This window comes from Balaenoptera borealis (assembly GCF_965194805.1).
Source record: "Balaenoptera borealis genome assembly, chromosome: 1".
NCBI lineage: Eukaryota > Metazoa > Chordata > Mammalia > Artiodactyla > Balaenopteridae > Balaenoptera > Balaenoptera borealis.
In genome coordinates this window covers 23957692-24084870 of record NC_138860.1, presented here as the reverse complement: position 1 = coordinate 24084870, position 127179 = coordinate 23957692, and the positions used below count along the sequence as shown (strand labels likewise).

General features: G+C 38.3%; 2 protein-coding genes, 1 long non-coding RNA gene and 1 pseudogene across 9 annotated transcripts; 3 read left to right on the top strand and 1 right to left on the bottom strand.

Moving 5' to 3' along the window:
- Positions 1-6254: 6254 nt before the first annotated feature.
- Positions 6255-114147, top strand: LIN9 (lin-9 DREAM MuvB core complex component). Of its 5 annotated transcripts, none has more exons than XM_082393293.1 (16): positions 6256-6854; positions 8118-8262; positions 13991-14023; positions 15448-15542; positions 17061-17165; positions 27502-27635; positions 28898-29023; positions 34554-34711; positions 68492-68625; positions 69988-70107; positions 70966-71067; positions 74879-74959; positions 102052-102177; positions 107125-107304; positions 107476-107573; positions 108068-114147. In XM_082393293.1, exons 4-16 carry the CDS (start codon positions 15540-15542, stop codon positions 108171-108173), a joined length of 1473 nt encoding a protein of 490 aa, XP_082249419.1. In that variant the 5' UTR covers positions 6256-6854; positions 8118-8262; positions 13991-14023; positions 15448-15539; the 3' UTR covers positions 108174-114147. The 5 variants fall into 5 exon arrangements, with proteins under 5 accessions (XP_082249417.1, XP_082249419.1, XP_082249418.1 ...); XM_082393292.1 differs by lacking the exon at positions 6256-6854 and adding an exon at positions 7333-7420; XM_082393295.1 differs by lacking the exon at positions 6256-6854 and adding an exon at positions 7398-7420 and having other exon boundaries at positions 8240-8262.
- Positions 42579-43387, top strand: LOC309629344 (small ribosomal subunit protein bS21m pseudogene; annotated as a pseudogene). The gene has a single exon. The product of its transcript is annotated as a small ribosomal subunit protein bS21m pseudogene (transcript).
- On the top strand, positions 91611-101834 carry LOC309629358. The gene is made up of 2 exons (XR_014245010.1): positions 91611-92718; positions 92750-101834. It is a non-coding gene; the product is annotated as an uncharacterized lncRNA (long non-coding RNA).
- A 100-nt stretch (positions 114148-114247) lies between the features above and the next one.
- MIXL1 (Mix paired-like homeobox) lies at positions 114248-116084 on the bottom strand (the record flags this gene model as incomplete). Of its 2 annotated transcripts, none has more annotated exons than XM_082393338.1 (2): positions 114248-114734; positions 115677-116084. In XM_082393338.1, 2 exons carry the CDS (start codon positions 116082-116084, stop codon positions 114408-114410), a joined length of 735 nt encoding a protein of 244 aa, XP_082249464.1. In that variant the 3' UTR covers positions 114248-114407. The 2 variants fall into 2 exon arrangements, with proteins under 2 accessions (XP_082249464.1, XP_082249465.1); XM_082393339.1 differs by having other exon boundaries at positions 114248-114713.
- Between the last annotated feature and the right edge of the window lie 11095 nt (positions 116085-127179).

The following is a 127179-nucleotide window of genomic DNA, read 5'->3' as shown; positions in this document are numbered from 1 at the left end:
ACATTTGTTACAGCTGATGAACCCACATGGATACATCGTTATCACCCGAAGTCCACAGTTTACATTAGGCTTCACTCTTAGCACAGAACAGTGTTTCTGTTTGTTTGTTTGTTTTACAGGCAAAGGATACAGTACAGTAACAGCAGGAGAAGTTATGTAAGAAAGGGGGCTGGAGATCTCAGGCACAGGCTTCTTTGTCCTCCCACTGCTGGATCGCACAGGATATGCTTTGTCTCCAGGTCTCAAACCACCATTGGCTTGTGTACCAAGGAGTCCAAAATTGACTGCTTGTGGGAATCTATTGGAGTGAGCTGATAGTGTGGGCATATTCTAGCTCCACTACCAGACCTAATCATTGATATCCCTGAGGCTCCACCAAAGAAACAACTATTAATTAATGCTGACAAGCTGGTATATCCTGCACCCCAAACACGGACCAATGGCCACAGAACATCCTTTATTGTGTTCAACAGTGTTGCCGAGGGTCACGTGCGGCAGGCAGCTCTGTTCGTAAGCATGCAGCCAATGCAGACCATGCCATGCAGGAGCCCCAGAGCCAAGATTGTGCATTATGGGAGGCCCATGTTGAAGACAAATGGCCTGGCTCTGGCAGCTCTGCCATGCTCAGTTATTGGCTAGGAGCAGCAGCCTGGGGAGAGCATGGCATCAGCACAGATGCTGAGCACATCTTAGGGGGCAGCGGCTGGGGCCGTCAACCAACGGCCTGGACATCTGTGAGGCATCTACCTCCATAGCTAGCAAAACCCACTTCAGGAAAAGTTTCTCAAAGCTCCCCCTGACTCTTGCGTGACCCCCGTTTATTTCCCAGGTTTTTCCTCTTGCCATATCTTACTCTCCAGCCATCCTGAACTACTTAAAGTTCCTGGAATAAAAGTCATTTACGTTCTCACCTCTGGGCCTTTGTACATGACCCTCTGAGAATAATACTACTACTTTCTTCTTCCACTTCCTTTCCCTAACTTCTACTCATTCTTCAGGTCTCAGTTCAGAGACCATTTCCCTGAGAAAACTTTCCTGCTCCCCGCCCCTCCCTACTCTATGCTCTTACAGCATCCTGTCCTCAACCTCAAGGTAGCACTCATCATGCTACTGTAATCTCCTAAAGAATCTGTCTTCCATTAGACCATACAATCTGTAAGGGTAGGCACTATGTCACATTGAATGTTGCCTAATGCATGCCACACAGTAGGTGCTTAATAAATATTTGCTGATCAACTGCTGGATAATTTCACCCTATTGAATTGCTTAGAATCTGGGGGTTAAGAGGAGAAAGCAAAATCAGTGATTATCCAGTTCAATGTTTTCTTACATCCCATGGGCACATACATGTCCTGAAGGGGCAGTCTTTCCGGGTTGGAATCCATAAATCCACTGCATGAAGCCATCTTTCTGGTTGGGGAGCTCTGATGACAAGGCACTCCTTCTTGAGTAGTCTGATCTCATGTGCTCCTTAGCTGATGTCCCCCAATTCATTTAGAAAATTCTGGACAATGACTGAGTGTGTTCATTTGTGTGGGGAATATGTCTTTCTACTTTCCCTCCCGTGGGATGATCTATTACAACTTTTTCATAGTTTGTTACTAAAGATACCTGGTGAAAGAGGTTGCTCTTATTCCTTCAAGGAAGTGATGGTTTTCCTTAGGCTTGGCTCCATTTTGCTGACTGAAAAACAGAGACCTCCCTAAATAACCTGGGATACACCACTAAACTTTGCTGAGCATAATGTCTTTAGAAGTAGTTTCTCAGAAATACAACTAACAACACTTAGTTCCTTCTTGGTACAATTTAGGGAAACAAGATGTAGGAAAGAGTGGCAGGGAGCTGGTGTTTATGTGCTGGGATGTGGGCCAGGTGTTTTACATAAGTGATCTCATTTAATTCGCACTACAGCCCTGGAAACAGGCTTAATAATCCCTTCCTCTGTTGTTGTTGGTGTTGTTTTTTAACCAAATGATACTTTCACCTGGGTCTGAGGAGAAACTGGTGTTTGATGACCCTCCTAAGTTTCATTCTAAAAAACAGGATCTGTCATGAATTCAATCTGCACCTTCCTGTAGCCACTTGGGTCCAACAGGAAAAGCAGTTTCTTTCCAGCATAGTTTGCAGAATAGTAAGTAGAATGTTTGGCAGAAAAGACAAAGTGGAAAGGAAAGCAGTTTGATATCGGTCTTTTGTTTGCAGCTATCATTTAAAATTGCCCAGCACAAGACGGGAATAAAGACGCAGACCTACTAGAGAATGGACTTGAGGACACGGGCAGGGGGAAGGGTAAGCTGGGACAAAGTGAGAGAGTGGCATGGACATATATACACTACCAAATGTAAAATAGATAGCTAGTAGGAAGCAGCTGCATAGCACGGGGACATCAGCTCGGTGCTTTGTGACCACCTAGAGGGGTGGGATAGGGAGGGTCGGAGGGAGACGCAAGAGGGAAGAGATATGGGGATATATGTATATGTATAGCTGATTCACTTTGTTATAAAGCAGAAACTAACACACCATTGTAAAGCAATTATACTCCAATAAAGATGTTTTAAAAAAAAAGATAAATTCATTTTTAAAAAAATTAAATAAATAAATAAATAAATAAATAAAAATAAAATTGCCCAGCAGAGTGCAGTTGATTTTGCATCTTCATTAAGTGACTAAGAAAAGGATTCTACAAAAAGTGACTACCAAAGATTTTAGATTGAGACAAAACCCAAAAAGTCTAAAAGTAAGATTTTTCACATAACAGCTTTATTGAGATATAATTCACATACCATAAAATTCATCCGTTTAAAACGTAAAATTCAGTGGGTTGTAGTACATGCACAGAGGTGTGCAGCTATCACTGCAATCAATCAATTTTAGAACACTTTCCTCCCTCCAAAAAGAAACACTGTATCTTTAGCAGTTACTCCCAATTCTCCCCCCACCTCCCACTCCAGCCCTAGGCCGCCATTAACCTATTGTACTTTCTGTCTCTATGGATCTGCCTGTTCTGGACAGTTTACATAAATGGAATCATATAATATGTTGTCTTTTGTGTCTGGCTTCTTTCACTTAGCATAATGTTTAGAAGGTTCATCTAGTCGTAGCATGTATTAGTACTTCATTTCTTTTTATGGCTGAATAATATTCCATTATTATTATTATTATTATATTATATACCAATTTTTTCAACAACCACTTTTATTATGAAAGTAACAAAAATCTTACCGTAGAAAAATAATAACTATAGATATAAAGAAAAAAAAATCACCCATAATCCTACCACCCAGAGACAGCCACCACTGTATATCTTTTGTTCTGGATTTTAGTCTATGCATATATATTTGTAAATGAGAACACATTGTGAGTCCTGTTTGTGCAACATGTACTTTTTTTTTTTGGCTGCACTGTGGGCGAGGCTTGCGTGACCTTAGTTCCCCCACCAGGGATCGAACCCGGGCCCTCGGCAGTGAAAGCGCAGAGTCCTAACCACTGGACTGCCAGGACTGTATTTTTTTTATTGTGGTAAAGTATACATAATGTAAAATTAGCCATTTTAACTCTTTTTAAGTGTACAGTTCAGTAGCATTATGTACATTCACACTGCTATGCAAACATTACCACCATCCATCTCAGAACTTTATCTTTCCAAAAGAAACTCCATACCCACTAAACAGTAACTCCCCATTTCCCCTTCTCCCAATCCCTGGCAACCACCGTTCTCCTTTCTGTCTCTATGAATTTGACTATCCTAGGTACTTCATGTAAGTGGAATCATACAATATTTGTCTTTTTGTGACTGGCTTATTTTACTTAGCATGATGTCTTCAAAGTTAATCCATATTGTGCATATGTTAAAATTTCCTTCTTTTTTAAGGCTGAGGAATAATATCCCATTGTATGTATATACCACATTTTGTTTATCCATTCACCATTGATGGACACCTGGGTTGCTTCCACCTCTTGACTATTGTGAATAATGCGTCTATGAATATGATTGTACAAGTATTTCTTCAGGACCCTGCTTTCAATTCTTTTGGCTATATACTCACTCAGAAGTGGAATTGCTAGATCATATGGTTATGCTGTTTAATTTTTTTGAAGAACTGCCATACTATTTCCATAGTGGCTGCACCATTTTACATTCCTACCAGCTATACACAAAGATTCCAATTTCTCCACAACCTTGTCAACACTTGTTGTTATCTGTCTTGTTGATTATAGCCACCCCAGTGGGTGTGAAATGGTATCTCATTGTGGTTTTGATTTGTATTTCCCTAATGACTAAAGATGTTGAGCATCTTTTCATGTGCTTATTGGCTTTTATATCTTCTTTGGATCCTTTGCCCATTTTTGAATTGGGTTGTCTTTTTACTATCAAGTTGTAAGATTTCTTTATATATTGTGGCTACAAGTCCCTTATTAGGTATACAATGTGCAAATATTTTCTCCCATTCTGAAGGTTGTCTTTTTGCTTTCTTGATAGTGTCCTTTGAAGCACACAAGTTAACACAGAAATAACTCAATATTTGATAAATGGGCCATGGGACTGGAAATGACCAAACAAATCCCTAAAATGTGGCTATGTTTATTTCTCTTATGATTTATTTTCACGACTTTAGTGACCTTGTCGAAATTTTAGTTTTTTTCTTTAAGCAAACAATGACACTTATACAATCTTGTCATTTTAAATTGGAATACACAATTCGAGGAAATTTAACAACCTTGTGATGGATGTGTTATCCTAACATCACAGAGGGAAAAACTGAGGCTCTGAGAGTGGGCCGGATTCCTGATTCTATCACCCGGTCAATGTTGTCCTTGAACAAGTTACCAGATTGTTGGGAGGATCAAGTAAGCCAAAGATTATAAAAATCTCTCTCATAAATATCCAATAAAGACCCTCACTGAAAATAATAAAGTGCCTTGTTTGCAGTCACACAGCTAATAAGTGGTAGATCTGAGGCTGGGATACAGCTTCAGGCTTCAGAGTGTGAGAAGACTCATTTAGGGTCCTTCTTTAAAATGCAGATTATCAGAGAAATAGCCTAAAAATATTTGTTTAAACAGCAGACCTGCTGTTGTGTGTGTGTGAAAACTGCCTTAAGATAAAACTTGGTTTGCCATCATTTTTTTTTGTTTTTTTGTTTTTTTGGCTGAGTTGGGTCTTCGTTGCTTCGCGCGGGCCTTCTCTAGTTGCAGCGAGCAGGGGCTACTCTTCGCTGCGGTGCGTGGACTTCTCATTGTGGTGGCCTCTCCTGCTGTAGAGCACCAGCTCTAGGCATGCGGGCTCAGTAGTTGTGGCACGTGGGCTCAGTAGTTGTGGCTCACGGGCTCTAGAGCGCAGGCTCAGTAGTTGTGGCGCACGGGCCTAGCTGCTCCGTGGCATGTGGGATCCTCCCGGACCAGGGCCCGAACCCGTGTCCCCTGCATTGGCAGGTGGACTCCCAACCACTGCGCCACCAGGGAAGCCCTGCCATCAGTTTTTTTCATCTTCACATAAGATAGATCAGAATGTGATTAGAAGGCACAGGAGGGGTTAAGTTACCTATGAAGGATTACTTTGTAAAATTTAATTTTTCATCCCCCTCCCCTTCACACCCTGCTTCACCTCCTACCTCAGCAAGTGGCGGTACCCAATTACCCAAGGCACGAAGTTAGCATCCAGTGATACTTCCCATTCCAAAGTGGTGGTGGCAATAGCTAACATTTGAGCCAAAATGTGTTCTAGGAACTATTACAAGGTCCTTATGTTTACCAAGGCATTTATGCTCAAAACAACCCTGTTATTATCTGCATTTTCCACATGAGAAACTGAGGCACAGAGAATTAATAAACAAACTTGCCTGAGATTATACAACTAGCAGCCAGAATCCCAGCCAAGCCTTGGGGATCCAGAGTCCATCCTCTGAAACTCTAGGGTGGCTGGTACAGATATCTCCTCTCCTTTGCCTGCCTGCCCCAACAAGCTTCCTCCTGACTGGTTTCCAGAACTCTCATTTTGTCACACGCCAATTCGTTTCCCACATTTGTGGGAAACAACACAAATGGAAACATGCCAGCCCTATACTTTAAAACCCCACCATCCATTGCTCCAGTGCTCTTAGCAAGTTCAGCTCCTTAGCCTGGGCCGGCCTGTGTGTTCTGCTGTCCTCATCTGTCTACCACCTTTTAACTTTCTAGTTCCTGGAATTCACCCGTGTTGTACTCTCATTGCTTAACTATCCCCCCGCCCGCCCCCCACCCCCCACCCTTACATCCCTGGAGAAAAAGGACTGGAGCTCAATAACGTTTGTTAGAAGAATTGTTGAAAAGCAAGAGTGGTTTATTACTGGACGCTGTTATAGACAGGAATTGTGAAATCTTTCCCTGGGCTTCTTTCAAAACTGGATGAATTCTCATTGTGCTCTCATAACATTTCTATCAGGGTACTTCATCATCTTTAAGTGTCACTGTCGGTTTTTGTTTCTGTAATTCTCTCCCAGCTCACTACATGGTCTAGTGTGAATGGGTGAAAGAGCTGAGCAAAACAGTTCTTCAGCTGCCGACCTAAATGACTAACTTCATGACCTCTCAAGGTCTCTCCTCCGAGCTCCACGCAACTCCGGTTCCGGCATTCGGGAGGGGTGGCCCAGGCTCCCGAGGGGTTGCGGACACCGCGAGTCCTGGGCGGGCAAGCTGTGTGGTTGCCGCGGCCTGAGCCCTCCTCCCCGGCCCTCCCCTAGCTCTCCGGAGAAAGGAGGGGATGGAGACGCCGGAGAAACGTGGGCTTGGAGAGCCGCGAAAATTTTACTTCGGGTAGAACCCCCTAGGGGAACGCGGCCGAGAACCTGGGGCTTCTCCCCGCGCCGGGCCTACAGGTGCCGCCTCCCTGCCCCCCTGCCCCCCTCCTCAGCCGGCCGGGGCCTCCTTCCCACCTTCCCTCCTTTTCCCCACTCGGAATAAACAGCCTGCAGTTCCCGCAGCTGCAGCGCGAGACTCGAAACGCGCGCCGGGAGCGAGCCCCGGAGGGGGCGGGCGGCGCGGACCGGGAGCCGGGCCGGGCGGGACACGGCAGCTCGCGCCGCTCCCCCCGCTCTCCCCGCGCTCCGGCGCCGGGCCCGGGTAGGGGCGGCGCGAGACGGGCCTGGCGGCCCGGCCTCCCTCCCCCTCCCTCCGGCCCGGCCGGGGGCGGGAGCGGAGGGGCGAGGCGCGGCCCCACTCGGCGGCACCCCCTCCCCGGGCAGGCGCGGGCGGAGCCGGGCCCGCCTCAGCCGGCAGCGGCGGGAGTAGCGCCGCGCTGCGCCGCACCGCGGGCAGCGAGCTCCGCATTCGAACCTCCCTCGCAAAGACAGTCTCCGCCCCACAATGCACCGCGGCGGGCAGCCTTTGAAAAAGCGGCGCGGCTCGTTCAAGATGGCGGAGCTCGACCAGTTGCCTGACGAGAGTGAGTAGCACCTCAAAGCACCCCCACTCTTCCCGCCGTCCGCCTGCCCCCGGGTTGCATCCGGCCGGGACGGGCGGCCGTGCCCTCTGCCGGGCAAGTGGGCTGACTGCCAGCCCCGCTGTGGTCCCCTAGTCCTTCCACCCCGGTGTTGCCGCCGCGTCGCCGCCTTTGTTATGGTGTCTGTGTATTGGTTTGTGGGGTTGTGTGAGAGCCAGGGCCGGAAACCGAAAGCCCGGGGGCCCAGCCCGGGCGGGGCGGAGGCGGTGGCTGCTCCCCTGGCCCGGCTCGGGCCCCCGGCCGCGGTGGGGGAAGAGCGGCCGCTGGCCGCGGGGGCTGTCCTCCCCGCCTGCACCGCTCGCCCGGCGCGGAGAGACGCCTGGCGGGGTTATGTAACTCGCTTTCGGGGGCCGGGAAGGGCTCGGGCTGGGGAGGGGGTGGTCACAGCTCTCCTTCTTGTCCCGGCCTCTGATCCTGTCCTGTCACAGTTCCTGCCGCTGCAGGCACTTGTGATCATCACTGCCCTCCCCTCCCTCCTCCGGTGTGTCCACCCCTGGAAGCATTTCCGTGTCAAAGGGCTGACCCCTTCCCCTGGGACCACAGGTGGCTGTGGACCTTTCCAGAGATGATCCAGACTGGGTACACAAGTGTTCAGGCAGCCCCCATCCCGCAGACTTTCTTCTCTGCGTATGTGTCTTAGGAATCACGGGGGTACCTTTACTCATGGATGTGACCATCACCACAGGCATATTCAGTACTCTTCCTGACACCCACCCTGTGCGTTGCCTCCTTTAACCACGTTTACTCATCCTGCCATCTCAGACGTGGATGCTCACTTGTGTTTAGTAAGTAAAAGCACTAATTCTGTAGTTTAAGCACAATAGAACTTAATTTTGTAATTTACAATATTGTATCGATATAAAGTATACAAGATAAAGGCACATCTTTCAGTTAATTACAGATGGGTCCTGATGCACACTCACTATTCAGTTTATGTATATGTATCATTTGTGAGAGCTTTTAGTGTAATAGAAACAACTGTTAAATTTATCTGTGCAAGACACTTTTAAAGTGAGAACTGAATACAGCCAATTCTGTTTTCCTTGTGGGGTCGTATATTCTTAATGTGCTATAAAGTTGAAAGTTCAAGTTGCCGAACTGGTGAAAAGTTGTATTAAGAGAGTTTGTGTTTTAAATTTGCTCTAGACCAGCGCGGAATTCCAGTAGAACATTCTCAGTGATGGAAATGTTCTGTTTTGCGATGTCCAGTAGGGTAGCCACTTAGCCATATGTGGCTATGGAACTCTTCAGATGTGGCTAGAGTGACTTTTAAATTTCATTTGATTTTTGTTAATTTAAGTTTAAATAGTCATGTGTGTCTAGCGGCTACTGTATTGGATAAGGCACAGCCGTAGACCACCAATGAATTTTATTGTTTCTTATTTGGAGAATACAGTCGATTGTGATTTAGGATGCTCCTAAATAAAGGTGGGCCTACTAAACACAATGTGCTCGTCATCTGGAAGTCCTTGCTCTCTGTGTCGTAAAGATGTTTTATCACCTCTTGGAAGTCCCACCCACTAGATAACTGTCATTTAGAATATTTGCTCATTATCATTAAACATTTATTGAGGATTTACTCCAGTTCTTTGCAGAGACTTGGGACTCATACTAGGGTTCAAATTACAGCTACACTCTCAAGCTATATAAGATAATCATTTATATTGCTTTGTGACATCTCTGGTACACTAGGGTGTGTGTGGGCATGCACCTTAGCTTGTGCGATACATGTCTTGTTTAGCTTGACCACAGCTGGTTGAAAGCAGGGATTGCTTTACCTGGTTTGTCACACAGTGCCATAAATCAGGTATATATGAATGCTTAATTTATATGGAACTGAATGTAGGGTAAGAGGCATGGTTAATGAAACTGCAGCAGAAGTGATTTCAGTTTGATACTAGAAGTAGCGATGTGTTTCTTTGCCAGTTTTAGTCAAGGGGGCTAGTTTGTAAGTTATCCAATAGTCAGTATAACATTATCAATAATAAGAGCTACTATTTATTTAGTACTAACTATGAACCAGGTGCTGTGCAAAGCATATTGTATACATTTGCTCATTCAATCCTCATTCCAGTTGAGGTAAGTACTCTTACTGATGAGGTAGCTGAGGCTCTCTTCAGCCCAGATCTTTCCTCTGGGCTTCTGTGCTTAATATCTCTTGCCCATTTCACATCTTCTCTCAGATGCCTCAGAGGCCCCTCAGACTTAATGGGTTCAAGATCTACCTCATAATCCTACTGCGGTACAGAGATACTTCCAGTGGTTCCGGTCGTAATGAATGGCTCCGCTGTGCAGTCAGCTAAAACCTAGATAGAGGTTGTCTTCCACACTTCCCATAATTAAGCCTTTACTAAATCTTGTAACTTTTACCTTCTAAATGTCTCTCGGTTTTACCTACTTCTCACCTTCATCCTGGTCCAAGCTGTCACCATCTCTTCTGCATTAATCGCTTCAGCCTCCCATCAATCCACCACCCCAGCCCTCCCCCGCAACCTACACACAGCCAGAGTGATCCTTTCAGAATGTATGTATGTCATCCTATTGCTGAAAACACTTTACTAACTACAGGACCCTTTGTGGTCTGGCCATTCCCCACCTCTCCAGCTACATTTTGTACCACTCTTCCTCTCATTCTATCCCTTTGAACTAAATTGGACCTTTTTCATTCCCTATACTCACTAGGCTTTCTTTTTTGCACATGCTGTTCTCTCTACCTGGAATGCTCTTCCTTCCTCTCACTTCCGGTTAAGTTCTACTTATCCTTTAGATCCCATTTTAAACTTCTGTCCTCCCTGACAAATAATTCATCTTCTTATTAAATCTTTTCATACCACTGTGTAATTTCTTAGTGGCAGCTGTCACAGTTGCAGCTTTACGTTTGTTACTGTGATTGTTTGGTTAGCTTTGGTTAGAAGCCCCACCAGAGAAGGTGCCATTTCTGTTTTTCTTCATGCTTGCGTTCCAGTTCCATGCGTGACAGCTGGCTTACTTCTCTGTTCTTTTTTCATAACCACCCTTCTCTTGCCAGTGACTTCCCAAACATAATGCCCCCACCCTTCCTTGAATATTCTAAATGTTCTACGTCGGGGCTTTTTTACCTGCTGTTTCTACCAGCCTGACTCGTTGCTTTGCCCCCCTGTCCTCTCATGGCTAGTCCTTTTCACATGTTACCTCCTCAGAGAAGCCTTCCCTACCCGCCCTGTGTAAAGTTAGTTACTCCGCACGCTGCGATCCCTTGGTTATTTCCTTTACAGCAGCTACCACCAGTGTAGCTGTCATTTTATATACTTGTTTATTGTATGTCTCCTCCCACTACAGTGTAAACTTCCCTGAGAACAGAGGCGTTGTCTAGCTTTTCCTTCAGTTAACCCCAGTCCCTAGAATAGTGCTGTGGCAGGTATTCAGTGAATATATGTTGAAAGAATGAACATACGCAGTTAAAGCAGGAGTCTAACTTAATTGAATTCACCTGCCTGTAAAATACATGTTCTTAACCTAATCTTTTTTTTTTTGATTGATCAAAGTAATACTAACAATAAGCATGGTCTGAAAATTAGTCATGTACTATGTGCATTTTTCTCTAAGCACTTTTACATATAGTAACTCATTTAATCCCCGTTTTACAAAAGAAGACTAAGTAGCACAGAGAGGTTGAGTAACTTGCTTAAGATAACACAGTAAGACAGTGGCAGAGCCAAGATTCAAACACAGCTAGTCTCCATCTGTGTTCTTAACCACTATGCTATACTATCTCTCAAGAAGGGAAGAAGGTTAAAGGTGGTAGGTCAGAGTCTGCAAGATACAGTCCCTGCCTTCTTGGAGCAGGAATGAATATCCTTACAACTCACACCTCTTCCTTCAGATCTCTGCTCAAATATCACGTTTCAGAGAAGCTAATCATGAGCACCTTATAGAGAAATAGTCTTCCCTCCACCAACTCCCACCCCACATTCCCTATCCTTATTATCCTGCTTTATTTTTTTTCCAGTAGTGCCTACCATCCCGTGATATGTGTGTGTGTGTGTGTGTGTGTTTCCCCCTTGCTAGAATGTAAATTCCAGGAGAGCATCAGGAGCATCGGCTTTGTCTGTTTTGCATGCTGTCAGTATCCCCAGTGACTAGAGCAGGGGCCAGGATGCAGTCAGCACTCTACACATATTCACTGAATGAATGAATGGTTACCACTTTTTCTGAAATGCACCATGTTTTTCTTGGTAGCTACACTGACACGTCGTGCCCTGTCTACTACTGCTGCTTTCCCAGTTGTGTTGTATTTTTTGAGCCTTCTTAGCAAGGCTTTATGGCCTCTCTCCCCGACTTTTCCCCCTACAACTTTACTGCCTTTGGTCATTAAACTTCACTTTGCCATACAGAAGCTGTTAACGTGTCCTGTTAACCATTCTCCACATCTAGGCAGGAGAGTAGGGGGAAAGTAAGAGTGGCTTTGATGTTGGTGGGTTGTCCGACAAGCCTCTCATACTGCCTTGCAGAGAAGTCAGTTGAGGTTTAGAGATCTGAGATACATAAAAATGTTTCATAGCCAGAACCATGGTACTTTATCTGTTACTTCTCATTTAAAGTCTGTTGTCCATTTATGTGAGTTGTAAATCATTGCTGCTTTTGTTAAAAACCAAGGAGAATTAATTTGTCTTCTCTGATTTTTGTACTTAGTTCATGTTCTTCTATCTTACTTTATCCCTGAGGTCATCTTTTATTTATTTATTTTTGTGTTTTGTGTAATGTCATAATGGACTGGCTCCTTATAGATGTTGACAGGCATTTTTAACAAGCCACTTACAAATCTGTCTTTTCTCAATGTAAGTAAAAGGCTAACCTTTCAAATAACATCACTACTGCCTGGTCTTAGATTATATTTTTTTAAACATAAACGGATGTCAGAGTAACTGAGATGAGAAATAGCTGGTTTTAAAATAAAACAAATTTAAAAATGAGGAATGACAAGAAATAATAATTTGACTATAGTAAAAGAAAAAAAGGTGCTCTAAACAGTGTTTTAAATTTAAAGAGGGAGATTTTGCTCATTAATAATTATGTGAATAGTTTCTATTTTGGAGCATAGAAAGGTTTTTTTCCCCTGTTAATTTATTTTCTTTTATTGAGATATAATTAACATAAAACATTGTATTAGTTTTAGGTGTACAGCATAATGATTTGACATTTGTATATATTGCAAAACAATTGCCACAGTAAGTTTAGTTACTTACTAACTACTAATCACCACACAGTTACATTTTACTAATCACCACAGAGTTACAATTTTTTTTTCTTGTGATGAAAACTTTTAAGATCTATTCTTTTAGCAACTTTCAAATATATAATACAGTATTGTTAACTATAGTTATCATGCTTTACATTACATCCCCAGAACTTATTTATCTTATAACTGGAAGTTTGTACCTTTTGACCCCCTTCACCTATTTTGCCTATCCACCCGCCCCTGCCTCTGACAGCCACCAATTTTTTCTCTGTATCTGTGAGTTTGGTGGGGGGTTTTTGTTTTATTAATTTAAAAAAATTTATTATTATTATTATTTTTTGGCCACGCCACGCAGCTTGTGGGATCTTGGTTCCCGACCAGGGTTTGAACCCAGGCCCTCGGCAGTGAAAGTGTGGAGTTCTAACCATTGGACTGCCAGGGAATTCCCTTTCATTGCTTTTTTTTAAGATGTCACATGTAAGTGAGAGAGATCATACTTTATTATTTTTCAAATGACTTGAACTTCTTTGCAGTATAGTTATCCAACTCTGAGATTTTCAATTTACTGCTCCCCCTCTCTCATGAAAACTTCTTTCCCTATCAATTCTCCTACTTCCCCTCACCTATAGATCCTATCCTTTATTTACACCAGAACCTGTAGCCCAGTGTTTCTCGAAATGGGCCTGAGGGGTACCTGCAACAGAATCCCCTGAGGGCCTTTATTAATCATACAGTTTCTGCATGTATGAGGAGCTTCCTGGTTATTCTAATATGCACTAATGTTTTAGTCAGTGAACCCCTCCAGCTCCCTAATCCAGCTTGGATCTTTAAGTGTTGCACATACCTGCATTCTAGACTTCCAAGGGACTTATTGTCTGCTATGACAGTCCCTGGATCATTTCCATTTTCTGTTTTCTCCACTCTATTACCACTTCTGATCTTTGCCTCAATAAATGTCAATTCCCTTTCTCTTTTCCTTCTGCAGCACACTTCTGGATGAGGATCCAAAATCACTTCTGTCCCTTCTCTTCCTCTTACCTCTCTTTCTACATTTTTCTCTCTTGGGAAGGTCTCCAGTTCTCACAACTTCAAACAAGACTCCCAAATACCTCCAGTTCTTCCTTACATTGTCTGAGTTTTGGTCAATAGCTTGAATTGTCTACTAGTTATTTCTAATTGCACATTCCACCGTCACTTCAACATTGCTAAAACTAAATGTATCACTTTTAACCCTAAACCAAGTTCTTTTTCTCTCACTTTGATTCTGAAGTAATACTGATTTGTTTTCATTGCAGGCTCTTCAGCGAAAGCCCTTGTCAGTTTAAAAGGTAAGAATCATAGCATGATTCTTTTAGGTATGACACAAACTAGGAATTTATTTCATTAAATTTATTTGGATATAGTATTTCTCTTTTCTAAGTTATGATTTATTATAGCTTTTAAATATTGGTTTTCACTGGTGATAATAAGTTCATATGGGGAATTGGCCCTTGGTTTTCTCCCCCTAGAATTATTGATTAAAGAAGTTTCTAACTAAACGTTCCAGACATTTCTTACTAGAGTTAAATCATTTATTAAACAACTGGGCTAAGCTGTATTTTTACATAATTGTTTGTTTTTTGAGAATCTTGTCTTCTAAGTAGTAATGCAAGTCTCTTGAAATAAAAGAATGATAGTATTTTTTTCTGAGAAAAAGTTAGACATGTTCCTTGGTCTTGCTGTTTCTTTGTGTAAGTACGTTAGACCTATCCTCTTAATATAATTTATTTTGAAATTTTACCTCTTGAGCAAGATTCTACTGGGTGAGTAAATTTGGAACCAATGTAGATCTTCTCAAAGATTCATTGGTACTTTCAGTTTTTAAAGCTACTGTATTATACTTTGGATTGGTGATCTGCCAAATTAAGTCCTTCTGGCTTGAGAACACTTATCTTCCAGGATTACCCTAATTTATTTGCCTAGCAGGATCAACCCCATCCCATCTCTTTTCTTTTGTACTTATTAAAATATATGTCTGAAAAAGTATTCCACTAATTTTTTTCTCCCAATATTAAAGCCATTTCTCTTTTTAAGAAAATACATAGAAGTGATATAAATTTTTTATAGAAAAATTAGAAAATGCTTTCAGGTAATTAGAAGGAAATAAAAATAACTATCTTGTGTATATTCATCACAGTTTTCTATATCTCTCTCTAAATAAACATATCCTTTTTGTAAACATTAAACTCACCTTCTTTATTTTCATAACACACTTAATTGGTTGCTTGATCGGATTTTTTCTGGTTGCATACACTCTGAAGACGTTTCTTTGAATTAAGGAAAAATAACCCACATATTTCATTTTTTTATATCAAGGGTTTTGCACATTGAAACAGAAATATGCTCTAAATTCAAGGTTAAAGGAGCTTTTCCCATTTTCCCTTGCCTGCTTTCAGTCAGATTGTACTGAGGTAGTTCTTGGCAAATAAGAATAGAGGAATTATTGAAAATCAAAATGAAATAAGCCACACATGTTTTAATATGAAAATGTAATACTTTCAAGTAGCATTGCCTTGTCAAATTATTTAGAGAGTTTGACAAAAAAATACAGAAAATTTTTTTTCATTTGTAATAAACTAAAATTATTGTGGTCAGTATATTTTTTCCATATTCGTAAATATTTCAGATATATTGCTGTTATTAAAAAGGCCATGTTTATAGTATGAAATCCTTTGAAGTAAACTTAAATATCATTAATAATTATTTATTACAGAGGGAAGCTTATCTAACACATGGACTGAAAAGTACAGCTCTTTACAAAAAACACCTGTTTGGAAAGGCAGGAATACAGGCTCTGCTGTGGAAATGGTAAGGAATTAGTTTTTCTTACTCTTTAGAATATGATAGCTAAATTGTCTGTATTATTGTCATGTGCACATTCTTAAAGCACTATAAAAATTTTCCAAGGGTTTTCCCCAACTCCAAGTATTTGTGTCATTAAGTGTCATTGAACAGTATTTGATCATATCTAGATAAATAATCTATAGCCTGTGATAATCTATTCATCATTAAGCATTTGTTAAGTAATTGTAGTTTCTTTAAATAGACAAACCCAAAAACTCCAACAACCCGAAATCTTACTTTTAATAGATTTTTAATAATTTAATAGATTTTTTTCAATAAAAAGATTGTACCTGGCTCTGGTCCCTACAAAAAGATATATAAATAAGTGGTAGGATACTGAAATCTTGTGTAAGTCAAGCATAAATGCATTTAGGGGTGGGAAGTAGAGATGAGCATATAATTGGCGTGACTAACAATTTTCGGGGCCTCTCTTCCTCCCCTGCCCAGCCAGGTAGCCAGGAAATTTTAGGGGTCAATCATGAAACAAGCCTGGAGCTAGGTTAGACAGTAGCTGTCAGTAGCCTGGGCAGGTGGCCACAGTGAGTGTACAGGACTCTCCACGCTGTTATCATTTCTGTCACCATCACTCTCTTCCTCCTCTCTGCCCATGGTCAGAGGAAGGGAGCAGGGTAGAAGGAACTTCCTGTCAGGGCTCTGCAGTGTTGAGACTCTCAGTGGGTTTAATTTCACTGGTCCATACCTCTATCCTTGACCCAGTTGGATGCTTCCCATATGTTGCTAGCCCGCTGCACCTGCTTCAGTTCTAAGTAGGCATGGAACTGTCTTGAATGGTGGGAGAAGGATTTGAAAAATGATGTGGGTGCTATTGGGATATTATTTCTGTTGTTCTTCCCTATTAAGCCTCTGAACCTAGGATGGACTGTAAAATTTTTCATATTATAAATCCTTAAGTGTGTGATATACTTTGGATACTTAAAATTTTTTAGTTCTACATGCACTTATCAAGTATCTGTTATAGGTATCTTGTATTTTTATTTGCAAATGGAAATTTGTCAACAGTTTTTGACAGCAGATCTAGTATAATATTATATACATTTAGATTTACTCTCTAAAGTGATCTAATAACTTTGTCCCAACCCAGCCCTATCCAATAGACCTATCAGGTGAAACACCCAACTGGTTGGTATTAATCCAAGCGCCAACATAATGAGAACTAGAATTTCCAGAGCTTAATTTTCCTATCTTCAACATTCAAGACTGCCAGTGTACTATACGAAGAAGACTTGGGTTCTAGTTTTAATTAACAGCTAGGTGTTTCATTTCTAAACAAATTACGTACATATGTATCTTTCTACTTTCTAAAATCTGAAGTTATTTGTGTGCTTTTTATTACCCATTCTTCATCCTTCAATACTGCTGATAATTCAGAGTTAGCTGTATTTTCCAAGTATAGAATTGTGTTTTGGAACAAAAATGGCAGGTGTTTGGCCTTTTCATTAAATAAAAAAATTTCTATCATAGCCTTTCAGAAATTCAAAACGAAGTCGGCTCTTTTCTGATGAAGATGACAGACAAATAAATACACGGTCACCTAAAAGAAATCAGAGGGTGGCAATGGTTCCACAGGTATGTGTGTGCTAAAATTTTGTTTCATTGAACGGAAGTGAGCAATCGCTCAGTATAATAAAGTTTATATTTATTGTTCTATGACATTTTGAGTAACAGGTTCTTTAAATCAGTATTTCAGCTCAGCTCCTGTTTTAGTTACCTAAAAAAGGACATTATTTTATTGATGGGCTTTAAGCCAGTGTAGAAAGCCAGTCCTCAGTCTTACAAATGCACACTCTTTTTTTTTTTTTTGGCCGCACCACAAGGCATGTGGGATTTTAGTTCCCCAGGGATTGAACCAGGATTTTGTGCCCCCTGCAGTGGAAGCACGGAGTCCTAACCACTGGACCACCAGGGAAGTCCCATGCACACCCTTTTTTTTAAGCATGGAGATAGTGGACATTCAGCAAATGGATTTGGCAAATTGGAATCAGCTTGGCGTTTGCATGGAAATCAGAGGGGAAAACTCATTTTACTTTGTCATTGAGTGAAGTATGTTGAAGACTTCCTTTATCCAAAAGAGGAAAATATAGAGCATGAAATCATATCTCCTTTTTCATTTTTGGCACATCTTTTAAAGAAAAATTATAATGGACATGTAAGAATCAAAGGAATGAATGAAAATTAGATAAGGAAATATTAACTTTAAGAATACAATAATTTTCTCCTATGAAATGTATAACTTTTGATATAGTTATTCCCTACTTCCCATTCTTTTTTTTTCAAAAGTGTTATAACATTTTCCAGTAGGATGTATCACAGTAGAGGTAATTTTCTCAACCAAGGATTTGGCATCAAATTAATTAAAGGTATTACCAGCAATGTGCCCTACCAAAAAAACCCACAAAAAACCAAAGAACTTTTACATACCTTTATAATCATTTCAAATAGTAAAATATGTTCGTTCTCTGTAAAATGAGCAAAAATATATGAACTTTTTAACATCAGGGACAAGTATGCATAAGCATCTAAAATTCAATTTAAAAATTTGACCCAGTTGAAACTAATACACAGTGTGCATTGCTTGGCTCAGTAGATGTCAGATACAAGATTGAATGAATACAAGAATAGTCAACAACTATTTCTTGTATTGATTTTAGAAGAGCTGTGTTATTAGGATAATTTGGATCCTTTAACTCTGTTTAGATTTTTTAAATTTCCAGAGGTGTGGATTTTTTTTTCAGTTCTTTTTTTTCCCTCCAACTATTTACTAGGAAAATTTTCAAACATACAGAAAACTCTGGTCTTTGTGACTATGAAACTATCCTGCCCTAAGTCTATCCAAAGCCCTCCTTCCCAGGCGCATATCATTCCTTCTGGGACTATTTCACAAAGGCCTTTCTACTTGTGAGCAATACAGAACAAATATAACATAGGACAGACATGATATGAGACTTCTTTAACTATGTGAAAAAATTTTATATCCTCTGAGTTTTCTCTTTTCTAGTCTTAACATGCCTAGTTCTTTCAGTCTTCATTTACATGATATGTGTTGTTCCCTTACTTTCCTAGTCACAGCCTCAAATCTGGTGTATTCTATCTGTGTGTTTGTTTAAAGAGCACTATTCAGAGCTGGAAAATTATTAAAAACCAACGTTTATTCAGTACTTAGTATGTGCCAGATCCTGTTCTAAGCACTTCATATGTATTACTTTGATTTAATCTTCAAACCCCCCATGAGTTAGGTTACTATTATCTTATTTCCCATTTTCAGGTGAGAAAACAGACACAGAGAAGTATCTTTTTTTTTTTTTTTTAATTTATTTATTTTTGGCTGCACTGGGTCTTCGTTGCTGTGTGCGGGCTTTCTCTAGTTGCGGCGAGCGGGGGCTACTCTTCGTTGCAGTGCGCAGGCTTCTCACTGTGGTGGCTTCTGTTGTGGCAGAGCGTGGGCTCTAGGCCCGCGGGCTTCAGTAGTTGTAGCACGTGGGCTCAGTAGTTGTGGCTCTCGGGCTCTAGAGCACAGGCTCAGTAGTCGTGGTGCACGGACTTAGTTGCTCCGCGGCATGTGGGATCTTCCCGGGCCAGGCCTCGAACCCATGTCACCTGCATTGGCAGGTGGATTCTTAACCACTGCGCCACCAGGGAAGTCCACAGAGAAGTATCTTGTTCAAGATCACAAAGCTAATAAGTGAAAGCCGATGCTAAATGGCAGGCAGCCTGTCTTCACAGCTCTACTTTTTTTATTGTAGCTTTATTGAGATACAGTTAATATAGCATACAATTTACCTATTTAAAGCATACAATTCAGTCATTTTAATATATGCACAGAGGTGTGCAACTATCACCACAACCAATTTTAGGACATTTTCATCGTCTCAAAAAAAATCAGTAGCAGTCACTCTCCATTTTCCATTTGTTGAATAAACCCTTAGAAGTGTAATTGCTACAAGGGTATTTACACTTAAACTTTGGAAGATACTACCTAATAATCTATTTATAAAAGTTGTAATAATTTATATTTCCACTAACAGATTGAATATATTTCCTCATACTCAACAGAGAAATCTTTAATACAGTTTTGTATGCAATGAGCCACCAATACCCTATTTTAGAATTTGGGTCAATAACTCAGTAGAAATAAAAATAGCACTCTTTCTGATAATAATACTTTATAATAATTTGATTATTATTTATGCTAAATAACTCATGACATATAATTTTTTTTTACATTAAAAAGTTAATTTTCTAAGTACAATGTGGTATCCTGAATTGGATTCTGGGACAGAAAAAGGACATTAATGGAAAAACTGGAGAAATCCAAATGAAGTCTGTGGTTTAGTTAATAGTATTATACGAATGTTAATTTCTTAGTTTTGACAGACCATGGTTTTATAAGATGTTAACATTAGGGAAAGCTGGATGAAGGGCATATGGAACCTCTGTATTATCCTTGCAACTTTTCTATAAATCTACAATTTTTCCTGAGTAAAGTTTTATACTAAAAAATAAAAAGTTAATTTTGACCTTCACCTACCCTCCAGATCTGCTTCCCTCTTCCACTGGTAACCAACCACTGTAGTTTGATTATCCTTTTAGATCTTTTTAATACTTCTAAACCTTTATATATGTATTCATAGAAAATATATGGTATTGTTTTGTGTATGTAGTTTTAAAATTACATTTATAGTATTATTTTCATGATACTGTATCAGGCATCATTCTGTAATTTATTTTTTCACTCAAAAGTGGTTTTTTTTGTTTTGTTTTGGTTTGGTTTGTTTGTTCTTTTGGGTTTTTTTGCCTCATGGCTTGCAGGGGTCTTAGTTTCCTGACCAGGGATCAAACCCGGGCCCCCTGCAGTGGAATCAAAAGTCTGTTTTTGAAATCTGGCCATGCTGACTGATTTAGTTAGACAGGCTTCAATATTTCATTTCTTTTTACTGTTTTGTAGTAGTCAATCTTATACCATAATTTATTTATAAATTCTCCGATTTTATGGGCATTCAAGTGGTTTCTAAGTTTTCATTATTACAAACAATGCTGTAGTGAACATCCCAAACATACTTGTATAAATTTGCAAGTGTTTATCTAGGGCAGATGGCTAAAATGTGGAATTGCTGGATCACAGGATATGCACATTTAAAGTTTTTAAAGTAGTGCCAAATTGTTCTCCAAAGAAATTGCACTGGCTTATACTTTCAACCAGTAATATATCACAGTGCCTATTTTACCTAATGCTTGTTAACTCAGTGTATAACCAAACATCTAGATTTTTGCTAATCTCATAACAGCATCTCACTTGTTTTAGTTGGCATGTCATTTATGAGTGACGGTGAGATACTTTTCATATATGTTTACAAACTTTCTTTCCTTAGCTCTAAACTGTTTGTCTTTCTCCTGTTTTTTATTAGATTGTTGGTCATTTTCTTATTAGTTTGTAAGAATTTTATATATATTAAGAATATTAGGGGCTTCCCTGGTGGCGCAGTGGTTGAGAGTCTGCCTGCCAATGCAGGGCACACGGGTTCGAGCCCTGGTCTGGGAAGATCCCACATGCCACGGAGTAGCTAGGCCCGTGAGCCACAATTACTGAGCCTGCGCGTCTGGAGCCTGTGCTCCGCAACAAGAGAGGCCGCGACAGTGAGAGGCCCGCGCACTGCGATGAAGAGTGGCCCCCGCTTGCCACAACTAGAGAAAACCCTCGCACAGAGACGAAGACCCAACACAGCCAAAAATAAATAAATAAATAAAAACAAAGTAAACAATGCGTTAAAAAAAAAAAAAAAAGAATATTAGCCCTTTGGCTGTTCATACTGGTTATAATTTTTTTCACAGTTTGTAGTTTGTCTTTTGCTTTGTTTCTATATTTTTCACCATAGAGGACTGAAAAAATTCTAAGGGTCAGATATAGCTCTGTTTCCTTTTAATGACTTTTTGATTTTATGATTAGAAAGACCTTCCCTAGTCTAACATTTATAGTTTTAGAATTCTCTCTATATTTCTTATTTCATTTTTTAAAAAAATGTTTAAATCTTCAATCCATCTGGAATTTATTTTGCAGTAAGGAATGAGGTAAGACTGCAACCGAATTTTTTTCCTAGAGGACTACTTAGTTGTCCTGGGTAACATTTACTGAACAATCCATCTTTTATACATTGGTTTATAATGCTGCTGCATGACAAGCTATGTTCATGTATATATTTGGGATTATTTCTAGACTTTTTTTTTTTTTAAAGAATTCAAATGTGGAAGACCAAGTTACTTTCTTTTTATTCTTTAATTTGTTGTTTGTTTTCTTATAGCTGCGTTGGGTCTTCGTTGCTGCATGCAGGCTTTTTCTAGTTGTGGCGAGTGGGGGCTACTCTTCGTTTTGGTGTGTGGGCTTCTCATTGCGGTGGCTTGTTGCAGAGCACGGGCTTCAGTAGTTGTGGTACTTGGGCCCTAGAGTGCGAGGGCTTCAGTAGTTGCGGCGCGTGGGCTCAGTAGTTGTGGCATGGGCTTAGTTGCTCTGTGGCATGTGGGATCTTCCCGGACCAGGGATCGAACCCATGTTCCCTGCATTGGCAGGTGGATTCTTAACCACTGCGCCACCAGGGAAACCCCTATTTCTAGACTTTCTGTCTCTTTATATCTAACATGTCTCTACATGTGCTTATGTCAACTTTTTTTTTTTTAATTTATTTTTTGGCCGCGTTGGGTCTTCGTTGCTGCACATGGGCTTTCTCTAGTTGTGGTGAGCGGGGGCTACTCTTCGTGGCGGCACGTGGGCTTCTCATTGTGGTAGCTTCTCTTGTTGCGGAGCACGGGCTCTAGGGCACACGGGCTTCAGTAGTTGTGGCACACAGGCTCAGTAGTTGTGGCTCATGGGCTCTAGAGCACAGGTTCAATAGTTGTGGTGCACGGGCTTAGTTGCTCTGTGGCATGTGGGATCTTCCCGGACCAGGGATTGAACCCATGTCCCCTGCATTGGCAGGAGGATTCTTAACCACTGCGCCACCAGGGAAGTCCCTCAAATTGTTTTAATGTGACTTTATATTGTGTTTTAATCTCTGATATAACATTATTACTTATCCTTTTTTAAGATTTTCTTAAGTATACTTGCACATTTATTTTTCCATATGAACTTTAGAATCAACTTGACTAGGAAAAAAATTCTGTTGGGATTTTCATTGATGTTGAACTAATATTATAAATTAATTTTGGGGTTATGACGTGTAACATTGGTACTACCCATCCAAGAACTGGTTGTAGTTCTACTTATTCAAGCCTTAATACCCCTTAGTAGACTTTAAAATTTTTTTCCATGTCAATCTTGCACATTTCTTAGGTATATTCCTAGGTGTTTAATACTTTTTGTTCTTGTTGTTTTTGTTGTCATAAACAGGATATTTCTTCTGTTTGATTGTCTAATTTGTTCTCATTGATATATAGAAAAGATAATGATTTAGTTATTTATTTATCTATCTATTTATTTATTTATTTTTGGCTGCATTGGGTCTTCGTTGCTGCCGGGCTTTCTCTAGTGGCAGCGAGCAGGGGCTACTCTGTGTTGTGGTGTGCAGGCTTCTCATTGCAGTGGCTTCTCTTGTTGTGGAGCATGGGCTCTAGGTGCGCAGGTTTCAGTAGTTGTGACACTCGGGCTCAGTAGTTGTGGCTCACGGGCTCTAGAGCGCAGGCTCAGTAGTTGTGGTGCACTGGCATAGTTGCTCTGCGGCATGTGGAATCTTCCTGGAGCAGGGTTCGAACCCGTGTCGCCTACATTGGCAGGTGGATTCTTAACCACTGCACCACCAGGGACGTCCCGATAATGTTTTTTTTTTTTTTCAGTTTATTTTCCATTATATTGAAAACTTAAAGTACCGTTGTAGCATCTCTTGTCATCATCAGTGGAAACAAGCCCTTTGATGTACTCTTGCAGGGAGTATACATGACTAATATCCCTTTTGAGGCAGTTTATCTCCTCTTTTGCCTCTTCAGGATCTGGGCTTTAGGGGTTCTGTGGGGCTGATATTTGTGTAATGACCTTGATATTTCCTGTGTCCTTGGGCCTCTGGTCAGTCTCCTTCAGGCATTGATAATTTGATTTCGTGGCTGTAGGTAGGAGGCCTCAGTTCCTTGCCACATGGATCTCTCCTTAGGGCTGCTTGAGTGTCCTCATGACATGGCAGCTGGCTTACCCCAGGATGAATGATCTGGCACAAGGTGGCCATCCCTGGTTTCACATCAACATGATCTCAGGCACAAACCTCCTTGTTTTTCCGTTTTGTCTTTAAGTTACTTGTTGAAACAACTGGCCCGCGGTCCCAAGGACTGTGGCAGCTTCGGCTGGTGGGGCCCCTCCAGAGCCGGCAGCCTCAGTGAGTCTGCCCTCCCCTCGGGCTCTGGGGCAGTTCAGTTGATAATGATTTTTTTTAAATAGAGATTTTTGTATAACAACTTTGTTTTCTCCCACTTTATTAATTTCTCTTATTCCTTTTAATGGTTATAGTTGATTTTCTTGAGTTTTCTGGGGGAGTCATATCACCTGCAAATAATGGTAATTTTGTCTTCTCCTTTACAATTTTATTCCTTTTGTTTAATTGGCTAATTCCATCAAAGCAGTGTCAAAAATAGGGGTATAATCAACATCTTTGTCATATTCCTCACTTTAATGAGAATGTTTTTAGAATTTTAACATTGAATATGATACTGACCTTTCTTTTTTAAAAAATTAATTAATTAATTAATTTATTTTATTTTTGGCTGCGTTGGGTCTTCGTTGCTGCACGCAGGCTTTCTCTAGTTGTGGCAAGCAGTGGCTACTCTTCTTTGCAGTGTGCAGGCTTCTTATTGTGGTGGCTTCTCTTGTTGTGGAGCATGGGCTCTAGGCGCACGGGCTTCAGTAGTTGTGGCACGTGGGCTAAGTAGTTGTGGTTCGTGGGCTCTAGAGTGCAGGCTCAGTAGTTGTGGCGCATGGGCTTAGTTGCTCCGTGGCATGTGGGATCTTCCCGGGCCAGGGCTTGAACCCTTGAACCCTTGAACCTTTGAACCCTTGTCCCCTGCATTAGCAGGCGGATTCTTAACCACTGTGCCACCAGGGAAGTCTGATACTGACATTTCGATTGGAATGGGGAGAAATGTGTTTTGAAGGTTAAAGTGTTCATCTGTTTTTATTTTCTTGGTCAGTATTGCTAAAGGTTTGTCAATTTTGTTGATTTTTTTCAAAGAACTTTTGGTTTTATTGATTTTACTCTATTGGTTTTCTATTTTTTCTTTCTATTATTTATGCTCTAATTTTTATTATTTTCTTCCTCTGTTTGCTTTGAGTTTTCTTCTTTCTCTAGTTTCTTAAGGTGGAAGGATAAGTTATTTATTTGAAATTTTTCCTTTTTTAAATATAAGCATTTACCCAATGAATTAAATTTCCCTTCAAGTACTTCTTTAGCTGTATCATTTAACTTTTGGTATATCATGTTTTTTTAGTCATTTTGTCTACTTTTATTCCATTAAGAGTTTTTTTTTTAATAGATATTGAATTTTATCAAGTGTTTTTAGCATCAGTGGAGGTGATCATATGATTTTTATTGTTTGATTTATTAATAATGGCAGATTACATTAATAGTTTTCTAATACTGGCCCATCCTTGTATTCTTGACATGAATGAATTCCACTTGGTTGTGTTGTATTCTTTTGATGTTCTGATGGTGTTTTTTAAGCTTTTTAAAAAAGGAAATGTAATTGACATATAATATTATATTGAGGTATACATGATGATTTCAATATCTGTATATATTGTGAAATGATCATCACAGTAAGTCTACTATAGTTAACATCCATTACCATAGTTACAAAAATATTTTTCTTGTAATGAGAACTTTAAAAATTTATTCTCATAGCAACTTTCAGGTATACAGTATGGTATTGTCACCATTCTGTACATTACATCCTCATGACTTATTTATTTTATAACTGGAGGTTTGTATCTTTTGACCTTTTTTTATCCATTTCATTTGCCCCCCTACCCCTGTCTTCGGCAACCACCAGTCTGTTCTCTGTACCTACTGAGTTGGGTTTTTTGTGGGGAGGGAGGTAATGTTTTTTTAGGTCACACATATAAGTAAAATTATATGGTGTTTGTCTTTCTCTGTCTGACTTATTTCACTTAGCATAATGTCCTCAAGGCCTATCCATGTTGTCAAAAATGGCAAGATTTCCTTCTTTTTTATGGCTGAATAATATTCCATATATATATATATACACACACCACATTTTCTTCATTCATTTGTCAGTGGATGCATAGGTTGTTTCCATGTCTTGGCTATTGTAAATAATACTGCAACAAACATGGGGCTGCATGTATCTTTTGGAGATAGTTCATTTCCTTTCGATAAACACCCAGAGTTAGAATTGCTGGATTATGTGGTACTTCTGTTTTTAATTTTTTGAGGAACCTCCATACTGTTTTGCATACTGGCTGCACCGATTTACATTTCCAACAACAGTTCACAGGGTTCTCTTTTCTCCACATGCTCTCCAACACTTGTTATTTCTTGGCTTTTTGATAATAGCCATTCTAACAGGTGTGAGGTTATATCTCACTGTGCCATTTGTCTGATGATTAGTGATGTTGAGCACCTTTTCATGTACCTGTTAGCCATTTGTGTCTTCTTTGGGAAAATGTCTATTCAGTGTCTCTGTCCATTTTTTAATCAGGTTGTCTTTTTGTTGTTGAGTTCTATGAGTTTCTTACATACTTTGGGTATTAATTTCTTATCAGATATATGATTTGCAAACATTTTCTCTCATTCTGTAGGCTGCCTTTTCATTTTGTTGATTGTTTCTTTTGCGGTGCAGAAGCTTTTTAGTTTGATATAGTCCCACTTGTTGATTGTTGCTTCTGTTGCCTTTGCTTTTGGTGTCATCTCCAAAAAATCATTGCCAAGACCAGTGTCAAGGAGATTTTTCCCTATGTTTTCTTCTAGGAATTTTATGGTTTCAAGTCTTACATGTATGACTTTAATCCATTTTGAGTAAATTTTTATGAGTGGTGTAAGACAGGAAGCCCATTTTATTCTTTTGCATGTGAAAACCATTTCCCAACACCATTTATCAAAGAGACTGTCTTTTCCTCATTGAGTATTCTTGGTTACCTTGTCAAATATCAGTTGACCATATATGCATGTATTTATTTCTGGGCTCAATTCTGTTCCATTGCTCTAATGTGTCTGTTTTTATGCTAGTCCCATCGTGTTTTGATTACTGTAGCTTTGTAATATAGTTTATAATCAGGGAGCACGATGCCTCCAGCTTTGTTCTTTTTTCTCAAGATTACTTTGGCTATTCAGGTTTTCTTGTAGTTTCATAACAGTTTTAGTATTGCTTGTTCTATTTCTGTGAAAAATGCCATTGAAATTTTAATAGGGATTGCATTGAATCTGTAGATTGCTTTGGGTATTATGGACATTTTAACAATACTCTTCCAATCCATGAGTACAAAACATCTTTCCAAACATTTCTAAAGTTCATACAAATGAGTGATATTTTCTGCAGGTTCTTTCTCTCGCTCTCACTCTGTCTCTCACAATAGTGTCAGAGTCCTTACTGGTCTTTTCTGGCCCAAGAGCTCTAGAAATATTTTTCACAAGTATCTTCTTCTGCATACCTAAATTGAAATTACACTGTAGTGCAAACATGGCGGGGGCAAATATTTCACCCTCCTTGTCAAAATATGTTATGAAATTGGAGGCTTTAACTTTGTAAGAAATAATCAGAATGTATATTTGTTAAATAATAACAAAAAATTTCATTTTGTATATTGTTGAATCTTTTTGAGTACCTACCATAATCTGCCTTTTTACGAATGTATTCACTGTTATATATGTTCATTTTTACTTAATGGAACTGTAATTAATCTCTTTTTTTTATTGTACAGAAATTTACAGCAACAATGTCAACACCAGATAAGAAGGCCTCACAGAAGATTGGTTTTCGATTACGTAACTTACTCAAGCTTCCCAAAGCACATAAGTGGTGCATATATGAGTGGTTCTACTCAAATATAGATAAGTATGTATCGTGGCTCATATCACAAGTATCATTTGAACCAAAAGTTTAAGATTTTCAAATGTTAAAAGCCTCAACCTTTTCTAGAGGTCTATTTTGATTCTATTTTTTTCCTGAATTTCTTTTTCTATTCCTCATTCTAGTTTGATCCATTTCCGTTTTTCATAGTTTTCTTCCCTCCTCCCCCTTTTGGGGAAGAAGTTGTTGTATGTTTTTCTGAAAAATCAAATGAAAGTATAATCTCCATATTATAATTTACAAAGACTATGGAGTGGAGATACCCTAAAAACAAAGCACCATTATTTGCAGTGAATGGGACTTGTTTTATAAATCTTGAGATTTTAAATGCTAGTATAATAGAGAAACAGTTATTAATGGTAAAAGTGATTCAGGAAGATTTTTAGGAGTCTTTCTATTTGGGGGATGATATTCATGCATTTTAGTTATACGTAAATGTTTAAGTAGAACATAGTAAGAGATTTGGGTGAAATCCAATTATTCAACAACAGAATTTATTGAGGAAAAATTCTGATTTCTCATCCACCACAATCTAATCTTATCTAATCCATACCAGTCAGTGGTGCTTGCTTTGCTGACTGCTTATCTTTATTACCTTTCTCTGCTTTCACCAGTTGCCTACTCTGAACCTTGTGAATCTCATGAACATTCATATTTAAGCCCAAGACATTCATATGTCATTGCTGAGACTGGTTCCTGGTTTCCCAAACTCATGAATAAAATTGTTTTATTTTTGTCCACAAATTTTTTCGTAGGCTTAAGAGAGCTCTCAGGGTGTCCTAGTATGATCCGAGTTCTCAATTTCCCTAGAACTAATCTAACCCTCTGGAGTCCCCCAGTTTTCTAAAACTGATTTACCCTCAAAGAGAACTCCCTGGTGATGGTATTACTTTTGGGACAAAGATACTTTGTAGCTACATTGTTTATCCTCACCAGATATAATGGTAATGCCAAGATAGCCTCTGGAAGGATAGACTCCTATAGGAAATTTTTAATAAAAATCAGTGTCTTTTGGAATCTCAAGCACAGACAGTGTTTCTTGAGTAACTTTTACACATTATTTGTTTCGTAAATGCAAAGGATTTAGTTTAATTTTAACACTTGGAATTTGTGTCTGTTTTGGGTAGAAGTGAAGGTTTGGCATCTTGTGATTAATATGTTGAAAATTGGAATGCATATTTTGAATTTTATGGCTCTTAAGTAACACCTTGTATATTAACCATTAAAATACCATTTCTGTTTTACAGACCACTTTTTGAAGGCGACAATGACTTCTGTGTGTGTCTAAAGGAATCTTTTCCTAATTTGAAAACAAGAAAGTTAACAAGAGTAGAATGGGGAAAAATCAGGCGGCTTATGGGGAAACCACGGAGGTAAAAATAACGTTTTTATTTAAAATAAAATTAATAAATTAGTTGGTAGTATCATTACCATATTGACTTTTTCATCTTCAAAAGGACTAGTACCAAAACACAACTTTCCAGAATAGTTATATGTTAAATATATCCTACTGACCAACATTAATGTAGGTGCTTTTTATACTTAGGCATCTTATAATTAAATGCACAATTTCATTTTTGTTCAGGTCACAGGCTTTGAACATAATTTTGTTATATTATCTATGCTCCACTATGTTCCAAAAAATATTTAAGAATGCACTAAAAGTCATTTAATGAAGCTATAAGGTTATGCGTACATTGTTATTACCTTTTGTAAAACTCTTTTTATCACCTCAAGAGCCTTTCCACAAATGCCTGTTTTACTTTATATAAAAACAAATCAAGTGAATATATCCAATATGTTACTTCCTGAGAATTACTTTTTGTGTTAAACTGCTTTTCCTTTTCTAGTGTTATCTTGCTTTCTTAACACATCAGAAAACCTTATATTACTTTTGAGTGAAATTTTGCAATATACTAGATCATTAGTCTCATGTCTGTCAGCCTAGTAAAAGCATGTGTAAGACTTTTTCAGTTTAAATGGTGGGGAAATTCAGAGAAGACTTGGAATTATAAAGTGACTTGGACAAGTAGGTATGGAATTTAGTTTTCATGATTTCTGTAGATGGTAATGAAATTCAAAGAGAACTTTTCATTGAGCTGGTAATATTTTATTTTATCCCTTGTATTGAAAGATGACATTGCTGCTGATGTTTTAAATATTTCCCTCATTTATAAGAACAAATCAAAATGTGATATGTTAGTGTGTTTCATATAGGTAATTTATGGTCTTTGGTAATTACTTTAGGCCATTTGGGTGCTTTTTGCTGTGACTTTACATGTTTGAGTAAATTAAGCCACACTGTTTCTAATTATTGTCAGAATGAGAGTCCCTCCTTATTTTATTGTTTAGTTATAATTCTGCAGTTTGTTTGTCATCATAATATTTCTCTTATTAATTTATCCTCTCTTATGTTACCATAACATTGTTGAATTTTATAGTCCTTTACTTCATCAAGGTAAATTAATAGTTGAAATGAAGTCTTTATTTTCAACAAAAGTTTATAGTTTTTCTTTTCTCTGAGGAGGTTGAGGTACACTACAAATTATTGATACAATATACTTTTCCAAATATCCTAAAAAAAAGTAAAATAAAATACCAAGAAGGAGCTTAACAGGAAATGTGCAGGATACAAATGAGGAAATGGGAAGACATAGATGATCTTGGATTAGGATACTCAGCATTCTAAAATCAGTCCCAATAAAAATATCAGGATGCCCCCTTTTTTTTTATTTTAAACTAGATCAACTAATTCTAAAATTCGCATATAAGAGGAGAAATCAAACAGGAAGATCCAGGAAAATTCTGAAGAAGCAAAGTAATAAAGGGAGACTATGTAGTATCATACATACATATGTAGTACGTATTATCACCTATTAAAATAGATATAATGTGATCATAATCAAAGTGGTGTTGTAGTGGTACATGCATAGAAAGATGAATTGAAAAGGAGAGAAAGCCCATGAAACTAACACAACATTGTAAATCAACTATACTCCAATAAAATTAAAACTAAAAAAAAAAGAGAGAAAGTCCGGATAGAATCAAAGATGTCTACAGGAATTTAATACATGATAACGGTGGTTGCATCTCAAGCACATAGGGGAGAGAGGGGTTAAGTTACTTATTTAATGGATACTGAGACCACTCTGAAGCAATCTAAGAAAACACAAGTTGGTTTCATACCTCATACCTTAGACCAGGAAAGATTTGAAAAGGATCAGAGATTCACATTTTTAAAATGAAACAGTAAAACCACTAGGGGAACCTGTAGGAGAGTTTTGCTTAATCTTGAATTGAAGAAGATCTTTCTAACAGGCCCCAAAGCTAGGAACCATAAAAGAAAATATCAATAAATTTGACTGCATAAAAATAAAAACATTTTGCATTGCCCCTTACAAAAAATCCATAAACAAAGTCAAAAGACAATAACAGAAATATTTATAATTCTTATCACAGACAAAGGACTAATTTCCAAATATATGAAGAACTATGTATGAATCAATAAAAAAAAGTCAAATAACCTATAATAAAAGTGTCTGTTTATATGACAGTACATGAGAAAGGAAAAAGAAATGGCTCTTCTGAACAGATGAAAACAGTTCAGTCTTACTCATAGTGAGAAATATAAAATAAAATATACAATCAGAATACTGTTTTTTAACTATCAGATCAATGGAGTTCATAAAGTTTTAATATGTTGGGTTGGCAATGGTGTGGTGAAAAAGTCACTATTGGTGGTGAGAGATTAAATTTATATAACCTCTGTGGAGGGCAATTTGGTAATATCTGTCAAATTTACAAATTTCCATACCCTGTAACCTAGTACTTCTGCGAATTTACATCACAGAAATACTTGTACATGGGTAAAATGACATGTACAGTATTATTTGTAGAAGCAAAAGATTGGCAAAAACCTAAGTGTCCATAAATAGAGGAATGATTAATTAAAGTATGGTACCTCAAAATAGTAGAAAACTCTGAAATCATTTAACTTAAAATCAGAGGAAGTTGGACTTCCCTGGAGGTCCAGGGGTTAAGACCCTGTGCTTCCACTGCAGCGGTCGCGCGTTCAATCCCTAGTCGGGGAACCAGCATCCCTCATGCTGTGTGGTGTGGCCAAAAAAAAAAACACCAAAAAACAGGAAATTTCTAATGTACTGATACAGAAGTTATTGCTGAGATACTTTAAGAAAGCAAAATACACAACAGAGCATATTGTAGCTATTTGGGGAAAATAAGAAGGGAACATAAGCATTTTTTGCCTGTGTATTCCTAAAGTATCAATGAAGGACATGTAGAAAACTCACAGTCATGATCCGATGGAAGACAGGAAACCGAGGGACAGAGGTATTAGAGTTTCCAGTGCCTTTTGAACCTTTTAAATTAGAAGCCTATGAATGTATTAACTATGCAAAAATACTATTTAAATAAAATTTGATTGCTGAAAGTGTATATTATATCCAGAATGTATGAAGAACTCTGAAAATACGGTATTAAGAATCAAACGGGAATTCCCTGGTGGTCCAGTGATTAGGGCTCCATGCTTCCACTGCAGGGGGCACGGGTTTGATCCCTGGTTGGGGAACTAGAATCCTCATGCTGCACTGCACAGCTGAAAAAAAGAAAAAGAAACAGCCCATTTAACAAATTGGCAAAAGATTCGAACAGAGGATTCACCAATGATGTAAGAATATCAAATAAACCAATGAGAGGATATTCAACATAATTAGTCATTAGAAAAACGCAAATTAAAACCACAGATTTTCTAGTTGAAAATTTATTAGACTAAGCATACCACATGTTGGTGAGGCTGTGGGGAAACTTGAACTCTTATACACCGCTGATGGGAATATAAAATTGTATAACCACTTTGAAAAAACTGTTTGGCAGTTCCTTTCTTTCTTTTTTAGAAGACTTAATTTTTTAAAAGTCGTTTTAGGTTTACAACAAAATTGAGAGGAAGATACAGAGATTTCCGGCTTACTGCCCCCCCACATACATAACCTCGTCCGCTATCAGTGTCCTCTAGCAGAGTGGTACATCTGTGACAGCTGATGAGCCTGCACCAACACGTCATAACCACCCAAAGTCCATAGTTTACATTAGAGTTCACTCTTGGTATTGTACCTTCTGTGGGTTTTGACAAATGTTTAGTGACTTATCTACCATTATTATATTTTACAGAGTAGTTTCACTGCCCTAAAAATCCTCTGTGTTCTACCAATTCACCCCTCTCCCTATCCCCACAACTGCTGGCAACCACTGATATTTTTATTGTCTTCATAGCTTTGCATTTTCCAGAATGTCATATATTGGGATCACACAGAATGTAACCTTTTCAGATTGGCTTCTTTCACTTGGTAATATGCATTCAGGTTCCTCCATGTCTTTTCGTGGTTTGATAGCTCATTCTTTTTGGTGCTGAATAATACTCCATTCTCTGGATGTACCAGTTTGTTTATTCATTTACCTACTGAAGAACGTCCTAGTTGATTCCAAGTTTTAGCAATTATGAATAAAGATTCTGTAAACGTCTATGCAGATTTTTGTGTGGACATAAGTTTTCAACTCATTTGAGTAAAAACCAAGGAGCATGATTGTTGGATTTTATGGTAAGAGTATATTTAGTTTTGTAAGAAACTACCAAACTGTCTTCCATTTTGCATTCCCACTAGAAATGAATGAATTCCTGTTGTTCCACATCCTCACCAGCATTTGAAGTTGTCCGTGTTCCAGATTTTAGCAATTTAATAAGTGTGTAGTGATATCTCGTTTAATTTGCATTTCCCTGGTGGCATATAGTGTGGAGCATCCTTTCATACGCTTATTTGCTAATTGTATATCTTCTTTGGTGATATTTGGATTCTTTGATTTCTTAAAGCGTTAAACACACATTGACCGTATGACCCAGCCCTTCCACTACTTTAATCAAGAGAAATGAAAGCATATGTTTGTACAGAAGCCCACACACAGATGATCATATCAACTTTGTCGTAATAGCCAAAACCTGGAAATAACCCATAAGTCCACTAACAGGTGAATGGATAAACAAATGATGATATATCCATAGAATAAGATGTGTCACAATAAAAAGTAATGAACCACTGATACATACACCAATATGGACAAATCTTAGAATAATTATGCTGAATGAAAGAAGCCTGAAGAAAGAGTATATACTAGATGATTCCATTTATATAAAACTTTAGAAGATAGAAACTTTAATACAGAAAGCAACTTAGTGATTGCTTGAGAAGTAGGAGTATAGAAATGGGAGGAAGCAAAGGAGGGATAGTAAAGTGGCACAAGGAAACTTTGGGGGGTGATTGATGTTCATTATCTTGACTGTAGTGATATGGATGTATATTTCGTGGCCTGAAAGCTTTGTTTAAATACCTTTGGTTCATCCTAGAATTTGAAAATAGAAATAAGAGAGGCCCTAAAGATAAGAGTATATTCGGTATTCATACTTCAAGACAGGAAATATGATTAAAAGTTTACACGGTGGAAAGTCTCATCTTTAATTCCTGTACAGATAGGCTCACTGGGTCACAGGGAAAATATCATGTTCTTTTGAGTAGAGTATTGAAACTGAACGTTGTTCTTAAGAGGAGACCTGGGATCCAGGTGCAGTTTTGTCAAAGGATGGTGAACAAATCCTCCTGCTTTGTAGGAAGGAATAATCTAGACTTATGTATCTTTCAGTCTTGCAAGGTCCTGTTCTTTAAAAGACAAAGATAATTTACTTTGAAGAGAAAATTATTATTGCTAAGAACCCATTTTTAAATATAGTACTTGAAAGAATGAGAAGAATAAAGGGAGTAGTGAGATGAATGGTCTGACTTGAAGTTTTTATGTAGGACAGTTATCAGTTTATATGATTTTTATAATTTATTCTAGATGTTCTTCTGCATTTTTTGAGGAAGAGAGATCAGCATTAAAACAGAAACGGCAGAAAATAAGGCTCTTACAACAAAGGAAAGTTGCGGATGTTTCACAGTTCAAAGATCTCCCCGACGAAATTCCTTTGCCCCTGGTTATTGGAACCAAAGTTACAGGTAGGTGAAGATAAGCTTATTACTATTTTGACTTGCAGTTTTTCACCAAGATAACGTTTATTAGACAAATGGCTTTTATATTTAGTAAGCTTAAACTATAATTCTGTAGCAATATTCTGTAGAGGTTACTGTTTCTTCATCTGTGAAGTCTGTTTTTTAAAGAAATTGGATAAAAGTGTACCGTTTCAAAGCAATGTCTGCCACAACATAAACTAAAGCAAACTGCCACAAAGGTGAAATTTAAAATAAGTATAATATTTAAATTTTAAACATTTTGAATTCTATTTTTGCTTCCACATCACTGATTTTCTTTTCTAACCATTTTTACCTGGTTAGTTCACAAACACCATTGTTCTTGTGATCTTTGGGTTTAGAAGTACTCCATTTCTAGTGACTGAATAAAACTAAATTATTCAGTAGGTAGTTTGCTCGAAATTTTGTAAAGATGTAAATTCTGTCAATTTGTAGGTGGTGATTCTATGTGTTCACTTCAAGTTACAACACTGAGGGAAATTACCACCAAAACCTCAAGTTTAAGTTAATCCTTAATAATTTGGTGATCTAAAATTACAAGTTATGTAATACAAGAAATAACAAGGTGTTAAGTGGGTAGGTAGGGTAGTAATAGTACTGGAAGTGTTTGAAAAATGGTTGGATTAATCAGAGAATATTTTCTGGAGGAAAGGGAACCTTGAATTACATATTTATATTATTATTTTCTGGATATAAAAGTGGTACATGTTTCCATTGTATTGTAAAAATGGGTAATGAAAGGAAAGGTAGATAATAAGGAAGAGACTGTATCATGCATATAAAATGCAGTTGGAAAAGAGAAGAATGCATTTAGTCATAACCTACCATGTATAGAAGTTATAGATGATATATATGGTCTCTCTCTTAACAAAAGTAGTCTGGGAGTGGGGGTGGAGATAGAGTGAGGGAGAGAGAGCATTCCTGAAAAAATACATTAGTTCTAAAAACCCCATATAAATAAGTACAAAGTCTACAATATAACTACTAATCAGAGAAATGCTGGCGTGAATAGAGTGACACATAGACCCAATTAGGGAATCCTTAAAAGTTAAGGGCTCCAGCATTTAAGGATTGGCATTGGTATTATTTGATAAGACTGAAAATTTTACAGTGTCAGTAAGTAGGTACTCATGTCACAATGCAGAATAGGTGGGACTGGATGTGTCAAGATATGAGAAAAGTTTGTAGGAATCAACTAACTACTAGAGCTTTTGAAAGTTTCTGTTTGGTTTAGAGGAGGTGTCAGCATACAATAAAAAATTATGAAACCTATGAAGAAACATAAAAACAGGTTCTGAAGTAAAGACCAAAAGCAGTCAATAGAAAATAGATGCTGGGATGACTTAGATACTGGAATTAGTTTTAAAATATCTGTTATAAAACATGTTCAAGAACTTAAATGTAAATATGATCATAATTAATGGGGATATCACAGTAGATAAATGGAAATTACTTAGATAAAACAAATTCAAAATTGAAAAGTATAGTGTCTGAAAAGAAAAATCTGAATGGGCTTAAAAGCATATTGGAAACAGCAAAACCAAGGGTAAGTGAACTTCAGAATAAATCAATATAAATGATCCATTGTGAAAACATGGAGGAAAAAATGGAAAAAACATTAATAGAGCCTCAGAGACCTGTGGGACAATATTATGCAAATAACATACATGTAATTAGTATCCTTAAAAGGAGAACAAAGGCACAATGACATGTGGGGAAAAAAAAGACAAAAGATTTGATTTTTTTTTTCTTTCAGTTTTTTTGAGATATAGTTGACATACACACTGTAAAGTGTAGTTCGTAATGATTTCACTTGCATCCATTACATTTCCCGACCTTGGACAAGTGGCCTTTTGTAGGAGACCTACTGTGCTTCCCAGCAGCACACTCCCCTCTGGTCACCAGAGCTCTGTGCTCTAGGGGCGCCCCCTGTGTGGGCTGCCTGGGTCCTTCTGTTGTGGTGGCCTGACTGCTTGTGGGCAGGCTGGTAGGTGTGGCTGGCCCTCCTTCAAGTTGCTTGCTAGGCCCTGCCTCGTGGAAGTCCTCTGTCTGTGGGGGGGGCACAAGGTGGCTGGCTGCAGGCGTGAGTGGGGGTTCCTGGGACTAGTGCTGGCCCACTGGTGGGCGGAGCTGGGCTCCCAGATCTAGTGCTGGTGGGTGGGCCAGTTCCTGGCATGGCTGTCTGTAGGGGCCCGGGATATCCCAAACCTGGTTATCAGCCCGCTGGTTAGTGGAGCTGGGTCCTGAGGCTGCTGCCTGAGGGGCCCAATATGTCTGGTGGCCTGCTGTCAGCCTGCTGGTTGGCAGGCCAGAGCCCCCGGTATTCCCTGGGCTAGTGTCCCATCACTGGTGGACAGGGGAAGTTCCTGGGGCGGCTAGCTGAGGGGCCCAAGGTGTCCCAGAGCTGGCATTAGCCTGCTGGTGGGCGGGACTAGGGCTCAGTGGGTGTTGGAGCTAGTGCTGGCCTGCTGGTCTGTGGGCTGCATCCAGACACAGCAGGCTATAGGGCTGTGGTGGTCCTGGGGCTGCTGTCCACCCAGTGGTGGGTGGGACAGGGCACAGGGGATGAGATCCCTGCGCTGGTGCCGGCCCCCTTGTAGGCAGAGCTGGGTCCTGGGTTCTCTAGCCGCAGGGCCTGGTGTCCGCCCACTGGTGGGCAGGGCTGAGGCCCAGGGGGTCCCCAGGCTGGTACCCACCCACTGGTGGGTGAGCCCAGGCCCTGGGGCTAGTGCCGGCTCACTGGTGGGTGAAGCCAGTCCCAAAGTCTCTGGCTGCAGGGCCCTGGAACTCCCTGAGTTAGTGCGTTGGTCTCTGGTGTGCAGGGCCAGGACCCAGTGGCGGGTGAGGCTGATCCTGGGGCTAATGCTGGCTCACTTGTGAGCAAAGCCAGGTCCCAGGGTCTCTGGTGCAGGGCCCTGGGGACCTGGGACTAGTGAGGCTCGTTGGTGTCAGTGGCCGGTCCTGGGCCCTCTGGTGGATAAGTCCAGGTCCTGAAGCGGCTGTGGGCTCAGGGGCTCCCAGCCGGCCAGCTGGTGGGTGGGGCTGTGTCCCCGCCCAGCCAGCTGCTTGGCCTGAGGTGTCCCATTACTGGTGCAGACAGGCTGGTGGGCGGGGCCGGGTCCCAGCCCTAATAAGCTAGAGGGAGGATTAAAAAATGGCGCTTGCCAGCACCAGTGTCCTCATGGTTGAACAAGCTCCCAGAAATGGCTGCCACAAGTGTCTCTTTCCGCCCGGTAAACTCCACTTGGCTCCTGCCTCTCAGGGAGGCTCTCCAAGATCAGCAGGTGGGTCTAACCGAGGCTCCTTTTGAATTACTGCTTCTGCTTTGCGTCCCAGAACTTGTAAGATTTTGTGTGCACCCTTTAAGAATGGAGTCTATTTCCCATAGCCCTCTGGCTCTCCCGAATGTAAGCCCTGCTGGCCTTCAAAGGCAGGTGTTCTGGTGTTTGTCGTCCTAGTGCAGGACTTCCAGTTTGGAGAGCCCCACGTGGGGTTCAGATCCCTTGCTCCTTGGGGAGAACGTCTACAATTGTTATTATCCTCCCCTTTGTGGAGGTATTGTTCTTGACTATACTGTGTCTCTGCCCCTCCTACCTGTCTGGTCGTGGTTCCTTTGTATCTTTAGTTGTAGAAGATCATTTTTGCTTATCTTCTGGTCTTTCTCATCAATAGTTGCTCTGTAAATAGTTGTAATTTTGGTGTGCCGATGGGAAGAGGTGAGCTCAAGGACTTCCTACTCCGCCATTTTGGCCACCTTCCCCAAACTCGATTTAAAAAAAAAAAAAGTACAGATCCACAGTACTCTAAACACCAAGCCATATAACCCACGTGTCAACAAAACCCATAATTAGACACAATACAGAAAAAATACAGAGCAAATCTTGAAAGCATTCATTAGAAAAACAACATTATATGAGGAACAGTGATACAAATAGCAGCTGACTTCTTACGGGAAAAGAACACTAGATGTTATGTCAAATGAACTTTTTAGATTGAAAGGATATGATACCAGATGGAACCTTGACTACAGAGTAACAGCACCAGAAATGGTAAATATATGTGTAAAATGGAACTGTTGTGTTTCAAGTTTCTTAAATTCGTAGTGAGAGTATACAGTATTAACTGAAGTAGAGTGTAATAAGTAAAGAGTGAATATTATAATCCCTAGAATACTGAGGTTCAGAAACCTTAGTGTGCGTCAGATCACCTGGAGGGCTTTAAAAAGACAGATTACTGGCCCCCACTCCAGAGTTTCTGATTCAGAAGGTCAGGGGTAGGGCCTGAGAACTTGCATTTGAAGAAGTTTCCAAGTGGTGTTGGTGCTGCTGAAGTGGGGCCGTACTTTGAGAACTAGTAAAGGAATTACTTTTTAAAAATCTTTTATTGAGGTAACATTGGTTTATAACATTATAAGTTTCATGTGTACATTATATTTCATCTTCTCTTTACATTACAGCATGCTTACCACCAAAAGTTTAGTTTCTGTCTCTCACCATACAGTTGATCCCCTTTACCCATTTCACCCTCCCCTGTCCCACCCCTTTCCCTCTGGTAATCACTACTCTGTTTTATGGCTGAGTAGTATTCCATTTACGGTAATCACTGCTCTTTTTTTACCGTGGAGTAGTATTCCAGTGCGTGTGTGTGTCTGTGTGTGTAGCATATCTTTATCCATTCATTCATTGATAGACACTTAGGTTGTTTTCATATCTTGGCTATTCTAAATAATGCTGCTATGAACATAGGGGTGCATATATCTTTTTGAATTAGTGTTTTTGTATTCTTTGGATGAATACACAGAAGTGGGATAGGTAGATCATGTGGTAGTTCTAGTCTTAATTTGGGGGGGATTCTCCACACTGTTTCTCATAGTAGCTGCACCAATTTACATTCCCACCAACAGTGTATGAGGGTTTCCTTTTCTCCCGTCCTTGCCAACCCTTGTTATTTCTTGCCTTTTTGATAATAGCCATTCTAACAGATGTGAGGTGATATCTCACTGTGGTTTTTTTTTTAACTGAAGTATAGTTGATTTACAATATTGTGTTAGTTTCAGGTGTATAGGAAAGTAATTTAATTATACATATATTTTTTTCAGATTATTTTCCATTATAGGTTATTATAAGATATTGAATATAATTCCCTGTGCTGTACAGTAAATCCTTGTTGCTTATCTATTTTATGTGTAGTTTTGTTAATCCCATACTCCTAATTTATACCCCCCACACCTCCCTTTCCCTTTTGGTAACTATAAGTTTGTTTTCCATGTCTATGAGTCTGTTTCTGAATGGTATATAGATTCATTTGAATTACTTTTTAGATTCCACATATGAGTAATATCATATAATATTTATCTTTCTCTGTCTGACTTCAGTTACTATGATATTCTCTATCCATGTTGTTGTAAATATTTTACTCTTTTTTATGGTTCAGTAATATTCCTGTGTGTGTGTGTGTGTGTGTGTGTGTGTGTGTGTGTGTGTGTGTGTGTGTTTTATACATATATATAAAATCTCACATCTTCTTAAAGTAATCATCTGTTGCTGGGCACTTGGGTTGTTTCCATGTCCTGGCTATTGTAAATAATGCTGTTATGAACATTGGGGTGCATGTATCTTTTCGAATTAGAGTTTTCATCTTTCCTGGATATATACCCAGGAGTGGGGTTGCTGGAACATATGATAACTCTATTTTTTGTTTTTAAAGGAACCTCTGGACTGTTTTCCATAGTGGCTACACCAATTTACATTCCCACCAATAGTGTATGAGGGTTCCCTTTTCTCCACACCCTCTCCAGCATTTTTTACTGTAGACTTTTGATGATGGCCATTCTGACCCGTGTGAGATGATACCTCATTATAGTTTTGATTTGCATTTCTCTAATTAATTAACAGTATTGAGCATCTTTTCATGTGCCTGTTGGCCACCTGGATGTCTTCCTTGGAGAAATGTCTATTTAGATCACCTGCCTATTTTTTTTTTAATTTATTTATTTTTGGCTGCTTTGGGTCTTTGCTGCTGCACGTGGACTTTCTCTAGTTGCGGCGAGTGGGGGTTACTCTTCATTGCGGTGCGCAGGCTTCTCATTGTGGTGCCTTCTCTTGTTGCGGAGCATGGGTTCTAGGCGTGCGGCCTTCAGTAGTTGTGGCACGCGGGCTCAGTAGTTGTGGCTCAAGGGCTCTAGAGCACAGGCTTAGTAGTTGTGGCCCACGGGCCCAGCTGCTCCATGGCATGTGGGATCCTCCTGGACCAGGGCTTGAACCCGTGTCCCCTGCATTGGCAGGAGGACTCTTAACCACTGCGCCAGGAAAGTCCCCTGCCTATTTTTTGATTGGGTTGTTTTGGGGTTTGTTTTGTTTTATTTTGATAGTGAGTCATTGTGGTTTTGATTTGCATTTCCCTAACAATTAGCGATGAATATATTTTCATGTGCCTGTTGGCCATCTATATGTCTTCTTTAGAAAATCACCTATTCAGCTCTGCTGCCCATTTTTTAATTGGGTTGTGTGTCTTTTTGTTGTTGAGTTGTATGAGTTCTTTATATATTTGGGATATTAGCCAATTAATGGATATATGATTTGCAAATATCTTCTCCCATTTGGTATGTTGTTTTTTCATTTTGCTGATGGTTTCCTTTGCTGTGCAGAAACATTTTAGTTTTATATAATCCCATTTGTTCAGTTTTGGTTTTGTTTCCCTTGCCTGAGGAGACATATCCAGAAAGATATTGCTAAGATCATTGTTACAGAGCATACTGCATATGTTTATTTCTAGGAGTTTTGTTGTTTGAGGTCTTGCTTTCAAGTCTTTAGTCCATTTTGAGTTGATTTTTGTATACGATGTGAGGTAGTGGTCTAGTTTCTTCTTTTGCATTTGGCTGTCCAGTTGAAGGAATTACTTTTTAAAAAGTGTTAAGAGGTATACCTAAAAAGCCAATAGAGGAATTAAATTTGACAAACTAACAAATACTCAATTAAGTGAAAAGATGACAGGAAAGAAAGAACAGAGGAGTAGAAAATAAATAGCAAGATGGTAGACTTATATCTAGCCCTTTTAAAATTACATTAAATGTCAGTGAACTAAACACTACACTGTAGAGCTTATCAGACTGGATTTATTTATTTTTTTAAAAAAAAGGAAGTCAAACTCAACTACAGTTGACCATTGAACAACATGGGTTTGACGGGTTTGAATTGTGTGCGTCCATTTATATGTGGATTTTTTTTTTCAATAAACACACTGGAAATTTTTTTGGAAATTTGTGACAACTTGAAAGAACTTGCAGATGAATTGCTTAGCCTTGAAATACTGAAAAAATTTTTAAAGTTAGATATGTCATGAATGCGTAAGATATATGTAGACATAGTCTATTTTATCATTTACTACCATATTTTATGGTAGTAAAATTTATCAAACCTTACTTCCACAAACACAGTCCATACATTTGCCATTGAGAGAAATGCAAGCAAACATAAAGATGCCATATTGAATCATAGCTTCATAAAATTAACTGTAGTATACACTGTACTACTGTAAAAATTTTGTAGCAACCTCCCATTGCTGTTGCAGTGAGCTCAAGTGTTGTGAGTATCTGCTAAAAATGCTGTGTGACAGTAATCATTTCCATGTGATCAGTTCATCTCCAGTAAATTGCATATCATTGTAAAAAGTGATCTCTTGCAGTTCTCAAGTATTTTTCATTGTGTTTAGTGGAAGACCATAAACCATGGGGCCCATATGAAGTGCCATAGTGATGCTGGAATTGCTCCTAAGAAGCAGAGAAAAGTCATGACATTACAAGAAAAAGTTGAATTGCTTGATATGTACTGTAGATTGAGGTCTTCAGCTATGATTGCCCACTATTTCAAGATAAATAAATGAATACAGTGTAAGGACCATTGTAAAGAAAAAAGAAAAGGAAATTGGTGAAGCTATAGCTGCAGCTATGCCAGCAGGCATGAATACCTAGCACTTTTTTGAAATATCTTTTTATCTCATAATGAAAATACAGCTTTTATGTGGGTGCAGGATTGATATAAGAAAGGCATACCTATGGACTCCAATATGATTTGAGAAAAAGCAAAGTCATTTATATGACGACAAAGCAAAAGGGAGTGAAGGACCTAAAGCTGGATAATTTAATGCCAGCAAAGGATGGTTTGATAATTTTAAAAAGAGGTTTGGCAGTCGGCTGGGCGCTGAGGGGTCCTGCAGACTGAAGACTTAAATCCAAGGTCATGGCAAAACATCTGAAGTTCATTGCCAGGACTGTGATGGTACAGGAAGGGAACGTGGAAGGTGCATACAGGACCCTAAACAGAATCCTTACCATGGATGGGCTCATTGAGGACATAAAGCGACGGCGATACTACGAGAAGCCTTGCCGCCGGCGACAGAGGGAAAGCTATGAAACCTGCCGGCGAATCTACAACATGGAAATGGCTCGCAAGATCAACTTCTTGATGCAAAAGAATCGGGCGGATCCATGGCAGGGCTGCTGAGGCCTGTGGATAGGAGGCCCCATGTGAAAATCCTTATCCAGCTGTCTCCACTTCTTTTCTTTCTCCCACCCCATTTTCTCTTACCTTTCTTACAATAAACTCAATCACATATATGCAAGAAGGCCTGCATATATAGAAGCAATCCCACTAGTCAGCAATGGACACTTTCTTGTATTACGTCAAAGAGAAACCGAGTCCAAAAGTAGTCTGGGAGTAGAATGGTGGTTGCCAAGGGCTGGTGTTGGGAGGAGGGGAATGGGAAATTATTGTTTAATGAGAGCAGAGTTTCAGTTTGGGAAGATGAAAAAGTTCTGGAGGCAGATAGTGGTGATACTTGCACAACAACGTGAATGTACTTAATGCCACTGAACTGTACACTTAAATGATTAAAATGATAAAAAAAAAAAAGAGGTTTGGCTTAAAAAATATCAGGATGACAGAAGAAGCAGCTTCTGCCAACCAAGAGGCAGCAGACAGCTTCCCAGATGCCATTAAGAAAGTCATGGAGGAGAAAGGATATCTACCTGAACAGGTTTTTAATGCAGACATAAGTGCCCTATTCTGGTAAAACAAAAAACAAAACAAAACAAAACAAAAACGCGGTGTTAGTAAGGAAGAAAAGCAAGCACTAGGATTTAAAGCAGAAAGGGTGGACTTCCCTGGTGGAGCAGCGGTTAAGAACCTGCCTGCCAATGCAGGGCACACAGGTTTGATCCCTGGTCCGGGAAGATCCCACATGCCACGGAGCAGCTAAGCCCATGTGCCACAACTACTGAGCCTGCGCTCTAGAGCCCACGAGCCACAACCATGGAGCCCACGTGCTGCAACTCGTGAAGCCCGCACACCTAGAGCCCGTGCTCCACAACAAGAGAAGCCACCGCAGTGAGAAGCCCATGCACCACAATGAAGAATGGCCCCCACTTGCTGCAACTAGAGAAAGCCCTTGTGCAGCAACAAAGACCCAACGCAGCCAAACATTTAAAAAATAAAAAAATAAAGCAGAAAGAGATAGGTTAACTACTGTTTTGCAAATGCAGTAAGGTTTATGATCAAGACTGCCCTTATGTATAAAGCTGCTAACCATAAACAACAAGGTCCTACTGTATAGCACAGGGAACTGTATTCAATATCCTGTGATAAACCAAATGGAAAAGAATATATATTAAAAAACAAAAGAATGTCTATGTGTGTATAACTGAGTCACTTTGCTGTACAGCAGAGATTGGCACAACATTGTAAATCAACTATACTTCAATAAAAAATTAAATTAAATTAAAAAAAAAAAGCTGCTAACCTTGGACCCTTGAAGGGAAAAAATAAACACCAGCTGCCCGTCTTTTGGTTGTACAGCAAGAAGGCCTGGGCAACAAAAATTCTTTTTCTGGATCAGTTCCATTGATGGTTTGTCCCTGAAGTCCGGAAGTACCTTGGCAATAAGGAACTGCCTTTTAAAGTTCTTTTGATATTGGACAATGTCCCTGGCTACCCAGAACCCCATGAGTTTGACTCCAAAGGCATTGAAGTGGTCTACTTACCCCCAGACAAAACATCTATAATTCAGTCTGTAGCCTTAAGTACCTTTAAAGCTCATTACAGATGGTACTCTATGGAAAGGATTGTCAATGCTATGGAAGAGAACTCTAATAGAGAAAACATCATGAAAATCTGGAAGGATTCTATCACTGAAGATGTCACTGTTGTTATAGGAAAAGCCTGAAAGAGCCAGTCAAGGAAAGAGATTATAGAGATGGAGGGGAAAAAAAAAAAAGAGGTTGGGGGTGAAGGGCTTCAAGACACGGATGTTTTCAAGAGCTAATGGACACCACACCAGAGGAATTAACAACGCAACTTGATGGAGATGAGTGCTTCTGAATCAGTGCCAGCCAATAAAGAAGCAGACATAGAAGATGCAGTGTCAGAAAACAAATTGACATTAGACAGTCAGGGAGAAGACTTTCAATTTTCAAGACTGCTTTTGGTTTTTTTTATAGCATAGACCCTTCTATGATAGGGTCACTGAAACTAAAGCAAATAGTGGAAGAAGGATTGGTACCATATAGAAACATTTTTAGAGAAATGAAAAAGCAAAAAGTCAAGTAGAAATTATGATGTATTTCCATAAATTCACAGTAAGTGTGCCTGACTGTCTTCCCTCCCCTTCCACCTCCTCCACCTCTGCCACCCCTGAGACAGCAAGAGCAACTTCTCTTCCTTCTTCTCCTCAGCCTACTCAACATGAAGATAGTGAGGATGAAGACCTTTATGATGATTCATTTCCACTTAGTGATAGTAAATAATCATCATTCCATACAGTTAATAAACTTATCTATTGTGTAGGTGTGTGAGTGTCTTCATGTGAAAATCTAATCACTGCATGGCAAGAACTGTATGAGATGTATTTGTGTCGTCATCATCATGACCTAAGTATTCATCATGTGGAATATTGTGTGCAGGACTTGTATTGAATCAGTCTCCCAAGACAATAGAAACAAAAGCAAAAATAAGCAAATGGGACCTCATCAAACTTACAAGCTTTTATACAGCAAAGGAAACCATAAACAAAACAAAAAGACAACCTACAGAATGGGAGAAAATATTTGCAAATGATGCGACCTACAAGGGCTTAATTTCCAAAATATTCAAACAGCCCATACAACTCAACAACAAAAAAACAGACAACCCAGTAGAAAAATGGGCAGAAGACCTAAATAGACATTTCTCCAAAGAAGACATCCAGATGGCCAACAGGCACATCAAAAGATGCTCAACATTGCTAATTATTAGAGAAATGAAAATCAGAAGTACAATGAGGTACCACCTCACACTGGTCAGAATGGCCATCATTAAAAAATCTACAAATAACAAATGCTGTAGAGGGTGTGGGGAAAAGGGAACCTTCCTACACTGTTGGTGGGAGTGTAAGTTGGTGCAGCCACTATGGAAAACAGTATGGAGGTTCCTCAGAAAACTAAAAGTAGAGTTGCCATATGATCCAACAGTCCCACTCCAGGGCATATATCTGGACAAAACTATAATTCAAAAAGATACATGCACCCCTATGTTCATAGCAGCACTATTCACAATAGCCAAGGAAACAACCTAAATGTCCATCGACAGATGAATGGATAAAGAAGATGTGGTACATATATACAATGGACTACTACACAGCAATAAAAAAGAATGAAATAATGCCATTGGCAGCAACATGGATGGACTTAGAGATTACCATACTAAGTGAGGGAAGTCAGAAAGAGAAAGACAAATACCATATGATGTCACTTATATGTGGAATCTAAAGTATGACACAAATGAACCTATCTACAAAACAGTAACAGACTCACAGACATAGAGATCAGACTTGTGGTTGCCAAGGGGATGGGATTGGGGGAAGGATGGATTGGGAATTTGGGATTAGCAGATGCAAACTATTACATGTAGAGTGGATAAACAACAAGGTCCTACTGTATAGCACTAGGAACTATATTCAATATCTGTTATAAACCATAATGGAAAAGAATATAAAAAAGAATGTATATAGGGCTTCCCTGATGGCGCAGTGGTTGAGAGTCTGCCTGCCAGTGCAGGGGACACGGGTTCGAGCCCTGGTCTGGGAAGATCCCACATGCCGCAGAGCAACTGGGCCTGTGAGCCACAACTACTGAGCCTGCACGTCTGGAGCCTGTGCTCCGCAACAAGAGAGGCCACGATAGTGAGAGGCCCGCACACCGCGATGAAGAGTGGCCCCTGCTTGCCGCAACTAGAAGAAGCCCTCACACAGAAACGAAGACCCAACACAGCCAAAAAAATAAATAAATAATAATTAAAGGTGCTAATAATTTTTAAAAAAAAGAATATATATATGTATAACTGAATCACTTTCCTGTACAGTAGAAACTAACACAACATTGTAAATCAACTATACGTCAATTAAAAAAAAAAAAAAAAAGACTTGTATTGAAGGAAGACCCTGAGCTCACCTCCTCTCGTGGGCACACCAGAATTACAACTATTTACAGAACAACTGTTGATGAGAAAGACTGGAATCTACCAGAAAGAATCAGTGAGATGGGTAAGAGGGGTGGAGTTGCTTTATAATCATTATACATACCCCAAGGCTGGGCAACCCACAAATGAGAATAATTACGATTATAGGGGTTCTCCCCATGGAGCAAGGACAACCAATGGAACACTGAAGAAACCAAAGAAGAAATCAAAGGATACCTGGAGACAAGTGAAAACAAAAATATAACAATCCAAAATCTATGGGTTGTAGCAAAAGCAGTTCTAAGAGAGAAGTTTATAGTGATGCTAACCAACCTCAGGAAACAAGAAAAATCTCAAATAAACAACCTAACCTTACACCTAAAGGAACTCAAAAAGAACAAACAAAATCCAAAGTTATTAGAAGGAAAGAAATCATAAAGACCAGAGCAGAAATAAATGGAATAGAGACTTAAAAAAGAAAATATTAATGAAACTAAGAGCTGGTTCTTTGAAAAGATAAACAAAATTGATAAACCTTTAGTCAGACTCCCCCAGAAAAAAAGAGGGCCAGAAAGAAGGAGAAGTCAGAACTGACACTGGAGGATCATAAAAGAATACTACAAACAACTATATGCCAAAAAAATGGACAACCTAGAAAAAAATGGACAAATTCCTAGAACTGTACAATCTCCCAAGACCAAACCAGGAAGAAATAGGAAATATGAACAGACCAGTTACCAGTGATGAAATTGAGTCAGTAATTTAAAGCAAAACAAAACAAAAAAACCCCCAACCTCCCAACAAACAAAAGTTCAGGACTAGATGACTTTATATGTGAATTCTGCCAAACATTTAGAGAAGAGTTAACACCTATCCTTCTCAAACTATTCCAAAAAATTGCAGAGAAAAGAAGACTTCCAGACTCATTCTACAAGGCCACCATCACCCAGATACCAAAACCAGACAAAGATACCACAAAAATAGAAAATTACAGGCCAATATCACTAATGAACATAGATGTAAAAATCCTCAACAAAATATTAACAATCAAATCTAACAATACATTAAAAGGATAATACATCATAATCAAGTGGGATTTATCCCAGTTGATGCAAGGACAGTTCAATAACCACAAATTAATCAATGTGATACACCACATTAATAAATTAAAGAATAAAAAATCATACAGTCATCTACATAGATGCAGAAAAAGCTTTTGACAAAATTCAACATTCATTTATGATAAAAACTCTTCACAAAGTGGGTATAGAGGGAACATACCTCAACATAATAAAGAACATATATGATAAGCTCACAACTAACATCATATTCAACAATGGAAAGCTGAAAGCATTTTCTCTAAGATCAGGGACAAGACAAAGATGCCCACTCTCGCCACTTTTATTCAACATAATATTGGAAGTCCTGGCCACAGCAATCAGACAAGAAAAAGAAATAATATAACCCAAATTGGAAAGGAAGAAGTAAAACTGTTGCTGTGTCACTGTCTACAGATGACATGATACAATACATAGAAAATCCTGAAGACACCACCAAAAAACTACTAGAGCTCATCAATGAATTCAGTAAAAGTACAAGATACAAAATTAACATACAGAAATCTCTTGCATTTCTATACATTGACACTGAACTACCAGAAAGAGAAATTAATGAAACAATCCCATTTACAATTGTATCAAAAAGAATAAAATACCTAGGAATAAATCTAACCTAGGAGGTAAAAGACATGTACTCCAAAAACTATAAGACGCTGATGAAAGAAATCGAAGATGAGACAAACAGATGGAAAGATATACCATGTTCTTGGATTGGAAGAATTAATATTGTTAAAATGACCATACTACCCAAGATAATCTACAGATTCAATCCATCCCTATCAAAATACCAATGGCATTTTTCACAGAACTAGAACAAATCATTTTAAAATTTGTATGGAAACACAAAAGACCCTGAATAGCCAAAACAATCTTGAGAAAGAAGAACAGAACAGAGGTATCACACTCCTGATTTCAGAGTATACTACAAAGCTACAGTAATCACAGCAGTATGATACTGGCAAAAAAACAGACACATAGATTAATGGAACAGACTAGAGAGCCCAGAAATAAACTGACACACTTATGGTCGATTAATCTACAACAAAGGATGCAAGAATATACAGTGGAGAAAAGACTGTTTCTTCAATAAGTGAGTTTCTTCAATAAGTGGTGCTGGGAAAACTGGACAGCTACATGTAAAAGAATGAAATTAGAACATTTTCTCACACCACATACAGAAATAAACTCAAAATGGTTTAAAGACTTAAATGTAAGACCGGAAACCAAAAAACTCCTAGAAGAAAACATAGGCAGGGACTTCCCTGGTGGTCTAGTGGTTAGGACTCCCTGCTTCCAGTGCAGGCGGTGCGGGTTTGATCTCGGGTCACAGAACTAGGATCCCACATGCCGCGCAGCCAAAAAGTCGAGACCCGGGCTTCCCTGGTGGTGCAGTGGGTAAGAATCTGCCTGCCAATGCAGGGGACACGGGTTTGAGCCCTGGTCTGGGAAGATCCCACATGCCACGGAGCAACTAAGCCCGTGAGCCACAACTACTGAGCCTGTGCGTCTGGAGCCTGTGCTCTGCAATGGGAGAGGCCGCAACAGTGAGAGGCCCGCGCACCACGATGAAGAGTGGCCCCCACTCACCGCAACTGGAGAAAACCCTCGCACAGAAACAAAGACCCAACACAGCCAAAAATAAATAAATTTATTAAAAAAAAAAAAAAAGTCGAGATCCCTTGACTTCTGTAACTATCCAAAAATAAATAAATAAATAATTTTAAAAATGAAGTTTTAAATAAAACTACTTTTTTTAAAAATAGATTCCTCATGAGCTATTTCTTTTTTTTTTTTTTCTAATTTTTATTTATTTATTTATTTACTTATGGCTGTGTTGGGTCTTCGTTTCTGTGCGAGGGCTTTCTCTAGTTGCGGCAAGCGGGGGCTACTCTTCATCGCGGTGCACGGGCCTCTCATTATCGCAGCCTCTCTTGTTGTGGAGCACAGGCTCCAGACGCGCAGGCTCAGTAATTGTGGCTCACGGGCCTAGTTGCTCCGTGACATGTGGGATCTTCCCAGAGCAGGGCTCGAACCCGTGTCCCCTGCATTGGCAGGCAGATTCTCAACCACTGCACCACCAGGGAAGCCCCAAATTAAACTACTTTTAAAAAAAAGAAAACATAGGCAGGACACAATTTGTTATAAATCATAGCCATATTTCTTTGGATCTGTCTCCTAAGGCAAAGGAAGCAAGCAAAAATAAACAAATGAGACCTAATTAAACTTAAAAGCTTTTGCACAACAAAGGAAACCATTGGCAAAATGAAAAGACAACCTACTGAATGGGAGAAAATATTTTCAAATGATATGACTGATAAGGGGTTAATATCCAAAATATATAAATAGTTCATACAACTCAATATTGAAAAAACTACCTGATTAGAAAAAATGGGCAAGGCTTCCCTGGTGGCGCAGTGGTTGAGAATCTGCCTGCCAATGCAGGGGACATGGGTTCGCACCCTGGTCTGGGAAGATCCCACATGCCGTGGAGCAACTAGGCCCATGAGCCACAATTACTGAGCCTGCGCGTCTGGAGCCTGTGCTCCGTCCGCAACAAGAGAGGCTGCGATAATGAGAGGCCCGCGCACCGCAATGAAGAGTGGCCCTCACTTGCCGCAACTAGAGAAAGCCCTCGCACAGAAACGAAGACCCAACACAGCCATAAATAAACCCAAAGTTTTTTGTTTTTTTTTTAAACATCTTTATTGGAGTATAATTGCTTTACAATGGTGTGTTAGTTTCTGCTTTATAACAAAGTGAATCAGTTATACATATACATATGTTCCCATATCTCTTCCCTCTTGCATCTCCCTCCCTCCCACCCTCCCTATCCCACTCCTCTAGGTGGTCACAAAGCACCAAGCTGATCTCCCTGTGCTATGTGGCTGCTTCCCACTAGCTATCTATTTTACATTTGGTAGTGTATATATGTCCATGCCACTCTCTCACCCTGTCACATCTTACCCCTCCCCCTCCCCATATCCTCAAGTCCATTCTCTAGTAGGTCTGTGTCTTTATTCCCGTCTTGCCACTAGGTTCTTCATGACCTTTTTTTTTTTTCCTTAGATTCCATATATATATGTTAGCATACTGTATTTGTTTTTCTCTTTCTGACTTACTTCACTCTGTATGACAGACTCTAACTCCATCCACCTCACTACAAATACCTCCATTTCATTTCTTTTTATGGCTGAGTAATATTCCATTGTATATATGTGCCACATCTTCTTTATCCATTCATCTGATGATAGACACTTAGGTTGCTTCCATGTCCTGGCTATTGTAAATAGAGCTGCAATGAACATTTTGGTACATGACTCTTTTTGAATTATGGTTTTCTCAGGGTATATGCCCAGTAGTGGGATTGCTGGGTCGTATGGTAGTTCTATTTTTAGTTTTTTAAGGAACCTCCATACTGTTCTCCATAGTGGCTGTATCAATTTACATTCCCACCAACAGTGCAAGAGGGTTCCCTTTTCTCCACACCCTCTCCAGCATTTATTGTTTCTAGATTTTTTGATGATGGCCATTCTGACCGGTGTGAGATGATATCTCATTGTAGTTTTGATTTGCATTTCTCTAATGATTAATGATGTTGAGCATTCTTTCATGTGTCTGTTGGCAATCTGTATATCTTCTTTGGAGAAATGTCTATTTAGGTCTTCTGCCCATTTTTGGATTGGGTTGTTTGTTTTTTTGTTATTGAGCTGCATGAGCTGCTTGTAAATCTTGGAGATTAATCCTTTGTCAGTTGCTTCATTTGCAAATATTTTCTCCCATTCTGAGGGTTGTCTTTTGGTCTTGTTTATGGTTTCCTTTGCTGTGCAAAAGCTTTTAAGTTTCATTAGGTCCCATTTGTTTATTTGTGTTTTTATTTCCATTTCTCTAGGAGCTGGGTCAAAAAGGATCTTGCTGTGATGTATGTCATAGAGTGTTCTGCCTATGTTTTCCTCTAAGAGTTTGATAGTGTCTGGCCTTACACTTAGGTCTTTAATCCATTTTGAGTTTATTTTTGTGTATGGTGTCAGGGAGTGTTCTAATTTCATACTTTTACATGTACCTGTCCAATTTTCCCAGCACCACTTATTGAAGAGGCTGTCTTTTCTCCACTGTATATGCTTGCCTCCTTTATCAAAGATAAGTTGACCATATGTGCGTGGGTTTATCTCTGGGCTTTCTATCCTGTTCCATTGATCTATATTTCTGTTTTTGTGCCAGTACCCAAAGTTTAAAAAAAAAAAAAAAAAATGGGCAGAAGACCTGAATAGATATTTTTCCAAAGAAGATATACAACATACAGATGGCCAACAGGCACATGAAAAGATACCCAACATCACTGATCATCAGAGAAATGCAAATCAAAACCACAATGAGATATCACCTCACACCTGTCAGAATGACTGTCATCAGAAAGACCACCATTAACAAATGTTGGTAAGGACGTGGAGAAAAGGGAGTGCTTGTACACTGCTGGCAGGAATGTAAGTTGGTGTATCCACTGTGGAAAGCAGTATGGAGGTGCCTCAAAAAAGTAAAAACAGAACTACCGTATGATCCATCAATTCCATTCCTGGGTGTATATCCAGAAAAGATGAAAACTCTAATTTGAAAAGATACATGCAACCCAATGTTCACAGCAGCATTATTTACAATAACCAAGATATGGAAGTAACCTATGTTGCTAATTAAACAGAAACAGACTCACAGATGTAGAGAACAAACTAGTGGTTACCAGTGAGGAGTGGGGTAGGGGAGGGGAAAGATAGGGGTAAGTGATTAAGAGGTACAAACTACTAAGTATAAAATAAATAAGCTACATGGATGTATTGTACAGCACAGTGAATATAGCCAGTATTTTGTGATAAATTTAAATGAAGTATAAGCTGTAAAATTTTGAATCACTATGTTGTATACCTGAAACTAATATAGTATTGTAATTCAACTATACCTCAATTTTTTAAAAATGAAAGTGTTTTAATACTGTATTATGAATATGACAGTAAAACTGTATGCCATAAAATTTTTATAATGATTCATTCATTAATGTATATGCCAGGCTACCATGAAGCCATCGTATTGATTACACTAGACTACTATAAAGCAATTTGTGTTGCTTTTTCTTCATTATCAATGCATGAATCATTGTACCTGTAAATAAAGATGAATTTCTTTTTCACATTATCTTTTCTTTTTTTGATGTCTAGTTTTAGTAATAGGCACAACATGTAAAGCATTTTGTAATATCATATAAGACAATATTGATGTAGGTACTGAGACATGATTCATCTTGTAAACAGATGATGTACACTTATGGTATTGATAAAAATATACAATACTATAAATGTATTTTCTCTTCTTTATGATTTTCTTAATAACTTTTTTTTATCCCTAGCTTACTTTATTGTAAGAATACGGTGTATAGTACATATAACATACAAAATATGTGTTAATTGCCATTTATGTTATCTGTAAGGCTTGCAGTCAACAGTAGGCTATTAATAGTTAAGTTTTGGGTTATACTCTTGAGTTAAAAGTTATACACAGATTTTCAGCTGCTCAGGGGATATCACCACTCCTAACCCCCATGTTGTTAAAGGGTCAACTGTATGTGCTGTCTTCAAGAGTTGTACTTGAAATATAAAAATTACAGACAGGTTAAAAGCAAAAGAATGAAAAAGATATGCCAACCAAATATTAACAATAGGAAGTTGAAGTGGCTATGTTAACATTAGACGAAATAGATTTCAAGACAAAGAGTATTACCAGACAGAGGAGGTACTTGATAATGATCGAAAGAGCACTTCATTAGAAGAACACAACAAATCCTAATATATATTTATTAGTAGGCCCCTAATAACAGAAGTTCAAAATACTTAAAGCAAAAAGTAAGACAACTAAAGGAAGAAATATACAGGTCGACAATTATAGTTGTAGATTTTAACAACTCTCTACCAGTAATTGAGAACAGGAAAAAAAAAAATCAGTACAACTGTAGAGAATTAGAATAGCACTACTGGGCTTCCCTGGTAGCGCAGTGGTTAAGAATCTGCCTGCCAATGCAGGGGACATGGGTTCGAGCCCTGGTCTGCGAAGATCCTACGTGCCGCAGAGCAACTAAGCATGTGTGCCACAACTACTGAGCTTGCACTCTAGAACCCGCGAGCCACAACTACTGAAGCCCGCATGCCTAGACCCTGTGCTCTGCAACAAGAGAAGCCACCGCAGTGAGAAGGCCCCACACCGCAATGAAGAGTAGCCCCCGCTCACTGCAACTAGAGAAAGCCCGCATGCAGCAATGAAGATCCAATGCAGCCAAAAATAAAATAAATAAATTTTAAAAAAAAGAATAGCACTACCAACCATGATATCTAATTGATATTTTTAGAACAGTGTACCCCAAAACTGCAGAATATATAATCTTTGCACATGCTTAGGCTTTGTTTGTCAAGATAAATCATATGCTGGCCTATTAACACATGTCAATAAATTTTGAAAGGTTGAAATCATATACAGTGTACAGAATTTCTCTTAGCACAACAGGATTGAATCAGAAATTGAAACAGTAAGATCTCTGAAAACATCCAAGTATTTGGGAATGAAACATCATACTTTAAATAATTCATAAGTAAAAGGAGAAAATCTCAAGGGAAAATGGCAAATATTTTAAATTGAAAGATAATAAATATATCAAATATAAATATTTGTGGGGTGCAGCTAAAGAAGTTTATAGAGGAAACTTTTACATTTTTAAATACTTACATCAGAAGAAGATGCTTATATACATTTTAAAAAGGTTTAAATTTCTATTTTTACCTTAAGAAGCTAAAGAACAAGCCCACAGCTAACATCATACTCAACAGGGAAAGAGTGAAAGCTCCTTCTCTAAAGATCAAGAACAAGACAAGTGTGACAATATAGTGCTGGAAGTCCAAACCAGAGCAGTCAGGCAAGGAAAAAGAAGGCGTCAAATCCAAAAGGAAGAAGTAAAATAATCTCTGTTTGCAAATGACATGATCTTATATAGAGAAGACCCTAAAGACTCTACAAAAAACTGTAAGAACTGGTAAATGAATTCAGTAAAGCCAGGATACAAAACCAACATACAATAATCGGTTGTGTTTCTATACACTAAAGACGAAATATCTGAAAAAGAAAATAAGGAAACAGTCTCATTCATTATGGCTCCAAAAGCAATGGAATACTTAGGAATAATTTTAACCAAGGATGTAAAACATCTGTACACTGAAAATTACAAGACATTGATGAAAGAAATTGAAGAAGGCAAAAATAAAAGGAAAGATATCCCATGTTCATGGATTGGAAAACTTAATATTGTTTTAAACAGTTCGTACTTCCTAAAGCCATCTATAGATTCAGTGAAATCCCTATGAAAATTCCAGTGGCATTTTTTATAGATATAGAACAATCAGTCCTAAAATTTATGTGGTACCACAAAGACCTGACTAACCAAGGCAATCTTGAGAAAGAGGAACAAAGTTGGAACACTCAAATGTCTTGATTTCAAGCTATATCACAAAGCTATAGTAATCAAAATAGTATAGGACTGGCATAAAATAGACACATAAACCAATGGAACAGAACTGAACCCCCCCAAAAAAACCCATAAATATATGGTCAACTGATATTTGACAAGGCAACCAAGAATACTCCATGGGGAAAAGACAGTCTCTTCGATAAATGGTCTTGGGAAAACTAGATATTCACATGCAGAAGAATAAAACTGGCCTCCTATCTTACACCTCTCACAAAAATTAATTCAAAGTGGATTAAAGTCTTAAATATAAGACCTGAAACTATTGAATTACTAGAAGAAAACACAGAGGAAAAGCTCCTTGACATTGGTCTTAACAATGATTTTTTTTTTTTTTGGAGATGACACCAAAAGCAAAGGAATAGAAGCAACAATCAGCAAGTAGGACTACATCAAACTATAAAAAGCTTCTACACAGCCAAAGAAACAATCAACAAAATAAAAAGGCAGCCTACAGAATGGGAGAAAAGATTTGCAAATCATATATCTGATAAGAAGTTAATATTCCAAATATGTAAGGAACTCATACAACTCAACAACAAAAAGACGAACTGATTAGAAAATGGGCAGAGGAGCTGAATAGATATTTTTCCAAACATGACACATAGATTGCGAACATGTACATGAAAAGATGCTCAACATCACTAATCATCAGGGAAACGCCACAGTGAGATGGCACCTCACACCTGTTAGAATGGCTATTATCAAAAAGGCAAGAAATAACAAGTGTTGGGAAGCATGTGGAGAAAAGAGAACCCTTGTGGATTGGTAGTGGAAATGTAAATCAGTGCAGCCACTATGTAAAACAGTAAGGAAGTTCCTCAAAATATTAAACATAGAAGTACCACATGATCCAGCAATTCCATTTCTGGGTGTTTATCCAAAGGAAACAAACTCACTATCTCCATAAGATACATGCACCCCCATGTTCGTTGCAGCATTATTTACAATAACTAAGTCATGGAAACAGCCTAAGTGTCCACTGACAGATGAATGGAGAAAGAAAATATGGTGTATACAGTTGACCCTTGAACAATGCGGGGAGTAGGTGTGCTGATCTCCCGTGCCGTCTGAAATTCACAAACACTCAGCCCTCCGTATCTGCAGTTACATATCTGCAGGTTCAACCAACCATGGATCATGCAGTACAGTAGTATTTACAACTGAAAAAAATCTGTGTATAAGTGGACCCCTGAAGTTCAAACTTGTGCTGTTTAAGGGTCAACTGTATATACAATGGAATATTATTTGGCCATAAAAAAGGAGACAATCCTACCATTTGCAACAACATGGATGAATCTTGAGGGCATTGATAAGTGAAATGTCAGAAAAAAACAAGTACCCTATGATTCCACTTATATGAGCTGCTTACAATAGTCAACAATCGTAGAGACAGAAAGTAGAACGGTGGTTGCCAGGGGCTGTGGGGGAGGGATGAATGGGGAGTTACTGTAATGGGTGTAGAGTTTCAGTTTTACAAGATGAAAAGGGTTATAGATATAAGTGATGATTGAACAACATTATTAATATTTAATACCACTGAACTCTACACTTAAGAATGGTTAAGATGATAACTTTTTAGTGTATTTTACTACAACAAAATAATTGAAAAAATAATAAATGTCAAGAGAATGAGAAGAGAAGCCATAGACTGGGGCAAAATATATGCAAAGGACATATCTGATAAAGGACTGTTATACAGAATATGCAAAGGACTCTTAAAACTTAATAATAGGATTAAAAAAAAAATAATAATAGGAAAGCTAACAACCTGATTAAAAAATGGAGAAAAGATCTGACCAGGTACCTCACCAAAGAAGATATACTCTCATACTGTTAGTGGGAATATAAATTGGTGCAGCCACTATGGCAAAAAGTATGGAGATTCCTGAAAAAATTAAGAATAGAACTATAACACACACACAAAAAAGAACTATCATATGATCCAGCTATTTAACTTTTGAGTATTTATTCAAAGAATTCAAAAACACTAAATCAAAAAGTTACATACACCCCTATGTTCATCACAGCATTATTTATAATAGCCAAGATATGGAAACAACCTAAGTGCCCATTGTTGGATAAATGGATAAAGATGTGGTGTGTGTGTGTGTATATAATATACAGTGGAATACTACTCAGCCATGAAAAAATGAAATCTTGCCATTTGTGAGAATATGGATGGATCTTGAGGGTATTATGCAAAGTGAAATAAGTCAGACAGAGAAAGACAAATACCATATGATTTCACTCGTATGTAGAATATTAATAAACAAAATGAAAACAAACATAAATACAGAGAACAGAGTAGTATGGTTACCAGAGGGGAAGGAGTTGGGAGAAGGGCAAAATGAGTAAAGGGCGTCTGTTGTATGGTGACGGATGGAAACTAAACTTTTGGTGGTGAGCATGCTGTAATATATATAGAAGTCAAAATATAATGTTGTACACCTGAAACTTATGTGATCTTGTAAATTAATGTCACCTCAATTTTTTAAAAAAGAAAAGATATACAAATGGCAAATAGGCACATGAAAAGATATGCCACATCATATGTCATCAGAGAAATGCAAATTAAAACAATGAAATACCATTATACACCTATTAGAATAGCCAAAATCAAGAACTTGACAACACCAAACGAGAATGTGGAGCACAGGAACTTATTTATTACTGGTGGGAATGCAAGATGGTACGGCCACTTTGGAAAACAGTTTGGCAATTTTTTACAAAATTAAACATATTCTTACCACACAGTCCAGCAGTCACACTCCTTGGTGTTTACCCAAATGAGTTCAAAACTTATTTCTACACAAAAACCTGCACATGGATGTTTATAGCAGCTTTATTCATAATTGCCAAAAGTTGGAAGGAACCACTATGTCCTTCATTAGATGAATAAACTGATACATCCAGACATGGAATATTATTTGAAGCTAAAATGAAATGAGAGGGAATTCCCTGGTGGTCCAGTAGTTAGTACAATGTGCTTCCACTGCCGGGGGCCTGGGTTCGATCCCTGGTTGTGGAACTAAGATCCCACAAGCTGTGTGGCATGGCCTAAAAATAATAATAACAAAATTCCATGAAAAGAGATGGAGGAACCTGAAGTGCATATTACTAGGTGAATGAAGCCAATCTGAAAAGGTTACATACTGAATGATTCCAACTGTATGATATTTTAGAAAAGGTAAAACTATGGAGACAGTTGAAAGATGAGTTATTACCAGGGGCTAGTGGGAAGAGGGATTAATAAGTGGAGCACAGAGGTTTTTTAGGGCAGTGAGACTGCTCTGAATGATACTGTAATGATGGGCAGGTACATGCCCTTATACGTTTGTCAAAACTTATATAATGTGCAACACCAAGAGTGAACCCTAATGTAAACTATAAACTTTGGGTGATAATAATGTTTCAGTGTAGGTTCATCAGCTAACAAAATGTACCACTCTGGTGTGGGATGTTGATAGTGGGAGAGCCTGTTGGGTGTGTCAGGGAGGAGCTATATGGGTTGATAGTAGGGGAAGCTCTTAGGGAGAGTAAAGGTAGGGCATGTATGGGAACTCTGTACTTTCCTCTAAATTTTGCTGTGTGTTTAAAACTGCTCCTAAAAAGAAAGTCTGTTTTTAAAAATCAACTAATGTAATTCCCCATATTTAGTAGCATAAAGTGGAAAAACCACATGGTCTTATCAATAGATAACAAAAAATCATTTGACAGTATTAATGCCCACTCATGATAAAACTCTCAACAAACTAGAAATAAAAGGGAACTTCCTCAACCTGACAAAGTTAATATATGAAAAAATCTATGTGCAACTACATACTTAATGGTGAAATTTTGAATGCTTTGCCACTAAGATGGGGAACAATGCAAGGATACAGTTATGATCTGTATACAGTATTCTGCTAGATACAGTGAAATAATACAAGAAAAAAAATAGAAATCATAAAGTTTGGAAGAAGTAAAACTGTCTCTTTTCACAGATGACATGATTACCCATATGAAAATCCTAAGGAATCCCAAATCAAGGACTAGAATTAATAAGATGAATTTTTTTGCAAGGTCTTTGGATATAAAATCAATATGAAAATTAGTTGTATTTCTGTATAATAAGGCAACAACTGGACAATGACATTTTAAAAAATGACACTATTGACAATAGCATAGAAAACCTAAATAATTAGAGAGATAAAACATGTCATGGATTGGAAAACTCAGTATTGTTAAAAATGTCAGTTCTGCCAAGACTGATCTTAGAGGTAAACAGTCTAAATCACAGCAGGCCTTTTCTTTTTCTTTTTCTTTTCTTTTCTTTTCTTTTTTTTTTTTTGAAATTGTTGTGCTTATTCTAATGTCTGTGAAAATGGGAAGGATAGTTTAATCCAGAAATAGATGCACACATATGTCCAGTTGACTTTCTGAGGGTACCAAAGCATTTCAATGGAAAGGAAGGGCATTTCAATAAATAATGATTGATCAGCTAGGTATATATATGGAAATAAAATGAACCTTGACCTTTCCTCATGCTATACAAAAAACTTAATCTAAGATGGACCAAAAGGCTAAACATAAAAGCCAAAACTATAAAGCTTCTGTAAGTAAACACAGGAAAATATCTTGTGATCTGTAAGTAGGCAGAGATTTCTTGGATCTGGCAAAAAAGTAATTATCAAAAAAGAAAAATAAAGGTGGTTTTTAGGTTTAACTTAGATTTAAAACTTCTGCCCACTAAAAGCCAACATTAAGAAAATAAATAGGCAAGCCGTATACTGGGAAAAAAATATTTCCAAATCATATATCTGAAAAGGGACTATATCTAGAAAACATAAAGAACTCTATTATTTAGTAATAAAAACATAAGTAATACAATTCAAAAAATAGACAAAACACTTGAGTAGAGACTTCCCAGAGGAAGATGTATGAATGGCCAATAAGCACGTGAAAAAACACTCAACATCAGTAGTCATCAAGGAAGTGCAAATTAAAATCATAATGAAATACCACTACACACACCAGAATGGCTAAAATTGAAACTACTGATAACATTAAATGTTGGCAAGGATGTGGAGCTACCATAATTCATATACATTGTTGATAGGATGGTATACCACTTTGGAGTAAAGCATGACAATTTTTAATAAAATTAAACTTATGTCTGTCCTGTCATCCAGCAGTTCTGCTCCAAGGTATTTAAGTAAGAAAAATGAAAATTGCTGTTCACAGAAGGATATGTACAAGAATGTTTATGGCATCTTTGTTTTAACTTTATAGTCAAAACCTGGAATCAACCCAACAACAGGCGAATGGATAAACATAACATGATATTTTCTTACAGTGGAATACAAATTGACAATAAAAAGGAGCTAACTACTGACATATAGATTAACTTCAGACAGTATGACGAGCAAAAGAAGCTGAAAACTAAAGAATGCATATTGTATGGTTCCATTTATATGAAGTTGTAGAACAGGCAAAATTAATTTATGGTAGAAAAATATCATCAGAAAAGAGGTTGCTCCTGAAGAAAGGATTGCCTAGGAAGGGGGAACTTTCTGGGATAATAAGAATATTCCGTGACTTTAAAGATGGATGATTTCATTTGTCAAAACTTATAGAATTATACACTTACATTTTCATTTTACTGTATGTAAATTTTACCTAGAAAAGTATATAAACAAACAAAATTCCACATTGCTTGCTGGGAAGAAATTTTTTAGTAAAGAAGGAGTAGTAGACTTTTCCTCAATAACAACAACAAAGAAATTTTTAAAGTAACTATATTAAAGATTTTGCAGTAGGCGCAAAGAAGACAGGTTAAAAAGTGACACCAAGTGATTCTTAGTTACAGAGTTAAGAACACAAGAATTTTGACAAACACCGAAATGATGGAAAATTTGAATAGTGGAAAAGTCTTGGGGAAACGTCTGGACATGATACTTTAACCACATTGTACAGGAAGTCGTTCATCAGGTGTCCGTTGCTCTGAATAGTTCTAGAACTCTGTGTAGTCAGAGAAGTCAGGGTATAAAAAGAGATTTTAAAATCATTGGTTTGTTAAGAAATTGTAAAATTCAGAACTGTCCTAAAAGTAATGTAGTTTATCTAAATCAAAGGATTATGGGAAAGGAAGTCATCAAGGATGATATGGAAGATGTGATTTGGAAGATATGATTTATAGAAGTAAATGTAGAGTTAAGATTTGACAGCTGCTGGTTAACACAAATTCTGAATCCTGGCCCAAAACTGAGGCTCTGACCAATAATATTTAAAGTTGTTCCTTGATGTTTGTTTATAATGAAATTACTTTCTAAACTTGGATTTTTGGATGCCATTAGGTATGTTCACCAGATTCCCAGCAAACCTTCTGTTGTGTTTGAAAAATTGTCTCTTTTTTTTTGCATTGCGTATTTGACCTTATAAACGGTCAAAGAAGTAGAGTGACCATATAATTTATCACCCAAATAAGCATCTTCTGAAAGTAGAAGAGGAGGTGCTGTTAATAACTGAAGTAGGATAACAAGTGTAAATGGACATTGTCCTGAGGTAATTGGCTAATAGGATTTATGGATTAATAGGATTTACCCTACCTAAAGGATGTTTTTGAAATTTGTTTATTATAAAATATTCTCAAAGCCTTAGGTTAATGCTGATAACCACAACAGCATTTTTTTCTTATTTTCCTGAACTTGGCATTCTGACCGAGAATCTGCTTTTCATCCCTTAGTGACCATGTATACTAACTTAGGTTGCTGCTTTTGTTTTTGTTTTTTTAGCTTTGCATTGTCAACACCAGTAATCTGGAAATGGCTGTTAAGGAGAGGGCTGCCTTAGAGACAAAAGTTTAAGTATTTTTAGAAGTCTTTGAGCCAGTTAAGTAAAACTGGATAGAATTTAGCCATCACTTGAACAGATAGATACTCCTGTAATAATAGGGGAGCCTGACTTCAAGTATAGATCTGTGGTAGAGGGTCATAAATGACATCCATATAAAAATATGGAAATATCTTCTTTTCTTGATTTATAAAGGCAATGCATTCTCAAAAAAAAAAAAGAAGAAAAGAACACAGAAGTGTAGAAAGTGAGTTTCCCCTAAAGTTTTATGAATCTCCCTCTAAAGTTTGATGTATGTAAGTATACAGTATATGCCAGAACATAAGATGGTCCTCCCTCCAAATTATATTTGAGTTCTTAAGCTTTTCATATTATAAGTATTCTCTCAGTTTATTTTGCATGACCAAGCCTGCTTGGTGAAGACTCACTGATTTCTGGTTTCATTTTGTTGCGGTTGGAGAAAGTACTTTGTATGATTTTACTTCTTTTAAAGTTGTTGAGACTTGTTTTATGAACTAGCATTTGGTCTGTCTTAGAGAATGCCCCATGTATGTTTCAAAAGATTGTATTTTGCTGTTGGGTTGAGCATTGTTTATATGTTAGTTAGGTCAAATCGGTTGATAGTGTTGTACATGTCTTCCATATTCTTATTGATTTTCTGTTTTATTGTTGTATCAATTACTGAAAGATGAATATTAAAATCTCTAACTATAAATGTTGAACTCTACCATTTCATCAGATTTTGCTTCAGGTATTTTGGTGCTCTGTTAAGGTGCATATATATTTATATTTGTCATATTTTCCTGATACATTGACCCTGTTATCATTATGAAATGTCCCTCTTTGTTTCCAGTAGTATCCCTTATTTTAAATTTTCATTAATATAGCCATTCCAGTACTCTGTTGTTACTGTGGTAAATCTTTTTCCATCCTTTTACTTTCAACCTATTTGAATCTATGAATCTAAAGTGTGTCTCAGACACATGTAGAAATATATAAACAGCTTATAGATCAGTCTTGTTCTATTGAAGTCAGTATGCAAACCTCTGCCTTTTTAAAAATTTAAGAAATTTTTATCTAATTGTATTTTTTTATTGAGGTATAATTGACATCTAACATCATATTAGTTTCAGGTGTACAACATAATGATTCAATATTTGTATATATTGTGAAATGATCACCACAGTAAGTCTAGTTAATATCCATTACCACACATAGTTACCAAAAAAGTTACAACTTTTAAGATCTACTTTTTTAGCAACTTTCAGATATATGATTCAATATTATTAACTATAGTCACCATGTTGTACATTACCTCCTCATGACTTCTTTTGTTTGTTTTTTGTACATTTACAATTTAAAAAAATTTTTTTAATTGAAATATAGTTGATTTACAATGTGTTAGTTTCAGGTGTACAGCACAGTGATTCAGTTATATGTGTATACGTGTGTGTGCGTGCATGTGTATGTGTGTATATATATATATTCTTTTCCATTATAGGTTATTACAAGATATTGAGTGTAGTTCTCTGTGCTGTACAGTAGGTCCTTATTGGTTATGTATTTTATATAGACTGACTTATTTTATAACTGGAAGTTTGTACCTTTTGACCCCTTTCACCCTCTGCTTTTTGATCAGTGGTTAGTCTATTCACATTTTATGTAATAATTGATATGCTTGCATTTATGCCTGTCATTGTGCTATTTGTTTACAATATGTCTCATATCCTTTATTTTCCTTTACCTCCGTTCCTGCATTCTTTTGTGTTAAACAAATACTGTTTAGGATACAATTAGTATACAAATTTTACTTAGTATAGTTATATAGTTAGCATTTGTATATTAGTATACAAATGTAGTATACAATTTTAATTTCTCTGTTGTTATTTTTAGGTATTTTTTGAGGGTTTTGTGTGTGTGTGTGTTAGTTGCTCTGGGAAATACAATATGAAGTTTTAACATATCACAATCTAATTAAGATTAATACTGAATTAATTCTGATAAAATATAGCAGATTTACTCCAATATAGCTCCATTTTCTCCTACTTCCTTTTTACTGTCATCAAACGTGTTACATTAATATCTGTGATAAACCTGAGAATGTAGTATTATAATTATTGCTTTAAATAATCTTACTTTTTAAAAATGAAATGAAGAGAATAGAAAAGAAAGTGTGTGTGTGTGTATTTTGTACACACCGTTTTTTATATGCACCCGCATATTTACCATTTCTGGTGTTTTTCTTTTCTTGCTGTGGATTTTAGTTACTGTCTGGTATTATTTCCTTTTATCACAAATAATGTGTTTTAGTATTTCTTCCTAACTTGTCTAGGAGCAACAGATTCTCTCTGTTTTTATCTGAGAATGTTTCCATTTCTCCTGCATTTGTGCAAAATAGTTTCACAGGATATAGAATTCTTGCTTGATGGTTTTTTCTTGTTAGCACACTGAATATGTCACTCTGTTGCCTTCTGACCTTCATTGTTTCTGTTGAGATGTACCTGTTAATTGTGTTGTTCTTCTCCTACATGTGATGAGTCATTTTTCTCTTGAAGCTTTTCTCTTGAATATTCTCTCTTTATCCTTGGATTTTGGAAATTTCACTATGATGTGTCTAGGTTTGATACTCTTTATATTTATCCTATTTGGGGTTTTTTGAGTTTCATGGGTTAGTAGCTTAATTTTTTAACTCAAATATGGGAGATTTTTGGCCATAATTTCTTCCAATTTCCTTTTCTCCTTCTTTCTCTCCTTCCTTTGGGTCTCTCATTACAAATATGTTGGTGCACTTGACATCTTCCTACAGCTCTCTGAGGCTCCCTTCATTTTTCTTCAATCTTTTGTTCTCCGTGTTCTTTGGATTGGATAATTTCTGTTGATCTCTCTTTAATAGATCAGAATCCAGACTTGCTGCAATATATTATCTAAAATATTCCCTAATTCTTTTCTTCAAATCTTCTCTTTAACTCTAGAGTTTCTATTTGGTTCTTTTGTATAGTTTCTGTGAAATTCCCTGTTGAGTCATTGTCTTTAATTCTCTGAACATATTTATAAAATCTACTTTTGAAGACTGCTAATGTATCATCTTTGTCAGTTTCTACTTACTGTACTTTTATCCTGAGTAAGAATCAGCTTTTTTATTTCATTACATATCTAGTAATTTTTGGTTGAAAACTAGATATTTTAGATAATATATTGTAGCAACTCTGTAATTTTTTTGAGAATTGTTTTTACTTTAGTAACTTGCCTATGCAACCACTGATGTCTCTGCTCAGTTTTTTTTTACTCTTTTATTTATTTTTAAGCTTGCTTCCTAGGGAATGTTCCTGTGTCTGCATAACTTAGTGGCCAACCAATGACTTAGGCAGAGATTGTACTCAAATATCTTAATCCAGAAAGGCCTCAGACTGATCTCTGTGTGGACTTGGGAAACACATACAAAGTTGCTGTCCGTTTTCAGGTCATCCTTAGCTTTTACTTTTTACCAGACTTTCTTAGGTCTTTCCCACCCAATCACATAGTTTTCCACTTAGGCAAGAATTTATGGAGAGTTTATTTCAGTCTTTTTATGGTTCTCTAGTTTCCAGGATCTCCTTGTTAAATTCCTAGCTATTCTGCCAATCACCTCAGACAGGACTACCTCTTAGGCTTGCAAAGTTGTGGGGTTTTCTTATTCTTTCCTGATCGAGTTTGCCACTCTTAACTAGCACAGTCACAGGTTTTTACCCACTGGTCCACATCCTGTCTGCCCCTCTGGCAACAAACAACACTGTTTCCATGACCAACCATACATTAGAAAAACTCTTTTTACCAACCAAGTTGTTGGTGATGGTAGAGTGTGAATAGCCTCTTGCAAAAAGGCCACTGAGTTCACCTGTCCTTAACTGAAGCTCTAGCAATTTTTCCACAGTAATCGTTTCTTAATTGTTTTCTGCATTTGGCCCATTTCTAGTACCCTGAAATGGTTGTCTTTGACAATCCTGTACAGGTTTATACAAGTCTTTTGCAGAGAAGAATCACCAACCTCTTCACACTGCCATAACTGGAGGTCCTTTTCTATATTTATGTTTGTTCATTCAACTTTATTACTCGTATCTTCTGTATACCTGTTTACTTTTCCTTTAATTGGTCTGTCAAAGACTGAGAATGATATTTTTTTTAACGTTTTATTTTATATTGGAGTATAGCTGATTAACGATGTTGTGACAGTTTCAGGTGGACAGCAAAGCAACTCAGCCATACATATACATGTATCCATTCTCCCTCAGACTCCCCTCCCATCCAGGCTGCCACATAACATTGAGCAGAGTTCCCTGTGCTATACAGTGGGTCCTTGTTGGTTATCCATTTTAAATATAGCCGTGTGTACATGTCAATCCCAAACTCCCTAACTATCCCTTCCTGCCACCCTTCCCCCCTGGTAACCATAAGAGAATGATATTTTAGTCTTCTACAATTGAGTTTTTATCAGTTGATCCTTTTAAACAGTTTTGCATTGAATATTTGTATTTTATTTAAATGATATCATTGGGACTTTCCTGGCGGTCCTGTGGTTAAGACTTCGCATTTCCAATGCAGGGGGCACAGGTTCGATCCCTGGTTGGGCAACTAAGATCCCACGTGGCACACACCGTGGCCAAAAAAAGTTAAAAAATAAAAAATAAGTACTATCTTTATACGTTTTTGTGTGTATAAAATGTGTCACTTTGCCTAGTTTAATGCCTTAAATGCTACTGTTCTTATATTTTTCACTCGTGCTGGATGTTTGCTTGGATTTTCCTTATGTTACTTCAGACTGGATTTAAATAATAGTGACACATCTGTGTGAGGGATCCCCAAGACCACCCCCAGGTTTGGTTTGGTGATTCACTAGAAAGACTCAGAGTACTTGGCAAATAGTTGTACTCATGGCCATGGCTTATCACAGAAAAGGATAAAAAGCAAAATAAGCAAAGGGAAAAGTACATGGAGCCAAAGTCCAGAGGAAAACAGGTGCAAGCTTCCAAGAGTCCCCTCCCTGTAGTGTCACACAAGACTTGCATAATTCCTTCAGCAGCAAGTTGTAGCAGCACTTGTGAAATGTTGTCTTCCGGGGAAACTCATTAGAAACTCAATGCCCAAGGTTTTTACGGGGGGCCGGTTACGTAGGCACCTTCTGCCCAACACATACAATAATTGGAAAGCAGGTAACCACATTGTTTGCACAGTCTAGGCACAGTAAACCACCTTTCTTAGTATGGGAACAATGGGAACACTCCCAAAATTCAAGTACCCAGAAGTCAACATTATAGGCAACCCTTTCTAAGGTTAGCAGTCTGAAACCTAGTAAATCTTTTCTGCATAGCACCCTTGTCTTTTTTTTTCTTTTCTTTTCTTTTTTTTTCAGTTGAACTACTCCTAGTGTTTCATTCATGAGTATAATGACCAAATTTGTTGACTTTTTTTTTTTTTTTTTTTTTGCAATTCGAGGTTTAAAGCAATGATATGATGTTAAAGTATTTTCCCCTTAGTTTGGTATATATATGATTTCATTCATATATCAAATTAGGGATCACCATTTATAGTTTTGTTTTCTGTTTCAAAAAATTTTTTTGTTGTTCCTTTAAGCCTAAAATAAAGTACATGCTTTTTTTGAAACTTTAATAGACAACAGTACTATACTTTCTCCACTTTGAATTACATGCTTGGAGCAGTTTTGTATGTGACAGTTTTTTGTATCTCCTAAATATCATAATGCCTTTTTGTTTCTTTTTTTCAGCACGATTACGTGGTGTTCATGATGGTCTGTTCACTGGACAGATAGATGCTGTGGATACTCTTAATGCTACTTATAGAGTAACTTTTGATAGGGCAGGGCTTGGAACTCATACTATCCCTGACTATGAAGTTCTTGTAAGTATTGTTTCATAATACACGTGTTTTATGCCTATTAAATATGTTTTGTAGAGTTTTCTTAGGGGTTGTATTTACGATAGAATCAAGATTTCAAGTCACAGAGGAAGAGATCTTTAGGGGTTTCCAGCCCTGCTTACTAGACTCCTGGAGCAGAACTATACTTAAGTCTTCCACGTTTTCCAGAAGCTAGCATCCCTCTACCAAATTTAGTGTGACACAACTGATCACTCTTGACTAAATAATCTTGGGGAATAAGCTACACAACACTTTCATTTCAGCTGTTGGTATAGTCCTCTTGTAAAATGACTTTAAAAGTATGTTAACATCTTGCACTTCAAAATATATATTTTTATATGTTCCTATTTTATCCTCAGAATATGCAGGGTGGTTGTTAATTACCCCCACTTTTTGCATGATGAAATTGAGACATAAGTATGTTAGGTAATTTATTCAAGGCTTTCAAGCTGGATTCTTGCCCTATTGAGACTGGAATCCACATCTTTTGAACTTCTGATATAGTCCATTAAACTACTGGACCATTATTTCATGATTATGCTTGATTTAGCAATGTCATGGAAATTATATACCTTTCTAATAAGTTAAAATATAAAGGATAAATATAACTCTAATAGTTTTTTTTTAATGAGTAATGAACTTTTTATAACAAAACTATTTGCCTCTAAGCATTATGGAAATTAAATTGTTCACATTTAGCCTCCCCTTTTTTCATTTCTTTGTTATAAACTTGATTTTTAAGGGTTGTGAACTTACAATTAAAAATCAAAATTACTTTATCTCCTTAGTGCAAAAATAGAAGAATCTTTTTTTTCTGATCTATACTTTTAAAAAAACTGTGACTCTCTGCTTATTGTAAGGGTTTCCTTATCAAACGTACTTTTAGAGAGGAGTAGGAGAGAAAGGAAATTTGGACTAAATATAGAGCAAGGTATACCAATCTTAATTTTTTTCATTAAAGGAGGAAATCTTTAAACCTCCCATTTCAAAAAGAAAAATTACTTTTCTGTTTCATTAACGTAATTTCCTTTATGAGATCACCCAAACATTTCTCCCTGGCCAGATAAGAATTGCCTTTAATTACAGTGGGTAATATTCAGATAGTCTTTAACACAGAGACAACCACGGGTGGCCATAGATCACTTTCCTTTCTTTCAATAGATCACTTTCTTCTGTTTTATGAATTCAACCTCTTAGTAACAGAGTAGTATCCATACTCTGACTTAAGTTCTAGCCCTTTGATCTTTGTAGGTTAATATATTTTATGATAAAATAGGACTATTATAAAGCTAAAATGATTGGTAAAGTTCTTCAAGTTTTGGGGACTATTTTCTTTTCCCAAAGAGTAATGAGCCTCATGAGACGATGCCTATTGCTGCCTTTGGACAAAAACAGCGACCTTCTCGATTTTTTATGACTCCACCACGGTTACATTATACTCCTCCTCTCCAGTCACCAATTACAGTAAGTAATATTTTTTAGATGTCACCAGTAGTTTAAATGATTATTATGAATGTAAACTATGTTCTTATGAAATACACATCTATTACAGTAACTTCAGGAGGTGCCCACATTATTTTGACTTGTCAGATATTAAATAAGTTAATAAAGTAAATAAAATAGTTGCTTCAACTCTGGAAATATTTTCCTTTTTGTAGGATTTTTAATAGAATAGTAATTATAATAGAATTTGCTCTTTATTTAAGAATAAGATACTTCCTTCCTACTGTATAGCACAGAGAACTATATTCAATATCCTGTGATAAACCGTAATGGAAAAGAATATGAAAAAAAAAGTATATATATGCATAACTGAATCACTTTGCTGTACAGCAGAAATTAGCACAACATTGTAAATCAACTGTACTTCAATAAAATAAATTTTTTAAAAAATAAGATACTTCTGGGACTTCCCTGGTGGCACAGTGGTTAAGAATCCACCTGCCAATGCAGGGGACGCACGTTCATTCCCTGGTCCAGGAAGATCCCACATTCCGCAGAGCAGCTAAGCCCATGTGCCACAACTACTGAGCCTGTGCTCTAGAGCCGGTGAGCCACAACTACTGAGCGCGCGTGCCACAACTACTGAAGCCCGTGCACCTAGGGCCTGTGCTCCGCAGCAAGAGAAGCCACCGCAATGAGAAGCCTGCACACTGCAACAAAGAGCAGCCCCCGCTCGCCGCAACTAGAGAAAGCCTGCACGCAGCAACGAAGACCCAACACAGACAATAAATAAAATAAATAAATTAATTAATTAATTAAAAAAATAGATACTTCCTTTTGAAAAGTCAATGGTTAAATGATTCCCTTTTATTCCCACAGGATAATGACCCCTTATTAGGACAGTCACCTTGGAGAAGTAAAATTTCTGGCTCTGACACAGAAACGTTAGGTGGTTTTCCAGTAGAGTTCCTTATCCAAGTGGTAAGAATTGCTCTGAATATTTTGGTTATTTATGAAAAAAACTCAATGACTTTTGTGTTATTAAAGTTGAAAATTTTTCTAGGACCAAATATTTTTATACTTTTAAAAATCATTGTGTTGGTTTTAAGAACTCTGTTATTTTCCAACAAGCTTGAAAATAAGTTATAACAGCAAAAAAAGACTTAGAGATCTATTTTTGTTGGGCTTTTCTTGGGTTTGGTTCTTATTATTTTTCTGTGTTAAGGACTCTAACCTTCTAGTATATGCTGTGTGAAACTGAATGGTTAACTGTTCATAAATTTTATAAGTATAAAGGTTTTTATTTAGTAATCTCAGTGCATCCTGCCATTATCAGTCACCTCAACAATTGTGGTGTGTTGGCCAGCTCTCTGGTTAGGAGAAACTTTATTTCTTTTCTGAGACTAGGAATAGCTATTCATTTGCTAAGTACTTATTGATTAGGCACAAAGAAATCTAAGGCTAAATCGAAACAAGTATAGAATTATAATATAGAACAATTTTCTTGAATAGCCTGACTCTTAAGAATGTAATGAGCTGTTTATTTTGAAAATTAGATTAAATAAATTATTCATTTTGGTTTTTTATCAGTAATTTAATGTTTTATTTTCTTTTTATTTTCTTTTATTTAGTTTGAACCATAGTCTAATAATGTTTGATTTGTTTCTTTTCTTTTTGTTTGAAAAGAAAAACTACTTGGCTTGGGATAGATAGAGTCTTTATAAATAAAAATGTTTATAGCGTAATCCATTAAAATATTCACAGGGTTACCTTTTACAATTAATGTTATTTTGAGGAAAAGTATTATCATTTATGTGTATGTGTATAGCATTTTTTATTCCTTAGTTGTATGTTGTTAATTATCCTTGGAATACAGAATTACATCTTTTAACTTCCAAAGGTAGATAAGATATTTTTATATGAAAAGTTAAAAATATGAAAAGAGACAAGGCTTATCATTTTCACAAATAGGACACTTGTGTTTTAAAGAAATTCTTTCTTTTAAATAGTGGAAGTAAAAACAGAGCTAATATGTCATATTTGGGCAAGTGTGTGTAGGGGGAGATGGAGGGAAGAACAGGGGGTCAGGGAGAGGGAGAGAGGGGCTGGGGGGAGAGAGAGAGAGAGAGAGAGAGAGAGAGATCCATCGATACACCAGCAGAGGGCGTCAGAGGCTAAATACTAGTATGCTACTTCTAAAGTATTGATGTTTTTATTGATGCTTAGATGTTTGCTTGCAGTGCTTAATTTTAACTTCAAAATCTACGTGTAAAAGCCTAGTTAAAACACTGCTTTCATTATTTTAAGCTATCTAGCAGATAAAAATAAAAGTCCTTTTATGTACTTGTCTTTTGTAATATGTAAAGTTTTATGAAACTCAGATCTGCTCTTGTTAAGCTGTGAGATATGTTTTTGTCTTTTTCTGTTACTGTTTTCTTTCTTATAACAAAATAAACATCATCATGTTTTTGCAATTTTTATAATTCATAGTTTACAATGAGTTTTCTTTGTGAGGAAACTTTTTCTTTCCTGGGGTTAGGGATTTTGAGGAATCTAAAAGACTGCCCACTTGTTAGAGAGGACTCAGTTTTGAAAAGAATGAAAAGGAAACAGCATGATTTTCTATCAAAAACAAGCAAGAAGGGACTTCCCTGGTGGCACAGTGGTTAAGAGTCCGCCTGCCAATGCAGGGGACACGGGTTCGAGCCGTGGTCCGGGAAGATCCCACATGCCACGGAGCAGCTAAGCCTGTGCGCCACAACTACTGAGCCTGTGCTCTAGAGCCCGCAAACCACAACTACTGAGCCCGTGAGCCACAACTACTGAAGCCTGAGCACCTAGAGCCTGTGCTCCGCAACAAAGAGAAGCTACCACAGTGAGAAGGCTGCGCACCGCAACAAAGAGTAGCCCCGCTCGCCACAACTAGAGAAAGCCCACGCACAGCAACGAAGACCCAAGGCAGCCAAAATTAATTAACTAATTAATTAATTTTTAAAAAACAAGAAACACAAAACTGAAAATGGGAGGGAGACTGTTGCCTTCATCCCATCTTTTACTGCTTCTAACTCTGAAGAATCACACAAATTTCCATAAAACCCCAACAACTAGAGACAGGGTACCAGTCCACAGCTCTGGACATACTAATGAGGGTCTGTGTTAATAACTATGTAACATATCTCACCCGGCCCTCCGTCTGCCTGTATCAACTTAGGTCAAGTTTTTAGATTTTTTTTAATTATCAAAAATTTAATGCATATAAAAGCAAACAGGGGACTTCCCTGGTGGTGCAGTGGTTAAGAATCCACCTGCCAATGCAGGGGACACAGGTTCGAGCCCTGGTCCAGGAAGATCCCACATGCCATAGAGCAACTAAGCCCATGCGCCACAACTACTGAGCCTGTGCTCTAAAGCCCGCAAGCCACAACTACTGAGCCCATGCCCCACAACTACTGAAGCCCACGCACCTAGAGCCCATGCTCCGCAACTAGAGAAGCCACCGCAATGAGAAGCCTGCGCACCGCAGCGAAGAGTAGCCCCCACTCGCCACAGCTAGAGAAAGCCTGTGCGCAGCAACGAAGACCCAACACAGACAATAAATAAAATTAATTAATTAATTAATTAATTAAAAAAGAAAAAAGAAGACAGAGTTGTATAATGCACCTCTAGGTACCCATTATCTAGCTATAACAGTTATCAACAACTCCTGGCCAGTTCAGTTTCAGCTATGCTCCCACCCACTTTCTCTGTTTTGAGAAATCAGACATCATATCATTTATCTGTAAATATTTCGTTATATATCTTTAAGTGGTAAGGGCCCTTTTTTTTTTAAGAGACATAACTATATTATCATTATTACATCTAAAAAGTTAACAAAAAGTCTTAATATCATCACATATCCAGTCAGCATTCCAGTTCTCCAGTTGTCTCTTAAATGTTGACTGTACTTTTTCCCCATTAACTTATTTGTTGAAGAAACTAGGTTATTTGTCCATAGAGTCTCCCACAGTCTGGATTTTGCTGACTGAATCCTTGTGATAACATCCAACATATTCTTTTGTCTTTTATATTTCATGTAAATTGCTCATTGAATATAAAGATTTGATTTGATTTGGGTTTTTTATTTGATTGGTGTACTTGTTTTTATGTGACTACTTTTATGTGTGGTTTTGTGTTCTAATAGGATACCCATATTATTTTATCTCTTTTTTTGTATAATGTTGGCTGGTACTAATTATCAATGCCTAGGTCAATTCATTCATTAGGATTGCAAAATGGTGCTATTCTTGTTCTTTGTTTAGTAGCTGTAATAGTTCTATAAGGAAAAACTTCCCCTAATCTATTATTTGGTTACCTAATGGCATAGTTTGTATAGTATAGGCAGGATAAATGCTTGACTCTTTGTCTTTGTTTTCCAGTTTATGAGTATGGTCACTAGTATTCTCCAACAATGGTTAATTTTAAGTATCAGTCTGAACTCATGGATTTTAATGTATTTGTGCTTCAGTTAACTGTAGTTATTATTCTGATTGGTCCACACATTGTTCCATTTTGGACCAGTGAAAGCTTATTCAGGTTGACTCCTTAATCATTTTGACATATCCTGGTTACAGGGGAATTTAAAATATCTTCTTCTCAGCCAGTCTGACTTATAAAATAGTGTCTGTGCTATATTTATATTGGAAACACTAAAATCTGCTAAAATATCTTGGTGAAAACTTAGAAATTTGACATCTACATGATATACTTAAGTGCCTGTGTTTATTCCAAAACATCTCTTCTTCATTGTCTATAGACCAGATTATCAAAAATTCTCATGATTAAAAAGGAACATATCAAGAAATTAAGGGAAATGAACACAGAAGCAGAAAAACTGGTAAGGATATTTTTTTTTCATTGTTTGCTTGTCTCATTTTAAAATGGTGGGCAGCTTCTATATCTAAAGATTTTAAAATATTTTATGGAAGAAAACCTTGAGATAAATGTTATTTTTAAATCCTGATTTGTTCTCGCTATCTCTTGTTATACTGAACATACGCTAAGTAAATTAGCAATGCAATACAGTTCATTACCCCAGACCTCCTTATGCCATTGAATAGGATTAATGGATATATATTAGGTTCTTTGACAGTTTGCTTGAGTGTAGAATTCCTAGCATTGGTGCCTCTGACTAAGGAAGTCATATTAGCAGAGGTTATTAAAAGTGATTCAGAGTAAATAAATCAGGAAATATATAGGCTGGTATCTTCAGGTTATCTTGACAGAGCTTATATCCTATTTTATTAATCTAATGAGTATAAAAATATGAGTCAATTTTATTCATAGGAGAGAATTATCAGAGTTTTTTAAAATGTAGAAAATACTAAGGAAATTTTTTAATTGTATTGAAAGTCATAACTTGCTTATGGATTTATAGGATGGTGAATAGATTTTATCTCAAGTACCATCTCCAGTTGATTGAAAATGGTTGCAAGGATGTATGAAAGTAAGGGAGAGCTCAGTGACTGGGCCTGGGGGCAAAGGGCTGTAGCTAATTACCAATGTCTGTCATGAATGCAGGAATAGGGAGTTGTCGCAACATTAGTCATCTCTTGTATGGAATGGTGTGAGGGGTAGATGTGGGTAAATAGCTGGACAAGTAGTCACCTAACTGAATGAGGAACAGTCCTTTTAGGATTATGGATTTTTAAAATCTGGACATGACTTTGAATTATCTAATTTGAACCCATCATTTTTATGGAATTGAAAACTGAAGACCAAAGATGTCAAGGGATTTTGGACTAAGATTATGCTGCTGTTTAGTAGTACAGGTACCAGAACAGGCTTCTTAGTCCCAGTTTAACTCATTTAGGCATGATATAAAGTTAGTATTGTCAGATACACAGGCTATCAAAGATTGAAAAAAAATAGCCATAACATATTGCCATTATATATCCTAAATGTAAAAATACTATGTGTTTGCTTCTTTCCTACTGGACTCTAATTCTTATCTTGGTTTCCATCAGTTCTACTTCTACCCTTTATTCTATGCCTTTTCAATGCTTCCCCACTACATTTCCTCTGATCATTTTATCATCTCTTCCACCTTGATGCGTAATCAAATTATTTAACTTTCATATCACTAGCTAGGACTTTTCCCTGTATCTAGGTTTCACACCTTAAAGTACTAGACTTGCCTTAGCCTAGTTAATGTTACCTACTTTTTAAAAAAGACCTGTTTTGATGTTGGTTTGGCTTCTTGGCATGTGGGATCTCTGTAGAAATCTAACTGGCTTGATAGACTTTATAATTTATTTATGATTAGAAATAATTACCATTATAAAAATTGAAATACTGTAAAACTAGTTTAGTATATGGTATAAATATGTTTTTATGCTTAGCATATGGATTTCTTCTTCTATGCATATACTTTCATATGTAGTTTTGTTTTTTGAAGTATAGTTGATTTACAGTTTTGTCTTAGTTTCAGGTATACAGCACATTGATTTAGTATTTTTGTCAGATTGTATTCTGTTATAGGTTATTACAAGATACTGGGCATAATTCCCAGTGCTATACAGTGTATTCTTGTTGCTTATCTACTTTTTATATGATAATTTGTATCTGTTAATCCCATACCCCTAATTTATCCCTTCCTGCTTTCTTCTCCCCTTTGGTAACCACTAGTTTGTTTTCTATATCTGTGAGTCTATTTCTGTTTTGCATACACATTCATTTGTATTGCATTTTAGATTCCACATATAAGTGATATTACACAGTATTTGTCTTCCTCTGTCTGACTTATTTCACTAAGCATAACATTCTCTAGGTCCATCCATGTTTCTGCAAATGGGTTTTTTTCATTGTTTTTTATGACCAAGTAATACTCTATTTGTGTGTGTGTGTGTGTGTGTGTGTGTGTGTGTGTGTGTATGACACATCTTTGTAAACCAGTCAGCTGTTGCTGGACACTTGCGTTGTTTCCATGTCTTGGCTATTGTAAATAGTGCTGCTATGAACATTGCGGTGCATGTATCTCTTTGAATCAGTGTTTTCATTTTTTCTGCATATATACCCAGGAGTGGAATTGCTGGATCATATGATAGTCTATTTTTAGCTTTTTGAGGAACCTCCATACTGTTCTCCATAGTGACTGCACCAATTTACATGCCCACCAACAGTGTATGAGGGTTCCCTTTTCTCCACATCCTCTCTAACATTTGTCTTTTGTAGACTTTTTGATGATAACCATTCTGACCGGTGTGATGTGATACCTCATTGTGGTTTTGATTTGCATTTCTCTAATAATTAGTGATGTTGAGCATCTTTTCATGTGCCTGTTAGCCATCTACATGTCTTCTTTGGGAAAATGTCTATTCAGATCCTATGCCCACTTTTGGATTGAATTGTTTGCTTGTTTTTTTGATACTGAGTTATATGAGCTGTTCATATATTTTGGATATGAATCCCTTGTCAGCTGCATCATTTGCCAATATTTTCTTCCATTCCATAGTTTGTCTTTTTCTTTTGTCAATAGTTTCTTTTGCTATGCAAAAGCTTTAAGTTTAATTAGACCCCATTTGTTTATTTTTGCTCTTATTTCTTTTGCCTTAGGAGGCTGATCCAAGAAAATATTGCTACAATTTCTGTCAAAGAGTGCTCTGCCTCTGTTCTCTTCTAGGAGTGTTATGGTTTCAGGGCTTACATTTAAACCGTTTTGAGGGGTTTTTTTGTTTTGTTTTTTTTGTATATGGTGTGAAAGAGAATGTTCTACTCTTACTGTTTTACATGTGGCTGTCCATTTTCCTAGCACCACTTGTTGAAGACACTGTCTTTTTTCCATTGTATAGACTTACCTCTTTTGTCGTGGATTAATTTATCGCACGTGCATGGGTTTATTTCTGGGCTCCATTCTGTTCCATTGATCTATGTGTCTATTTTTGTGCCAATACCATGCTGTTCTGCTTACTATAGTTTAGTATAGTGTGACGTCTGGGAGGGTTATACATCCAGCTTTGTTCCTTTTTCTCAGGATTGCTTTGGCAATTAAGGGTCTTTTGTGATTTCATATAAATTTTAGGATAATTTGTTCTAGTTCTGTGATAATTGTCCTAGGTATTTTGATAGGGATTGCATTAAATCTGTAGATTGATTTGGCTAGTATGCCCATTTTAATAATGTTAATTCTTCCAACCCAATAGCACGGAATATTTTTCCATTTCTTCGAATCATCTTCCTCAGTGTTTTATAGTTTTCAGAGTATAGGTCTTTCACCTCCTTGGTGAAGTTTATTCCTAGAGTTTGTTTGTTTTTGATGCAATTTTAAACAGGATTGTTTTTTACTTTCTCTTTCTGATATTTCATTATTAGTATATAGAACCGCAGAATATTTCTGTATATTAGTCTTGTATCCTGCAACCTTTCTGAATTCATCTATTAGTTCTAATAGTTTTTGGGCCTAGACTTTAGGGTTCTTTACAGAGTATCATGTCATCTGCAGGTAATGACAGTTTTAGCTCTTCACTTCCAATTTGGGTACCTTTTATTTCTTTTTGTTTTTGATTGCTGTGTCTAGGACTTCCAATATTATTTCCTGAATTTAGTGGGAAGGCTTTCAGCATTTCACTGTTGAGTATTATGTTGGCTGTGGGTTTGTCATAAATGGCCTTTATTATGTTGAGATTTGTTCCCTCTGTACCCACTTTGATGAACATTTTTATCATGAATGGATGTTGAATTTGTCAAATGCATTTTCTGCGTCTGTTGAGATAATCATGTGATTTTCATCTTTTTTTGTTTGTTAAAGTGGTGTGTCACACTGGCTAATTTGCGTATGTTGAACCATCCTTGTGACCCTGGGATAAATCCAGCTTGATCATGGTGTATGATCCGTTTTATGCATCATTGGATTAGGTTTGCTTATATTTTGTTGAGGATTTTTGCATCTCTATTAAACAAAGATGTTGGCCTGTAATTTTCCTTTTTTGTAGAGTCTTTGTGTGATTTTGGTATCAGGGTAATGGTGGCCTCATAAAATGAATTTGGGAGTGTTCCCTCCTCTTCAGATTTTTGGAATAATTTGAGAAGGATAGGTATAAGTTCTTCCTTACATGTTTGATTGTCTGTACCTGGACTTTTGTTTGCTGGGAGTATTTTAATTGTAGATTCAATTTCACTCCTAGTGATTGGTCTTCAAATTATCTGTTTCTTCTTGACTCAGTCTTGGCAAGCTGTATGTTTCTAGAAATTTGTCCATGTCTTCTAGGTTATCCAGTTTGTTGGCATATAACTTTTCATAGTATTCTCTGTCATTTTGTTTGTTTGTTTCTCTGTAGTATTGTGTTTATTTGGGTCTTCTCTCTTTTCTTCTTCATGAGAGCCTGGCTAAAGTTTATCAATTTTATTTGTCTTTTTAAATAACCAGGTCTTGGTTTCATTGATCTTCTCTATTGATTTTTTGGTCTCTATTCTATTTATTCTCTCTGATCTTTATTATTTCCTTCCTTCTGCTGACTTTGGACTTTGTTTTTCTTTTTCTATTTCTTTTAGATGGTAGGTTAGGTTGTTTATTTGAGATTTTTCTTATTCTTGAGGAAGGCCTATATATCACTGAACTTCTCTCTTAGAACTGTTTTTGCTGCATCCCATAGATTTTGGAAAATTGTGTTTCCATTTTCATTTGTCCTGAGGTATTTTCTAATTTCCTTTTTGATTTCATCATTGACGCTTTTTTTTTTTTTTTTTTTTTTTTTTAGTAGCATATTGTTTAGTCTCACTGTGTTTGTTCTTTCCTGGTTTTCTTTCTGGAGTTTTTATAGTTTCATACTGTTGTGCTTGGGAGAAATGCTTGATATAATTTCTGTCCTCTTACATTTCTTGAGACTTGTTTTGTGACCTAGTATGTGATCTATCCTGGAGAACGTTCCATGTGCCCTTGAAAGAATGTGTGTGTATTCTGCTATTTTTGGATGTAATTTCCTGTAGCTATCAATTAAGTCCAACTGGTCTAATGTGTCAGTTAAGACTACTGTTTCCCTGTTGAGTTTCTGTCTGGATTATCTGTCCATCGATGTAAATGGGGTGTTAAAGTCCCCTACTGTTATTATATTTTTGTCAATTTCTCCCTTTATGTCTGTTAATATTTGCTTTATATATTTAGGTGTGCCTATATTAGGTGCATGTATGTTAACAAATGTTATATCCTGTCTTGTTTTGATCCCTTTATCATTATATAATGCCCTTTGCTACCTTTTGTTATAACCTTTCTTTCAAAGTCTATTTTGTCTGATATGAGTATTGCTACCCCTGCTTTCTTGTCATTTTCGTTTGCATGAAATGTTTTTTTTATCCACTCACTTTCAGTCTGTATGTGTCTTTTACCCTGAAGTGAGTCTATTAGGCAGTTTATTGAAGGGTTTTGTTTTTTTTATCCAGTCAACCACCCTGTCTTTTGGAGCGTTTAGTCCATTGGCATTTAAAGTAATTATTGATAGGTATGTACTCATTGCCATTTTAATCCTTGTTTTCCAGTTGTTTTTGTAGTTCTTCTTCATTCATTTCTTCTTTTTGTTTCTCCCGTAGTGGTTTGATGATTTTCTTTTTTAGTACGCTTGAGTTCCTTTCTTTTCGGTTTTTGTGTATGTAGTTACTGTAGGTTTTTGATTTGTAGTTACAATGGGGTTCATATATGTTGACCTATAATGATGTCTACTTTAAACTGATAATCATTTAAGTTCAAACACATTCTAAAAAGTTCTACAGTTTTCACTCCCCTCCTTCATATATATATATATATATACTTTTTTTTTTTCCCCCCCCACACACACTGCATGGGTTGTGGGATCTTAGTACCCTGACCAGGGATCAAACCTGAGGCCCTGGCAGTGAGAGCACTGAGTCCTAACCACTGGACCACCAGGGAATTCCCCTTCATATGTTGTTTTTTTTGATCTCATATTTTACATTCACGCTTATCCCTTTACTGTTTATTGCAGTTATAGTTGCTTTTATAATTTCTTTTTTTTTAATCTAGGTACTGTCTTATTTAAGTGATCTTCAATCCTTACTATATATTTGCCTTTTCTATTGGGATTTCCCTTTTCCTATAGATTGTTACTTCTCTTCCATTTAGAGAAGACCCTCCAACATTTCTTTTAGGCTAGGTTTAGTATTGGTGAATTCTTTTAGTTTTTGCTTCTCTGAGAAATTCTTTATCTCTCCTTCTATTCTAAATGATAATCTTGATGGGTAGAGTATCCTAGGTTGCAGGTTTTTCCCTGTTAGGACTTTGAATATATCATGCCACTCCCTTCTGGCCTGCAGAATTTCTGCAGAGAAATCAGTTGATAGGCTTTTAGACATTCCCTTGTATATGACTCTGTTTTTCTCTTGCTGCCTTTAGAATTCTCTATTTATGTTTAACTTTTGCCATTTTAATTATGATATGTCTTGGTGTGGGTCTGTTTCGGTTCACCTTGTTTGGGGCCCTATGTGTTCCTGTACCTGGGTATCTGTTTACTTCTTTAGATTTGGGAAATTTCCAGCCATAATTTCTTTAAATACAGTTTCTCTCTATCTTCTCCTTCTGAAACCCCCATAACGTGAATGTTGGCACATTTTATATTATCCCAAAGATCTCACATGTTGCTTTTGGTTTTTTTGTTCTTTGTTTGTTTGGTTTGGTTTTTTTGGTTTATCTTCATTTGTCTTTCTGTCTGCTGTTCTGATTGGGTGATTTCCATTATTCTGTCTTCCAGATCACTTATGTGTACTTCTGTCATTTAGTCTGCTATTCATTGCTTCTAGAGTGCTTTTATCTCAGGAATTGAATTACCTATTTTTGATTGGGTCTTATTTATAGTTTCTAGTTCCTTGTTAAAATGATCTGTGCTTAAAGATCATTTCTCTTTCTTAATTCAGTTAGCATTTTTATTACCAAATTTTTTTTTTTTTTTTTTGGCCACACCACGGGAACTAAGATCCCATGCTTGTGGGATCTTAGTTCCCTGACCAGGGATCGAACCCGGGCCCCTGGCACTGAGAATGCCAAGTCCTAACCACTGGACCACCAGGGAATTCCCATATTACCAAAATTTTTAATTCATTCTCTGATAGACTGATTATCTCTGTTTCATTATTTTTTTTTTCAGGGGTTTTCTCTTGCTTTTTCAATTGAGAGTAGTTCCTTTGCCTTTTCATTTTACTTTCTCTGTCTCTGTGAATTTGGGTGAAACAGTTATCTATTGTGGTCTTGAAGGGGTGTTTTTATGTGGGAGTGTCCCTTTGTAGACGGCATGTACCCAGTGTCTTTGGTGTGAAGGCTGAATTTTATGTGGATGACAGCCACATCTTCCCTGAGGGTGTGCTGGCCACTGTCACCTTGATAGGAGGTGTGACTGCTGTTGGAGGAGCTAGAGCCTGTGCAGAGGGAGAGGCAGAACTTCCTCCCTGCTCAGTGGCCATTGCCACCCTGACAGGGCAGAGTCTGTTTCTGAGTTGCTTTGAAAATTATTTTCTAACAAAAATGAAATTATATCATTATATATTAACTTATCTCAGTCTCTTAAAATTTCTGTATTATACCATAATTTAAATAATCTATTACTGGATATTTGAGTTACTTCCATGATTATACTACAATACTGCTACAGTAAATGTCCTTGTCTGTATAGTTTTGTGCATTTGTTTGTGTCTATTTGTAAGATAAATTCATGGAGTCAGCTCTACCCACCACCAGTCCCTCCCATCAGGAAACTTGCACAAGCCTCTTAGATAGCCTCATCCACCAGAGGGCAGAGAGCAGAAGCAAGAACTACAATCCAGCAGCCTGTGGAACAAAAACCACATTCACAGAAAGATAGACAAGATGAAAAGGCAGAGGGCTATGTACCAGATGAAGGAACAAGATAAAACCCCAGAAAAACAACTAAATGAAGTGGAGATAGGCAACCTTCCAGAAAAAGAATTCAGAATAATGATAGTGAACATGATCCAGGACCTCGGAAAAAGAATGGAGGCAAAGATCGAGAAGATGCAAGAAGTGTTTAACAAAGACCTAGAAGAATTACAGAACAAACAAACAGAGATGAACAATACAATAACTGAAATGAAAACTACACTAGAAGGAATCAATAGCAGAATACCTGAGGCAGAAGAACGGATAAGTGACCTGGAAGACAGAATGGTGGAATTCACTGCTGTGAAACAGAATAAAGAAAAAAGAATGAAAAGAAATGAAGACAGCCTAAGAGACCTCTGGGACAACATTAAATGCAACAACATTCGCATTATAGGGGTCCCAGAAGGAGAAGAGAGAGAGAAAGGACCAGAGAAAATATTTCAAAAGATTATAGTCGAAAACTTCCCTAACATGGGAAAGGAAATAGCCACCCAAGTCCAGGAAGCGCAGAGAGTCCCATACAGGATAAATCCAAGGAGAAACACACCGAGACACATAGTAATCAAAGTGGCAAAAATTAAAGACAAAGAAAAATTATTGAAAGCAGCAAGGGAAAAACGACAAATAGCATACAAGGGAACTCCCATAAGGTTAACAGCTGATTTCTCAGCAGAAACTCTACAAGCCAGAAGGGAGTGGCATGATATACTTAAAGTGATGAAAGGGAAGAACCTACAAGCAAGATTACTCTACCTGGCAAGGATCTCCTTCAGATTCTATGGAGAAATCAAAAGCTTTATAGACAAGCAAAAGCTAAGAGAATTCAGCACCACCAAACCAGCTCTACAACAAATGCTAAAGGAACTTCTCTAAGTGGGAAACACAACAGAAGAAATGGACCTACAAAAACAAACCCAAAACAATTAAGAAAGTGGTCATAGGAACATACATATCGATAATTACCTTAAACGTGAATGGATTAAATGCTCCAACCAAAAGACACAGGCTTGCTGAATGGATACAAAAACAAGACCCATTTATATGCTGTCTACAAGAGACCCACTTCAGACACATACAGACTGAAAGTGAGGGGATGGAAAAAGATATTCCATGCAAATGGAAATCAAAAGAAAGCTGGAGTAGCAATACTCATATCAGATAAAATAGACTTTAAAATGAAGAACGTTACAAGAGACAAGGAAGGACACTACATAATGATCAAGGGATCAATCAAAGAAGAAGATATAACAATTATAAATATATATGCACCCAACATAGGAGCACCTCAATACATAAGGCAACTGCTAACAGCTATAAAAGAGGAAATCGACAGTAACACAATAATAGTGGGGGACTTTAACACCTCACTTACACCAATGGACAGATCATCCAAAATGAAAATAAATAAGGAAACAGAAGCTTTAAATGACACAATAGACCAGATAGATTTAATTGATATTTATAGGACATTCCATCCCAAAACAGCAGATTACACTTCTCAAGTGTGCACGGAACATTCTCCAGGATAGATCACATCTTGGGTCACAAATCAAGCCTCAGTAAATTTAAGAAAATTGAATTCATATCAAGCATCTTTTCTGACCACAATGCTATGAGATTTGAAATCAGTTACAGGGAAAAAAACGTAAAAAACACAAACACATGGAGGCTAAACAATACGTTACTAAATAACCAAAAGATCACTGAAGAAATCAAAGAGGAAATCAAAGAATACCTAGAGACAAATGACAATGAAAACACGACGATCCAAAACCTATGGGATGCAGCAAAAGCACTTCTAAGAGGGAAGTTTATAGCTCTACAAGCCTACCTCAAGAAACAAGAAAAATCTCAAATAAACAATCTAACCTTACACCTAAAGGAACTAGAGAAAGAAGAACAAACAAAACCCAAAGTTAGCAGAAGGAAAGAAATCATAAAGATCAGAGCAGAAATAAATGAAATAGAAACAAAGAACACAATAGCAAAGATTAATAAAACTAAAAGCTGGTTCTTTGAGAAGATAAACAAAATTGATAAACCATTAGCCAGACTCATCAAGAAAAAGAGAGAGAGCACTCAAATCAATAAAATTAGAAATGAAAAAGGAGAAGTCACAACAGATGCTGCAGAAATACAAAGCATCCTAAGAGACTACTACAGGCAACTCTATGCCAATAAAATGGACAACCTGGAAGAAATGGACAAATTCTTAGAAAGGTATAACCTTCCAAGACTGAACCAGGAAGAAACAAAATATGAACAGACCAATCACAAGTAATGAAATTCAAACTGTGATTAAAAATCTTCCAACAAACAAAAGTCCAGGACCAGATGGCTTCACAGGTGAATTCTATCAAACGTTTAGAGAAGAGCTAACACCCATCCTTCTCAAACTCTTCCAAAAAATTGCAGAGGAAGGAGCACTCCCAAACTCATTCCATGAGGCCACCATCACCCTGATACCGAAACCAGGCAAAGATACTACAAAAAAAGAAAATTACAGACCAATATCACTCATGAATATAGATGCAAAAATCCTCAACAAAATGCTAGCAAACAGAATCCAGCAACACATTAAAAGGATGATACACCATGATCAAGTGGGATTTATCCCAGGGATGCAAGGATTCTTCAATATATGCAAATCAGTCAATGTGCACCATATTAACAAATTGAAGAATAAAAACCGTATGATCATCTCAATAGATGCAGAAAAAGCTTTTGACAAAATTCAACACCCATTTATGATAAAAAGTCTCCAGAAAGCGGACATAGAGGGAACCTACCTCAATAAAGGCCATATACAACAAACCGACAGCAAACATCATTCTCAGTGGTGAAAAACTTAAAGCATTTCCTCTAAGATCAGGAACGAGACAAGGGTGTCCACTCTCACCACTATTATTCAACATAGTTTTGGAAGTCCTAGCCACAGCAATCAGAGAAGAAAAAGAAATAAAAGGAATAAAAATTGGAAAAGGAGAAGTAAAACTGTCACTGTTTGCAGATGACATGATACTATACATAGAGAATACTAAAAATGCCACCAGAAAACTACTAGAGCTAATCAATGAATTTGGTAAAGTTGCAGGATACAAAATTAATGCACAGAAATCTCTTGCATTCCTATACACTAATGATGAAAAATCTGAAAGAGAAATTAAGGCAACACTCCCATTTACAATTGCAACAAAAAGAATAAAATACCTAGGAAAAAACCTACCTAGGGAGACAGAAGACCTGTATGCAGAAAGCTATAAGACACTGATGAAAGAAATTAAAGATGATACCAACAGATGGAGAGATATACTGTGTTCGTGGATTGGAAGAATCAATACTGTGAAAATGACTATACTACCCAAAGCAATCTACAGATTCAATGCAATCCCTATCAAATTACCAATGGCATTTTTTACAGAACTAGAACAAAAAATCTTAAAATTTATATGGAGACACAAAAGACCCTGAATAGCCAAAGCAGTCTTGAGGGGGAAAAAATGGAGCTGGAGGAATCAGACTCCCTGACTTCAGACTATACTACAAAGCTACAGTAATCAAGACAATATGGTACTGGCACAAAAACAGAAACATAGATCAATAGAACAAGATAGAAAGCCCAGAGATAAACCCACGCACCTATGGTCAACTAATTTATGACAAAGGAGGCAAGGATATACAATGGAGAAAAGACAGTCTCTTCAATAAGTGGTGCTGGGAAAAGTGGACAGCTACATGTAAAAGAATGAAATTAGAAAAAAAAGAAATTAGAACACTCCCTAACACCATACACAAAAATAAACTCAAAATGGATTAGAGACCTAAATGTAAGACCAGACACTATAAAACTCTTAGAGGAAAACATAGGAAGAACACTCTTTGACATAAATCACAGCAAGATCTTTTTTGATCCACCTCCTAGAGTAATGGAAATAAAAACAAAAATAAACAAATGGGACCTAATGAAACTTAAAAGCTTTTGCACAGCAAGGGAAACCGTAAACAAGATGAAAAGACAACCCTCAGAATGGGAGAAAATATTTGCAAATGAATCAATGGACAAAGGATTAATCTCCAAAATATATAAACAGCTCATGCAGCTCAATATTAAAAAAAAACAAACAACCCAATCCAAAAATGGGCAGAAGACCTAAATAGACATTTCTCCAAAGAAGACATGCAGATGGCCAAGAAGCCCATGAAAAGCTGCTCAACATCACTAATTATTAGAGAAATGCAAATCAAAACTACAATGAGGTATCACCTCACACCAGTTAGAATGGGCATCATCAGAAAATCTACAACAACAAATGCTGGAGAGGGTGTGGAGAAAAGGGAACCCTCTTGCACTGTTGGTGGGAATGTAAATTGATACAGCCACTATGGAGAACAGTATGGAGGTTTCTAAAAATAGAATTATCATATGATCCAGCAATCCCACTACTGGGCATATACCCAGAGAAAACCATAATTCAAAAAGACACATGCACCCCAATGTTCATTGCAGCACTATTTACAATAGCCAGGTCGTGGAAGCAACCTAAATGCCCATCGACAGATGAATGGATAAAGAAGATGTGGTACATATTTACAATGGAATATTACTCAGCCATAAAAAGGAACGAAATTGGGTCATTTGTTGAGACGTGGATGGGTGTAGAGACTGTCATACAGAGTAAAGTAAGTCAGAAAGAGAAAAACAAATATCGTGTATTAATGCATATACGTGGAACCTAGAAAAATGGTACAGATGAACCGGTTTGCAGGCAGAAATTGAGACACAGATGTAGAGAACAAACGTATGGACACCAAGGGGGGAAAGCGGCGGGGGGTGGGGGTGGTGGTGTGATGAACTGGGAGATTGGGATTGACATGTAAACACTGATGTGTATAAAATTGATGACTAATAAGAACAGTATAAAAAAATAAAATAAAATTTAAAAATTTTTTAAAAAAGATAAATTCTTAGAATGTCCAATGGCAGGGTCAAGATGTATGAGTATTTTAAAGATTTAATTATACTTCTGATTTAAGATGGTAGGCTGAACATGTGTTTTCTTCCTATCCCTTACAATTCCATGCAAAATTAGAAATACAAAAAAAAGTAAATAGAATACATGGAAACAGACTGCTTAACAATGTCTGAAAGATTTTTAAAATTTTTCTTACGTGTTGTTGGATGAAATAAAAACCTTGGCTAAAAGAGTCTGCATGTTCGAACCCTGAAGAGACTCCAGGCCAAGAGTTGCAAATATGATAGAGGAATGCAAAAGTGAGATGCAGTACTTTAAAAGGAATTCATTCCATTTCTGTTTCCACATTCCCCTCTTCATCCCAGTGACAGAATGTAAATGTGGTATTTACCCAAGTTAAAGGGAGAGAAAGTAACAGACACTTCTCTAAAGAAGTTGAACATACTGCTTGGGAAAAGTTAATGCTGCTTCTGCTTTTGATAATGGCAGACTAGATAATTTGGATTAGTCTTCCTAATCCAGATAGTTGAGAATAGCTATTTCCTCTGTAATAAAATATAAAAATAAGCTGTTTGAAGAAACTGGAGCATTAATAAGGTATTAAAGAATTATAGGGATAGGATCTAGGAAAAGAAGTAAACTCAGAAGGGGGAACCTGGCATTTAGGATTGCTTTTTCCTTAGGGACTTCTGCAAGTTGCAGAAAAGGTGGCGGAGAAACTGAGTGGTGTTCTCAAAAGTCTTACAAGGGTGGGGAGGACAAAATTAGAGTCCAGAGAACTAGCAGAGGTTGAGGGAAGCTGGTGAACCTTCCATGTTCTGGGTTGGAACCCCAAAAGGCTACACTGGCCCAGCTTCAAATAATCTTACCTCTGAAATTGAATTAAGATGATTATGGAGCACTAGGACCCCAGGCAGCCCACTAGAAGTAAATATAAATCCTCCTAGAGGAATATAATATCATACTAGACCTGAAATTATTTCTACAGTTTTTAACATACAGTGTCTAATACTCAATTTTAAATCCCAGACACAATAGGAGACAAGATAACCCTAACAAAAATCAAAAGAAAATATGAACAGTGGGCAAATTACAGAGAATGGTATTCTTAGACATAGATTTTAAATGCTTGTTTTGTTTAAAGAGATGAGACAAAATGGAGAATTTTAGAAGAGAACTGGAAACAACAACAACGAAAAGGACCAAATGAAACTCTAGATATAAACTACAATAATCAAAATTAAGAACTCAGTTGGTAGATATAACCACAGCAGATTAGGAACAGCTGAAGAGAGAACTAGTAAGTGAAAACAGATCAGAAGAAAATATCCAGACTTAAGCAAGGAGAGAAAGATGGATAGAAAATTCAGAAGAGAGGATAGGATAAATAAGGGATATAGTGGGGTGTCTAATATGTCTAATAGAGTAACAGAAGGAGGAGAGAAAGAGAATGGGACAGAAGGAATATTTTAAGAGCTGAGAACATTCCAAAACTGTTGAAAGACAACAGGCCACAAATTCAAGAACCCCCATGAATCCTAATGGGATAAATAAAAAGGTAATGACTCCTAGGCACATCATAGTAAAACTGCTGAAAACTGAACACAAAGTGAAAAGTATTTAAAGTACCCAGAGTAGAATGGAAGACAGGAAGTACCTTCAAAAGACTAACAATTTGTTTGACAGGTGACTTCTCCATAGAAACCACAGAGGATGGAAGAGAATGGAATGACATCTTTATAGGGCGGAAACAAAATTTCTGCCAACCTAGTTCTATATCCAGTGAACATTCCTTTAAGGGTAAAGTTAATATAAGGACATTTGCAGACAAATTATAGAATTTGTTACCAGAATACCTACACTTAAGAAAATAATAAAGGTTTTCTTCAAGCAGGAAAGAAAAACTTGTTTTTTTAAGATACTTGAACTTTCAAAAAGGAATGAAAAACAACTAAAAGGATAAATATGTAGATTAGTCTAAGTGACATCATATAAAATGATAAAATAGTATCTTGTGGCGTTTAAAATATAAAGGTTTAAAAGTACAACAGTTGTCTTTTGGTCAGAGTAAAGGGTATGTATACACATAGACTTTGATTAATCAAGGATGTACATTTTAATCTCTAAGGTACCTGTTAAAATAATAGTAAAAGATGAATAACTACCAAACTAATCAGGGGGAGGTGGGTGAGGGAATGGAACAATAAAATGTTCATTCAGTCTAAGAGAAGGCAAGGAAAGAAAGAAAAAAATGACACCTAACAGGTGGGACATATAGAAGGAAAATAGTAAGATGGTAGATTTAAGTCTAAATATATTGATAAATAGTATTGAGTATAAGTAGACTAAATTTCCTGAATAAAAGGCAAAGATTGCCAGACTAGAGGAAAAATAAAATCCAACTCCTACCATGTGATCCAGCAATTCCACTACTGGTTATATATTCGAAGAAAACAAAAACAATAATGCAAAAAGATAAATGCATTCCAATGTTCATAGCAGCATTGTTTGCAACAGCCAAGATACAGAAGCAACCTAAGTGTCCATCAGCAGATGAATGGATAAAGAAGATGTAGTCTGTATATATGTGTGTATGCATATACATGCACGCGTGCACACACACACACAATGGAATATTACTTGGCCTTAAAAAAGGATGACATGCTGCCATTTGCAACAACGTGGATCAACCTAGAGGGTATTATGCTTAGTGAAATAAGTCAGTCAGAGAGAGACAAATACTCTATGTTATTACTTATATGTGGAAGCTAGAAAATAAAACAAATGTATATAACAAAACAGAAACAGATGCACAGATATAGAGAACAAACTAGCGGTTACCAGTGGGGAAAGGGAAAGGGGGATGGGCAAGATAGAGGTAGGGGATTAAGAGGTACAGACTACTATGTATAAAATAAATAGGCAACATGGTTATATTGTACAACACAGAGAAATTTAGCCATTATTTTGTAATAACTTTAAATGGCATATAATCTATAAAAATATTGAATCACTATGTTGTACACCTGAAACTAATATAATAATATTGTAAATCAACTGTACTTCAATTTAAAAAAAAAAACCCAACTCTATGATTCTTGCAAGAGACACATTTAATATAAAAGGATCCAGAAAGAATAAAATTGTAAATGTATGAAAAGATATACAGTACAAATTTTAAAATAATAACAGAAGGGCTTATAACTATATTAATATCCAACAGTAAAATTCAGGGCAATACATATTACTGGATATAAAGAGGTGTGCTTCCTAATGATGAAAGGTTTAATTCACCATATCTTACTTGCTGTAAGGAGGTGTGGTTCTTAATGATGAAAGGTATAATTTCAGAATAATAACTTGAAATTGACATGTACCTAATAACTTAGCCTCCAGATGTATAAAGCAAAAATTGGCAAAACTCAAAGGAAAAAGACAAATTCACTGTTACAGCAACACAATTTCCATAGCCCTCTTAGTAACTAATAAAATATAAAGGTTTAAAAAAAAAATCAGTAAGAACATAGACTTGAGGGACTTCCCTGGTGGCGCAGTGGTTAAGAATCCTCCTGCCAATGCAGGGACACGGGTTCGAGCTCTGGTCTGGGAAGATGCCACATGCTGCGGAGCAACTAAGCCCATGTGCCGCAACTACTGAGCCTGTGCTCTAGAGCCCGTGAGCCACAACTACTGAGCCCATGTGCCACAAATACCAAAGCCCGCATGCCTAGAGCTTGTGCTCTGCAACAGTAGAAGCCACCGCAGTGAGAAGCCCGCGCACCACAACGAAGAGTAGCCACCATTCGCCACAACTAGAGAAAGCCTGTGCACAGCAACAAAGACCCAACGCAGCCAAAAATAAATTAATTAATTTTTTTAAAAAAAATGGAAGGAAGAAAGAAGGGACATCACAATACCACCTACAGACATGAAAAAGATCTTGAGAGGATACTGTGTTATTGAATTTTGTGTGATTGAATTTTGTCCCCTCCAAATTCAGAAGTTGGTGCCTTAAGCCCAATATGACTGTATTTAGAGATAGGGCCTTTAAGGAGGTAATTTGGGTTAAATGAAGCCATAGGTTGGGGCTCAAATTAATAGGACTGGTGTCCTTATAAGAAGAGGGGAAGAGACACCAGAGATTTCTCTTGTGTGCACAGAAGGAAGGCCATCTGAGGACACAAGGAGAAAATAGCCATCTACAAGCCAGGAAGAAAGTTCTCATCAGAAACCATCCCTGCCAGCACCTTGATCTTGAACTTACAGCCTTCAGAACACAAAAAAATTTATTTCTGTTACTTAAGCCACCCAGTCCATGGTGTTCTATTATAGCAGCCTGAGCAGACTAATACATATTATAAACAGCTACCTGTAAATATGTTTGAAAATTGAGATGGAGACAAATTCCTAGAAAAATACAACTTGCTGACATTGATATAATAAGAAATAGAAAGTCTGAATAAGCCTATCACTACCTTATAAATGAATCTGTAATTTAAAACTTGACCACAAAGAACCTACAACCCCAGATGCATTCTTCCATACCAGTGAATTCAACCAAGTGTTTACCATCACCGTCAACTTTCAGAAACTTTTTCTAGAGAATAGGAAAAAAACAAGGAGCATTTTCCAATTCATTTTGTAATGCTTGAATAATTTGATATCAAAACCTAACAAAGATATGACAAAAGAGAATAACTACTAGCCAATCTCATTCATGAATGTAGGTGACAGAATCCTAAACAAAATATTAACAAATGGGAATTTGTTAGTATGTTTAAAAAGGTACATCATCAAAAAAAAAAAAAAAAAAAAGGTACATCATCACAGCCAATAGATTTATTCCAGGAATGCAAGGAGAGTTTAACAATTAGAAATAAATAACTGAAGTCTAGAGCCACCGAAGACGATGATGGCCTCCACAGACAAATTATGAAAACAGAATATAAAGCCTGGAAGCTAGAATGACCTAGATATCCAGAAACTCCTCCATTAGTTAGATTTACAAGAAAATTTAATATGGATAGAATATTTCCAGTGGGATGGTGGATTCACAGAACATACCAGTGTTAAGCAAAATGTCATAATTCATATAGCATTAAAACATTACTTCAAGAACTAGGAAGTCTAATGATGTCCAAAGAAAATATGAAACTTCCACAGGCATCTATAGAACAAACAGACAACAATTGATTTTAGAGGATCTCCAGCTTACTATCTTCGTTATTACAGTGCAAAACACTCAAACATTTAATAAAACTGTTCCAACTGGTAAACATGATATGGTCATTCATTGCTAATAAAATATTTAAAACATGTACACATTATGTTTTCAGACAACAGGAGGAAAATGTACCACTCTATTTTTTTTCTCGTATCAAGGCACTGTCATTTAAACATAAACCTGGAATTCAGGTTTACAGGATAAGATCAAGGGAAGACATATCAGAATGCTTTAGAATAAAACTGTTTCCAAAAGAAGGAAAAGCGTAAATCACATGCTTATTTGGCAAAAGAGTTGAAATTTAAATTGTTTAAGGTAGCAGGTAAAATGAATGCTGTTGCTAATTGTGTTGATTTTTGAAGAGTTGCTAACTGCTAGTAGTATCAGAAGTATGTTCAGGATTGTTTGATACCTGTATTCATTAAAAACAAATGGTGGAGAAGGATGGATTTCTATTCACAGTAGCTCCTTTGTATAACATGCAATAAACATGATAATTATTTTGTTCATAAGTTTTGTTTAACAAACCATACCCTAAGTTTAAGTGGAATCATCAAAAAGGAAATAAGTGTATGGTATGTGATTTGAGATTAGTTTTAAAAAGTAAATAAAATGTGGAAAGTACCTTCAGAGACTATGCCATTGCTATTATGTTGATGTAATATATGTACAGCCTTGTAGAGGTAGTAAAAATCAAGTTATATCCTTTAATCTTAACATACCTATTATTTATTCTGTTTTGTATATTACTTGTGAGTTGGAATTTTGCAGAGTATTTCAGGGACAAATACAGATTATTCAATTAGTTTAATTCCTTCTTTGCAGAAGGAAGACTCCCAGGTATTGTAAGGAGATTTTATTTTTAATATATCCAGAACTATTATTTTAAAAAACCTTCAGAAGTGTAGCAATTCTTTCAGATTTATGGATTACAGATTTCCTTGGTATACATTTTTTCCTAATTTTCTGTGACACATCAGGTTAGTGACATTGAACTAATTTAACATTTACATTAACCCCAAGTGATTTTAGCACTGACTAGGAGTAATTTTATCTACCCTATCCCTACCCAGCCTCTGCCCTAACAAATATTTAATTTTATTTAATTAATTTAACTTAATTTTGAAGCTGATAGCTAATTTCTATTCTATTTTTACCAAAATGACCTTAGTAGTTCACTATTTTTCATCTCAAAGAACTGGACATACTACTTGGTCCAGTGTATTTTCTGATGGAATTTATTTAAAAAATGGAACATTGGTCTGATAAAGTCTCCTTTAATTTTGGAAAACTTAATTGTTTATCTAATACTTTACTCAGCAAAAGCAAACTACAGCCAGAGTTGTCAAAATATGAAATTAGATGTTCAAACTTTCAATTTGTAAAGCAAAGGGAGGAAAATTATTTTAAAATACTTTAGTCACTTTTATGAAACAAGGACAAATTTCTCAGCCATACACCTGAGAAGTTTTTATCAAGTTCATGCAGAGTTAAAGCTTTGAACTACCTTTTCTTGTCCAGATTATGTAGTATGTTAAAGTCAGTGAAAGTTTGTCTAAGCTTATTGACTTCAATATGCCTTTTCTATTTTTGATTATTAAAATATTTTTAAAATACACATACAAAGCATCCACATAGAAATTAATAGTGCAAGTGGAATTTATTAAAATAGATTTGAATTGCCTCAACACTATTAGATACTGAACTAGCAGTCTCAGTCAGTCTCTAATAATTGCTTTTCCACTTTGGAAATTTGACTTGTCATACATGGACATTAATAATAATTCAAGAGTGGAAAAGGGGATTTATCCCTGAGAGTTCTGTCTTAACCATTTTTAAAACCATGTATTAGTGGCTTTGGAAAACTCTGAATACTATGTTCTCTGTACTCCTTCCCTCTCTCCATCCACCACTATGAAAGTTGGTCTTTTCTTGCCCTGAATATGTCGTCAGAATTGTCATATCATGTTTGTTAGTCCTCTTTTATTTTTGAGATTATGAATCTCTGAAGAAATCTCCTTACTAGCTAACCAGTCCTGAAAGTAGAATACATCCAAGAAAAAAAAAAAAAGTCCATTTTGTGTGCCACACTCAACCTGTATGTGACAACCTAAAGCAGCGGTCCCCAACCTTTTTGGCACCAGGGACTGGTTTTGTGGAAGACAGTTTTTCCCTGGACCAGGGGTGGGGGGTGGGGGGTGGTCTCAGGATGATTCAAGCGCAGTACATTTATTGTGCGCTTTTTCTATTATTATTACATTGTAATAGATAATGAAATAATTATACAGCTCACCATAATGCAGAATCAGTGGGAGCCCTGAGCTCGATTTCACTTGCCACTCACTGATAGGGTTTTGATATGAGTCTGCAAGCAACTGATTTATTATGGTGTCTGTGCAGTCAAACCTCTCTGCTAATGATAATCTGTATTTGCAGCCCCTCCCCAGCGCTAGCATCACTGCCTCAGCTCCACCTCAGATCGTCAGGCATTAGATTCTCATAAGGAGCGGGCAACCTAGATCCCTCACATGCACAGTTCACAGTAGGGTTTGTGCTCCTAGGAGAATCTAACACTGTCACTGATCTGACAGGAGGCAGAGCTCAGGCAGTAACGCGAGCAATAGGGAGCGGCTGTAAATACAGATGAAGCTTGGCTCGCTTGCCCGCCACTCACCTCCTGCTGTGTGGCCTGGTTCCTAACAGGCCACGGACCAATACCGGTCCATGGCCTGGGGGTTGGAGACCCCTGACCTAAAGCACGTTAGTTGATTATATAGGAGGGATTGATAGGAAACCATGCTTAATTATAGTAACTTATTTAAAAGGGCAGGTTTTTAAAGTAACAGCCTTATTGAGGTATTATTCACATACCATACAATTCACCCATTTACAGTAAGTGAACAGTTCTGTGGTGTTTAGTTTACAGTTCAGTTCACAGACTGTGCAGGCATCATCATAATTTTAAAACATTTTCATTATCCCAAAAAGAAACCCTGTATTTTTTCCTCATTTCACCTCTAACCATCCCCGACCCCAAACCTAGGCAATCACTAATCTAATTTCTTTCCCCCTATTCTGGACATTTAATGTAAATGTGATCATTTGTGACTGTATTCTTTCACATAGCATAATGTTTTGAAGGCTCATCCATGTTGTAATATGTATCAGTACTTTTTTTTTTTTTAATTTTTTTTTTTATTGGCTGTGCAGCTTGTGGGTGGGATCTTAGTTCTCTGACCAGGGATCAAACCTGGCTCCTGACAGTGGAAGCATGGAGTCCTAACCACTGGATGACCAGGGAATTCCCAGTACTTCTTTTTATTGCCAAATAATATTCCATTGTATGGATATACCACATTTTATTTATTTATTCATCATTGAGGGACATTTGGATTGCTTCCACACTGGCTATTATGAATAAGGTGACTATGAACATTCAGGTACAGGGTTTTTGTTTGTTTGTTTTTTTGGCTGTGTTGGGTCTTTGTTGCTGCTCACAGGCTTTCTCTAGTTGCGGCGAGCGGGGGCTACTCTTCGTTGTGGTGTGCAGGCTTCTCGTTGTGGTGGATTCTCTTGTTGCGGAGCACGGGCTCTAGGCACGCGAGCTTCAGTAGTTATGGCTCGCGGGCTCTAGAGCACAGGCTCAGAAGTTGTGGTGCATGGACTTAGTTGCTCTGAGGCATGTGGGATCTTCCCGGACCAGGGCTCGCACCCATGTCCCCTGCATTGGCAGGCAGATTCTTAACTACTGCACCACCAGGGAAGTCCCAATATCATACTTATTAGTGAGTGTTAAAAACTTTCTCTTTAAGATTGGGAATGAGATAAGGAGGCCTACGATTGCAGTTTTTATCCAGTAGTACACAGGAGGGCCTAGCCAGTGTAACATAGCAAGAAAATGAAGTAAGATCTATAGATTGGAAAGGAAGAAATAAAACCATTTTATCCACAGATGATGTGATTGTGTACCTAGAAAATGTAAAAGAATCTGCAGATAAATTATTAGAATTAATAAGTGAGTTTAGCAAAGTTGCTAGATTCAAGGTCAGTTTTTTTATTTAAGCAGTTGTGTTTCTATATATCAGCAATAAGCAGTTATAAAATGAAATTTCAAAAATACCATTTAAAACTACATACCTTGATATAAATATAGCATAAGATATATTAAACTTCTATATAGAAAACTATTAAATGTTGAGAGAAATTAAAGAAGACCTAAATAAAAAGAGAGATATTCATATTTATGATTTCAGACACTATCTTTTGTAAAGGGGTCAATTTCCACCAAATTTATTCATAGATTGAATGTAATCTCAATCAAAATCCCACCTGGGTGTGTGTGTGTGTGTGTGTGTGTGTGTGTATGTGTATGTATAAGTGCGTTCAAATTGACAAGCTGATTCTAAAATTTATGTGGAACTGCAATAAGGTAGGATGACTTACTCTTGGATATCAAGACTTATTACACAACTAGAGTTATTAAAGACTGTGTGCTACTGGCACAACATGGACAAAAAGACCATGGAACAGAATTGAGAGCCCAGTAATAGACTTGCACGTGTACGGACACTTGATCTATGACAAAGGTGGTTCTGCAGAACAGTGAGGAAAGAAAGGCCTTTGAAATAACGGTGCTGATCAGTTGGATATCAGTATGGGGAGGGGGGTAAATCTCATAACATAGCCAGACGACTGGCATTTTAGATCTAAATGTGAAAGGCAAAACTATAAAGCTTCTAGAGATAATATAGGAGAATATTTTTAAGACCTTGGGATAAGAATTTTTTAATGAAATAAGTAGAATATAGAAAGCAATAACCATAAAAGAAAAGATTGATAAATTGAACTACATTAAAATTAAGAACCTTTGTTCATCAAAAGATATAACTACAAGAAAAGAAAAGGCAAGCCACAAAATGGAAGAAAATATTTATAGCACATATAATTGATAAAAAGCTTGTATCCAGAATATATAAAGATCTCTAAGTCAATAAGAAAAATATATGCAGCCCAATAGAAGACAGGAAAGAAAATTGAACATATATTTTTAAAAAGAGGATATTCAAATTAGCAAAAAATTTTTTGAAAAGTAGTAACCTCAGTAGTAATCAGAGAAATGCAGATTAATACCACAGTGAGATACCACTCACACCCTCTAAAGTGGCTAATATTCAAAGACTACAGTATTAAAGATTGGTGAAGATATGAAGCAGCCAGAACTTTCTTATTCCATCACCTTGGGAAACTATTTAGATCTATCTACTAAAATTGAACAAAGTACAAAATGTCATAGCTGCACTATTCACATTGGCCAAAACCTAGAAGCAGGCCAAATGGCCAACAACAAATAGAACAGTAGAATTGGGTAAATATATCATATTTCTATAAAGGTATAATATACAGCAATGAATGAACTAACTACAGATATACACAACAGTGTGGATGAATCTCACAAACTTAATGTTAACCGAAAGAAGCCAGTAACAAAAGACTGCATATATTGTATGATTGTATTTTATATAAAGTTCAAAAACTGAACTATAATGTTTGATGTCAGGATAATGGTGACTTTGGAGAGAGATGAAAGAGAATTGATTGTAAGGTGACACATGGAGGGCTTCTGGGGTGCTAGCAATGTTCTGTTGTTTGATATGGGTGGCTTTTTCCCATTATCATTTTGTTGAGGTATCATTGATGTACAATAAACTATACCTGTTTAAAATGTACAATTTGATGAGATATATTTGTGTGTGTATACATAGAAATATGCGTCCATGAAACCATCACCACAAGCTAGATAACAAATATTTCTCTCTTCTCCTTTCCCCCCCAAATTTCCCCAAGCCCTTTGTAATCCATCCCTCCCTCTACTTCAGGCTCCAGCAACTACTGATCTAATTTCTATCATTATAAATTCATTTGTGTTTTCTAGAATTTTATATAAATGGAATCATACAGTATATACTCTTTTTTTGCCTGGCTCTTTTCAGTCAGTATAATGAGTTTTGATTCACCCTCTTGGTTGCACGTTTCAAAGTTCGCACAATATTGTTCCTTTTTATTGCTAAGTAGTATCTCACTGTATGGCTCTACCATGGACATTTGGGTTGTTTACTGTTTTTAGCTATTGCAAATGAACATTCATGTGCATATGCACAAAGGTGTGCATACAAGAATGTTTATTGCAGCATTGTTTGTAATAGCAAAAAAAAAAAAAAGATGGAAACAATATGTCCATCTAAACAGGAGTGGTCAAATAAATCATGGGACAGCCATTCTTCTGGAGCACTATGTAGTTCTTTTTTTTTTTTTTTTTTTAATAAATTCATTTATTTATTTTTTGGCTGCGTTGGGTCTTTGTTGCTGTGCACGGGCTTTCTCTAGTTGCAGCGAACAGAGGCTACTCTTTGTTGCAGTGTGCAGACTTCTCATTGCGGTGGCTTCTCTTTGTTGTGGAGCACAGGCTCTAGGCGGGTGGGCTGCAGTAGTTGTGGCATGCGGGTTCAGTAGTTGTAGCTCGTGGGCTCTAGAGCACAGGCTCAGTAGTTGTGGCGCACGGGCTTAGTTGCTCCATGGCATGTGGGATCTTCCCGGACCAGGGCTCGAACCCGTGTCCCGTGCATTGGCAGGCGGATTCTTAACTACTGCACCACCAGGGAAGTCCCATACTATGTAGTTCTTAAAAGCAACAAGCTAGATCTGTCTATATCAACATGGAAAGCTTTCTAAGACACATTAAGTAATTGGACAAATTGTGAAATAATATTTATAGTAGGATCTCATTTTTATAAAAAGCTATACATATATGTGTGTAAAGTGCCTTGAGAAAGTGACTGGAAAGCTGCAGACCAAACTTAATAATACTGTACTGCACATTTGAAAGTTGCTAAGAGAGTAAATCTTAAAAGTTCTCATCACAAGAAAAAAATTCTGTAACTGTATATGGTGACGGATGCTAACTGACTTATTGTAGTGATCATTTTGCAATATATACAAATATAGAATCATTATGTTGTACACATGAAACTAATAGCATGTTGTATGTCAATTATACCTCAGTTTAAAAAATAATTACAAAATAAAAAATAATTAATTTGTAAAATGACTTATCCTTTCCCTAATCTCCTTGTGACATTCTTTCCCTTCCTTCTCTTTCACTGCATCATACCCAGTGGCGGAGGAATTCTGACTGATGCAGTCTAGCTTCAGATCCAGTGTGCTTACCACTTATTGGCTGTGGTACATGGGCCTCAGATTCCTCCATATGTAAAATGGGAATAATTATAGTACCCTTCTCATGGGATGGTTGTAAGGATTCAGTGAGATTCTGTTAAACACTTAGAACAGTGCCTGGTACATCATTAATAGTGCGTGCTGTTAAGCAAAGCATTTAACTTTCCTGGGCTTCAGTTTTCTCATCTGTAAAATGACACGGCTGAACAAGATGATCTCTAAGGTTTCTGTTAACTTAAACAATTATAATACTGTGATTTAGTGCTACTGTAAGTAGTTTATCCCTATCAGTCTAGGTATACTTTTCCCTTCTTAACTATACTTGTTTCCCTGGTACATGATGATCTGCTTTCTCAGAAATCCTCTGAAAAAAGAAGTGTGGTTAAACTTGGCTTGACTGAAGACGTCTCATTGCAGCGTTTGTAGCTGGAGCAGAATAGGTAGTGTAGTTTATTGGAGGTGTTATGAAGAGAGGAAAGGAAATGGAATCAAAGTCCATTTACACTTACTGGTAGGAAGCAAATATGAAATGATAGCAGTGATGATAACAGTTAATATTTACTGAACATTTTCTATGTGGAAGGCAATATACTGGCATATATTATTTCATTTAATCTTTACCATAATCTTATTAGGTAGATGTTCTTTTATCCCCATTTTGCAGATGAGGAAACAGAGGCACAGAGAAATTAAGGAACTTGCTTAAGGTCACGCAGCTAGTACATAATGGAGTTGGGATTTGAACATATAATCTGATTCTAGCACCCATGCTCTTATCCATTGTGCTATATTGAATTGATTCCAGATGGAGAATCAATTGAGTTTTAGTAACTAGAACACTTCAAATGAATATATATAATTTTTTACCAACTTTTTGTTTTTAAAAATGATAGTTATAAAAAAGTTGAAAGATTTATGTAAGAAACATATATATAGATTCAACAATTTTGCTTCATTTGCTTCATTTAATCTCTCTCACGCATACACACTCTCTCTCTCTCTCTCTCTCTCTCTCTCTCTCTATATATATATATATATATATATATATATACACACTCACATAAACACACACGATCTCTGTTTTTTAAAAAGTAAATGTCAGGGACTTCCCTGGTGGTGCAGTGGTTAAGAATCCGCCTGCCAATGCAGGGGACACGGGTTTGATCCCTGGTCCGGGCAGATCCCACATGCCACGGAGCAGCTAAGCCCATGTGCCACAACTACTGAGCCTGTGCTCTAGAGCCTGTGAGCCACAACTACTGAGCCCGCGTGCCACAATTACTGAAGCCTGCGCGCCTAGAGCCCATGCTCCGCAGCAAGAGAAGCCACTGCAATGAGAAGCCCACGCACCACAATGAACAGTAGCCCTCGCTCGCCGCAACTAGAGAAAGCCCGCGCCCAGCTACGAAGACCCAACGCAGCCAAAAATAAATAAATAAAAATTTTTTTTTTAAAGTAAATGACAGACATCATGACACTCCTAAGAACAATCTCCTAAACAGCAATAATACCATTATCACGTTTAAGAAGAATAACATTGAGTACAGACTGTTTTAATAACCTTTAGTCTATTTTGAGTAAGTCCAATGTTCTGTTAGAAATTGAAATCACATTGTTAAAAAAAAAATTTATCAAAATCTGACTTTTTTTTTTCTTCTCAGAAATCATATTCCATGCCCATTGGCATTGAATTTCAGCGGAGATATGCAACGATTGTTCTAGAGCTTGAACAACTGAACAAGGACCTAAACAAAGTTTTGCATAAAGTTCAACAGTACTGCTATGAGGTAGGTAATTTGTATGAATTTCCCTTGAGGGGACTGTGACCTCCACTCTTATCTGAAGCTTAATACTGTTACCATCACATTTCAGAAAATCCAAATTAAGCCAACATCCTTTAGCAGAACCATATTTTATATATATTTCTATTCCTTACAGCATCAGTATTGAAGAGTGCTTTATACACAGTGAGCTATCAATTCTGTTGGTTTTTTGTTTGTTTGAATTACAAATGATTATATTATAGCTCTCCAAAAATTTAGAAACATCCAGAAAAATAATTTCTTTTAATTCCACTACCCCAAAGACTGTATTTTGCTTTACTTCCTCCTAATTTTTTTTTTTTTTTACCATACATGCTTTTTCTCACAAAGTTATGATCATGCTGTGTATATAATTTTGTTTGTTCCTTTTTAAACTTTATATTTGGGAATTCCCTGGTTCAGACTCCGTGCTTTCACTGCCGAGGGCCCAGGTTCAATCCCTGGTCAGGGAACTAAGATCCCGCAAGCCATGCGGCGTGGCCAAAACAATTTAAAAAATAAATAAAAATTTAAAAAATAAACTTTACATTAGAACTATAGATTCTTGAACTTCAGTCACATAGATTATAGGGTTATTTGTGAATTATCATTATTGTTATCATTATCATGCACATATAATTATATATATATATGAAGGTGGTTCAACAGGTTCACCTAAAATTTGAGTTTCTTACTAAAAGGTAAGAATTAAATGATTGTGATGAGTTTAGTGTGCTCCTGCATTTGCTTTCTTAGAGGCTGTATATTTCCAGTAAAGCCACTCTTATTTTTTTTTTCAAGTATAGTTGATTTACAGTGTTTCAGGTGTACAGCAAAGTAATTCAGATACATATATATATATGTTTCTGAATTTTATATATATATTATATATATAATTATATACTTTTTCAGATTCTTTTCCATTATAGGTTATTACAAGATATTGAATATAGTTCCCTGTGCTATACAGTAGGTCCTTACTGTTTATCTGTTTTATATATGGTAGTGTATATCTATTAATCCCAAATTCCTAATTTATCCTTCCCCCGCCCCTTGGGAAACCCTTTGGTAACCCTTTATATGTCCCCTTTTCTGTGTCTGTGAGTCTATTTCTGTTTTGTAAATAAGTTTATTTATATCATTTTTTAATCTTTTTTTGGTATCATTTTTTTAGATTCCATGTTTAAGTGATATCATATGATCTTTGTCTTTATCTGTCTGACTTACTTCACTTATGATTATCTCTAGGTCCATCCATGTTGCTGCAAATGGCATTATTGCATTCTTTTTTATGGCTGAGTTATATTCCATTGTATGTATGTACCACATCTTCTTGTTTTGTTCTGTTTTGTTTTTTTCTTATATTATACCACATCTTCTTTATCCATTCATCTGTTGATGGACATTTAGGTTGTTTCCATGTCTTGGCTGTTGTAAATAGTGCTGCTGTGAACATTGGGGTGCATGTATCTTTTTGAATTAGAGTTTTCATCTTTTCTGGATATATGCCCAGGAGTGGGATTGCTGGATAATTGCTGGATAATAATGGTAACTCTATTTTTAGTTTTCTAAGGAACCTCCATACCATTCTCCATACTGGCTGTACCAACTTATATTCCCACCAACAGTGTCTGAGGGTACCCCTTTCTCCACACCCTCTCCAGCATTTATTATTTATAGAATTTTTGATGATGGCCATTCTGACCAGTGTGAGGTGATACCTCATTGTAGTTTTGATTTGCATTTCTCTAATAATTAGAGATGTGGAGCATCTTTTCATGTTCCTGTTGGCCATCTGAATGTTGTCTTTGGGGAAATGTCTCTTTAGATCTTCTGCCCATGTTTTTATTGGGTTGTTTGTTTTTTTGATATTGAGCTATATAAGCTGTTTGTATATTTCGGAAATTAATCCCTTGTTGGTTGGATCGATTGCAAATATTTTCTCCCATTCAGTAGGTTGTCTTTTTGTTTTATTTAGTTTCTTTTGCTGTGCAAAAGCTTTTAAGTTTAATTAGGTCCCATTTGTTTATTTTGCTTTTGTTTCCATTACTCTAGGAGCCGGATCCAAAAAAATATTGCTGCAATTTATGTCAAAGAGTGTTCTGCCTATGTTTTCCTCTAGGAGTTTTATAGTATCTGGTCTTACATTTAGGTCTTTAATCCATTTTTGTATATGGTGTTAGAGAATGTTCTAATTTCGTTATTTTACATGTAGCTGTCCATTTTTCCCAGCACCATTTATTGAAGAGACTGCCTTTTCTCGATTGTATATTCTTGCCTCTTTGTTGTAAATTAATTGACCATAAGTGCATGGGTTTATTTAAAGCCATCTCTATTTGTGATATGAGATTCTTAAACAGTTTTTTATGACGCTAGCCTCATAGTTAAGTCCCAAAGATCTGCCATTGGTGATGTTATCAATCCACTTGAATAGGACTGAGGGACATGAACTGTGATTACCTGTAACTAAACTCTGAGTATATTTTGCTCATTCCTTTAGCCATCCATTATCATTCATTTTTATTTTCCGGGTAATTGTCATTTATCTACATAGCAACATGTGTTGTGCTAGCAAACAGAGCTCTCCCCGTGGACTAGCGACCATCCACAAGAGGTGCAAACCAGGCAGTCCAAGATAACATGTAACAAAGCATGCAGAAGTGGATTGCTCACCAGTCTTTCTGTATCTCGTTATGTACGCAAGGCCGTATGTGATAGGCTCATTTCCTAATGGAGTAAAACGATGTAATTTTCACAAAGCTCTTATGGAAGTACAATATCGATTGTAAAATAAGAACAAGTAAGTCTACTTCTAAATATATACCAAATATATGTGAACATGTATTTACCGAAAGATATACACTAGAACATACATAGCATCACTGTTCATTATAGCTAATAATTAGAAATTACCCAAATACCCATCAATACTAGAATGAATCAGTAAACTGTCATATAATATACAATGGAATTCTCAGCAATAAGAATGAATGAACTCTGGGACTTCCCTGGCGGTCCAGTGGTTAAGACTTTGCCTTCCAGTGCAGGGGGTGCAGGTTCGATCCCTGGTCAGGGAGCTAAGATCCCACATGCCTTGCAGCCAAAAAACCAAAACATAAAACTGAAGCAATACAGTAACAGATTCAATAAAGACTTCTTTAAAAAAATGGTCCACATCAAAAAAAAATCTTAGAAATTAAAAAAAAATGAATGAATGGACTCAACTACTCACAACACCATGGATGAACTCATAAATATGTGAACATATTTGTTCATATGTAAATATTGAACAGATAAAATCAGACACAAAAGACTATATAATGCATGATTCCATTTATGTAAAGGTCAAAAGCCAGAAAAAGCCAACATATGATACTGGAAGTCAGGATGGTGGTTACCCTTGGAGTATTATACTGGGAGGTGACAATTGGTCTCTGAGGGGCTGGTAATGTTCCATTTTAATCTCGATGCTGATTTCTCATGTTTGATCTGTGAAAATTCATTAACCCATACACTTTAGGATTTGTATCCTTTTATATGTTTATGTATACTTCCATTTAAAAAAAACTTTTAAGTTATTAGAAGACAAGGTTGTTCACTGCAGTGTTACTGATAATCGCAAAATATTAGAAAAAACCTAAATGCCCATACATAGGGAGTTGGCTAAATAACCTATGGCACATCCCATGGTGGAGCAGTGTGCTGCTCTGAGAATGATCAAGGAAGCTCTCTGGGATGATTAGGAGGCACATAGCTACCTTAACCGAGGTGATCAAAGATAACATCAGCAGTACTGGGCCAGATAAACATCACGCGCCTCCTGATCACAATGCACTGAGAAGAACTCAGCATCACTTTTGTGGTGTTCCTGCCAAAGGTGTGTAACCTTAGTCTAATCAAAAGGAAACAGACAAACCCACATTGAGGGATATTATGCAAAATAATTGGCTGGTGCTGTTCAAAAATATCAAGGTCATGAAAGACCGAGGAACTGTTCCAGAGTAAAGGAGTCTAGAGAGACAGGACAACCAAATGTTTTCAGGGGGAAAACTAGCTATGTGTTGGGACAGTTGATGAAATCTGAATACAGACTGTTAGAAAATGGCATTATAAATAGTGCTGGATTCCTGATTGTGATCCCTGCACTGTGGTTATGTAAGAGAATATCCTTGGACTTAGGAAATACAAACTGGAGTATTCAGGGGTAAAGAGGCACAGTGTTTGCAACTTATTCTCAAATAGTTAAGAGAAAAAAAATTATATACAGGCAGAGAAAGATCAAATGTTTAAGTCAAACAGTAAACCATAAGCAGTTAGTGAATCTGGGTAAAAGGTTATCCAGAGTTTTTTGTTCTATTCTTTTTTTTTTTTTTTTTTTTTTATTTATTTATTTTTGGCTGTGTTGGGTCTTCGTTTCTGTGCGAGGGCTTTCTCTAGTTGCGGCGAGCGGGGGCCACTCTTCATCGCGGTGCGCGGGCCTCTCACCATCGCGGCCTCTCCTGTTGCGGAGCATGGGCTCCAGACGCGCAGGCTCAGTAGTTGTGGCTCACAGGCTCCAGAGCACAGGCTCAGCAGTTGTGGAGCACAGGCGTAGTTGCTCCGCGGCATGTGGGATCTTCCTGGACCAGGGCTCGAACCCGTGTCCCCTGCATTGGCAGGCAGACTCTCAACCACTGCGCCACCAGGGAAGCCCTGTTCTATTCTTTTTTAGAAGTTTTAAAGTGTCTCAAAATTAAAAGTTACCAAAAATATAAAACAAATCAGAAAAAAAATACAGTTAGAGGAGAAAAAACTTCTAAGGTAAGAGTGAGCATCATTTTTGTTATAAATGCTAGATTTATAAAAATCCTAACCTGAAAACAGGGCACAAACACACAGAAATTATCATGGCCTTAGGAATGTACATCTTATGTTTTAATTATCTGTGTTCAGCTTGCTCCAGACCAAGGGCTCCAGCCTGCAGATCAGCCGACAGATATGAGACGAAGGTGTGAGGAAGAAGCACAGGAAATTGTTCGGCATGCAAATTCCTCAACAGGACAGCCCTGTGTTGAAAATGAAAATCTGACAGACTTAATCTCCAGGCTTACAGCTATTTTATTACAAATTAAGGTAAATTTCGGAGAACTTTTCGGAGAAAATATTAAGAATATTTTCTTAATTTTGACACCTAAACAAACTATGCTAATTTGTTGCTAAAAAATTAAACTGTATATTAGAGCAGAGTGTTGGTCTGTATCTGAACTATAATTCAATTAAATTTTGAAATATTTTTTCCTTTAGTGTCTGGCAGAAGGAGGAGACCTGAATTCCTTTGAATTTAAATCACTTACAGATTCATTAAATGATATCAAGAGTACAATAGATGCTTCTAATATCAGGTAATTCATTAGATGTATTCTAATTATTTTTATATTAAATTCATAGTGATTTCCAGTATAAGCTTTAAGACTTTTGCATATTTATGAAGTATTCATATGATTTTTATCCTTTAAATAAATTGTAAACGAGCTTTTCGGTTATATCCAGTCTATTGACAGAGTAGAATTTTCAGATGGATTTTTTTATATAAAGGAATCAGAAGACATATAATATTTAGGTTTGGATTTAGCATGGATTTCAACTTAGAAGTCTTCCCCAAAGAGAGATTCGTCCTCTCTTTCCAGTACTCCCGTGGCTTCTTTGCTTCTTTCAAATATACTTTTTCAATTACTACTGAAGTAGAATTATGGCTAATGTAAAGGGAAGATTTCTTACTTACCTGGGGTCATTATCTTAGCTATTTCCTAACTGCAATTCAGCTCTGCCTTTTTTAAAAATTGTTTTTCTTCATTTTGTGAGATAATGTAGTTAACCATGTTTCTTCTTTCTTTAGTTGCTTTCAGAATAATGTAGAAATTCATGTTGCACATATTCAGAGCGGCCTGAGCCAGATGGGAAACTTACATGCCTTTGCAGCAAATAACACCAACAGAGACTGAATAGAAGATTTAATTATTCCAACTGCATAGGACATTGTTTTTGAGAAGTTCTCTTCCTTTATATAGGCTTCCAACACCAAATAAACCTAACTGCTGGAAAACAAGGGAAATTTAAATCTCCAAATAAGGCATTTTAATATACTGTACTGCTTCTTAAACCAGCATTGCTGACCAGCATTATATTTATTTTTCTTTTATTATTCAGCTGCAGTAGCACTGCTTATGTTACATATGTTTATTAGCAAGTACTTTTAAACTGAAAATGTCTGAACATAATATAATTTCACGGAAGAATATGTTGACCATCTTTTTAACGTGCATGAATTCAACCCAACCCATGCAGACAACTACTGCAGTGGAGAACGTGAAGAAACATGGTCTTTTTGTGCATTATGCATGGCAATGTGGAAATTCCATCTAGAAAATTACAACTCCAGTTCATTTAGTTGATCACCACCTCAGTCTTCAAAAGATAACATCATGAGATATGGGAAGTCCTCATTTTTAGGAAGCCACTGGAATATAGGTGGGAAATATGGACTTTACAAGTATATATGATATATACTTGCAATGTGACATGGTTCTATAGATCATTTTATAATAATAAATATTTTAATTTATCATAATTTATAAAAGAAACCTTTGTTGTTTGTCTGTTGAAAGAAAATGAAGGAGCAGGAAAGAAACATTACTGCAAGATGCTTAATTTCAGCAAATGAATTTGGCATGTCTCTTCCCATCAATTCAGGGGAAGATGTGCTATTGTTATGGGATTTATTTAAAAAAAAAAAAAAGACTGATAACACACTATTTTCATATTTTTTGTTTATTTGCACAGCTTTTGAACCAGATTACTGGTTAAAATCCAACAGTTACACAATTTTTAAAGTAAAAAGATTTTATAAGGAAAACAAATATAATAGCCAGTGCTAGGAAATGGAGAAAAAGGTTTGTATTTGGTTATGGGCTTTTTTGGTTTTTGGTTTTTTAAGGAAAACCCTGCCTAAGATGTTAATCTTGTAAAAAGTGTGTATTTGGAATTTTCTCTGTTTTAATATAGAATATTATAAAGTCAAAATAAAATAAATTGTTTTCAGATTTGGAGTTTAAGATATAGCTGTAGAAGTGGCTTTGATTCTTTTAGATGTCTCATAAAATGAGACTTTTTATATGTTAATGTATAATAAAATTGAAACAAGATTATTTTCCATTTGAAATTTTTGTATAGTTTAAAAATGCTTCCATATTCTTTGTTGGTATTGTGCCACTGCAGAACTTTAGTGCAGAGTTTATATTTAGCTAAACTGTTATGTTAATTAAGAAATGCATAAATCTTTTATTCTTAATATTTGTAATTCTAAATAAATTGATCTATGAAAATTAATATGATCTACATTTTCATTTAATTAATACAAGTTGATAAGTATTCCTTCTATTTAAAAAGTTTTTAAAAATTATCATTTCCACTAAATTATATTTTTAGGAAAAACGGTACAGATTAATTACCAAGTCATTTTGAATTAAAATATCATTAGGGGTTTTTTTTCCCATCACTGAGTAATCACTGTGGAAAACACTAAGCAAGTAAGTTACTTGGCTTACTATAGACCTAGAGAAGGGTTTATTTTTTAATATATTCTGCCTAGACTTAGGTAAGCATTTTTTTCATTTTTTCTTTTACATTTCTTAAGGCTAACTTGTCACACTTAAATTATACCTCGTCATTGTAAAGCAATTATACTCCAATAAAGGTGTTAAAAAAATAATAAAATAAATTATACCTGGTTTTGCACATATTTAATTAAGCATTGTCCGTATCTTTCAGTGCCATCATGTGTTGATGGCAAGAACTGTGCCTAAGAATATATTTGAATTTTATTTTTGTGTAAGGAAGAAGGAATCTATACAATTCAAAGTAGTCACTTGGGGTCAGCTGTACATTCATTTAAATGATGCTGCCACTGCTTAACACATTTTTGGAGCTCTAAAGAAAACTATCAAAGCCAGATTGAGCGAGCAAGCAAGCATATCAGGTGTTACGTAGATTTGGTTCTGAATTACTGTTAGTTCCAAAAATCAGATTCACTTGCTACCATTGAGAATCTACAAAAAAACTTGCCAATTAAAATTTTTCCCTTGAATTCATGCACTTTTCTCCATCTACACTATCACCAGTACTCTTAGCCCAGCTGCCATCATCACTAGCCTGGAACACAGCAGTCATTTCCTAACTTATCTCCCAGTATCCACTCAGCTCTCCTCAGATGCAGCCAGAGCGATATTCTTAGAACGCAGGACTGGTCATGTTATCCCCATCTGAAGTCTTACGGCTCTCGGGACAATTTCAGAACTCTCTTACAAGACTTACACAGCCAGGCATGACCTAGCCTCCCCTACAATTTCTCCATCCTGCTCCTTACCCCACAAGGCCTTTGCACACTCAGTGACCTCTGTGTTCCCTCTCCTTTTACCTTGGTAACTCCTGATCATCCTACAGATCTTACCATCAGCATCACTTTCTCAGGGAAGCTTTCTTTGACCACAACACATCATCTCCAGGTCTTCGTGTACCCCTCCTTCCAGCACTTTGTCACATTTGCAATTTTATATTTCTTCTTTTGTCTACATACTGGCCTCTTTGGTCCATGAGGGGAGGGACCGTTGCTGGTTTTGCTTACCATTTTATTTCCAGGGCCTGATAAAGTACCTTTTATAGGCACCAAATATTTGTGGAACAAATGAACAAATAAGAGTTTCAAAAGAGCTCTAAGCAACATTAGTGTCACTGGAGTAAAAGTATGGTCCTCCATGATGATTGCTTTGAAAGATGAGACAGTACTCACTTGGGTGTACAAATTCTGCTTAAGGAGTTGCCTTTAAACCTGTCACGTTATCATTAGTCCTAACTAAAAAGGCCAGGCTAACATAGCAGGCATTATATGGTGGTGAATAAATGGTGGACTGAGTTAGTCCTAGATTTGAGTCCTGGCCGTCATTTATTAGCTATGTGATTTGTCAACCACTACTTAAAATTCGTAATCTTTAAAACAATAATAGTCCCTACCTTATATGACAGTTGTGAGGATTAAACATATAGTGCCTATAATAAATACATTTAGCAGTTAGTGTCTCCTAAGAGTTTGAAAGGGGTACAGATCACTGTTCTTAGAGGATCCCACATTAAAAATTGTGGCAATATTTAAATATTTGTAGATCTTCTAAACTCTTCACTGGGGAAAACAGAACATAACACAATGTAAATGCAATGATAAAGTTAATAAGCTAATTACCAGGTTTCCTTTAAATGTGATCCTTAGTGGACTGCAAGTTTTGTTTTTTTTTTAAAGTCATTTGCTTATTTTTATTTGAGAATATCCAGGAAAAGTAAGAATGGAAAGAAAATAAAGACCGAATGTTTTAAGTTTTTCATGTAAAATGTGTTGAAATTGTCTTTCTAGCTTTTTAAATTTTGTATTTAGTATTTATAATTAAAGTGATTCAAAATTCAGGAATGTTTATGCCAGTGATTTAAGTAATCATTTACGATAAAATAAAAATATCCTGACACACGAATGTTTAAGTGAAATAAAGTAGTGTAAATGGTTTTTTATAATGGTTTCTTTCCCTTACAACAACAAAAAAAACCAACAAAAATCTTCAAATTGCCTACAGATAAGAAAGAAGTGGTTTGTACTTCACTAACTTTAGGAGTGTTTCTATTACTTTTTAAAATAAAGCAATTAGTTGCTGATGTAACTGAAAAGTTAATCTGGTGCTGGGACAGTTTGACAGACAGATGAGACTTGCCCCCCACCTCACACCATATTCAAAAGTCAAGTCCAGGTGGACTGAAAGCCTAAACGTGAACGGCCACTGTAGGACGACAACCCAGGAAAATACCTTTATAATCCAGGAGCAGGAAAGATGTCTTCAACTGGACGCGCAACGTGCTAACAATAAAGGAAAAGACTGATACACAGTTGACCCTTGAACATGGTGTGGGGAGGGCGTTTAGGGGCCAACCCTCCCTGCCGTGGGAAATCCCCGTGTAACTTTACAGTCAGCCCTCCTACATGTAGTTCCTCCGTGTCTGTGGTTCCACATCTTCAGATTCAGCCGTCCAGAGATGGTGCAGTACTGTAGTATTTTCTGGTACAAGTGGGGAAACAGACGCGGACAGGAGGCGACGTGCACCCACTTGGCCGCAGACCCGAGCTTTGGGGCGGACAGGGCCCTGCCCTGCGCTTCCCCCAGTGGGCGTCTCTCCCCGGCAGGGGACTGGACTGTAAGTTAGTTATTGTATGTCTCTCAGTTGTGAATGTATATCATCTCATTTGGCCTTGTCACAAGTCTAAATGCGAAGGAAGCGCTCTGTGATTGTGAGATTTCCTGGCCACCCCCAGGGCAGGCCCCGAGCACGATGTTTGGCACATAACAAGCACTGAAAATGGTAAGAGCTAATGTTTATCATTTAATTTTTGGTTTCAGACAGCTTCTAAGGGTTCAGAAGGCAAGTCTGCTACTAAAGCCTGAACTATGTCCTGGTTGCTTTTAATAGTGGATTTGCTACTCTGAAAAGTGCAAGCCATTTAACACCTCTATGAAAATCAGGGTAACTGGCATGTATGATCTCTGAGGCATTCAGCATAGCTCTGACTCTTCTAGTAATCATCAAGACCTGAGTCCTGGGGAATTCCCTGGCGGTCCAGTGGTTAGGACTCCGCACTTTCACTGCCAAGGGCCCGGGTTCAATCCCTGGTCGGGGAACTAAGATCTTGCAAGTCACGTGGTATGGCCAAAAGAAAAAAAATTCCATTAAAAAAAAAAAAAAGACAAACCTGAGTCCTGGCACCAGCCATGGCTTCTCATGAGCTTCCTCCAAAGCACAGTTTACAAAGAAACCTCACCTATGATTATCTCATATACAAAGTTTCCTTTTGTCCTTAGGAGTTTGAAAACCCTTAAAATCTCGAAGCAATAATTTATCTTGGGCTAACTTAGTAATTTACATACATTCTTACCATATAAATTGGGAAAGAGAAATCTCCTGAAACCAGAAGACTCATGTTACTAAACTTTGAACAAGCTGGATAGACTTTTAACCAAGTTAAATTTCTCAGCACAGTGGCCTGCTGATACCATGATTACTGGCTTTATAAACTACATTTTCAGAAACTTTCCTTTTAGAAATGTTTCTCATGACCACAAAATATGTACTGAGCAGTTATGGAGTGAAGCGCTGTACTAAGTGCTATCTAAAGGACAGAACTCATTTAAATAGAATTACAATGAAACATTTGTGGAAAACATTTAATAATAATAAACTGAAGTTGCACAGAAGTACAATAACAAGTGCTAAGGGTAATGCTGCAGTGATTGAAGTAACAGGTACAAAATGAGGATTAGAAAAAGTTACAGCCTTCAGAAAGAGGGAGGTCTAGAGTGTTTTGAAAGAGAGGTTATTCATTTGGTTCTAAAACTGAAAGGAGTGGCTTTGAGACAGAGGCATATATTGTGGATGGGTGACCCTAAGAAGATGCACATAATTGTCCTGTAGGCTATCAATGTCAGTTATCTGGAAGGGTAACCAAAACGTTTTTATAATTTGGTAGCAATTGGAGGCTACTACAGATTTCTAGAGAGTAGTTTTTTAAAAGCGGAGAAACTTGAGGCAGGGGGCTCTTGAATAATCTGGATGCAGGATCACTGGAGCTACGAATGAGCATAAAGATGTCAGGCCAAATTTAAAAAGTAGTAAATCTTGATGATAGGATGAGGATTGAAGGAGCTGGGTTAACATGAGTCTAAGGGTATAAGCCTTGGAGGAGCCATATGAAGACAGCAGCTGTTAAGCACAAGGGGAAACTGAGTCGAACCAAGGAGTTCTTGTGAAGATAGTGAGTTCTGAAAAACTAGTTCGAAAAAATAACAACAGGACTGGTAGGAAGGAGCAGGTATGCAGACCAAAATGAAAGTGCAGATTTGGAGATGCACTGGTAAAAAATGCCAGAACTCCTAGGGGGTGTGTACTATGAAGAAAGAACAGGCCATGGGCAAAAGTTCATGGGCAAAAGGGGAAGAAGCTTCACAGGTGAGAGATGACCCAAAACCACTACCAAGGTTAACATGGATGAGTCCTTAACATGGAAGCCAGAAAGGATGGTATTCTGATGTGTGTCTCCCTGGCTGTCAGTCATGGTTCCTCTGACCTTATCCTGAATTCTCTCAGACTCCTCAAGAGTTACCAAAGGCAGAAAAGATGTGTTCCTCCCATGAGTCCAGCTTTGAACCAATGTCTTCAGAGAGAGGAGAAAAGGTTTCAAAATTCTGAGCTTGGGAGCTAGGGTCGGAGATGTCTCCTCCAACCTTGTTGGGATCCGGCAGGCAGTTCACATCTACCTCCAGAGGCAGCTGGGGCTTCAAATATTCTGCTTCAGTTTCACAAGCAGCGTGGTGGAGGAAAAGCTCTGGCCTGGCTGAAGACTGAAAGGATTTCCCGCTCTGACGACGCGACTTGGCGCGCCTGTTCTGGAACCACACCTGGAAGGGGGGAGAGAGAAACTGCTTTTGGTTGGGTCCTCATGCTACTATTACACCTTCATAGTTCATAATAAGTTCCAGTTTAACATGCCCTGGCTCCCTGCTCCCAAACCTTATGGTTTTCACAGAACACTTCACAAATCAGAGCACCTAGCTTTCTCGGCCTCACCATTCCCAGATGCAAAATTGGAATAATACCTAGTTCTAGCTATACTTTATATAGGGACATCTGCAATGAAAAATGAGGCTACAGAAATAGCAGCACTTATGAATTTTAGGGAAAAAATGCTACTATGCTTAAAGATGATAGCCCTTAAAAGAATTTGGAAAATTAGTTTTTGAAAGTGTACTCCCTTGTCAAATTATTTAAGGAGGCATTTTGCCCAGTGGACTTCATTCATTTATATGAATAAATTTTTCAGCTCACTATTTCCCCACAAATACCGAGGAACCTGTCCTTATTACTTTAGGCAACAAACGCACCTTGCGCTAGATTTTTCAGACTGTGACGAGAAGCTCCATATGCTTCAGGCTTTACCCCAAGACACTACATCCTTTACAACCCACATTGCAGACCCAATACCTGCCAAGAAAGTGGCCTAGGGGCCCAGGGGGGCAACTTGGTGAGCCAGCAGGAGGAAACACCAACTGTGCCTCATCTGTCCCTTCTTCCTGGATAAGGAAAAAGTGTGAAAATACTTCCTATTACCTTCCTGCTGAGGATTTACTTTCTGACCATTTCAAGACACCAGCTAGCCTCCTCGGAGGGGCCCTTATTATCCTCAGCAATGAGAGGCAGAAGTCACTGAGCGTGCGGCTGAATTATTTCATTTAAGCCTCACAATCACCGTAGGCAACAGGTACTGGTTTTACAGCCTAGGACACCGAGGCTCAAGGGAAGGAACTTGCCCAACGTCAAGCAAGTGGCACCGGAGAACGTGCCGGCCCGCCGCGGCCGCTCACCTGGATCCTGGACTCCGGGAGCAAAGTGAGCGCGGCCAGGCGCTCACGCAGGTGGATGTCGGGGTACATGGTCCGGCGGAAGACGAGCTCCAGCAGCTGCAGCTGCTCGGGTCTGAACGACGTGCGCTTTCGGCGCTGCGACGCCGACGGGACGGCCGCGCCTTTAGGGGGCGCAGGCGGGCCCAGGGCGGCGGAGGGCGGCGCCGCGGGCCCGGGACCCCTCCCGAGAAAGCCGGCGAAGGCCACTGGGGCGCCGCGCTCCGGACCGGGGCCCGAGGGACGCGCGGGGAGCAGAGCAGCGGCGGGGTTCGGGGGCGGTAGGAACGCCCCGCCGGAGTGGGCGGGCCGGTAGGCGGGGGGCGCGGCGATCTCCCCGAACTGGAGCTGGCTGGGCTCAGCTGCGGCCATCGCTGCCGGACCCCAGTGAGCCGCCGGGAGGGGCACGGCCTCTAGTTATACCGGCCCCGGGGCCGAGGGAGGGGGCCCGGTGTGGCGGCGCGATCAAAGGGGTGGACGCCCGTGTCTCTTCGGGGTGCGATCCCGCCCCCCGCCCCGCCAGACGCCGGTGGGGAATAATCGCTTCCGCTGCCCGTGGGATGGAGGGAGGGAGGCGTGAACTTGGGCCTGGGCCCCCTCCGACCCCTCCCCCGTTCATCCGCCCCGCCAGCCCCGCCACCGCCACCGCAATCCACATCCCCCAGAGCAGGTCTGCCCCGGGAGCGCGGCGGCTAGGGGCCCCTCGAGTGCGTGGGCGGAGTGCGGGCGGAACCGCCCTCCTCTGGGGTCGGGTCACCCGCTCAGGGCGGCGAGGGCCGGGGGCCGCCTCTCTCTCGCATGGCCAGGTCAGTGAGCCTTGCCCGCTGCCCCGTCTGTCGTCATCAAAGGTATTTATTTACCCCCCCCTGCTATGTGCTAGACCCTGTACCAGGTTGGTCAAACAGCCCAGCCCCTGTCCTCCGCAAGCCTCCCTAACAAATCCTGAATCAGAAGAAGGGGGTGCAGATAAAGAGACCTCAAAGAGAGGCAGTAAACTCACCTTGGAGGGGAGGAGACCTTTTGTCTGGAATGTCCCTGTAGACCTAGGAATAAGGGTACCCTAGGCACAGCAGGGTTGAGAATGTGCCTTTCTAGACTCATTTATTGACTCCTGATCTGGCCTTTCTGGAGATACCCAACAATGCTCAAGACGCGTCTGAGCTGGAAGGGAGGAGATGAAAGGGGCACCACCAAGTTTCCACTCTCTCTTGCCTCTGCCCTTTGGTCCTCATTTAAGGTTCCCGTTTTACCCTGATTTGTACTGTGGTTATGGTTTATGTATCTGCTTCCCCTCCTAGATTGTAAAGTCTTAACAGGAACCACTTCTCTCGTTCAGGTCTGAGTGTCTGCTTTGTACATCTACTATGCATAAGGCGCTATGCATAAGGCACCAATTAACATCTGTTGAATTGGATGCCACTGAATTCACTTTATAGAAACTCATGGTCCAGTATGGGAACCGCTCCACCAGAGTGCACGTCCTCAGGAGAGGAGCCCAAAGGCCTGGGTCTTCTTGCTCCCAGAACCTGAGCCCTGATTTCACCAGGGCCATTTACTGTCACTGACTCAGAGAGGGCTCTGAGTTGGGAGGGTCTCTTAGGCTACAGTCCCCACCTGTCTCTATCCATTCTAGAATGCTGCAAGACAGCCTCAGGAAGAGCTTGGATATTTTCGTCCTGGATGGACTTTCCAGGTGTCAAAGCAAAAAGGATTCTTGGGGCAGCTGCAAAGAGGAGCCCTGTGCTTGATTCTCTCCCTGTGGGGGTGGGGGATAGGGTCAGGGACCGTGTCCCAGAGCCCTTGCGCAGCCCCCGAGGCTCCTGTAGGCAGTCCGACCATTCTCACAGCCCGCTGCTTCCTCTGCACCCACCCCTTACCCCGTCTTTCTCTTTCTCCCTTCTCCTCCCTTCCTCCTTTATTCCTTAGCCAGGTCATTGGGGTTTTTAGGCAGAGGATGTATGGGATGGGAGGTCAGACCCTCTTATTTTACTATGCTCCCTCAATCTTTCATTAATTCAAAAACCATCTTTGTAGTGTCACTGTGCTAGACTGTGCTTTACGTATGTACCTATGAAGTAGCTATTCCTATCCCAGTTTTACAGATCAAGAAACACTCCACCATCTAGACGAGGCCCAAATGACTCCAAAGGCACTGTGCCGAGCTGGTCTCCAGACATGACCCCCAGGCCCCCTGCTGAGCTCCCCTGCCAGCCTCAGAGGAGGGTGAAGCCCCCTGGCCCTCTCCAGTCTCGGGGTTGTTCTCTTCCAGGCACATTGGGCCCATTGGGTGCCCAGTCACAGGCAGAGGTGATGGAGCCAGATCCACGCAGACCCCGAGTTCCACTGCTGTCACTCTGAGATAAGGAGGCCAACCACGCAAGGAAAGCAGGGGTTTGCCGGCTGCTGGCTGCCAGCTGAGGTTTAAGAGCCAGATGGCCCAGCAACCCAGAAACTCTGCCCAGGGGTCAAGAGTCATCAGAATTCTCCGGCCTGTGTGGAAATCCCCCAGTCCTTTGTCCAAGCCTCGTTCCTCTGCTGCTATCTGCTCACTTGTGAGGGGCCCACGAACCTGCCTGTTTTGCAGTTTTGCCAGGAAAGTGGACCTGCAGACACGAATGGAGTGCCTGGTGACGATTTGATGAAGGAATCTAAACATGTAAGACAGTCTTTTCTGTCTTTTAAACTGGTGGTAAGAAATTGCAGTGTTCAATTTGCAGCTTGATAATCCTCCAAACTGACTAAATGAGCATTATCTTCTTACGACTTTTCCTGAGAGTCTGTGTGGAATTATAATCCTCTATGTTGAAATAAGATTTCAGCCTTTCCCCTTCTCTCCTCCTTTTGCTCTAAAATGAAGTTTTAATGGTGTGTGCTTGCATATACCTAAAAAAAAAAACCTCGCTGAGGAGACAGTAGAAACCCAGGGTTGGAATTTGGAGTGAAGTGTTATAGTTGGAGACTTTATTTTATACCCTTCGGTGTGCTTTATTATTTTTTTAATTATGTGCCTGTATTATTGTTATAAGTTCATTTTTAAATCCTAGTTTTTTGATGACTAAATACAATGTGGTATTCTGAGTTGGATCCTTGGAAAAGGAAAAAGAACATTAGTGGAAAAACTGGTAAAATCTGAATTTAAAAAAAAACTAATTTTTTAAAACTGAAGCAAAGAATGCAATGTGATATATCTGAAAAGAGGTGTTACTGCACAGTAGGAACGGTTTTCCCAGTTCTCTTGGGCTTTTCATTGACTAAGGTGAGCAATCTGTAAGCCTCTACAGGGTCTCTACGGAGTACGTTCACTCTAAAGTTATTTTCTGCTGCTCTTTTGCTTGACAAACACCTAAAAAATCATAAGTGGTTTTCACTAAATCCAAGTTCTAGATTCCTTACTCATTTACCCTGCTGCGAATGCACAATGAATATTTGTTCATTCTTCTATACCTGTTTCTCCAAATGCAAAATGGAAAGAGCCCAATCCTTGGCAATATCTTAAAAACTAATTATTGCAAGTTCTTTCCCAAAATAGATAATCTGTGAAATTTAAGTACCTTTTAAACAAGCTCTGTAAAGTACTTTCTTCTACCAAAGCAAGTCAGTTTACCAGTTACAGAATAGCAAACCAAAGTTCAGGGTTAGCCGAAGACAAGGATCACTGAGGTCAGGGGTCAGATTCCCCCTCACTGACACGTGGGCTCTGCTCCTCACCACTTGATTTGCTGAGCGCTTTTGGCCATTATTTATATTTGGTCTGTCAGTAACGCCTATTGAAATAGACACACAAAGGAAGGGCAAGGTGAAATAGAAGACAGTTTTCAGAGATGCTTCCTGTATAAGGAAAGCTGGTAAATACAAGTAAAAAAGCAGTAGAAAAGCGACACATAAAGAAAACATTATTCTCTGGAGCCAAGAGTGGCTCTATAACAGCCCAGGCTGGGGAGGATGGAGCCATGTGGGGTCCCCATCCTGTTCTGCTTCCTCCACATTTCCCACCACGGTTCCTGTCACTGACTCCCCCAAACATCACAGAGGCCTGCCTTTCCTCTCCAAGTGCTAAGTACTCTCTTCCCCTCTGCGCTGCCCTAAGGCCTGGCTCTGGAGCCCTGGGTGTTTATTAAAGAGAGAGCCAGGAAAAGGCAGCCGAGGGGCGTCGATGGCTCTGCTTTCACCTTAAGATCCGAGAGCTGTTTGCCCCTTTGATCCTGGCCTCGCTTTGATTTCATCTCCTCTTCTGCCCAGGCCTCTTCAGTTTCTGAAGTTTATTTCAGAACCAGTGGTTACAAGAGATCGAGAGACAACACCCCCAAAAGGTATTAATGTGCCAGGAAAGTGATAAAATGTTAAGAAGCTTTTTCAGTTGTTTAGTCAGCGTCATATAAATTCAAATAACAAACACAAAACAGATTTTGAACCCAGCGTGTTGTTTTTTAAAAGGATGATTCCTTTTCTTCTTTCAGTGATTTTTACCCAAAAGCCTCTGAGCAGGAAAGACTCTTCTGTATGTCTTTCACGACCCGGATTCACATAGCTATGCAATAAAGTTAAAAGAACATTTCAACCTCAGAGAAAGGAAACCATAAATTTTCCAAGTTTATGTCTACACACTTGAAAAGAAAAACTGAAACAACTAGCAGAGTATTTGGTCCTCACACCTGGCATTTGTCTGACATTTCTTTCTGCAATGTGCCTACTAAGCACTTTAAATGGGGCTGGTGCCCCCAAGGAACTGAATTTTTAATTTTATTTCAGTTTAAGTGATTTAAATTTAGCCACATGTGGCTAGTGGCTATCATATTTAACAGCTAAGCTCTATATCATCATCCAGCAAATCACTCTTCTTTGATAATTTCTTTTTTCATCTGAAAATTTTTTATTTGGTAAGTGCTAGATTTTGTAGCTTAAGTTTTGAAATTTTCCGTATTTTCATTGTCCACAGTCTGTTTGTCTATACTCCTCTTTGTTTTGGTTTTATTTATTTTTAATTGAATATATAATTGATTTGATATTTTTTATTGAAGTATAGTTGATTTACATTGTGTTAGTTTCAGGTGTACAGCAAAGTGATTCAGTTTTATATATATAAATATATGTATATATCAATATATATATTCTTTTTCAGATTCTTTTCCCTGATAGGTTATTACAAAATATTGAGTATAGTTATGAGGACCTTGTTGGTTAACTATGTTATATATATTAGTGCATATATGTTAATCTCAAACTCCTAATTTATCCCTCCCCCCTCTTTCCCCTTTGGTAACCATAAGTTTGTTTTCTGTGTCTGTGGGTCTATTTCTGATTTGTAAATAAGTTCATTTATATCATTTTTTTAGATTCTACATATAAGCAACATCATATGATATTTGTCTTTCTCTGTCTGACTTTCTTCACTTAGTATAATAATCTCTAGGTCCATGATAATTTTTTTTTTTTTTTTTGCCACGCTGCACGGCTTGCGGGATCTCAGTACCCCGACCAGGGATTGAACCTGGGCCACGGCAGTGAGAGCCCGGAATCCTAACCACTAGGCCACCAAGGAACTCCCCCATGATAAATTTTTATATGTAGATACAAAGAGATATTCAGTTGATACAAAATCATACACTAGATTTGAATTCTAGAATCTCATTTTTATTGTTTAAACAGAACTCTAGATCATCAAAATGATTACCTCATTTTCCTACTGGACAGTCTCCTATAGATTTGTCTGAGCAGTGTGTGAGGTACTCCTGTAGCATTCATGAATGGTGTTTCTCCAAAATGATGATATGAGAACACTGCTTATGATACCGTGAGTTTCTTCAACATTGTCAGTTGACTAAACTCCATTTCATTTTGATCATTCTGTTCTCTTCTAAGCAGGTAATGAAACTTAGCTTCAGAATTCCCTGACTCTCTGTGGGGTGTGGCATGGTATTGAATTAGCACATATCACGTGTCTTGCACAGAGTTAAACTGAACCAGGAGAAGTAAAGAGAGAGGTGTCAGGAGAATACAGAATCTGCCAATACCTGTCTTTTCTGCCCCAAAATAATTTATTACGTGATAGCAGATACCCAAAGTAACCTAAGATCAATTCTGGACTCTGTGTCCCACCCAGCATGTATTGGGTCTGTATTTCCAATATATTGTCATTTACTGGATATATTATAAGCCTATAATAGATGAGAAAAATCTGTGCAAGTAAAATACCACCTAAAGTTAGTCCAATCAAGCACATATTCTTGGTGGATATAGGATATAATAAGGCACCGTCGAATGGATTCTAATCCATTTTAGTGTGCACCAGGAAGGGTTGTTTTAAATAAACAGATCCACTCTCTCCAGCAATTGGGCATTTACCTCTTCACAGTCCCGGCCCTCGGACTCCTTTGGACAGAACAGTAAGTAACCTTGACCTCCTCTCCTTTCAGACAGCGCTCATGTGCTCCAGGCACCGAGCTGCAGTACCATGAGGAGAATCTCCTTACTGCTGGGCCTTTTGCTTTGCAGCCTGGTTGCTTGGGCTAGTGGCCATTCTGCAAGAATGAAGCCCACCCCACACAGCTGACCCACCACTCCGAGACCCCAGCCATTGACCCAGACTCAGCCCACTCCCTTTTATTGCCCCCAAATATGCCTTTGCCTTGGGTTGATCACTTGTACATAGTGCCAAAGGGGCCCTGCTTTTAATTTGGGTTTCTTATTCTGGGATTATTTAAACTCATTAGCACTGAGACTTTGGTCTCTACATACCATTTCCTATTAAAAGGAAAAAAATGCTTCATTGGGAAATGGCTCATTCTAGGCCTGAGACAGCAAATGTATGAGTCTAAAATATTTAGTCATATCTGAAAATGACAAAACTATTAAGCACTACTGAGGGAGCCCTCCCAAGAAACAATCTGAATAGGCTCCTACTGACCAAACATTGGGACAGTTTGAGCATCAATAAGAATCCTGAAAGTGGACTTCCCTGGTGGTGCAGTGGTTAAGAATCCTCCTGCCAATGCAGGGGACATGGGTTCAATCCCTGGTCTGGGAAGATCCCACATGCCGCGGAGCAACTAAGCCCATGTGCCACAACTACTGAGCCCACGTGCCACAACTACTGAAGCCTGCACACCTAGAGCCCATGCTCCACAACAAGAGAAGCCACCGCAATGAGAAGCCTGCCCACCGCAACGAAGAGTAGCCCCTGCTCGCTGCAACTAGAAAAATTACCAGCGCAGCAACGAAGACCCAGCACAGCCAAAAATAAATAAGTAAATAAACAAACAAAAAAATCCTGAAAGCAAAAACAAAACAAAACAAAAAGTCAAAAAAAAAAGAATACAAAAGCAATAGATTGAAACATATCAAGTATGTTAAAAAACTTTATTTCATAATGATCACAAAAACCAAAAATTGGTCACCTTTGGAAAAACCCTTTATTCTGAAGACTGGTAAACAAAGAGAAAGAAATAAGTATTTATCCTTCCTTTCCTGTATGACTGAAACTCAAGGGAAACACACTCTTTTTTTTTTTTTTTTTAAAGAGAGCATCTAGTGCTTTTTTTTTTTTTTTTTTTTAAATTTTTGGCTGTCTTGGGTCTTCGTTTCTGTGCGAGGGCTTTCTCTAGTTGCGGCAAGCGGGGGCCACTCTTCATCGCGGTGCGCGGGCCTCTCACTATCGCGGCCTCTCTTGTTGTGGAGCACAGGCTCCAGACGCGCAGGCTCAGTAACTGTGGCTCATGGGCCCAGTTGCTCCGCGGCATGTGGGATCTTCCCAGACCAGGGCTCGAACCCGTGTCTTCTGCATTGGCAGGCAGATTCTCAACCACTGCGCCACCAGGGAAGCCCGGGAAACACACTCTTGACAAAGAAAAATTTCTCCTTATAGAGGTGTTTTGCTGATACATGAAGAAAGAATGATAGAGTTAGAATAACCCCGTTTGCAACTTCTAATGAAATAGTGGACCTACGCGGTGATCGTCATGACTGCTAACTCTCCGTCCTTGTAGAAATGCGCATCTCCACCTACGAATCATTCTTGCCAAAATTTAGAACCAGAATTTCATTCAGCCGTTAGAGCTCCCTACCAGTTCAAAAGAAGTACAGGAGCAGGTCCCACATCACCCACAGGGATACACTCTACAAAACCCAGAGTGTGGAAACCTCTGCAGGACAAACCAACAGCTGCTTCATCAAATAAAGTGCAGAGAGAGAGAAAACCTGAGACCAAAAGAAACCAAAGAGACATATCAACCCAATGCAACATTTGGGGAATGATACCAACAAACCATCTGTAAAAATTCATTTCTAAAACAAGGTGGGACATTTCAATGTTAGATAGGATACGATATTAGGGAATTGCTGTTAATATTTCTTCAGTTATGGTGATTTTGTGTTATATTTTTAAAAGACTCATTGTCTTTTAGAGATACCTGGAAATATTGGCAGATGAAATAATAAGATGTTTGGGCTTTGCTCTCAAAATAATCTATTTTGGGGGTCGAGGGAAGAGAGGGGAAATATAGAAGAAACAAGATTGGGTATGAATTGATAACAGTTGAAGTTACGTCATGATCATTCACGATGCTATTCTCTCTACTTTTGTGAATGCTTGAGATTTCTCCAGAATAAAAAGTTTTTAAAAGCAATAGGCAGTATTTTTGAAAGAAACGGAAGATAGATACTGAGGCTGAGGACAGAAATACCACTTTGGAGAGGCAGGGTCTGCTGACCTGAGGTGGCACTCGCTTTATGAACCCAGGGGAGAGAAGACCAGCTGCAGTCACCCCGTTTGGAGCTGGAAGCAGAGGAAGGGGGCGGTGCCGGAGCTGATCGTGATCTGTAGCTGGGTCTTCCCTCTGGGGAATCTGCCACAAGCCAGGCTGCCCAAAGCGCAGCCACTGAGTCAGTGTGTTTATTGCACGACCACAGAAGGCTTGGTCATGCTGCTTTATCAAATGAAGGGAGTACTGGGGGGAGAGGGAGAGGACGTGGGGGAGAGGCAAGGCTGGGCTTGGCAGGTGCAGGAACACTTCCTGGATGAAGGGTGGCCGGGCTGAGCCTTGCAGGCGGGCAGACGGGCTTTAGGGAGGCTGTGAGAAGGACTTTGGGAGAAGAGGGCATGAACACAGGTACAAATGCAAGAATAAGCAAGGCCTGTCAGGGAGGCTTGATCCGCAGCACCAGGTACCAGCCTGGGGACAGGGACCCCCATGGCCAGGGACTCCAGGGGAAGAGCTAATACGCCAGGAGAGGGAAAATCAAGCCTCTCATTCCGCTGCTCTCGAGGAACTTCCTCTGCTTCTGCAAACAGCTCTTAACCTTTTTTCTCCCCCATCATCCTGGGCAAGTTTCTGGGGACTCTGGGTTGAGTTCTGAGGCATCCGTGGGAATTCTGACTCATCTGTTGCTAAGTGTTCCCCAGAGGACGAGTTGCTGGAAGTCGTGCCCACCCTGGTGGCAAAGAGCCAATCAGAGGTCAGCTCAGGACCGTTCCACTGTAAGTCTGGGAGGAGACTCCCCAATTGCAGCCACAGCCCTAAAAATGTCCCTGAGCAGGGGTTTAAGAAAACAGCCCCCTTCAGGCCGGCCCCTCTCCGACCTCGGACACTGGGGCCGAAAGTACCTTGGGCGTGTGCACTGCTGGGGGAGCTCCCCCTTCCTGAGGGGCGACAGGGGACCTCTCCCGGAGAGGCTGAGCTCAGGAGCCCACCCTGGGAACTCTCCAGAGTCAGGAAGACCCGCCTCAGCCTGTTGCCGGTTCTCCACGTTGCCCCCCGTGGGCGGCCTAACGGTGGGCTTACCAGGCCCGGCCCGGCCTGGAGCGCCCCGTGTGGAGACTGAGCAGATGTGATCTCACGGAGCCTTCCCTGCCCGAGTCTCCCTGGGGTGAAGGGTGACTCAGGGAGGGGACAGGCCCGGGAGGCCTGAGATGGCTGGAGTCAGAGCCAGGCTGACCCAACCCAGGGCCTGGGCGTCTGCTCCCCCTCAGGCCACCCCTCCTCATCTCTCAAACCCCTGTCCTTCTCGGGAGTAACTTGGTTCCGCCTTCTGATATTTGTTCCAAATCCCACCCCACCCCCTGCCGGTCCGGGTTCAAGTCGTCCTCCCCCCGGGTCTGCCCCAGCTGCCACCGTTCCTTGGTTATGTGTGTGGGGCTCTCCAGTCAATTCATGTGAGTCCTAGTTTCTGCAAGTCAAATGTAAACCACAGAAAAAAAAAAGACCCAATAAATAAATCTATCTGAGGTCAGCCATTTATCAACCCTTTCGGGTAAAACCTTTTCTGTGTAGGTACGTGTGTATGGGTGTGTGTGTCTATACGTATATTTATATAATTTCATGTATAGTTTTTCTGCAGTCAGACCTTGTTTCCCTAGCCAGACTATAATTTCTTTGTTTGATATCACTATGCCCCCGTGTGCCTAGCACGCGATAAAATCTGTCAGACGCCGGAGAGAAATCACAGTCTAAAATCTGTGTGTGTGCCCATCTGTGTGGGAAGTGGCGTTGGACGGGGGAGAGAGACTTTCACACTTTTCCTTACAGATTTTAACAGTATCTGTATTCATTGTACAGCGATCATTCTCAAACTCTCGTAATCTCCTGTGTGTTCTGCATTTGGAAGGACTCAGGATATGTCCGAGGATGCCCCGGGGGAAATGCCTGGATTGCTCCAGCTCTGGGAAGACCCCGCTTTCCTGGAGCCAGCCCTACTTTGGAAGCATCTGACGCTGACTGTGGAAGGAGAAGGTGATTTAGCTCACTCCAGGAAGGGCCTGAGTGAGATCTGGTCTGAGCCGAGCCCTCGGGCACAGCTTTTGTCTTGACGCAAAGATGTTTTACAAGCCTTTGGGTTAGGAGAGGTTCAGCAACTTGAGCACGCCTATGCCTCCCAGCGCGTCCAGAGAGGAATGAGGTTGAGTGGAGAGCGTGGTTGAGTGTGCATCTCTTACTTGGGGGTCCCCGAGGCACCTTGAGTCTGAGGGCTGAAGGGGTGGAGTCTGCAGGGGCCTGGATGAGGAGGGACTGGCTCAGCTGTTTGGGGAGCACCCATCTCGGACTCTAAAAGGCCTCTCCCTGTTTTAGCCCCAGCTTTTTCTCGAAGCAAGAGTCTGTTCAGGTATATTACTGTGCTGCGCCTGAGCGTATTTCGCAGCCTGGAGCCAGACACAGGCAACAATCCCCACGCACAGCCCCATTCGGATGACCCCCCCCCCTTTCTTCCCACGCAATCACTGAAGTTCCTGACCTGCGCTAGATGGCCTGGGGTTCTGGCCCACGTAGAAGTGTGGTATGAACACCCAAAAGGAGCCCTGAGCCCAAGACCAGGGCACGTGCTCCCAGCCCTCCTGTCTACATGCTGCCTGGGACGCCTGTGTAGTTGTCCGCCTTCCCTGGGAGACTGGTGGAAACTGGATCTGACTTGTTCTCCACTCATCCAACACCAGCCTCGTATCCGGCACACAAGAGGGGCTCGGTGAACATTTCATTAT

Bases quoted from the DNA above. Each gene is read 5' to 3' on its own strand.
- LIN9 (XM_082393291.1), top strand. From the start codon at position 7,342: ATGCACCGCGGCGGGCAGCCTTTGAAAAAGCGGCGCGGCTCGTTCAAG. The intron at 34,712-68,491 runs GTAGGTGAAGAT...TCTTTTTTTCAG, and splicing joins TATTGGAACCAAAGTTACAG to CACGATTACGTGGTGTTCAT. The intron at 102,178-107,124 runs GTAGGTAATTTG...ATCTGTGTTCAG, and splicing joins TTCAACAGTACTGCTATGAG to CTTGCTCCAGACCAAGGGCT.